At 46.4% G+C, this 132,558-nt stretch overlaps 3 protein-coding genes and 4 long non-coding RNA genes across 15 annotated transcripts; 6 read left to right on the top strand and 1 right to left on the bottom strand.

Moving 5' to 3' along the window:
* The first annotated feature begins 4,630 nt into the window (after positions 1 to 4,630).
* Positions 4,631 to 18,354, top strand: LOC310680198. Its single transcript, XR_014512672.1, has 2 exons — positions 4,631 to 4,752; positions 17,801 to 18,354. It is a non-coding gene; the product is annotated as an uncharacterized lncRNA (long non-coding RNA).
* Positions 12,713 to 17,789, top strand: LOC310680204. 2 transcript variants are annotated; one of them, XR_014512681.1, is made up of 3 exons: positions 12,764 to 12,890; positions 14,563 to 16,062; positions 17,512 to 17,789. It is a non-coding gene; the product is annotated as an uncharacterized lncRNA (long non-coding RNA). The 2 variants fall into 2 exon arrangements; XR_014512682.1 differs by lacking the exon at positions 17,512 to 17,789 and having other exon boundaries at positions 12,713 to 12,890; positions 14,563 to 15,489.
* Positions 18,355 to 23,763: 5,409 nt separating the features above from the next.
* LOC310680201 lies at positions 23,764 to 27,481 on the top strand. Its single transcript, XR_014512676.1, has 2 exons — positions 23,764 to 24,148; positions 26,574 to 27,481. It is a non-coding gene; the product is annotated as an uncharacterized lncRNA (long non-coding RNA).
* A 7,418-nt stretch (positions 27,482 to 34,899) lies between these two features.
* On the top strand, positions 34,900 to 38,668 carry LOC310680206. Its single transcript, XR_014512684.1, has 2 exons — positions 34,900 to 35,357; positions 37,750 to 38,668. It is a non-coding gene; the product is annotated as an uncharacterized lncRNA (long non-coding RNA).
* A 24,315-nt stretch (positions 38,669 to 62,983) lies between these two features.
* Positions 62,984 to 78,265, top strand: RNASEL (ribonuclease L). Its single transcript, XM_083446521.1, has 8 exons — positions 62,984 to 63,068; positions 67,667 to 68,356; positions 69,387 to 71,139; positions 73,203 to 73,291; positions 74,534 to 74,736; positions 76,146 to 76,281; positions 77,028 to 77,176; positions 77,633 to 78,265. The coding sequence occupies exons 3-8, from the start codon at positions 69,705 to 69,707 to the stop codon at positions 77,769 to 77,771; spliced, it is 2,151 nt and encodes a 716-aa protein (XP_083302647.1). The 5' UTR covers positions 62,984 to 63,068; positions 67,667 to 68,356; positions 69,387 to 69,704; the 3' UTR covers positions 77,772 to 78,265.
* On the bottom strand, positions 77,664 to 117,923 carry RGSL1 (regulator of G protein signaling like 1). 7 transcript variants are annotated; one of them, XM_083446484.1, is made up of 24 exons: positions 117,230 to 117,923; positions 116,903 to 117,048; positions 107,228 to 107,310; positions 106,728 to 106,802; positions 105,321 to 105,450; positions 104,864 to 104,968; positions 103,179 to 103,340; positions 101,209 to 102,203; positions 98,972 to 99,034; positions 97,457 to 97,679; positions 96,058 to 96,165; positions 94,976 to 95,084; positions 94,384 to 94,577; positions 93,223 to 93,340; positions 91,002 to 91,095; positions 89,761 to 89,890; positions 89,041 to 89,209; positions 87,195 to 87,333; positions 85,957 to 86,081; positions 85,324 to 85,439; positions 83,585 to 83,677; positions 81,859 to 81,922; positions 80,884 to 81,005; positions 77,664 to 78,228 (listed from the first exon to the last, which is right to left on the bottom strand). In XM_083446484.1, the coding sequence occupies exons 3-23, from the start codon at positions 107,276 to 107,278 to the stop codon at positions 80,969 to 80,971; spliced, it is 3,300 nt and encodes a 1,099-aa protein (XP_083302610.1). In that variant the 5' UTR covers positions 107,279 to 107,310; positions 116,903 to 117,048; positions 117,230 to 117,923; the 3' UTR covers positions 77,664 to 78,228; positions 80,884 to 80,968. The 7 variants fall into 7 exon arrangements, with proteins under 7 accessions (XP_083302610.1, XP_083302608.1, XP_083302609.1 ...); XM_083446482.1 differs by lacking the exons at positions 116,903 to 117,048; positions 117,230 to 117,923 and adding an exon at positions 108,105 to 108,176 and having other exon boundaries at positions 77,664 to 78,030; positions 78,181 to 78,228; XM_083446483.1 differs by lacking the exons at positions 116,903 to 117,048; positions 117,230 to 117,923 and adding an exon at positions 108,105 to 108,186 and having other exon boundaries at positions 77,664 to 78,030.
* On the top strand, positions 117,123 to 132,282 carry GLUL (glutamate-ammonia ligase). Of its 2 annotated transcripts, none has more exons than XM_083446532.1 (7): positions 117,123 to 117,542; positions 122,791 to 122,981; positions 125,557 to 125,718; positions 128,042 to 128,188; positions 129,155 to 129,282; positions 129,454 to 129,653; positions 130,397 to 132,282. In XM_083446532.1, the coding sequence occupies exons 1-7, from the start codon at positions 117,145 to 117,147 to the stop codon at positions 130,713 to 130,715; spliced, it is 1,545 nt and encodes a 514-aa protein (XP_083302658.1). In that variant the 5' UTR covers positions 117,123 to 117,144; the 3' UTR covers positions 130,716 to 132,282. The 2 variants fall into 2 exon arrangements, with proteins under 2 accessions (XP_083302658.1, XP_083302659.1); XM_083446533.1 differs by lacking the exon at positions 117,123 to 117,542 and adding an exon at positions 118,030 to 118,194.
* Positions 132,283 to 132,558: the final 276 nt, after the last annotated feature.

Below are 132,558 nucleotides of genomic sequence, written 5' to 3'. Positions count from 1 at the left end.
ATGTGCCATTTCACGTTGTAGTAGGAACCCACACCCACCCCAATCATTCAGCTTGTACAAACTTCACACACACACACACACACACACCATACGCCACGCTTCTGTTATAAATTCATAGAAAAATCAACCATACATCGGATTTGAACTGTTCCACTTTTATTTTACTCCATGAAGGAAAGACTACAAAATGGGGAAGGTTTGATACAGGGCACCATAATCCCTTCATCATCCCAGCACATCCACAGGAGCCCTGCCCAGTTGCTATGCCAACCCTGATGGTCCTAGACAGAAGACAATCAAGATCACAAAGAACTTCCATATGGGAGTGGATTCAGCATGGACTGGAAGGAAGAACAATGATCAGATCTTCCCTCAGGGGGCAGGAAACTGTGACTACCTTTTGTCTTCAGAAAATGACTCATGGGGAGGGGTAGAAGGGAACCAGCCAGGTGACAGGACACTCAGGTTACCACCACAACTCCTCCCTCAACCCCTCCTTTCTGTAATGTATGCATGATGTTTCTGGGGGTGGGCTTGACTAGAGGATGGGAATTTCAAAAGTTTTTATAAGGTCTTGCACACCATTTTCTGTGTCTTTCCTCTCTCCTGCAAGTGAGGGGAACACCCTGTTGCAACAGTTCAATAAAGGCCAAGCCTACAGGCTGCTGATTTGCTCCAATTTACTCTGGTTGGTGTCTTTACTTTTTGTCCAAGGGAGCCCTCGGATTTTTCCGGTAGCAATGTGATACAGAATCCTATGTGCAAATCTGTTAGATTGAGAACTTTGTATTAAATAAGAAAAAAAAAATTAAAGGTGTGTGCTTGCAGGTAAACAGATTGGAGATTTCCTGCAAGATCTCATTGAAGTCTTGCAAGATGTCTAGGAGAGCAAAATATGTATTGAGATTTGGGAGAGATCTTGCCTGCTCTTTCAGGGACCAAAGCCACCACTGCTGCAGCGCCAAAGGCAGGTGGCTAAGGGGTGGTGAGTGTCCCACGGGGCGAAATGGGACGTACCCCCCCCCCCTCAAGCTCAGGATCCCAGAACTAACAACTGTCAGTTGGGAGGGACGGAAGGCAAGGACCCACAGCCCAGGTGGGGCTCGCTAGCTTGGGGAGGAGGACAGTTGGGGCTCACATGCCTCATCACCGCAGAAGCTATAACTGGAAAGCTGTCCTGGCCAGGCCGGTGTCCTTTGGCTCCAGTTGGGAGTGAAACAGATGACGTCTGATTTTTGGCGAAATATTTTTTTTTAAAAAAAATTATGATTTTCAAGTTTATACATTTCAATAATTTTGCAGTCATTGTAACATTTCAAAACTTGACTTCCTTCCCCCTCTTTCTGCAGTTCCTTAAATTGATTCTTCAGATCTTATGCATATCCAAATTACCTTAATTTCTTCATTTATGCATCTGCTTTAAATATATAATCTTATTAAACTGCAGGTTATTCCAATAATCCTGCCAATGTTCTTATCTGTTTACAGTTTCTAACTATTCATTAAACCATTTCCATTCTTTAATAAAAAGTTTGTTCTCTTGCTCCTAGAAACGGTCAGCATGCGACAGAGGCCACATCCTGGGAACGGCTTTGACTGGCCACCTAAACCAGGTGAGGGCAGCCAAGGTGTCTCAAATGCACAGGAACTTCCCCTGTGTGCAAAGACAGCCTCCAGCAGATTGAGCGGACAAGACCAAGCGTGGGCCCAGTGGTCAAGAAGGTGGTTTCTGCAATGCTGTGGAGGGAAGTGAGGGGCAGATGGGGCTCATCCACCTATAAAGGTAGCCCATCGAGGAGAAGGAAAACTCCTAATTTGCCTTGTGGGATATCTTTGGGAGCTGAAATGGCGAAGGAGTAAACCCTACACAAATCTGGAGTGGAGTCCCTCAGGCGGTTGTGTGGCGCCGTTTACAACCCCTTCTGACAACTCCTGCAGCCCAACTGGTGCCTAACTCTGCTTTCCTTGGAGACACATCTGCAAGGCCAAGAGAGGGAGTCTTGTCATCTGGGCAGCCCAGGACCTCAAGACACGCTGCCCAGGCTTGCTCCCTAGAGAGGTCACTTAGGTACTGCTAAAACAATTGACTTTTTACCTCACCCCCGGAGGGGCACTCCATTGCTTCTCAGGACAGACAAATGCCAACATTAAAAAACTATTTGAAAGAACTTTATTTCATTCACAAAAGACAATCTGGCATGTGATTAGGACAGTGGTTTTCAGACAACGGGTGACACGTTTATTGATCCAGTTTGGAAGTCTCTGTCTTGTCTTCGCACATGCGCAGTTCCATCTAGGAGCAACAACAAGGGAAGGAGCCAAACTGTCGACTCCTGCAGCGAGACTCAGGATTTCCACTCATGCTCACAAACGTAGGAAAAAGCACCGCCTAGGATAAAAGGATGATCACAGAATAGCATGTTTGTAAAGGAACTTGATTAGAATAATAATGATGATTTTTATTTTCTATTTGGGTTTGTGGGGAAGGGGGGGACTGGGTCTTGGTGGGGAGGGAGATCTGTGCTGGAGTTGCTGGCCTCACTGCTGTCGCTGCCCGGAAGAGAAAAGAAGAGAAAAGATTTTGAATCTTTCCATTTATTATTATGTTGACAACCCATCTTTCCATCAAGGATCTCCAGGTGGCTTACGCTATTCTCCCTTTCTTTAATTATATTTACTTCCTCATTCCATTTCTCTTCCAATATCTCCTCCTCCTCGCGGACCAGGGGGTGGATTTTAGGGGCACGACAGCAGGAGGCCAGCAGCTCACCCAGCCTGCCACACTGGCCATTCTCTCTTTCAACAGCCTTTGAGAACAACTGAGTAGGCATCTAGAGCGTCAACTGAACAGGCATGTGGATCAGCTAGTCACTGGGCACAGTCTATTCTTTTGGAGGGGGCTTTCCCCAGTTTCCATTTATAAGAAGTTTAAAAGGTTGCCTCTTTATAAAATCTGTTTCCTTGTGACGAGAGACCACACTGGAGACTCATAGTGTTTTTGAAATATATAAAGGTAAAGGGCCATTAGGTCCAGTCGTGGCCGACTCTGGGGTTGCAGCGCTCATCTCACTTTATTGGCTGAGGGAGCCGGTGTACAGCTTCCAAGTCATGTGGCCAGCATGACTAAGCTGCTTCTGAACCAGAGCAGCGCATGGAAACGTCGTTTACCTTCCCGCCGGAGCATTACCTATTTATCTACTTGCACTTTGACATGCTTTCGAACTGCTAGGTGGGCAGGAGCAGGGACCGAGCAACGGGAGCTCACTCCGTCGTGGGGATTCGAACCGCCGACCTTCTGATAGGCAAGTCCTAGGCTCTGTGGTTTAACTCACAGCGCCACTCACATCCCTATTATTTATTTATTTAGATACCTGAGTTTGGGGCAAAGGGAGAACTGGGTCTTGGAGTGGGGTAGAGCTGTACTGGAGCTGCTGGCCTCACTGCTATCAGTGCCTGGAAGAGAAATGAAGAGGAAAAATTCTTATTTTTTTCATTGATTATTGCATTGATGACCCATCTTTCCTGCAAGGATCTCCAGGTGGCTTGCGTTATTCTCCCGTCCTCATCCCATCCCTTCTTGAATCAGGGAGCTGCCTCCCCCCATCCCAGGGATCCAGATTCTCTCTGACCTCCCTGTTCCTCAAGAACAAAGATCACCATCTCTCACCATCTATATTGGCATCAGTAGCATCCATGCCCTGGTCGCTTGGTCTTACATAAAATGTTTTCACCTTCACTAAAGATTCCTTCTGATCTTCATAACCATCACTTCATCCTCCCATTTCTCTTCCAATATCTCTTCCTCCTCCTCCTCGCAGATCAGGGGATGGATCTTTGGCACGTGACAGCAGGAGACCAGCAGCTCACGCAGCCAATCTTTATAAACTAATCTAACCATGACATGGTTCCCTACGTTTCTGAATCTTGAGGGATAGTAAGAGAAACAGAATGCAGAAGGAATTAGGAATCCTACTTACACTTTATATGAAGAAAGTCTCTTCATTACACCAGAAAACGTATTTCCTTTCTCACAAACTACCTCCTCAAACCAAATATGCTCATCTTTAATTTTATAGTCCCTCTCCTCTTTTGTCCAGTTCCACCCGTCCTTTCGGCGCTTTTCTTTTCTTGATTCTCCAATTAGTCCAGCCGTTTCTCCTAGACCACGCTACGCCATCTTTATAGGTTAGTGTTTAATATAAGTTCAATATTAAAAGTGTTGCCTTCTCTTTTACCTTTGTTTTCCAGTAACTTCCACTCTTTTACCACAAACAGCGCTGACAATCCAAGTCTTTTAACTCAGTCTCTTTCGCTGGGCTCACGCCACTTCAAAGTAAAAAACAAGTTAAGTCCTTGAATTCCGCTTCTTTTAATGGGCTAGTACTGCTGCTGCAGAGTGAAATTTGAATCTGTCTTCCTTTTCTTACTGGTACTTGTTAGAGAAATCTTCGCTTATGGTTAAGTATAATGAGAAAGATTTCCAATATATTTAAGATAAAATCTCCTGTTCTTTACTCTTTATGTGCTAGTCTTTTGGGTCTGTTTCTGAGCAGTTCACTTTGTATAAATAAGTCTCACGGACCCTCTTCTCCTCAAGCTCCCCTTGTTAGCTTAGTGCAGTAATTAAGGGGATTGAGAAAGTGAGAGATTTTGCTGCCATTCTTACCATTTGGGACTCTGAGGCTTGCTGCTGAGGATTGCTCGTGTCCTTGCGTCTAGGTACTCTCTGTCGACTCACCTCCTGGTTAGGACGTGGGCTTCGAAGGGTTCCTTTTTTGACGCTGCCGGACAATGTCCGCCCTGGGCCACGCCCAGAGCCTTTTTGGGGGTCGTGTAGCCTCTGCATTGCCCCCCAAAGTTCCCTCTAACCGCTGCTAGGCGCGCAGAACCCTTGAAGCACATCCACAATGGAGGGCGGAAAAACCGGAAGCCCTTACATACCAGGTTTGGGAGGGAGATTTGGTCTGCAATAGGCTTTTTCCGTAGGGACACGGATGCCCACAGAACCTAGGGCTTGCTGATCAGAAGGTCGGCTGTTCGAATCCCCGTGATGGCGTGAGCTCCCGTTGCTTGGTCCCAGCTCCTGCCAACCTAGCAGTTCGAAAGCACAAAGTGGAAGTAGGTAAATGCCGTATTTTTTGCTCTACAGGACGCACTTTTCCCCCTTCAAAAATTAAGGGGAAATGATCAAAGCAGCAGAAATAAGAGATGATTGGATCCCTTTCTGAGTTCGAGGCATGAGTACCCCCAACAAAAATTTAAAATTCGGTTTTGTAATTTGGAACTAATGTGATTTGATTGGTTTGCTAATAAAAATTATTTTATAAAAAAACAACAACAAAAATTAAGGGGAAATGTGTGTGTGCCCTATGGAGTGAATGCAGGCTGCGCAGCTAAGCCCAAAGCCAGAACAAGGAGAAGGAGCGCTGTGCAGCGCTCCGTCTCACTGTTCTAGCTTGGGGATGGCTGCGCAAAGCCTCCGCAGGGCAGCGGGGTGAAAGCACCCTGCTGCCCTGCGGCGGCTTCAAAGACAGTCCCCGAAGCCAGAACAGCGAGGCGGAGCGCTGCGCAGCGCTCCATCTCACTGTTCTAGCTTGGGGATGGCTGTGCAAAGCCTCCGCAGGGCAGCGGGGTGCCTTCACCCCGCTGCTCTGTAGAGGCTTCAAAGGCTGCACGCTGTTGGCTTCAGGCAGCTATCCGCAAGCTTTCAGAGCGCAGCAGGAGTTCCCGCCATGCTCCGAAGGCTTGCGGATAGCCGCCTGAAGCCTGGAGAGTGAGAGGGGTCAGTGCACACTGATCCCTCTTGCTCTCCAGGCTACGCTTCGCTGGAGAGACGCTGAACAGTTTTCCCTCTCTGCACAGCGCCCCTTCAGCAAAGCGGGAGGAGAAATGGAAGGGGCTCCGTTTCTCCTGCCGCTTCGCTGAAGGGACGCTGAGCAGAGAGGGGGAGAATTCCCCCCCCCTGTTCTCCCCCTCCTATTGTCCGGTGCGTCTTATGGTCTGGTGCGTCCTATAGAGCGAAAAATACGATAGGTGCCGTTCTGGCGGGAAGGTAAACAGCCTTTCCGTGCACTGCTCTACTTTTGCCAGAAGCGGCTGAGTCATCCTGGCCACATGACCCGGAAGCTGTACGCCGGCTCCCTCAGCCTATAGAGCGAGATGAGCGCGCAACCCTAGAGTCGTCCGCGACTGGACCTAACGGTCAGGGGTACCTGTACCTTTACCTAGGCTTTTTCCAGATCTGCCTTACTGCCCTATGTTTCTAAATCTTGAGGGAGAGCAAAAGAAGCAGAATGCAGAAAGAATTAGACATCCTACTTACATTCAAGAAGAAGAAATCTTCATTTTGCCGGAAAACATCATTACTTCTCACAAACCGCCTCCTTTCTCCTGAACTATCCTCAAATAGTTGCTCTTCCCAAAGTCCTCAGCCAAGTCACTCAGCAGGGGGACGTGTCGCAATGGAGGCCCTGACCCTGTTGCTTTAGCTACCTTGCTTAACAATGTTCCCCTTAACATTAATTTTTCGAATATATCTTCCAGTGGGTTTTTATTTTATTTATTTAGGAAAGATCTAGAGCTGGCTTCATCCAGCATGGTGCATTTCTGGAGAGGACAGGAAACCCCTTGCAAACATACACTTTTCAACATGGCGGTGTCACCAAGGAAAAACACTCCTGGCCTAGTCTATGGCTGCTGTTTCTCAATTAATAGTAAAAAATGACCCTTCTCAACATCCTGTAATAATCTGTCCAGTATTATGATGGACAGGAGCAGGACTTCACCCTTAGACCTCCTCATCCCCCTGTTTCCTTCTGTTTCTGCCCAGTGTCTTCTGCCAATCAGCAGCTTTCCTTAGGTTGCAAGGAAGTGAAATGTTATGAGTTTCTTGGTGCCAGACTCCCCTTTGCCATGAGTTTCTGGGTGCCAGGCGCTGAACCCCTGGACACGGAACATCTGGGGAATTGATCTAAGCCATGTTTAAATGTACCCCAAGCTCTACATTTGATTGTTGGTTATTAAAAACTGATTGGAACCATTTCATTTCATTCACAAAAGAAATTTTGACATGTGATTATGATAACAGTTTATATAATAAAGGTGACACGTTTATTGATCCTTTTTGTAAGTTATTATTTGTCTACTTTAATGTCTTCTTTATATATATTAATCAGTAAGGGGGTGGGGTGGGAAGCAGTTTTGCATATGAAACTGGTGGATGGCTGTCATTAATCCAGATCAATTTCATAGACTCATAGAAACTTATAGCTGGAAGGGACCCCAAGGGTCATCTAGTCCAACCCCCTGTGATGCAGGAATCTCAGCAAAAGCATCCATGGCAGACGGCCATCCAGCCTCTGCTTAGTAACCTCCAAGGAAGGAGAGTCCACCGCCTCTCATGGGAATCTGTTCCAACGCCAAACAGCCCTTACTGTCAGAAGGTTTTTGTGAATGTTTAGTTGGAATCTCCTTTCTTATAACTTGAATCCATGGGTTCGAGTCCTACCGTCTAGAGCAGGAGAAAACAAGCTTGTTCCCTCTTCCATGTGACAGCCCTTAAGATATTTGAAGATGGCTGTCAGATCTCCTCTCAGTTTCCTCTTTTCCCGGCCAAACCTACCCAGCTCCTTCAAGTGTTTCTCTTCAATCTGAGTTTCCAGACCCTTGATTGTCTTGGTTGCCCTCCTCTGCACACATTCCAGCTTGTCAACACCCTTCTTAAATGATGGTGCCCAGAACTGGACACAGGACTCCAGGTGTGGCCTGACCAAGGTAGGAGAGAATAGGACTTTGACTTCGTTTCATCAGGACCCTGGACTTCCATAGATGCAACCTAGAACAGCGTTACCATTTTCTGCTGCTGAGCATTCCTTGTGGCTGAGGCTCAGGATAACGCCCCTGGGACCTTTCAGTTCATGGCGTCTATGGAGGCGCAGGTCAATTCTGTGTCCAGGGCAGCTGTTGACCACCTTCATCTAGTACACAGGCTGAGACCCTACCTGCCCACAGACTGTCTCACCGGAGTGGTGCATGCTCTAGTTATCTCTTGCTTGGACTACTGCAATGCACTCTATGTGGGGCTACCTTTGAAGGTGACCCAGAAACTACAACTAATCCAGAATGCGGCAGCTAGACTGGTGACTGGGAGTGGCCCCCAAGACCTACATTGGCTCCCAGTATGTTTCCGGGCACAATTCAAAGTGTTGGTGCTGACCTTTGAAGCCCTAAACGGCCTTGGCCCAGTATACCTGAAGGAGCGCCTCCGCCCCCATCGTTCTGCCTGGACACTGAGGTCCAGCGCTGAGGGCCTTTTGGCGGTTCCCTCCCTGCGAGAAGCCAAGTTACAGGGTAGTGGTGTCTGCCCTGTGGAACCTCCTCCCACCAGATGTCAAAGAGATAAACAGCTACCTGACATTTAGAAGACAACTGAAGGCAGCCCTGTTCTGGGAAGCTTTTAATGTTTGACAGACTATTTTATTTTAATATTTTGTTGGAAGCCGCCCAGAGTGGCTGGGTATAAATAATAAATTATTATTATTATATGATGATGATGACTGTGAGGTGTTACAGGTCATTAACTTCAAGCCACACTGCCATGCCTTTGAAGACACAAACCATCCCAGCTTTTCAGAGCTGGCAATCATGGCTTCTTTAATCTTTGTGTATTGCTCCACCATGTGGCTGAATCATATAAAGCACTGACTTTTACATATCTCTTGACCTCTAATTGCAAGAAGATCTCGTTAACTTGGATTATAATCTTTATAAATTGGAGTTGTGGAGCAGGTCCTTGAGAGTGGGGGGGGGGGGCTCCCACCATTCCTCCTCAGTCCAGCCCCTGACAACCATGTGGGTTACGGCATCGAGGGCTCATTTTGTGGGGCGATGTGAAACGTAGTGTTTTCACCCCCAAACCTTTCAGGGGGCATTCTCTGGGTGTTTGGCGCCACTTTGGAGTGAATCGGACAACGTCTGATTTTTGGAGAAATTGGGATCCCGTGAGTTAGGGCGCCAAAGGCTCATTTTTGGGGGTGCCATGAAATGTGGGGTTTTGACTGCCAAACATTTCAGGGGGCCTTTAGCAGGTGTTTGCCGTTGCTTTGTTGTGAATCCTAAGACATCGGGTTTTCAGAGAAATCGTGGCCACCATAGCTATCCTGACAGATGATTTGGCCTGTCACCCTTGTGTGGAAGTAAAGGAGGAGATTCCCCTACTACTCCGCCTGGGGTCTCCAATGTGGTGCACCCAGCCTCCACTCACACTATTTCTATGTTGGGAAATTGTGTGGGGCAAGTTAAGATTTATCTGTGAAAGAGGACTTAGTATTTTTCTTGCTTTTTAGTGTAATGTACTATGAAAAGGTCTTAATGGGATTTTCTTTTTTAAATGGAATTTTAATGGAATTTTCTTCTTTGTTATTACCCTGTTTGCCACTGTTTGTCCCTGGTAATTAACTGCCCTGATGTCTTTGTAAAACAGAAAAACAACTAAAAACCCACGATGATTTCACTGTGCACACAAGGTGTGTATGAAAGTGAATGTGAGTTACAAGAGATGCTAACCCACTTGTTCTAAAGTGTAAGCCTTCTGGAACATAATATACAACGAGTTAAAAAAGGTTTTGAAATATAATTTTAATAAAAAAACCAGAGGCATTTTAATTAGGTTTAATTGGTGAGGAAATACATAAAAATGAGGTAAACATGTGTATGTATGCCACAACGGCTGCCAGGACACTTTTGGCTCAGAAATGGAAGCAGCAGGAACTCCCAACACTGGAAGATTGGCAGGTCAAGATGACGGAGTACGGAGAGATGGCCAAGTTGACGGGGAAGATCCAGAATCAGCGTGACGATCAGTTTCGTAAGGACTGGAACAAATTTATATTTTATATGAAAAAAAATTGTAAACATTTGAAAATGTTTGTAGGCTTGAACTGAAATGCTCTGTAATGTAAATGTAAGGAACTGATTTACCGATAATAAGGTGAAATATTATAATTTGACAAAGGGTAAATAAGTGCTTATAGAAATGCGAAGAATATGGAAAGTTACGTGGAAGTCAGAAAGAGGGAAGGAAGGAGGTTGATGCTCTTACAGAGTAATATATTAAGTCATAGAATTATGTAACAAAATATGAATATGATTTAAGTGGAAAACTCAATAAAAATACAAGAGATTCTAGCCCTTTCTCCCTGCCTCTAGCATAGGAACCAACTCCTAGGGACCAAGGTACTTTCACCCCCCCCCCAATAAAATATTTGAGGGGGCCCGCCTACCCCCAAAGTTGATGGGCATTGCCATTCAAATGATGTGTGTGCACCATGTCATGTGATCGATTACACAGGACGGGGTTTACCTGGTCCCCCCACCTAATATTTTATTCAAGTTGGCACCCCCTGGTCTCTAGGCCTTCACAGCACAATCCTACGCCTGCTTGCTGAGTCCCGTGAGCCCAATGCAGAAAGGCAGAGACAGCCCTGGATTACTCAGTAGTACATATACGGGGGGGGGGGGGGGACAGAACTTCACTAGACTCCCTTACACCCCACTGCACATTCTTCCCCCATTTTTCTCTTCTTCTTTTTTCCTATTTATTTTGAATTGCTTAGGGGGAGGCAACCTAATATTTTGACTGCTTTAGGGCCTCTAAAGGTCTTCATCTAGCCGTAGGTAGAGATGAAAGGAAGAAGTGAAATACTAAGGGCTGCCTATTTCAGGGAAAGGGCAAGGGAAGGGGCTGCTTCTACAAGTTTCACTGGGACCCAGAGGTGTGGATTGTGGTTCTGCATAGGGATTCTGGCTGCAGCTAGCAGCAACTGACAAATTGGTCCATTTCAGTTTCCATCCTTTTCTCATTTTCCCAGTCTTATATTTGATCCTCCACATTTCTGCAGTACTTTGCATTTTTGAAGAAGAGTCCTCATGCAAATCCAATGCTGCTTGCAATTTTCGGAAGGTTCGCATTTATGCAAGCAACTTTCCTGAATATAATGCGTGCTTGTATGTTCTGTTTCTACACACACGCATTGTAGAGGTGCTTGGCTGCTTAACATGGCGGACTCAGAGACTGCCTCAGTGATGGAGGGCTTAACACCCAGCCCCCCCCCCACGCTTCCATGGAGGCAGGAATGGGCTCAGGAGATGATTGCGGGTCTCCTTTCTAATCAATACCCCTCAACAAGGTATGGAAGGCAATTCAGCCTCAGGTTACCCCCTCCCCTCTTCCAGAATCTCCTGCGAATGGGTGAGATGCTGCCACTGCCACAGACTGGAACAAGAAGCCCACTCCGCCACTGTTAGTGAGTGAAGCAAGCGGGGCATAAGCCCTGGTATTATAATATAATTGCAGTATTGGATCAGCACAGCTACCCAGATTATTGGACTCTCCTAGTTGGCATGGCTATATGACAGCTGTCATGATGAGATTCTGCCCTTTAAAATATACTGTACTACAGCACCAGTGGTTACAGCGACAGTTCAAATCCTCCGCCTTTTCCAGGCACAGTCCATGCCTACCCTTCAATCCGCCGTTTGCTCCGACTGAGCTTTAAAGAGTGGATTTTTGTGAAGAAAGCTCTGGGGCAAAAACCAGCAACAACAATGCTCAATCAATGCTTTTAAGCACGGACTCTACCTGAAAAGTGTGGGGCAAAAGGCAAGTGTGGATAAGCCCTCAATTTCATACATACACATACCTCAGTTTTCTCCCCCTCCCCCTCCACAACACTCCATACCCAGCTCAGTTCTCGTTGGGTTAATTTTGGGGGAAGTCCCCTTGAAGTCCCCCCCTCCCCGCAAAAAAAATAAATGATTTGTGTACTCTTGCAAACCTTGTGCATGTTCACAAACCCAAGTCTGATTATCTTTCCCTCTTGCATGCTGCTTTGACTACCTAAGCCCTGGGGCTCAGAGACTTGAGATCATCACTATCAGTAATGATGGAACTGTGCCAGAGCTCTCCTTTAAGGCACTAGCATCCCCTGGTGTACATTTGTGTACCATCTCTGCCAAACCCATACACAAATTCTGCCAATTTGTGGTACAGCAGAAAAAGGGAAGATCTCATGCAAAATCAGAACTGCTTGCCAAATCTTCCAAGCTTCCCATACTTCTTTGAGGGCGGGTAAGTAGGTATGCTGTTTTGGATACTGCCTTCAGATATGCATTGGCAAAGGGGAGCTCAATCTATTAGCGGCTCAGGCCAGGTTCTCACAAACAGCAGCTGAGGAGGCAAACATGTTTCTGGGCTGCTCCACCTTAGATTGTGCGTGGGATTCCCGAGGTTGAGTGCTGCTACAGACAAAATATATAGACAGATATGAATTCTTTTGTTCATCCTTTGTATGCCACTCTAACAATGGGAAATGTAGTGTTTTCACACACACACACACACCCAATGTTGCATTCTCTGGGTGTTTGGTGCTGCTTTGGAGTGAATCAGATGACATTGGACCTTTGGAGAATTCGTGACCCTGTGGGTTAGGGCAATGAAGCCTCATTTGGGGGGGGCACCATAAAACGTGGGGTTTTCCCTGCCATGGATCACAAAACGGCTGCTGTTTTGTGCAAAGCTGGTAGATTGAGAAACTTGTATTTTATTTTTATTTTTAAAAAGGTAAACTAAAGGTGTGTGCTTACAGGTAAACAGATACCAGTGTGCATGCCCATTATGACCTCAGGGAAGAATCAAGAAAATACAGGTGGTCCCTCTTAACTGACATTCTTAACTGAACAGAACTGAAGGGAGGGGCTGGTTCTGGAGCAAAGCTGTTTAGATTGGGTTTGGGTGGATGCGAAGAGGATGCCTGAAAATTCTTGGGCTTTGCTTCTCAACTTATTCTGCCTTCTGGGACCCCCCAGCCCAACACCAACCACCTCTTGGATAGGTGAGCATGCAGATATTTTGGAATGTGAGCGTGGGGCAGGTTGACCACGTATGAAAGCTCATTTTAGCACAAGTGCTGGCCCCCCTTTTCTCTCCCATGGAGGCCCTGAACTGGCCAGCTCCTTGTTCAGGGCCTCCAAGGGAGAGAAAAGGGAACCTCAGTTACTATTTGCCTTCTGAGGACAATGTCTCACTCCCAGAGCCCCAATACTCACGGCTGCTGCTCTAACAGCCTCAGGACATCCAAGGGATCATGAGCAAAGCACACAAGCCCTGCCCGCCAGATATGAAGCACTCTCCTGAGAGAATTTGGGGTTTTTAATTGGCTAAACAGAGTTTCAGCCCTTGGGGAATTTGATTTTTTAAACATACACCTTCCCCTTCCTTGTGTCCCTGGTGAGAAAAGCCAGTTCTGCTTTCTTCCTTTGATAATTTAATCAGAGGAAATAACTCTTTCGATGGTTTAATAGAATTCTGTACATGCACAGAGGCTGTACCTCTTGAAACCCCAAAGATGGGCAAGATGGGGCACTTCTCTCCACCTGGCTCCACCGGATATTGCTGATGGCCAATGAAAGCCCAAGTAGGGATTCCTAGTGGGGGATGTTGCTGTGGTATATTGGAGGAGCAGGGCCAGGAGGCTAACTTGGACACCTGAGAACACAAATGCAGCAGCAAACCAACTACATGTTTTCTTTTAAATGGACCTTCCTGCTGAGTGTAAAGCACAGATCCTCATTTTTAAAGGGAAAAGGGAGAGAAGGCTTCTCCCAAAGTGTTAGAAGGCCACAAATAATGTAACAATAGAACAAAACAAATGTGCCATTTCATGTGATACAGAATCCTATGTGCAAATCTGTTAGATTGAGAAATTTGTATTAAATAAGAAAAAAAAATTAAAGGTGTGTGCTTGCAGGTAAACAGATTGGAGATTTCCTGCAAGATCTTGTGAGATCTCATTGAAGTCTTGCAAGATGTCGAGGAGAGCAAAATATGTATTGAGATTTGGGAGAGATCTTGCCTGCTCTTTCAGGGACCAAAGCCATCACTGCTGCAGCGCCAAAGGCAGGTGGCTAAGGGGTGGTGAGTGTCCCACGGGGCGAAATGGGACGTACCCCACCCCCCTCAAGCTCAGGATCCCAGAACTAACAACTGTCAGTTGGGAGGAACGGAAGGCAAGGATCCACAGCCCAGGTGGGGCTCGCTAGCTTGGGGGGGAGGAGGTGTGTGATTCCTCAGCTGGAGTAGATGCAGGACAGTTGGGGCTCACATGCCTCATCACCGCAGAAGCTATATCTGGAAAGCTGTCCTGGCCAGGCCGGTGTCCTTTGGCTCCAGTTGGGAGTGAAACAGATGACGTCTGATTTTTGGCAAAATATATTTAAAAAAAAAAAATGATTTTCAAGTTTATACATTTCAATAATTTTGCAGTCATTGTAACATTTCAAAACTTGACTTCCTTCCCCCTCTTTCTGCAGTTCCTTAAATTGATTCTTCATATCTTATGCATATCCAAATTACCTTAATTTCTTCATTTATGCATCTGCTTTAAATATATATTAAACTGCAGGTTATTCCAATAATCCTGCCAATGTTCTTATCTGTTAACAGTTTGTAACTATTCATTAAACCATTTCCATTCTTTAATAAAAAGTTTGTTCTCTTGCTCCTAGAAACGGTCAGCATGCGACAGAGGCCACATCCTGGGAACGGCTTTGACTGGCCACCTAAACCAGGTGAGGGCAGCCAAGGAGTCTCAAATGCACAGGAACTTCCCCTGTGTGCAAAGACAGCCTCCAGCAGATTGAGCGGACAAAACCAAGCGTGGGCCCAGTGGTCAAGAAGGTGGTTTCTGCAAAGCTGTGGAGGGAAGTGAGGGGCAGATGGGGCTCATCCACCTATAAAGGTAGCCCATCGAGGAGAAGGAAAACTCTGATCCTAATTTGCCTTGTGGGATATCTTTGGGAGCTGAAAAGGCTAAGGAGTAAACCCTACACAAATCTGGAGTGGAGTCCCTCCGGCGGTTGGATGGCACCGTTTACAACCCCTTCTGACAATTCCTGCAGCCCAACTGGTGCCTAACTCTGCTTTCCTTGGAGACACATCTGCAAGGCCAAGAGAGGGAGTCTTGTCATCTGGGAAGCCCAGGACCTCCAGACACACTGCCCAGTCTTGCTCCCTGGAGAGGTCACTTTGGGACTGCTGACACCCTTGCTTGATTTTGACCTCACCCCCAGAGGCACACTCCATTGCTTCTCAAGACAGACAAATGCCAACATTAAAAAACTATTTGAAAGAACTTTATTTCATTCACAACAGACAATCTGGCATGTGATTAGGACAGTGGTTTTCAGACAACGGGTGACACGTTTATTGATCCAGCTTGGAAGTCTCTTGACTTGTCTTCGCACATGCGCAGTTCCATCTAGGAGCAACAACAAGGGAAGGAACCAAACTGTCGACTCCTGCAGAGAGACTCAGGATTTCCACTCATGCTCACAAACGTAGGAAAAAGCACCACCTAGGATAAAAGGATGATCACAGAATAGCATGTTTGTAAAGGAACTTGATTAGAATAATAATAATGATTTTTTTTTCTATTTGGGTTTGTGGGGAAGGGGGGGACTGGGTCTTGGTGGGGAGGGAGATCTGTGCTGGAGATGCTGGCCTCACTGCTGTCGCTGCCCGGAAGAGAAAAGAAGAGAAAAGATTTTGAATCTTTCCATTTATTATTATGTTGACAACCCATCTTTCCTTCAAGGATCTCCAGGTGGCTTACGCTATTCTCCCTTTCTTTAATTATAATTACTTCCTCATTCCATTTCTCTTCCAATATCTCTTCCTCCTCCTCCTCGCAGACCAGGGGGTGGATTTTAGGGGCACGACAGCAGGAGGCCGGCAGCTCACCCAGCCTGCCACACTGGCCATTCTCTCTTTCAACAGCCTTTGAGAACAACTGAGTAGGCATCTAGAGCGTCAACTGAACAGGCATGTGGATCAGCTAGTCACTGGGCACAGTCTATTCTTTTGGAGGGGGCTTTCCCCAGTTTCAATTTATAAGAAGTTTGAAAGGTTGCCTCTTTATAAAGTCTGTTTCCTTGTGACGAGAGACCACACTGGAGACTCATAGTGTTTTTGAAATATATAAAGGTAAAGGGGCCCCTGACCATTAGGTCCATTCGTGACCGACTCTGGGGTTGCGGTGCTCTTCTCGCTTTACTGGCTAAGGGAGCCGGCGTTTGTCCGCAGACAGCTTCCGGGTCATGTGGCCAGCATGACTAAGCTGCTTCTGAACCAGAGCAGCGCACGGAAACGCCTTTATCTTCCCGCCGGAGCGTTACCTATCTACTTGCACTTTGACATGCTTTCGAACTGCTAGGTTGGCAGGAGCAGGGACCGAGCAATGGGAGTTCACTCCGTCGTGGGGATTCGAACCGCCAACCTTCTGATAGGCAAGTCCTAGGCTCTGTGGTTTAACCCACAGCGCCACCCACATCCCTATTTATTTATTTAGATACTTGGGTTTGGGGCGAAGGGAGAACTGGGTCATGGAGCGGGGAAGAGCTGTACTAGAGCTGCTGGCCTCACTGCTATCGCTGCCTGGAAGAGAAATGAAGAGAAAAAATTCTTAATTTTTTCGTTGATTATTACATTAATGATCCATCTTTCCTGCAAGGATCTCCAGGTGGATTGCATTATTCTCCCTTCCTCATCCCATCCCTGAACTCTTCTTGAATCAGGGAGCTGCCTCCCCCCATCCCAGGGATCCAGATTCTCTCTGACCTCCCTGTTCCTCAAGAACAAAGATCACCATCTCTCACCATCTATATTGGCATTGGTGGCATCCATCCGCTGGTCGCTTGGTCTTACATAAAATGTTTTCACCTTCACTAAAGATTCCTTCTGATCTTCATAACCATCACTTCATCCTCCCATTTCTCTTCCAATATCTCTTCCTCCTCCTCCTCACGGACCAGGGGATAGATCTTTGGCACGTGACAGCAGGAGACCAGCAGCTCACGCAGCCAATCTTTATAAACTAATCTAACCATGACATGGTTCCCCACGTTTCTGAATCTTGAGGGATAGTAAAAGAAACAGAATGCAGAAGGAATTAGGAATCCTACTTACACTTTATATGAAGAAAGTCTCTTCATTACACGTATTTCCTTTCTCACAAACATCCTCCTCAAACTAAATATGCTCATCTTTAATTTTATAGTCCCTCTCCTCTTTTGTCCAGTTCCACCCCTCCTTTCGGCGCTTTTCTTTTCTTGATTCTCCAATTAGTCCAGCCATTTCTCCTAGACCACGCTACACCATCTTTATAGGTTAGTGTTTAATATAAGTTCAATATTAAAAGTGTTGCCTTCTCTTTTACCTTTGTTTTCCAGTAACTTCCACTCTTTTACCACAAACAGCGCTGACAATCCAAGTCTTTTAACTCAGTCTCTTTCGCTGGGCTCACGCCACTTCAAAGTAAAAAAGAAGTTAAGTCCTTGAATTCCGCTTCTTTTAATGGGCTAGTACTGCTGCTGCAGAGTGAAATTTGAATCTGTCTTCCTTTTCTTACTGGTACTTGTTAGAGAAATCTCCGCTTATGGTTAAGTATAATGAGAAAGATTTCCAATATATTTAAGATAAAATCTCCCATTCTTTACTCTTTATGTGCTAGTCTTCTGGGTCTGTTTCTGAGCAGTTCACTTTGTATAAATAAGTCTCACAGACCCTCTTCTCCTCAAGCTCCCCTTGTTAGCTTAGTCCAGTAATTAAGGGGATTGAGAAAGTGAGAGATTTTGCTGCCATTCTTACCATTTGGGACTCTGAGGCTTGCTGCTGAGGATTGCTCGTGTCCTTACGTCTAGGTACTGTCTGTCGACTCACCTCCTGGTTAGGACGTGGGCTTCGAAGGGTTCCTTTTTTGACGCTGCCGGACAATGTCAGCCCTGGGCCACACCCAGAGCCTTTTTGGGGGTCGTGTAGCCTCCGCGTTGTCCCCGAAGTTCCCTCTAACAGCTGCTAAGCGCGGAGAACCCATGAAGCACATCCACAACGGAGGGCGGAAAAACCAGAAGCCCTTACATACCAGGTTTGGGAGGGGGATTTGGTCTGCGATAGGCTTTTTCTGTAGGGACACAGATGCCCACAGAGCCTAGGACTTGCCGATCAGAAGGTTGGCGGTTCGAATCCCCGTGATGGGGTGAGCTCCCGCTGCTCGGTCCCAGCTCCTGCCAACCTAGCAGTTCGAAAGCACAAAGTGGAAGTAGATAAATACCGTATTTTTCACTCTACAGGACGCACTTTTTCCCCTCCAAAAATTAAGGGGAAATGATCAAAGCAGCAGAAATAAGAGATGATTGGATCCCTTTCTGAGCTCGAGGCATGGGTACCCCCAACAAAAAATTAAAATTCGGTTTTGTAATTTGGAACTAATGTGATTTGATTGGTTTGCTAATAAAAATTATTTTATAAAAAAAAAAAACACAACAAAAATTAAGGGGAAATGTGTGTGAATGCAGGCTGCGCAGCTAAGCCCAAAGCCAGAACAGGGAGAAGGAGCGCTGTGCAGCGCTCCATCTCACTGTTCTAGCTTGGGGATGGCTGTGCAAAGCCTCCGCAGGGCAGCAGGGTGCCTTCACCTCGCTGCTCAGCGGAGGCTTCAAAGGCTGCACACCGTTGGCTTCAGGCAGCTATCCGCAAGTTTCAGAGCGCAGTAGGAGTTCCCGCCGTGCTCCGAAGGCTTGCGGATAGCCGCCTGAAGCCTGGAGAGTGAGAGGGGTCAGTGCAGACCGATCCCTCTTGCTCTCCAGGCTACGCTTCACTGGAGAGGTGCTGCACAGTTTTCCCTCTCTGCAAAACGCCCCTTCAGCAAAGCGGCAGGAGAAATGGAAGGGGCTCCGTTTCTCCTGCCGCTTCGCTGAAGGGACGCTGAGCAGAGAGGGGGAGAATTTTTTTCCCCCTGTTCTCCCCCTCCTATTGTCCGGTGCATCTTATGGTCTGGTGCGTCCTATAGAGCGAAAAATACGATAGGTGCCGTTCTGGCGGGAAGGTAAACAGCCTTTCCGTGCACTGCTCTACTTTTGCCAGAAGCGGCTGAGTCATCCTGGCCACATGACCCGGAAGCTGTACGCCGGCTCCCTCAGCCTATAGAGCGAGATGAGCGTGCAACCCTAGAGTCGTCCGTGACTGGACCTAACGGTCAGGGGTACCTGTACCTTTACCTAGGCTTTTTCCAGATCTGCCTTACTGCCCTATGTTTCTAAATCTTGAGGGAGAGCAAAAGAAGCAGAATGCAGAAAGAATTAGACATCCTAGGCTTTTTCCAGATCTGCCTTACTGGCCTAGGTTTCTAAATCTTGACGGAGAGCAAAAGAATCAGAATGCAGAAAGAATTAGACATCCTACTTACATTCAAGAAGAAGAAATCTTCATTTTGCCGGAAAACATCATTACTTCTCACAAACCGCCTCCTTTCTCCTGAACTATCCTCAAATAGTTGCTCTTCCCAAAGTCCTCAGCAGGGGGACGTGTCGCAATGGAGGCCCTGACCCTGTTGCTTTAGCTACCTTGCTTACCAATGTGAATTGTTCCCCTTAACATTAATTTTTCAAATATATCTTCCAGTGGGTTTTTATTTATTTAGGAAAGATCTAGAGCTGGCTTCATCCAGCATGGTGCATTTCTGGACAGGACAAGAAACACCTTGCAAACACACACTTTTCAACATGGCGGTGTCACCAAGGAAAAACACTCCTGGCCTAGACTATGGCTGCTGTTTCTCAATTAATAGTAAAAAACGACCCTTCTCAACATCCTGTAATAATCTGTCCAGTATTGTGATGGACAGGAGCAGGACTTCACCCTTAGACCTCCTCATCCCCCTGTTTCCTTCTGTTTCTGCCCAGTGTCTTCTGCCAATCAACAGCTTTCCTTAGGTTGCAAGGAAGTGAAATGTTATGAGTTTCTTGGTGCCAGACTCCCCTTTGCCATGAGTTTCTGGGTGCCAGGCGCTGAACCCCTGGACACTGAACATCTGGGGAATTGATCTAAGCCATGTTTAAATGTACCCCAAGCTCTACATTTGATTGTTGGTTATTAAAAACTGATTGAAACCATTTCATTCACAAAAGAAATTTTGACATGTGATTATGATAACAGTTTATATAATAAAGGTGACACGTTTATTGATCCTTTTTGTAAGTTATTATTTGTCTACTTTAATGTATTTTTTATATATATATATCAGTAAGGGGGTGGGGTGGAAAGCAGTTTTGCATATGAAACTGGTGGGTGGCTGTCATTAATCCAGATCAATTTCATAGACTCATAGAAACTTATATCTGGAAGGGACCCCAAGGGTCATCTAGTCCAACCCCCTGTGATGCAGGAATCTCAGCAAAAGCATCCATGGCAGACGGCCATCCAGCCTCTGCTTAGTAACCTCCAAGCAAGGAGAGTCCACCCCCTTACTCTCATGGGAATCTGTTCCAACGCCAAACAGCCCTTACTGTCAGAAAGCTTTTATGAATGTTGAGTTGGAATCTCCTTTCTTATAACTTGAATCCATGGGTTCGAGTCCTACCGTCTAGAGCAGGAGAAAACAAGCTTGTTCCCTCTTCCATGTGACAGCCCTTAAGATATTTGAAGATGGCTGTCAGATCTCCTCTCAGTTTCCTCTTTTCCCGGCCAAACCTACCCAGCTCCTTCAAGTGTTTCTCTTCAATCGTAGTTTCCAGACCCTTGATTGTCTTGGTTGCCCTCCTCTGCACACATTCCAGCTCGTCAACACCCTTCTTAAATGATGGTGCCCAGAACTGGACACAGGACTCCAGGTGTGGCCTGGCCAAGGTAGGAGAGAGTAGGACTTTGACTTCGTTTCATCAGGACCCTGGACTTCCATAGATGCAACCTAGAACAGCGTGACCATTTTCTGCTGCTGCACATTCCTTGTGGATGAGGCTCAGGGTAATGCCCCCGGGACCTTTCAGTTCATGGTGTCTAAGGAGGCGCAGGTCAATTCTGTGTCCAGGGCAGCTGTTGACCAGCTTCATCTAGTACACAGGCTGAGACCCTACCTGCCCACAGACTGTCTCGCCAGAATGGTGCATGCTCTAGTTATCTCTTGCTTGGACTACTGCAATGCTCTCTATGTGGGGCTACCTTTGAAGGTGACCCAGAAACTACAACTAATCCAGAATGCGGCAGCTAGACTGGTGCCTGGGAGTGGCCCCCAAGACCTACATTGGCTCCCAGTATGTTTCCGGGCACAATTCAAAGTGTTGGTGCTGACCTTTGAAGCCCTAAACAGCCTCGGCCCAGTATACCTGAAGGAGCGCCTCCACCCCCATCGTTCTGCCTGGACACTGAGGTCCAGCGCTGAGGGCCTTTTGGCGGTTCCCTCCCTGCGAGAAGCCAAGTTACAGGGTAGTGGTGTCTGCCCTGTGGAACCCCCTCCCACCAGATGTCAAAGAGATCAACAGCTACCTGACATTTAGAAGACAACTGAAGGCAGCCCTGTTCTGGGAAGCTTTTAATGTTTGACAGACTATTTTATTTTAATATTTTGTTGGAAGCTGCCCAGAGTGGCTGGGTATAAATAATAAATTATTATTATTATATGATGATGATGACTGTGAGGTGTTACAAGTCATTAACTTCAAGCCACACAAACCATCCCAGCTTTTCAGAGCTGGCTATCATGGCTTCTTTAATCTTTGTGTATTGCTCCACCATGTGGCTGAATCATATAAAGCACTGACTTTTACATATCTCTTGACCTCTAATTGCAAGAAGATCTCGTTAACTTGGATTATAATCTTTATAAATTGGAGTTGTGGAGCAGGTCCTTGAGAGTGGGGGGGCTCCCACTATTCCTCCTTAGTCCAGCCCCTGACAACCATGTGGGTTACTGCGTCGAGGGCTGATTTTGTGGGGCGATGTGAAACGTAGTGTTTTCACCCCCAAACCTTGCAGGGGGCATTCTCTGGGTGTTTGGCGCCGCTTTGGAGTGAATCGGACAACGTCTGACTTTTGGAGAAATTGGGATCCCGTGAGTTAGGGCGCCAAAGGCTCATTTTTGGGGGTGCCATGAAATGTGGGGTTTTGACTGCCAAACATTTCAGGGGGCCTTTAGCAGGTGTTTGCCTTTGCTTTGTTGTGAATCCTAAGACATCGGGTTTTCAGCGAAATCGTGGCCACCATAGCTATCCTGACAGATGATTTGGCCTGTCACCCTCGTGTGGAAGTAAAGGATGAGATTCCCCTACTCCTCCGCCTGGGGTCTCCAATGTGGTGCACCCAGCCTCCACTCACACTATTCCTATGTTGGGAAATTGTGTGGGGCAAGTTAAGATTTATCTGTGAAAGAGGGCTTAGTATTTTTCTTGCTTTTTAGTGTAATGTACTATGAAAAGGTCTTAATGGATGATGGACGGCTTAACACCCAGCGCCACACACACACACACACACACACAGACACCTGCTTCCATGGAGGCAGGAATGGGCTCAGGAGATGATTGCGGGTCTCCTTTCTAATCGATACCCCTCAACAAGGTATGGAAGGCAATTCAGCCTCAGGTTACCCCCCCCCCCCCATTCAGAGTCTCCTGCGAATGGGTGAGATGCTGCCACTGCCACAGACTGGAACAAGAAGCCCACTCCGTCACTGTTAGTGAGTGAAGCAAGCAGGGGCCTAAGCCCTGGTATTATGATATAATTGCAGTATTGGATCAGCACAGCTACCCAGATTATTGGACTCTCCTAGTTGGCATGGCTATATGACAGCTGTCATGATGAGATTCTGCCCTTTAAAATATACTGTACTACAGCACCAGTGGTTATAGCAACAGTTCAAATCCTCCGCCTTTTCCAGGCACAGTCCATGCCTACCCTTCAATTCACCATTTGCTCCGATTGAGCTTTAAAGAGTGGATTTTTGTGAAGAAAGCTCTGGGGCAAAAACCAGCAACAACAGTGCTCAATCAATGCTTTTAAGCACGGACTCTGCCTGAAAAGTGTGGGGCAAAAGGCAAGTGTGGATAAGCCCTCAATTTCATACATACACATACCTCAGTTTTCTCCCCCTCCCCCTCCACAACACTCCATACCCAGCTCAGTTCTCGTTGGGTTAATTTTGGGGGAAGTCCACTTGAAGTCCCCCCCTCCCCGCAAAAAAAATAAATGATTTGTGTACTCTTGCAAACCTTGTGCATGTTCACAAACCCAAGTCTGATTATCTTTCCCTCTTGCATGCTGCTTTGACTACCTAAGGCCTGGGGCTCAGAGACTTGAGATCATCACTATCCGTAATGATGATGGAACTGTGCCAGAGCTCTCCTTTAAGGCACTAGCATCCCCTGGTGTACATTTGTGTACCATCTCTGCCAAACCCATACACAAATTCTGCCAATTTGTGGTACAGCAGAAAAAGGGAAGATCTACTGCAAAATCAGAACTGCTTGCCAAATCTTCCAACCTTCCCATACTTCTTTGAGGGCGGGTAAGTAAGTGTGCTGTTTTGGATACTGCCTTCAGATGTGCATTGGCAAAGGGGAGCTCAATCTATTAGCGGCTCAGGCCAGGTTCTCACAAACAGCAGCTGAGGAGGCAAACATGTTTCTGGGCTGCTCCACCTTAGATTGTAGGTGGGATTCCCGAGGTTGAGTGCTGCTACAGACAAAATATATAGACAGATATGAATTCTTTTGTTCATCCTTTGTATGCCACTCTAACAATGGGAAATGTAGTGTTTTCACCCCCCCCACCCCCCCAATGTTGCATTCTCTGGGTGTTTGGTGCTGCTTTGGAGTGAATCAGATGACATTGCACCTTTGGAGAATTCGTGACCCTGTGGGTTAGGGCAATGAAGCCTCATTTGGGGGGGCACCATAAAACGTGGGGTTTTCACTGCCATGGATCACAAAACGGCTGCTGTTTTGTGCAAAGCTGGTAGATTGAGAAACTTGTATTTTATTTTTATTTTAAAAAAGATAAACTAAAGGTGTGTGCTTACAGGTAAACAGATACCAGTGTGCATGCCCATTATGACCTCAGGCAAGAATCAAGAAAATACAGGTGGTCCCTCTTAACTGACATTCTTAACTGAACAGAACTGAAGGGAGGGGCTGGTTCTGGAGCAAAGCTGTTTAGATTGGGTTTGGGTGGATGCGAAGAGGATGCCTCAAACTTCTTGGGCTTTGCTTCTCAACTTATTTTGCCTTCTGGGACCCCCCAGCCCAACACCAACCACCTCTTGGATAGGTGAGCATGCAGATATTTTGGAATGTGAGTGTGGGGCAGGTTGACCGCGTATGAAAGCTCATTTTAGCACAAGTGCTGGCCCCCCTTTTCTCTCCCATGGAGGCCCTGAACTGGCCAGCTCCTTGTTCAGGGCCTCCAAGGGAGAGAAAAGGGAACCTCAGTTACTATTTGCCTTCTGAGGACAATGTCTCACTCCCAGAGCCCCAATACTCACGGCTGCTGCTCTAAAAGCCTCAGGACATCCAAGGGATCATGAGCAAAGCACACAAGCCCTGCCCGCCAGATTTGAAGCACTCTCCTGAGAGAATTTGGGGTTTTTAATTGGCTGAACAGAGTTTCAGCCCCTGGGGAATTTGATTTCTTAAACATACACCTTCCCCTTCCTTGTGTCCCTGGTGAGAAAAGCCAATCCTGCTTTCTTCCTTTGGTAATTTAATCAGAGGAAATAACTCTTTCAATGGTTTAATAGATTTGCTGAATCATGAATTCTGTACATGCACAGAGGCTGTACCTCTTGAAACCCCAAATATGGGCAAGAAGGGGCATTTCTCTCCACCTGGCTCCACCGGATATTGCTGATGGCCAATGAAAGCCCAAGTAGGGATTCCTAGTGGGGGATGTTGCTGTGGTATATTGGAGGAGCAGGGCCAGGAGGCTAACGTGGACACCTGAGAACACAAAAAAGCAGCAGCAAACCAACTACATGTTTTCTTTTAAATGGACCTTCCTGCTGAGTGTAAAGCACAGATCCTCATTTTTAAAGGGAAAAGGGAGAGAAGGCTTCTCCCAAAGTGTTAGAAGGCCACAAATAATGTAACAGTAGAACAAAACAAATGTGCCATTTCACGTTGTAGCAGGAACCCCCCACCCCAGTCATTCAGTTTGTACAAACTTCACACACACTCACACTCACACACTACATACGCCACGCTTCTGTTATAAATTCATAGAAAAATCAACCATACATCGGATTTGCACTGTTCCACTTTTATTTTACTCCATGAAGGAAAGACTACAAAATGGGGAAGGTTTGATACAGGGCAGCCATAATCCCTTGAGCATCCCAGCACATCCACAGGAGCCCTGCCCAGTTGCTATGCCAACCCTGGTGGTCCTAGACAGAAGACAATCAAGATCACAAAGAACTTCCATATGGGAGTGGATTCAGCATGGACTGAAACAAAGGACAATAATCAGATCTTCCCTCAGGGGGCAGGAAACTGTGACTACCTTTTGTCTTCAGAAAATGACTCATGGGGGGGGGGGGAGAAGAGAACCAGCCAGGTGACAGGACACTCAGGTTACCACCACAACTCCTCCCTCAGCCCTTCCTTTCTGTAATGTATGCATGATGTTTCTGGGGGTGGGCTTGACCTAGAGGATGGGAATTTCAAAAGTTTTTATAAGGTCTTGCACACCATTTTTCTGTGTCTTTCCTCTCTCCTGCGAGTGAGGGGAACACCCTGCTGCAACAGTACAATAAAGGCCAAGCCTACAGGCTGCTGATTTGCTCCAATTTACTCTGGTTGGTGTCTTTACTTTTTGTCCAAGGGAGCCCTCGGATTTTTCCGGTAGCAATGTGATACAGAATCTTATGTGCAAATCTGTTAGATTGAGAAATTTGTATTAAATAAGAAAAAAAAATTAAAGGTGTGTGCTTGCAGGTAAACAGATTGGAGATTTCCTGCAAGATCTTGTGAGATCTCATTGAAGTCTTGCAAGATGTCGAGGAGAGCAAAATATGTATTGAGATTTGGGAGAGATCTTGCCTGCTCTTTCAGGGACCAAAGCCATCACTGCTGCAGCGCCAAAGGCAGGTGGCTAAGGGGTGGTGAGTGTCCCACGGGGCGAAATGGGATGTACCCCCCCTCAAGCTCAGGATTCCAGAACTAACAACTGTCAGTTGGGAGGGACGGAAGGCAAGTACCCACAGCCCAGGTGGGGCTCGCTAGCTTGGGGGGGGAGGAGGTGTGTGATTCCTCAGCTGGAGTAGATGCAGGAGAGTTGGGGCTCACATGCCTCATCACCGAAGAAGCTGTAACTGGAAAGCTGTCCTGGCCAGGCCGGTGTCCTTTGGCTCCAGTTGGGAGTGAAACGGATGACGTCTGATTTTTGGCGATTTTTTTTTTATAAAAAAAAATTGATTTTCAAGTTTATACATTTCAATAATTTTGCAGTCATTTTAACATTTCAAAACTTGACTTCCTTCCCCCTCTTTCTGCAGTTCCTTAAAATGATTCTTCATATCTTATGCATATCCAAATTACCTTAATTTCTTCATTTATGCATCTGCTTTAAATATATAATCTTGTTAAACTGCAGGTTATTCCAATAATCCTGCCAATGTTCTTATCTGTTTACAGTTTCTAACTATTCATTAAACCATTTCCATTCTTTAATAAAAAGTTTGTTCTCTTGCTCCTAGAAACGGTCAGCATGCGACAGAGGCCACATCCTGGGAACGGCTTTGACTGGCCACCTAAACCAGGTGAGGGCAGCCAAGGAGTCTCAAATGCACAGGAACTTCCCCTGTGTGCAAAGACAGCCTCCAGCAGATTGAGCGGACAAGACCAAGCGTGGGCCCAGTGGTCAAGAAGGTGGTTTCTGCAAAGCTGTGGAGGGAAGTGAGGGGCAGATGGGGCTCATCCACCTATAAAGGTAGCCCATCGAGGAGAAGGAAAACTCTGATCCTAATTTGCCTTGTGGGATATCTTTGGGAGCTGAAAAGGCTAAGGAGTAAACCCTACACAAATCTGGAGTGGAGTCCCTCAGGCGGTTGGATGGCGCCATTTACAACCCCTTCTGACAACTCCTGCAGCCCAACTGGTGCCTAACTCTGCTTTCCTTGGAGACACATCTGCAAGGCCAGGAGAGGGAGTCTTGTCATCTGGGAAGCCCAGGACCTCCAGACACACTGCCCAGGCTTGCTCCCTGGAGAGGTCACTTAGGTACTGCTAAAACAATTGACTTTTTACCTCACCCCCGGAGGGACACTCCATTGCTTCTCGAGACAAACAAATGCCAACATTAAAAAACTATTTGAAAGAATTTTATTTCATTCACAAAAGACAATCTGGCATGTGATTAGGACAGTGGTTTTCAGACAATGGGTGACACGTTTATTGATCCAGCTTGGAAGTCTCTGACTTGTCTTCGCACATGCGCGGTTCCATCTAGGAGCAACAACAAGGGAAGGAGCCAAACTGTCCACTTCTGCAGCGAGACTCAGGATTTCCACTCATGCTCACAAACGTAGGAAAAAGCACCGCCTAGGATAAAAGGATGATCACAGAATAGCATGTTTGTAAAGGAACTTGATTAGAATAATAATAATGATTTTTATTTTATTTTTCTATTTGGGTTTGTGGGGAAGGGGGGGCACTGGGTCTTGGTGGGGAGGGAGATCTGTGCTGGAGTTGCTGGCCTCACTGCTGTCGCTGCCCGGAAGAGAAAAGAAGAGAAAAGATTTTGAATCTTTCCATTTATTATTATGTTGACAACCCATCTTTCCTTCAAGGATCTTCAGGTGGCTTACGCTATTCCCCCTTTCTTTAATTATATTTACTTCCTCATTCCATATCTCTTCCAATATCTCTTCCTCCTCCTCCTTGCAGACCAGGGGGTGGATTTTAGGGGCACGACAGCAGGAGGCCGGCAGCTCGCCCAGCCTGCCACACTGGCCATTCTCTCTTTCAACAGCCTTTGAGAACAACTGAGTAGGCATCTAGAGCGTCAACTGAACAGGCATGTGGATCAGCTAGTCACTGGGCACAGTCTATTCTTTTGGAGGGGGCTTTCCCCAGTTTCCATTTATAAGAAGTTTGAAAGGTTGCCTCTTTATAAAATCTGTTTCCTTGTGACGAGAGACCACACTGGAGACTCATAGTGTTTTTGAAATATATAAAGGTAAAGGGACCCCTGGCCATTAGGTCCAGTCGTGGCCGACTCTGGGGTTGCGGTGCTCATCTCACTTTATTGGCCAAGGGAGCCACAGTACAGCTTCCGGGTCATGTGGCCAGCATGACTAAGCTGCTTCTGAACCAGAGCAGCACACGGAAACGCCTTTACCTTCCCGCCGGAGCGTTACCTATATATCTACTTGCACTTTGACAAGCTTTCGAACTGCTAGGTTGGCAGGAGCAGGGACCGAGCAATGGGAGTTCACTCCGTCGTGGGGATTCGAACCCCCAACCTTCTGATAGGCAAGGCCTAGGCTCTGTGGTTTAACCCACAGCGCCACCCACATCCCTATTATTTATTTATTTAGATACTTGGGTTTTGGGCGAAGGGAGAACTGGGTCTTGGAGCGGGGTAGAGCTGTACTGGAGCTGCTGGCCTCACTGCTATCAGTGCCTGGAAGAGAAATGAAGAGAAAAAATTCTTAATTTTTTCATTGATTATTACATTGATGACCCATCTTTCTTGCAAGGATCTCCAGGTGGCTTGCGTTATTCTCCCGTCCTCATCCCATCCCTTCTTGAATCAGGGAGCTGCCCCCCCCCTATCCCAGGGATCCAGATTCTCTCTGACCTCCCTGTTCCTCAAGAACAAAGATCACCATCTCTCACCATCTATATTGGCATCGGTGGCATCCATCCGCTGGTCGCTTGGTCTTACATAAAATGTTTTCACCTTCACTAAAGATTCCTTCTGATCTTCATAACCATCACTTCATCCTCCCATTTCTCTTCCAATATCTCTTCCTCCTCCTCCTCACGGACCAGGGGATGGATCTTTGGCACGTGACAGCAGGAGACCAGCAGCTCACGCAGCCTATCTTTATAAACTAATCTAACCATGACATGGTTCCCTACGTTTCTGAATCTTGAGGGATAGTAAAAGAAACAGAATGCAGAAGGAATTAGGAATCCTACTTACACTTTATATGAAGAAAGTCTCTTCATTACACCAGAAAACGTATTTCCTTTCTCACAAGCATCCTCCTCAAACTAAATATGCTCATCTTTATTTTATAGTCCCTCTCCTCTTTTGTCCAGTTCCACCCCTCCTTTCGGCGCTTTTCTTTTCTTGATTCTCCAATTAGTCCAGCCGTTTCTCCTAGACCACGCTACGCCATCTTTATAGGTAAGTGTTTAATATAAGTTCAATACTAAAAGTGTTGCCTTCTCTTTTACCTTTGTTTTCCAGTAACTTCCACTCTTTTACCACAAACAGCGCTGACAATCCAAGTCTTTTAACTCAGTCTCTTTCGCTGGGCTCACGCCACTTCAAAGTAAAAAACAAGTTAAGTCCTTGAATTCCGCTTCTTTTAATGGGCTAGTACTGCTGCTGCAGAGTGAAATTTGAATCTGTCTTCCTTTTCTTACTGGTACTCGTTCGAGAAATCTTCGCTTATGGTGAAGTATAATGAGAAAGATTTCCAATATATTTAAGATAAAATCTCCTGTTCTTTACTCTTTATGTGCTAGTCTTTTGGGTCTGTTTCTGAGCAGTTCACTTTGTATAAATAAGTCTCACGGACCCTCTTCTCCTCAAGCTCTCCTTGTTAGCTTAGTGCAGTAATTAAGGGGATTGAGAAAGTGAGAGATTTTGCTGCCATTCTTACCATTTGGGACTCTGAGGCTTGCTGCTGAGGATTGCTCGTGTCCTTGCGTCTAGGTACTGTCTGTCGACTCACCTCCTGGTTAGGACGTGGGCTTCGAAGGGTTCCTTTTTTGACGCAGCCGGACAATGTCAGCCCTGGGCCACGCCCAGAGCCTTTTTGGGGGTCATGTAGCCTCTGCATTGCCCCCCAAAGTTCCCTCTAACAGCTGCTAGGCGCGCAGAACCCTTGAAGCACATCCACAACGGAGGGCGGAAAAACCGGAAGCCCTTACATACCAGGTTTGGGAGGGAGATTTGGTCTGCAATAGGCTTTTTCCGTAGGGACATGGATGCCCACAGAACCTAGGGCTTGCTGATCAGAAGGTCGGCAGTTCGAATCCCCGTGATGGGGTGAGCTCCCGTTGCTTGGTCCCAGCTCCTGCCAACCTAGCAGTTCGAAAGCACAAAGTGGAAGTAGATAAATACCATATTTTTCGCTCTACAGGACGCACTTTTCCCCCTTCAAAAATTAAGGGGAAATGATCAAAGCAGCTGAAATAAGAGATGATTGGATCCCTTTCTGAGCTCGAGGCATGGGTACCCCCAACAAAAAATTAAAATTCGGTTTTGTAATTTGGAACTAATGTGATTTGATTGGTTTGCTAATAAAAATTATTTTATAAAAAAACAACAACAAAAATTAAGGGGAAATGTGTGTGTGCCCTATGGAGTGAATGCAGGCTGCGCAGCTAAGCCCAAAGCCAGAACAAGGAGAAGGAGCGCTGTGCAGCGCTCCGTCTCACTGTTCTAGCTTGGGGATGGCTGCGCAAAGCCTCCGCAGGGCAGCGGGGTGAAAGCACCCTGCTGCCCTGCGGAGGCTTCAAAGACAGTCCCCGAAGCCAGAACAGCGAGGTGGAGCGCTGCGCAGCGCTCCATCTCACTGTTCTAGCTTGGGGATGGCTGTGCAAAGCCTCCGCAGGGCAGCGGGGTGCCTTCACCCCGCTGCTCTGTGGAGGCTTCAAAGGCTGCACGCTGTTGGCTTCAGGCAGCTATCCGCAAGCTTTCAGAGCGCAGCAGGAGTTCCCGCTATGCTCCGAAGGCTTGCGGATAGCCGCCTGAAGCCTGGAGAGTGAGAGGGGTCAGTGCACACCGATCCCTCTTGCTCTCCAGGCTACGCTTCGCTGGAGAGACGCTGCACCGTTTTCCCTCTCTGCACAGCGCCCCTTCAGCAAAGCGGGAGGAGAAATGGAAGGGGCTCCGTTTCTCCTGCCGCTTCGCTGAAGGGACGCTGAGCAGAGAGGGGGAGAATTTTTTTCCCCCTGTTCTCCCCCTCCTATTGTCCGGTGCGTCTTATGGTCTGGTGCGTCCTATAGAGCGAAAAATACGATAGGTGCCGTTCTGGCGGGAAGGTAAACAGCCTTTCCGTGCACTGCTCTGCTTTTGCCAGAAGCGGCTGAGTCATCCTGGCCACATGACCCGGAAGCTGTACGCCGGCTCCCTCAGCCTATAGAGCGAGATGAGCGCGCAACCCTAGAGTCGTCCGCGACTGGACCTAACAGTCAGGGGTACCTGTACCTTTACCTAGGCTTTTTCCAGATCTGCCTTACTGCCCTATGTTTCTAAATCTTGAGGGAGAGCAAAAGAAGCAGAATGCAGAAAGAATTAGACATCCTACTTACATTCAAGAAGAAGAAATCTTCATTTTGCCAGAAAACATCATTACTTCTCACAAACCGCCTCCTTTCTCCTGAACTATCCTCAAATAGTTGCTCTTCCCAAAGTCCTCAGCAGGGGGACGTGTCGCAATGGAGGCCCTGACCCTGTTGCTTTAGCTATCTTGCTTAACAATGTTCCCCTTAACATTAATTTTTCAAATATATCTTCCAGTGGGTTTTTATTTTTTTTATTTAGGAAAGATCTAGAACTGGCTTCATCCAGCACGGTGCATTTCTGGACAGGACAGGAAACACCTTGCAAACACACACTTTTCAACATGGCGGTGTCACCAAGGAAAAACACTCCTGGCCTACACTATGGCTGCTGTTTCTCAATTAATAGTAAAAAACGACCCTTCTCAACATCCTGTAATAATCTGTCCAGTATTATGATGGACAGGAGCAGGACTTCACCCTTAGACCTCCTCATCCCCCTGTTTCCTTCTGTTTCTGCCCAGTGTCTTCTGCCAATCAACAGCTTTCCTTAGGTTGCAAGGAAGTGAAATGTTATGAGTTACTTGGTGCCAGACTCCCCTTTGCCATGAGTTTCTGGGTGCCAGGCACTGAACCCCTGGACACTGAACATCTGGGGAATTGATCTAAGCCATGTTTAAACGTACCCCAAGCTCTACATTTGATTGTTGGTTACTAAAAACTGATTGGAACCATTTTATTTCATTCACAAAAGAAATTTTGACATGTGATTATGATAACAGTTTATATAATAAAGGTGACACGTTTATTGATCCTTTTTGTAAGTTATTATTTGTCTACTTTTATATATATATTAATCAGTAAGGGTGGGAAGCAGTTTTGCATATGAAACTGGTGGGTGGCTGTCATTAATCCAGATCAATTTCATAGACTCATAGAAACTTATATCTGGAAGGGACCCCAAGGGTCATCTAGTCCAACCCCCTGTGGTGCAGGAATCTCAGCAAAAGCATCCATGGCAGACGACAATCCAACCTCTGCTTAGTAACCTCCCAGGAAGGAGAGTCCACCACCTCTCATGAGAATCTGTTCCAACGCCAAACAGCCCTTACTGTCAGAAAGTTTTTATGAATGTTGAGTTGGAATCTCCTTTCTTATAACTTGAATCCATGGGTTCAAGTCCTACCGTCTAGAGCAGGAGAAAACAAGCTTGTTCCCTCTTCCATGTGACAGCCCTTAAGATATTTGAAGATGGCTGTCAGATCTCCTCTCAGTTTCCTCTTTTCCCGGCCAAACCTACCCAGCTCCTTCAAGTGTTTCTCTTCAATCTGAGTTTCCAGACCCTTGATTGTCTTGGTTGCCCTCCTCTGCACACATTCCAGCTCGTCAACACCCTTCTTAAATGATGGTGCCCAGAACTGGACACAGGACTCCAGGTGTGGCCTGACCAAGGTAGGAGAGAGTAGGACTTTGACTTCGTTTCATCAGGACCCTGGACTTCCATAGATGCAACCTAGAACTGCGTGACCATTTTCTGCTGCTGCACATTCCTTGTGGATGAGGCTCAGGGTACCGCCCCCGGGACCTTTCAGTTCATGGTGTCCATGGAGGCGCAGGTCAATTCTGTGTCCAGGGCAGCTGTTGACCAGCTTCATCTAGTACACAGGCTGAGACCCTACCTGCCCACAGACTGTCTCACCGGAGTGGTGCATGCTCTAGTTATCTCTTGCTTGGACTACTGCAATGCGCTCTATGTGGGGCTACCTTTGAAGGTGACCCAGAAACTACAACTAATCCAGAATGCGGCAGCCTGACTGTTGACTGGGAGTGGCCCCCGAGACCTACATTGGCTCCCAGTATGTTTCCAGGCACAATTCCAAATGTTGGTGCTGACCTTTAAAGCCCTAAACGGCCTCGGCCCAGTATACCTGAAGGAGCGCCTCCACCCCCATCGTTCTGCCTGGACAGTGAGTTCCAGTGCTGAGGGCCTTTTGGCGGTTCCCTCCCTGCGAGAAGCCAAGTTACAGGGTAGTGGTGCCTGCCCTGTGGAACCCCCTCCCACCAGATGTCAAAGAGATCAACAGCTACCTGACATTTAGAAGACGTCTGAAGGCAGCCCTGTTCTGGGAAGCTTTTAATGTTTGACAGACTATTTTATTTTAATATTTTGTTGGAAGCCGCCCAGAGTGGCTGGGTATAAATAATAAATTATTATTATTATATGATGATGATGACTGTGAGGTGTTACAAGTCATTAACTTCAAGCCACACTGCCATGCCTTTGAAGACACAAACCATCCCAGCTTTTCAGAGCTGGCTATCATGGCTTCTTTAATCTTTGTGTATTGCTCCACCATGTGGCTGAATCATATAAAGCACTTACTTTTACATATCTCTTGACCTCTAATTGCAAGAAGATCTCACTCCCACTCCGTCACTGTTAGTGAGTGAAGCAAGCAGGGGCGTAAGCCCTGGTATTATAATATAATTGCAGTATTGGATCAGCACAGCTACCCAGATTATTGGACTCTCCTAGTTGGCATGGCTATATGACAGCTGTCATGATGAGTTTCTGCCCTTTAAAATATACTGTACTATAGCACCAGTGGTTATAGCAACAGTTCAAATCCTCCGCCTTTTCCAGGCACAGTCCATGCCTACCCTTCAATTCGCCATTTGCTCTGATTGAGCTTTAAACAGTGGATTTTTGTGAAGAAAGCTCTGGGGCAAAAACCAGCAACAACAATGCTCAATCAATGCTTTTAAGCATGGACTCTGCCTGAAAAGTGTGGGGCAAAAGGCAAGTGTGGATAAGCCCTCAATTTCATACATACACATACCTCAGTTTTCTCACCCTCCCCCTCCACAACACTCCATACCCAGCTCAGTTCTCGTTGGGTTAATTTTGGGGGAAGTCCCCCCCCCCCGCAAAAAAAATAAATGATTTGTGTACTCTTGCAAACCTTGTGCATGTTCACAAACCCAAGTCTGATTCTCTTTCCCTCTTGCATGCTGCTTTGACTACCTAAGGCCTGGGCTCAGAGACTTGAGATCATCACTATCCGTAATGATAGAACTGTGCCAGAGCTCTCCTTTAAGGCACTAGCATCCCCTGGTGTACATTTGTGTACCATCTCTGCCAAACCCATACACAAATTCTGCCAATTTGTGGTACAGCAGAAAAAGGGAAGATCTACTGCAAAATCAGAACTGCTTGCAAAATCTTCCAAGCTTCCCATACTTCTTTGAGGGCGGGTAAGTAGGTGTGCTGTTTTGGATACTGCCTTCAGATGTGCATTGGCAAAGGGGAGCTCAATCTATTAGCGGCTCAGGCCAAGTTCTCACAAACAGCAGCTGAGGAGGCAAACATGTTTCTGGGCTGCTCCACCTTAGATTGTAGGTGGGATTCCCGAGGTTGAGTGCTGCTACAGACAAAATATATAGACAGATATGAATTCTTTTGTTCATCCTTTGTATGCCACTCTAACAATGGGAAATGTAGTGTTTTCACACACACACACACCCCAATGTTGCATTCTCTGGGTGTTTGGTGCTGCTTTGGAGTGAATCAGATGACATTGGACCTTTGGAGAATTCGTGACCCTGTGGGTTAGGGCAATGAAGCCTCATTTGGGGGGGCACCATAAAACGTGGGGTTTTCACTGCCATGGATCACAAAACGGCTGCTGTTTTGTGCAAAGCTGGTAGATTGAGAAACTTGTATTTTATTTTTATTTTAAAAAAGATAAACTAAAGGTGTGTGCTTACAGGTAAACAGATACCAGTGTGCATGCCCATTATGACCTCAGGCAAGAATCAAGAAAATACAGGTGGTCCCTCTTAACTGACATTCTTAACTGAACGGAACTGAAGGGAGGGGCTGGTTCTGGAGCAAAGCTGTTTAGATTGGGTTTGGGTGGATGCGAAGAGGATGCCTGAAACTTCTTGGGCTTTGCTTCTCAACTTATTTTGCCTTCTGGGACCCCCCAGCCCAACACCAACCACCTCTTGGATAGGTGAGCATGCAGATATTTTGGAATGTGAGTGTGGGGCAGGATGACCGCGTATGAAAGCTCGTTTTAGCACAAGTGCTGGCCCCCCTTTTCTCTCCCATGGAGGCCCTGAACTGGCCAGCTCCTTGTTCAGGGCCTCCAAGGGAGAGAAAAGGGAACCTCAGTTACTATTTGCCTTCTGAGGACAATGTCTCACTCCCAGAGCCCCAATACTCACGGCTGCTGCTCTAACAGCCTCAGGACATCCAAGGGATCATGAGCAAAGCACACAAGCCCTGCCCGCCAGATATGAAGCACTCTCCTGAGAGAATTTGGGGTTTTTAATTGGCTGAACAGAGTTTCAGCCCTTGGGGAATTTGATTTCTTAAACATATACCTTCCCCTTCCTTGTGTCCCTGGTGAGAAAAGCCAATCCTGCTTTCTTCCTTTGATAATTTAATCAGAGGAAATAAGTCTTTCAATGGTTTAATAGATTTGCTGAATCATGAATTCTGTACATGCACAGAGGCTGTACCTCTTGAAACCCCAAAGATGGGCAAGATGGGGCACTTCTCTCCACCTGGCTCCACCAGATATTGCTGATGGCCAATGAAAGCCCAAGTAGGGATTCCTAGTGGGGGATGTTGCTGTGGTATATTGGAGGAGCAGGGCCAGGAGGCTAACTTGGACACCTGAGAACACAAAAAAGCAGCAGCAAAACAACTACATGTTTCCTTTTAAATGGACCTTCCTGCTGAGTGTAAAGCATAGATCCTCATTTTTAAAGGGAAAAGGGAGAGAAGGCTTCTCCCAAAGTGTTAGAAGGCCACAAATAATATAACAATAGAACAAAACAAATGTGCCATTGCATCTTGTAGCAGGAACCCCCCACCCCAATCATCCAGTTTGTACAAACTTCTCTCTCTCTCTCTCTCTCTCTCACACACACACACACCATACGCCACGCTTCTGTTATAAATTCATAGAAAAATCAACCATACATCGGATTTGAACTGTTCCACTTTTATTTTACTCCATGAAGGAAAGACTACAAAATGGGGAAGGTTTGATACAGGGCACCATAATCCCTTCATCATCCCAGCACATCCACAGGAGCCCTGCCCAGTTGCTATGCCAACCCTGATGGTCCTAGACAGAAGACAATCAAGATCACAAAGAACTTCCATATGGGAGTGGATTCAGCATGGACTGGAAGGAAGAACAATGATCAGATCTTCCCTCAGGGGGCAGGAAACTGTGACTACCTTTTGTCTTCAGAAAATGACTCATGGGGAGGGGTAGAAGGGAACCAGCCAGGTGACAGGACACTCAGGTTACCACCACAACTCCTCCCTCAACCCCTCCTTTCTGTAATGTATGCATGATGTTTCTGGGGGTGGGCTTGACTAGAGGATGGGAATTTCAAAAGTTTTTATAAGGTCTTGCACACCATTTTCTGTGTCTTTCCTCTCTCCTGCAAGTGAGGGGAACACCCTGTTGCAACAGTTCAATAAAGGCCAAGCCTACAGGCTGCTGATTTGCTCCAATTTACTCTGGTTGGTGTCTTTACTTTTTGTCCAAGGGAGCCCTCGGATTTTTCCGGTAGCAATGTGATACAGAATCCTATGTGCAAATCTGTTAGATTGAGAACTTTGTATTAAATAAGAAAAAAAAAATTAAAGGTGTGTGCTTGCAGGTAAACAGATTGGAGATTTCCTGCAAGATCTCATTGAAGTCTTGCAAGATGTCTAGGAGAGCAAAATATGTATTGAGATTTGGGAGAGATCTTGCCTGCTCTTTCAGGGACCAAAGCCACCACTGCTGCAGCGCCAAAGGCAGGTGGCTAAGGGGTGGTGAGTGTCCCACGGGGCGAAATGGGACGTACCGCCCCCCTCAAGCTCAGGATCCCAGAACTAACAACTGTCAGTTGGGAGGGACGGAAGGCAAGGACCCACAGCCCAGGTGGGGCTCGCTAGCTTGGGGAGGAGGACAGTTGGGGCTCACATGCCTCATCACCGCAGAAGCTATAACTGGAAAGCTGTCCTGGCCAGGCCGGTGTCCTTTGGCTCCAGTTGGGAGTGAAACAGAGGACGTCTGATTTTTGGCGAAATATTTTTTTTTAAAAAAAATTATGATTTTCAAGTTTATACATTTCAATAATTTTGCAGTCATTGTAACATTTCAAAACTTGACTTCCTTCCCCCTCTTTCTGCAGTTCCTTAAATTGATTCTTCATATCTTATGCATATCCAAATTACCTTAATTTCTTCATTTATGCATCTGCTTTAAATATATAATCTTATTAAACTGCAGGTTATTCCAATAATCCTGCCAATGTTCTTATCTGTTTACAGTTTGTAACTATTCATTAAACCATTTCCATTCTTTAATAAAAAGTTTGTTCTCTTGCTCCTAGAAACAGTCAGCATGCGACAGAGGCCACATCCTGGGAACGGCTTTGACTGGCCACCTAAACCAGGTGAGGGCAGCCAAGGTGTCTCAAATGCACAGGAACTTCCCCTGTGTGCAAAGACAGGCTCCAGCAGGTTGAGCGGACAAGACCAAGCGTGGGCCCAGTGGTCAAGAAGGTGGTTTCTGCAATGCTGTGGAGGGAAGTGAGGGGCAGATGGGGCTCATCCACCTATAAAGGTAGCCCATCGAGGAGAAGGAAAACTCCTAATTTGCCTTGTGGGATATCTTTGGGAGCTGAAAAGGCGAAGGAGTAAACCCTACACAAATCTGGAGTGGAGTCCCTCAGGCGGTTGTGTGGCGCCGTTTACAACCCCTTCTGACAACTCCTGCAGCCCAACTGGTGCCTAACTCTGCTTTCCTTGGAGACACATCTGCAAGGCCAAGAGAGGGAGTCTTGTCGTCTGGGCAGCCCAGGACCTCAAGACACGCTGCCCAGGCTTGCTCCCTAGAGAGGTCACTTAGGTACTGCTAAAACAATTGACTTTTTACCTCACCCCCGGAGGGGCACTCCATTGCTTCTCAGGACAGACAAATGCCAACATTAAAAAACTATTTGAAAGAACTTTATTTCATTCACAAAAGACAATCTGGCATGTGATTAGGACAGTGGTTTTCAGACAATGGGTGACACGTTTATTGATCCAGTTTGGAAGTCTCTGACTTGTCTTTGCACATGCGCAGTTCCATCTAGGAGCAACAACAAGGGAAGGAGCCAAACTGTCGACTCCTGCAGCGAGACTCAGGATTTCCACTCATGCTCACAAACGTAGGAAAAAGCACCGCCTAGGATAAAAGGATGATCACAGAATAGCATGTTTGTAAAGGAACTTGATTAGAATAATAATAATGATTTTTATTTTCTATTTGGGTTCGTGGGGAAGGGGGGGACTGGGTCTTGGTGGGGAGGGAGATCTGTGCTGGAGTTGCTGGCCTCACTGCTGTCGCTGCCCGGAAGAGAAAAGAAGAGAAAAGATTTTGAATCTTTCCATTTATTATTATGTTGACAACCCATCTTTCCATCAAGGATCTCCAGGTGGCTTACGCTATTCTCCCTTTCTTTAATTATATTTACTTCTTCATTCCATTTCTCTTCCAATATCTCCTCCTCCTCGCGGACCAGGGGGTGGATTTTAGGGGCACGACAGCAGGAGGCCAGCAGCTCACCCAGCCTGCCACACTGGCCATTCTCTCTTTCAACAGCCTTTGAGAACAACTGAGTAGGCATCTAGAGCGTCAACTGAACAGGCATGTGGATCAGCTAGTCACTGGGCACAGTCTATTCTTTTGGAGGGGGCTTTCCCCAGTTTCCATTTATAAGAAGTTTAAAAGGTTGCCTCTTTATAAAATCTGTTTCCTTGTGACGAGAGACCACACTGGAGACTCATAGTGTTTTTGAAATATATAAAGGTAAAGGGCCATTAGGTCCAGTCGTGGCCGACTCTGGGGTTGCAGCGCTCATCTCACTTTATTGGCTGAGGGAGCCGGTGTACAGCTTCCAAGTCATGTGGCCAGCATGACTAAGCTGCTTCTGAACCAGAGCAGCGCATGGAAACGTCGTTTACCTTCCCGCCGGAGCGTTACCTATTTATCTACTTGCACTTTGACATGCTTTCGAACTGCTAGGTGGGCAGGAGCAGGGACCGAGCAACGGGAGCTCACTCCGTCGTGGGGATTCGAACCGCCGACCTTCTGATAGGCAAGTCCTAGGCTCTGTGGTTTAACTCACAGCGCCACTCACATCCCTATTATTTATTTATTTAGATACTTGAGTTTGGGGCAAAGGGAGAACTGGGTCTTGGAGTGGGGTAGAGCTGTACTGGAGCTGCTGGCCTCACTGCTATCAGTGCCTGGAAGAGAAATGAAGAGGAAAAATTCTTATTTTTTTCATTGATTATTGCATTGATGACCCATCTTTCCTGCAAGGATCTCCAGGTGGCTTGCGTTATTCTCCCTTCCTCCCATCCATCCCTGAACTCTTCTTGAGTCAGGGAGCTGCCTCCCCCCATCCCAGGGATCCAGATTCTCTCTGGCCTCCCTGTTCCTCAAGAACAAAGATCACCATCTCTCACCATCTATATTGGCATCAGTAGCATCCATGCCCTGGTCGCTTGGTCTTACATAAAATGTTTTCACCTTCACTAAAGATTCCTTCTGATCTTCATAACCATCACTTCATTCTCCCATTTCTCTTCCAATATCTCTTCCTCCTCCTCCTGCTCACGGACCAGGGGATGGATCTTTGGCACGTGACAGCAGGAGACCAGCAGCTCACGCAGCCTATCTTTATAAACTAATCTAACCATGACATGGTTCCCTACGTTTCTGAATCTTGAGGGATAGTAAAAGAAACAGAATGCAGAAGGAATTAGGAATCCTACTTACACTTTATATGAAGAAAGTCTCTTCATTACACGTATTTCCTTTCTCACAAACATCCTCCTCAAACTAAATATGCTCATCTTTAATTTTATAGTCCCTCTCCTCTTTTGTCCAGTTCCACCCCTCCTTTCGGCGCTTTTCTTTTCTTGATTCTCCAATTAGTCCAGCCGTTTCTCCTAGACCACGCTACGCCATCTTTATAGGTTAGTGTTTAATATAAGTTCAATACTAAAAGTGTTGCCTTCTCTTTTACCTTTGTTTTCCAGTAACTTCCACTCTTTTACCACAAACAGCGCTGACAATCCAAGTCTTTTAACTCAGTCTCTTTCGCTGGGCTCACGCCACTTCAAAGTAAAAAACAAGTTAAGTCCTTGAATTCCGCTTCTTTTAATGGGCTAGTACTGCTGCTGCAGAGTGAAATTTGAATCTGTCTTCCTTTTCTTACTGGTACTCGTTCGAGAAATCTTCGCTTATGGTGAAGTATAATGAGAAAGATTTCCAATATATTTAAGATAAAATCTCCTGTTCTTTACTCTTTATGTGCTAGTCTTTTGGGTCTGTTTCTGAGCAGTTCACTTTGTATAAATAAGTCTCACAGACCCTCTTCTCCTCAAGCTCTCCTTGTTAGCTTAGTCCAGTAATTAAGGGGATTGAGAAAGTGAGAGATTTTGCTGCCGTTCTTACCATTTGGGACTCTGAGGCTTGCTGCTGAGGATTGCTCGTGTCCTTGCATCTAGGTACTGTCTGTCGACTCACCTCCTGGTTAGGACGTGGGCTTCGAAGGGTTCCTTTTTTGACGCTGCCGGACAATGTCCGCCCTGGGCCACGCCCAGAGCCTTTTTGGGGGTCGTGTAGCCTCTGCATTGCCCCCCAAAGTTCCCTCTAACCGCTGCTAGGCGCGCAGAACCCTTGAAGCACATCCACAACGGAGGGCGGAAAAACCGGAAGCCCTTACATACCAGGTTTGGGAGGGAGATTTGGTCTGCAATAGGCTTTTTCCGTAGGGACACGGATGCCCACAGAACCTAGGGCTTGCTGATCAGAAGGTCGGCAGTTCGAATCCCCGTGATGGGGTGAGCTCCCGTTGCTTGGTCCCAGCTCCTGCCAACCTAGCAGTTCGAAAGCACAAAGTGGAAGTAGATAAATACCGTATTTTTAGCTCTACAGGACGCACTTTTCCCCCTTCAAAAATTAAGGGGAAATGGTCAAAGCAGCAGAAATAAGAGATGATTGGATCCCTTTCTGAGCTCGAGGCATGGGTACCCCCAACAAAAAATTAAAATTCGGTTTTGTAATTTGGAACTAATGTGATTTGATTGGTTTGCTAATAAAAATTATTTTATAAAAAACAACAACAAAAATTAAGGGGAAATGTGTGTGTGCCCTATGGAGTGAATGCAGGCTGCGCAGCTAAGCCCAAAGCCAGAACAAGGAGAAGGAGCGCTGTGCAGCGCTCCGTCTCACTGTTCTAGCTTGGGGATGGCTGCGCAAAGCCTCCGCAGGGCAGCGGGGTGAAAGCACCCTGCTGCCCTGCGGCGGCTTCAAAGACAGTCCCCGAAGCCAGAACAGCGAGGCCGAGCGCTGCGCAGCGCTCCATCTCACTGTTCTAGCTTGGGGATGGCTGTGCAAAGCCTCAGCAGGGCAGCGGGGTGCCTTCACCCCGCTGCTCTGTGGAGGCTTCAAAGGCTGCACGCTGTTGGCTTCAGGCAGCTATCCGAAAGCTTTCAGAGCGCAGCAGGAGTTCCCGCCATGCTCCGAAGGCTTGCGGATAGCCGCCTGAAGCCTGGAGAGTGAGAGGGATCAGTGCACACCGATCCCTCTTGCTCTCCAGGCTACGCTTCGCTGGAGAGACGCTGCACCGTTTTCCCTCTCTGCACAGCGCCCCTTCAGCAAAGCGGGAGGAGAAATGGAAGGGGCTCCGTTTCTCCTGCCACTTCGCTGAAGGGACGCTGAGCAGAGAGGGGGAGAATTTTTTTCCCCCTGTTCTCCCCCTCCTATTGTCCGGTGCGTCTTATGGTCTGGTGCGTCCTATAGAGCGAAAAATACGATAGGTGCCGTTCTGGCGGGAAGGTAAACAGCCTTTCCGTGCACTGCTCTGCTTTTGCCAGAAGCGGCTTAGTCATCCTGGCCACATGACCCGGAAGCTGTACGCCGGCTCCCTCAGCCTATAGAGCGAGATGAGCGCGCAACCCTAGAGTCGTCCGCGACTGGACCTAACGGTCAGGGGTACCTGTACCTTTACCTAGGCTTTTTCCAGATCTGCCTTACTGCCCTATGTTTCTAAATCTTGAGGGAGAGCAAAAGAAGCAGAATGCAGAAAGAATTAGACATCCTACTTACATTCAAGAAGAAGAAATCTTCATTTTGCCGGAAAACATCATTACTTCTCACAAACCGCCTCCTTTCTCCTGAACTATCCTCAAATAGTTACTCTTCCCAAAGTCCTCAGCCAAGTCACTCAGTGGGGGGGGGGGGGGGCGTGTCACAATGGAGGCCCTGACCCTGTTGCTTTAGCTACCTTGCTTAACAATGTGAATTGTTCCCCTTAACATTAATTTTTCAAATATATCTTCCAGTGGGTTTTTATTTTATTGATTTAGGAAAGATCTAGAGCTGGCTTCATCCAGCACAGTGCATTTCTGGACAGGACAGGAAACACCTTGCAAACACACACTTTTCAACATGGTGGTGTCACCAAGGAAAAACACTCCTGGCCTACACTATGGCTGCTGTTTCTCAATTAATAGTAAAAAACGACCCTTCTCAACATCCTGCAATAATCTGTCCAGTATTATGATGGACAGGAGCAGGACTTCACGCTTAGACCTCCTCATCCCCCTGTTTCCTTCTGTTTCTGCCCAGTGTCTTCTGCCAATCAACAGCTTTCCTTAGGTTGCAAGGAAGTGAAATGTTATGAGTTACTTGGTGCCAGACTCCCCTTTGCCATGAGTTTCTGGGTGCCAGGCACTGAACCCCTGGACACTGAACATCTGGGGAATTGATCTAAGCCATGTTTAAACGTACCCCAAGCTCTACATTTGATTGTTGGTTATTAAAAACTGATTGGAACCATTTTATTTCATTCACAAAAGAAATTTTGACATGTGGTTATGATAACAGTTTATATAATAAAGGTGACTCGTTTATTGATCCTTTTTGTAAGTTATTATTTGTCTACTTTAATGTATTTTTTATATATATTAATCAAGGGTCATCTAGTCCAACCCCCTGTGATGCAGGAATCTCAGCAAAAGCATCCATGGCAGATGGCCATCCAGCCTCTGCTTAGTAACCTCATAGAATTATAGAATCATAGAGTTGGAAGAGACCACAAGGGCCATCGAGTCCAACCCCCTGCCAAGCAGGAAACACCATCAGAGCACTCCTGACATATGGTTGTCAAGCCTCTGCTTAAAGACCTCCAAAGAAGGAGACTCCACCACACTCCTTGGCAGCAAATTCCACTGTCGAACAGCTCTTACTGTCAGGAAGTTCTTCCTAATGTTTAGGTGGAATCTTCTTTCTTGTAGTTTGGATCCATTGCTCCGTGTCCGCTTCTCTGGAGCAGCAGAAAACAACCTTTCTCCCTCCTCTATGTGACATCCTTTTATATATTTGAACATGGCTATCATATCCCCCCTTAACCTCCTCTTCTCCAGGCTAAACATGCCCAGCTCCCTTAGCCGTTCCTCATAAGGCATCGTTTCCAGGCCTTTGACCATTTTGGTTGCCCTCCTCTGGACCCGTTCCAGTTTGTCAGTGTCCTTCTTGAACTGTGGTGCCCAGAACTGGACACAGTACTCCAGGTGAGGTCTGACCAGAGCAGAATACAGTGGCACTATAACTTCCCTTGATCTAGATGCTATACTCCTATTGATGCAGCCCAGAATTGCATTGGCTTTTTTAGCTGCCGCGTCACACTGTTGGCTCATGTCAAGTTTGTGGTCAACCAAGACTCCTAGATCCTTTTCACATGTACTGCTCTCAAGCCAGGTGTCACCCATCTTGTATTTATGCCTCTCATTTTTTTTGCCCAAGTGCAATACTTTACATTTCTCCCTGTTAAAATTCATCTTGTTTGTTTTGGCCCAGTTCTCTAATCTGTCAAGGTCGTTTTGAAGTGTGATCCTGTCCTCTGGGGTGTTAGCCACCCCTCCCAGTTTGGTGTCATCTGCAAATTTGATCAGGATGCCCTTGAGTCCATCATCCAAGTCGTTGATAAAGATGTTGAATAAGACCGGGCCTAAGACAGAACCCTGTGGCACCCCACTAGTCACTCTTCTCCAGGATGAAGAGGAACCATTGATGAGCACCCTTTGGGTCCGGTCAGTCAGCCAGTTACAAATCCACTGAGTGGTAGCATAGTCAAGACCGCATTTTACCAGCTTCTTTACAAGAATATCATGGGGCACCTTGTCAAATGCCTTGCTGAAATCAAGGTAGACTACATCCAGTGCGTTCCCTTCATCTACCAGGCTTGTAATTCTGTCAAAAAATGAGATCAGGTTCGTCTGACATGACTTATTTTTCAGAAATCCATGCTGACTATTGGTGATCACAGCATTCCTTTCTAGGTGCTCACAGATTGTTTGCTTAATGATCTGCTCCAGAATCTTCCCTGGTATTGATGTCAGACTGACTGGGCGGTAATTATTTGGGTCCTCTCTTTTCCCCTTTTTGAAAATAGGGACAACATTTGCCCTCCTCCAGTCTGCCGGGACCTCTCCTGTTCTCCAGGAATTCTCAAAGATGATTGCCAGTGGTTCTGAGATCACATCTGCCAGTTCTTTTAATACTCTTGGATGCAGTTCATCTGGCCCTGGAGACTTGAATACATCTAAACTAGCCAAGTATTCTTGTACTATCTCCTTAGTTATTCTGGGCTGTGTTTCCTCTGCTGAATCATTTGCTCCAAATTCTTCAGGTCGGGCATTGTTTTCCTTATCGGAGAAGACTGAGGCAAAGAAGGCATTGAGGAGTTCAGCCCTTTCTGTGTCCCCTGTTTGCATTTCACCATCTTCTCCTCTGAGTGACCCCACTGTTTCTTTGTTCTTCCTTTTGCTACGAATATACCCATAAAAGCCTTTTTTGTTGCTTTTAACCTCTCTAGCAAGCCTGAGTTCATTCTGTGCTTTAGCCTTTCTGACTTTGTGTCTACACGTGCTGGCTATTTGTTTGAATTCCTCTTTGGTGGTTTCCCCCCTTTTCCATTTTTTGTACACATCCTTTTTTAATCTTAACTCAGTTAAAAGTTCTTTAGATAGCCAACCTGGCTTCTTTAGGCACCTTCCATGTTTCCGTCTCATTGGTATTGCCTGAAGTTGTGCTTTTACTATCTCCCTCTTAACAAACTCCCAGCCATCATGAACTCCCTTTCCTTTTAGTATTACTGTCCATGGGATCTCACCCAGCACTTCCCTAAGTTTTATGAAGTCGGCTTTCTTAAAGTCGAGAAATTGAGTCCTAGTATGCTTGGCTGCTCCTTTCCGTTGTATAGTAAACTTCAGAAGAGCATGATCACTTGCGCCTAATGATCCTTCCACTTCTACCCCATTAACCAGGTCATCGACATTGGTTAGGACCAGATCTAAAATGGCTGTTCCTCTTGTTGCTTCTCCCACTTTCTGGACAATGAAGTTGTCTGCAAGGCCAGTGAGGAATCTGTTTGACCTTATGCTCTTGGCTGAGTTTGACATCCAACAAATATCCGGGTAATTGAAGTCCCCCACCTCCAAGGAAGGAGAGTCCACCACCTCTCGTGGGAGTCTGTTCCAATGCCAAACAGCCCTTACTGTCAGAAAGTTTTTATGAATGTTTAGTTGGAATCTCCTTTCTTATAACTTGAATCCATGGGTTCGAGTCCTACCGTCTAGAGCAGGAGAAAACAAGCTTGTTCCCTCTTCCATGTGACAGCCCTTAAGATATTTGAAGATGGCTGTCAGATCTCCTCTCAGTTTCCTCTTTTCCCGGCCAAACCTACCCAGCTCCTTCAAGTGTTTCTCTTCAATCTTAGTTTCCAGACCCTTGATTGTCTTGGTTGCCCTCCTCTGCACACATTCCAGCTCGTCAACACCCTTCTTAAATGATGGTGCCCAGAACTGGACACAGGACTCCAGGTGTGGCCTGGCCAAGGTAGGAGAGAGTAGGACTTTGACTTCGTTTCATCAGGACCCTGGACTTCCATAGATGCAACCTAGAACAGCGTGACCATTTTCTGCTGCTGCACATTCCTTGTGGCTGAGGCTCAGGGTAACGCCCCGGGACCTTTTAGTTCATGGTGTCCATGGAGGCGCAGGTCAATTCTGTGTCCAGGGCAGCTGTTGACCAGCTTCATCTAGTATGCAGGCTGAGACCCTACCTGCCCACAGACTGTCTCACCGGAGTGGTGCATGCTCTAGTTATCTCTTGCTTGGACTACTGCAATGCGCTCTATGTGGGGCTACCTTTGAAGGTGACCCAGAAACTACAACTAATCCAGAATGCGGCAGCTAGACTGGTGACTGGGAGTGGCCCCCGAGACCTACATTGGCTCCCAGTATGTTTCCGGGCACAATTCAAAGTGTTGGTGCTGACCTTTAAAGCCCTAAACGGCCTCGGCCCAGTATACCTGAAGGAGCGACTCCGTCCCCATCGTTCTGCCTGGACAGTGAGTTCCAGTGCTGAGGGCCTTTTGGCGGTTCCCTCCCTGCGAGAAGCCAAGTTACAGGGTAGTGGTGCCTGCCCTGTGGAACCCCCTCCCACCAGATGTCAAAGAGATAAACAGCTACCTGACATTTAGAAGACATCTGAAGGCAGCCCTGTTCTGGGAAGCTTTTAATGTTTGACAGACTATTTTATTTTAATATTTTGTTGGAAGCCGCCCAGAGTGGCTGGGTATAAATAATAAATTATTATTATTATATGATGATGATGACTGTGAGGTGTTACAAGTCATTAACTTCAAGCCACGCTGCCATGCCTTTGAAGACACAAACCATCCCAGCTTTTCAGAGCTGGCTATCATGGCTTCTTTAATCTTTGTGTATTGCTCCACCATGTGGCTGAATCATATAAAGCACTGACTTTTACATATCTCTTGACCTCTAATTGCAAGAAGATCTTGTTAACCTGGATTATAATCGTTATAAATTGGAGTTGTGGAGCAGGTCCTTGAGAGTGGGGGGGGGGGCTCCCACCATTCCTCCTCAGTCCAGCCCCTGACAACCATGTGGGTTACGGCGTCGAGGGCTCATTTTGTGGGGCGATGTGAAACGTAGTGTTTTCACCCCCAAACCTTGCAGGGGCCATTCTCTGGGTGTTTGGCGCCGCTTTGGAGTGAATCGGACAACGTCTGACTTTTGGAGAAATTGGGACCCCGTGAGTTAGGGCGCCAAAGGCTCATTTTGGGGGGTGCCATGAAATGTGGGGTTTTCACTGCCAAACATTTCAGGGGGCCTTTAGCAGGGGTTTGCCGTTGCTTTGTTGTGAATCCTAAGACATCGGGTTTTCAGCGAAATCGTGGCCACCATAGCTATCCTGACAGATGACTTGGCCTGTCACCCTTGTGTGGAAGTAAACGATGAGATTCCCCTACTACTCCGCCTGGGGTCTCCAATGTGGTGCACCCAGCCTCCACTCACACTATTCCTATGTTGGGAAATTGTGTGGGGCAAGTTAAGATTTATCTGTGAAAGAGGGCTTAGTATTTTTCTTGCTTTTTAGTGTAATGTACTATGAAAAGGTCTTAATGGGATTTTCTTTTTTAAATGGAATTTTAATGGAATTTTCTTTTTTGTTATTACCCTGTTTGCCAGTGTCTGGTAATTAACTGCCCTGATGTCTTTGTAAAACAGAAAAACAACAAAAAACCCACGATGATTTCACTGTGCACACAAGGTGTGTATGAAAGTGAATGTGAGTTACAAGAGATGCTAGCCCACTTGTTCTAAAGTGTAAGCCTTCTGGGACATAATATACAACGAGTTAAAAAAGGTTTTGAAATATAATTTTAATAAAAAAAAACCAGAGGCATTTTAATTAGTTTTAATTGGTGAGGAAATACATAAAAATGAGGTAAACATGTTTATGTATGCCACAACGGCTGCCAGGACACTTTTGGCTCAGAAATGGAAGCAGCAGGAACTCCCAACACTGGAAGATTGGCAGGTCAAGATGACGGAGTACGGAGAGATGGCCAAGTTGACGGGGAAGATGCGGAATCAGCATGACGAACTGTTTCCTAAGGACTGGAACAAATTTATATTTTATATGAAAAAAAATTGTAAACATTTGAAAATGTTTGTAGGCTTGAACTGAAATGCTCTGTAATGTAAATTTAAGGAACTGATTTACCAATAATAAGGTGAAATATTATAATTTGACAAGGGTAAATAAGTGCTTATAGAAATGCGAAGAATATGGAAAGTTATGTGGAAGTCAGAAAGAGGGAGGGAAGGAGGTTGATGCTCTTACAGAGTAATATATTAAGTCATAGAATTATGTAACAAAATATGAATATGATTTAAGTGGAAAACTCAATAAAAATACAAGAGATTCTAGCCCTTTCTCCCTGCCTCTAGCATAGGAACCAACTCCTAGGGACCAAGGTACTTTCAACCCCCCCAATAAAATATTTGAGGGGGCCCGGCTACCCCCAAAGTTGATGGGCATTGCCATTCAAATGATGTGTGTGCACCATGTCATGTGATCGATTACACAGGACGGGGTTTACCTGGTCCCCCCACCTAATATTTTATTCAAGTTGGCACCCCCTGGTCTCTAGGCCTTCACAGCACAATCCTACGCCTGCTTGCTGAGTCCCGTGAGCCCAATGCAGAAAGGCAGAGGCAGCCCTGGATTACTCAGTAGTACATATACATTGGGGGGGGGGCAGAACTTCACTAGACTCCCTTACACCCCACTGCACATTCTTCCCCCATTTTTCTCTTCTTCTTTTTTCCTATTTATTTTGAATTGCTTAGGGGGAGGCAACCTAATATTTTGACTGCTTTAGGGCCTCTAAAGGTCTTAATCTAGCCGTAGGTAGAGATGAAAGGAAGAAGTGAAATACTAAGGGCTGCCTATTTCAGGGAAAGGGAAAGGGAAGGGGCTGCTTCTACAAGTTTCACTGGGACCCAGAGGTGTGGATTGTGGTTCTGCAAAGGGATTCTGACTGCAATGACAAATTGGTCCATTTCAGTTTCCATCCATTTATCATTTTCCCAGTCTTAGATTTGATCCGCCACATTTCTGCAGTACTTTGCATTTTTGAAGAAGAGTCCTCATGCAAATCCAATGCTGCTTGCAATTTTCGTAATGTTCACATTTATGCAAGCAACTTTCCTGAATATAATGCGTGCTTGTATGTTCTGTTTCTACACACACGCATTGTAGAGGTGCTTGGCTGCTTAACATGGCGGACTCAGAGACTGCCTCGATGATGGAGGGCTTAAAATGCAGCGCCTCACTCACACACACACACACACACGCTTCCATGGAGGCGGGAATGGGCTCAGGACATGATTGCGGGTCTCCTTTCTAATCGATACCCCTCAACAAGGTATGGAAGGCAATTCAGCCTCAGGTTACCCCCTCCCCTCTTCCAGAATCTCCTGCGAATGGGTGAGATGCTGCCACTGCCACGGACTGGAACAAGAAGCCCACTCCGTCACTGTTAGTGAGTGAAGCAAGCAGGGGCGTAAGCCCTGGTATTATAATATAATTGCAGTATTGGATCAGCACAGCTACCCAGATTATTGGACTCTCCTAGTTGGCATGGCTATATGACAGCTGTCATGATGAGTTTCTGCCCTTTAAAATATACTGTACTACAGCACCAGTGGTTACAGCAACAGTTCAAATCCTCCGCCTTTTCCAGGCACAGTCCATGCTTACCCTTCAATCCGCCGTTTGCTCCGACTGAGCTTTAAAGAGTGGATTTTTGTGAAGAAAGCTCTGGGGCAAAAACCAGCAACAACAATGCTCAATCAATGCTTTTAAGCACAGACTCTGCCTGAAAAGTGTAGGGCAAAAGGCAAGTGTGGATAAGCCCTCAATTTCATACATACACATACCTCAGTTTTCTCACCCTCCCCCTCCACAACACTCCATACCCAGCTCAGTTCTCGTTGGGTTAATTTTGGGGGAAGTCCCCTTGAAGTCCCCCCCCCCGCAAAAAAAATAAATGATTTGTGTACTCTTGCAAACCTTGTGCATGTTCACAAACCCAAGTCTGATTCTCTTTCCCTCTTGCATGCTGCTTTGACTACCTAAGGCCTGGGGCTCAGAGACTTGAGATCATCACTATCCGTAATGATGGAACTGTGCCAGAGCTCTCCTTTAAGGCACTAGCATCCCCTGGTGTACATTTGTGTACCATCTCTGCCAAACCCATACACAAATTCTGCCAATTTGTGGTACAGCAGAAAAAGGGAAGATCTCATGCAAAATCAGAACTGCTTGCAAAATCTTCCAAGCTTCCCATACTTCTTTGAGGACGGGTAAGTAGGTGTGCTGTTTTGGATACTGCCTTCAGATATGCATTGGCAAAGGGGAGCTCAATCTATTAGCGGCTCAGGCCAAGTTCTCACAAACAGCAGCTGAGGAGGCAAACATGTTTCTGGGCTGCTCCACCTTAGATTGTAGGTGGGATTCCCGAGGTTGAGTGCTGCTACAGACAAAATATATAGACAGATATGAATTCTTTTGTTCATCCTTTGTATGCCACTCTAAGAATGGGAAATGTAGTGTTTTCACACACACACACCCCCCAATGTTGCATTCTCTGGGTGTTTGGTGCTGCTTTGGAGTGAATCAGATGACATTGGACCTTTGGAGAATTCGTGACCCTGTGGGTTAGGGCAATGAAGCCTCATTTGGGGGGGCACCATAAAACGTGGGGTTTTCACTGCCATGGATCACAAAACGGCTGCTGTTTTGTGCAAAGCTGGTAGATTGAGAAACTTGTATTTTATTTTTATTTTAAAAAAGATAAACTAAAGGTCTGTGCTTACAGGTAAACAGATACCAGTGTGCATGCCCATTATGACCTCAGGCAAGAATCAAGAAAATACAGGTGGTCCCTCTTAACTGACATTCTTAACTGAACAGAACTGAAGGGAGGGGCTGGTTCTGGAGCAAAGCTGTTTAGATTGGGTTTGGGTGGATGCGAAGAGGATGCCTCAAACTTCTTGGGCTTTGCTTCTCAACTTATTTTGACCCCCCAGCCCAACACCAACCACCTCTTGGATAGGTGAGCATTCAGATATTTTGGAATGTGAGTGTGGGGCAGGATGACCGCGTATGAAAGCTCATTTTAGCACAAGTGCTGGCCCCCCTTTTCTCTCCCATGGAGGCCCTGAACTGGCCAGCTCCTTGTTCAGGGCCTCCAAGGGAGAGAAAAGGGAACCTCAGTTACTATTTGCCTTCTGAGGACAATGTCTCACTCCCAGAGCCCCAATACTCACGGCTGCTGCTCTAACAGCCTCAGGACATCCAAGGGATCATGAGCAAAGCACACAAGCCCTGCCCGCCAGATATGAAGCACTCTCCTGAGAGAATTTGGGGTTTTTAATTGGCTGAACAGAGTTTCAGCCCTTGGGGAATTTGATTTCTTAAACATACACCTTCCCCTTCCTTGTGTCCCTGGTGAGAAAAGCCAATCCTGCTTTCTTCCTTTGATAATTTAATCAGAGGAAATAACTCTTTCAATGGTTTAATAGATTTGCTGAATCATGAATTCTGTACATGCACAGAGGCTGTACCTCTTGAAACCCCAAAGATGGGCAAGATGGGGCACTTCTCTCCACCTGGCTCCACCAGATATTGCTGATGGCCAATGAAAGCCCAAGTAGGGATTCCTAGTGGGGGATGTTGCTGTGGTATATTGGAGGAGCAGGGCCAGGAGGCTAACTTGGACACCTGAGAACACAAAAAGCAGCAGCAAAACAACTACATGTTTCCTTTTAAATGGACCTTCCTGCTGAGTGTAAAGCATAGATCCTCATTTTTAAAGGGAAAAGGGAGAGAAGGCTTCTCCCAAAGTGTTAGAAGGCCACAAATAATATAACAATAGAACAAAACAAATGTGCCATTGCATCTTGTAGCAGGAACCCCCCACCCCAATCATCCAGTTTGTACAAACTTCTCTCTCTCTCTCTCTCTCACACACACACACACACTACATACGCCACGCTTCTGTTATAAATTCATAGAAAAATCAACCATACATCGGATTTGAACTGTTCCACTTTTATTTTACTCCATGAAGGAAAGACTACAAAATGGGGAAGGTTTGATACAGGGCACCATAATCCCTTCATCATCCCAGCACATCCACAGGAGCCCTGCCCAGTTGCTATGCCAACCCTGATGGTCCTAGACAGAAGACAATCAAGATCACAAAGAACTTCCATATGGGAGTGGATTCAGCATGGACTGGAAGGAAGAACAATGATCAGATCTTCCCTCAGGGGGCAGGAAACTGTGACTACCTTTTGTCTTCAGAAAATGACTCATGGGGAGGGGTAGAAGGGAACCAGCCAGGTGACAGGACACTCAGGTTACCACCACAACTCCTCCCTCAACCCCTCCTTTCTGTAATGTATGCATGATGTTTCTGGGGGTGGGCTTGACTAGAGGATGGGAATTTCAAAAGTTTTTATAAGTTCTTGCACACCATTTTCTGTGTCTTTCCTCTCTCCTGCAAGTGAGGGGAACACCCTGTTGCAACAGTTCAATAAAGGCCAAGCCTACAGGCTGCTGATTTGCTCCAATTTACTCTGGTTGGTGTCTTTACTTTTTGTCCAAGGGAGCCCTCGGATTTTTCCGGTAGCAATGTGATACAGAATCCTATGTGCAAATCTGTTAGATTGAGAACTTTGTATTAAATAAGAAAAAAAAAATTAAAGGTGTGTGCTTGCAGGTAAACAGATTGGAGATTTCCTGCAAGATCTCATTGAAGTCTTGCAAGATGTCTAGGAGAGCAAAATATGTATTGAGATTTGGGAGAGATCTTGCCTGCTCTTTCAGGGACCAAAGCCACCACTGCTGCAGCGCCAAAGGCAGGTGGCTAAGGGGTGGTGAGTGTCCCACGGGGCGAAATGGGACGTACCCCCCCCCCTCAAGCTCAGGATCCCAGAACTAACAACTGTCAGTTGGGAGGGACGGAAGGCAAGGACCCACAGCCCAGGTGGGGCTCGCTAGCTTGGGGAGGAGGACAGTTGGGGCTCACATGCCTCATCACCGCAGAAGCTATAACTGGAAAGCTGTCCTGGCCAGGCCGGTGTCCTTTGGCTCCAGTTGGGAGTGAAACAGATGACGTCTGATTTTTGGCGAAATATTTTTTTAAAAAAAAAATTATGATTTTCAAGTTTATACATTTCAATAATTTTGCAGTCATTGTAACATTTCAAAACTTGACTTCCTTCCCCCTCTTTCTGCAGTTCCTTAAATTGATTCTTCAGATCTTATGCATATCCAAATTACCTTAATTTCTTCATTTATGCATCTGCTTTAAATATATAATCTTATTAAACTGCAGGTTATTCCAATAATCCTGCCAATGTTCTTATCTGTTTACAGTTTGTAACTATTCATTAAACCATTTCCATTCTTTAATAAAAAGTTTGTTCTCTTGCTCCTAGAAACGGTCAGCATGCGACAAAGACCACATCATGGGAACGGCTTTGACTGGCCACCTAAACCAGGTGAAGGCAGCCAAGGAGTCTCAAATGCTCAGGAACTTCCCCTGTGTGCAAAGACAGGCTCCAGCAGGTTGAGAGGACAAGACCAAGCGTGGGCCCAGTGGTCAAGAAGGTGGTTTCTGCAAAGCTGTGGAGGGAAGTGAGGGGCAGATGGGGCTCATCCACCTATAAAGGTAGCCCATCGAGGAGAAGGAAAACTCCTAATTTGCCTTGTGGGATATCTTTGGGAGCTGAAAAGGCGAAGGAGTAAACCCTACACAAATCTGGAGTGGAGTCCCTCAGGCGGTTGTGTGGCGCCGTTTACAACCCCTTCTGACAACTCCTGCAGCCCAACTGGTGCCTAACTCTGCTTTCCTTGGAGACACATCTGCAAGGCCAGGAGAGGGAGTCTTGTCGTCTGGGAAGCCCAGGACCTCAAGACACGCTGCCCAGTCTTGCTCCCTAGAGAGGTCACTTAGGTACTGCTAAAACAATTGACTTTTTACCTCACCCCCGGAGGGGCACTCCATTGCTTCTCAGGACAGACAAATGCCAACATTAAAAAACTATTTGAAAGAACTTTATTTCATTCACAAAAGACAATCTGGCATGTGATTAGGACAGTGGTTTTCAGACAATGGGTGACACGTTTATTGATCCAGTTTGGAAGTCTCTGACTTGTCTTTGCACATGCGCAGTTCCATCTAGGAGCAACAACAAGGGAAGGAGCCAAACTGTCGACTCCTGCAGCGAGACTCAGGATTTCCACTCATGCTCACAAACGTAGGAAAAAGCACCGCCTAGGATAAAAGGATGATCACAGAATAGCATGTTTGTAAAGGAACTTGATTAGAATAATAATAATGATTATTATTTTCTATTTGGATTTGTGGGGAAGGGGGGGACTGGGTCTTGGTGGGGAGGGAGATCTGTGCTGGAGTTGCTGGCCTCACTGCTGTCGCTGCCCGGAAGAGAAAAGAAGAGAAAAGATTTTGAATCTTTCCATTTATTATTATGTTGACAACCCATCTTTCCATCAAGGATCTCCAGGTGGCTTACGCTATTCTCCCTTTCTTTAATTATATTTACTTCCTCATTCCATTTCTCTTGATATATCTCCTCCTCCTCGCGGACCAGGGGGTGGATTTTAGGGGCACGACAGCAGGAGGCCAGCAGCTCACCCAGCCTGCCACACTGGCCATTCTCTCTTTCAACAGCCTTTGAGAACAACTGAGTAGGCATCTAGAGCGTCAACTGAACAGGCATGTGGATCAGCTAGTCACTGGGCACAGTCTATTCTTTTGGAGGGGGCTTTCCCCAGTTTCCATTTATAAGAAGTTTAAAAGGTTGCCTCTTTATAAAATCTGTTTCCTTGTGACGAGAGACCACACTGGAGACTCATAGTGTTTTTGAAATATATAAAGGTAAAGGGCCATTAGGTCCAGTCGTGGCCGACTCTGGGGTTGCAGCGCTCATCTCACTTTATTGGCTGAGGGAGCCGGTGTACAGCTTCCAAGTCATGTGGCCAGCATGACTAAGCTGCTTCTGAACCAGAGCAGCGCATGGAAACGTCGTTTACCTTCCCGCCGGAGCGTTACCTATTTATCTACTTGCACTTTGACATGCTTTCGAACTGCTAGGTGGGCAGGAGCAGGGACCGAGCAACGGGAGCTCACTCCGTCGTGGGGATTCGAACCGCCGACCTTCTGATAGGCAAGTCCTAGGCTCTGTGGTTTAACTCACAGCGCCACTCACATCCCTATTATTTATTTATTTAGATACTTGAGTTTGGGGCAAAGGGAGAACTGGGTCTTGGAGTGGGGTAGAGCTGTACTGGAGCTGCTGGCCTCACTGCTATCAGTGCCTGGAAGAGAAATGAAGAGGAAAAATTCTTATTTTTTTCATTGATTATTGCATTGATGACCCATCTTTCCTGCAAGGATCTCCAGGTGGCTTGCGTTATTCTCCCTTCCTCCCATCCATCCCTGAACTCTTCTTGAGTCAGGGAGCTGCCTCCCCCCATCCCAGGGATCCAGATTCTCTCTGGCCTCCCTGTTCCTCAAGAACAAAGATCACCATCTCTCACCATCTATATTGGCATCAGTAGCATCCATGCCCTGGTCGCTTGGTCTTACATAAAATGTTTTCACCTTCACTAAAGATTCCTTCTGATCTTCATAACCATCACTTCATTCTCCCATTTCTCTTCCAATATCTCTTCCTCCTCCTCCTGCTCACGGACCAGGGGATGGATCTTTGGCACGTGACAGCAGGAGACCAGCAGCTCACGCAGCCTATCTTTATAAACTAATCTAACCATGACATGGTTCCCTACGTTTCTGAATCTTGAGGGATAGTAAAAGAAACAGAATGCAGAAGGAATTAGGAATCCTACTTACACTTTATATGAAGAAAGTCTCTTCATTACACGTATTTCCTTTCTCACAAACATCCTCCTCAAACTAAATATGCTCATCTTTAATTTTATAGTCCCTCTCCTCTTTTGTCCAGTTCCACCCCTCCTTTCGGCGCTTTTCTTTTCTTGATTCTCCAATTAGTCCAGCCGTTTCTCCTAGACCACGCTACGCCATCTTTATAGGTTAGTGTTTAATATAAGTTCAATATTAAAAGTGTTGCCTTCTCTTTTACCTTTGTTTTCCAGTAACTTCCACTCTTTTACCACAAACAGCGCTGACAATCCAAGTCTTTTAACTCAGTCTCTTTCGCTGGGCTCACGCCACTTCAAAGTAAAAAACAAGTTAAGTCCTTGAATTCCGCTTCTTTTAATGGGCTAGTACTGCTGCTGCAGAGTGAAATTTGAATCTGTCTTCCTTTTCTTACTGGTACTTGTTAGAGAAATCTTCGCTTATGGTGAAGTATAATGAGAAAGATTTCCAATATATTTAAGATAAAATCTCCTGTTCTTTACTCTTTATGTGCTAGTCTTTTGGGTCTGTTTCTGAGCAGTTCACTTTGTATAAATAAGTCTCACAGACCCTCTTCTCCTCAAGCTCTCCTTGTTAGCTTAGTCCAGTAATTAAGGGGATTGAGAAAGTGAGAGATTTTGCTGCCGTTCTTACCATTTGGGACTCTGAGGCTTGCTGCTGAGGATTGCTCGTGTCCTTGCATCTAGGTACTGTCTGTCGACTCACCTCCTGGTTAGGACGTGGGCTTCGAAGGGTTCCTTTTTTGACGCTGCCGGACAATGTCCGCCCTGGGCCACGCCCAGAGCCTTTTTGGGGGTCGTGTAGCCTCTGCATTGCCCCCCAAAGTTCCCTCTAACCGCTGCTAGGCGCGCAGAACCCTTGAAGCACATCCACAACGGAGGGCGGAAAAACCGGAAGCCCTTACATACCAGGTTTGGGAGGGAGATTTGGTCTGCAATAGGCTTTTTCCGTAGGGACACGGATGCCCACAGAACCTAGGGCTTGCTGATCAGAAGGTCGGCAGTTCGAATCCCCGTGATGGGGTGAGCTCCCGTTGCTTGGTCCCAGCTCCTGCCAACCTAGCAGTTCGAAAGCACAAAGTGGAAGTAGATAAATACCGTATTTTTAGCTCTACAGGACGCACTTTTCCCCCTTCAAAAATTAAGGGGAAATGGTCAAAGCAGCAGAAATAAGAGATGATTGGATCCCTTTCTGAGCTCGAGGCATGGGTACCCCCAACAAAAAATTAAAATTCGGTTTTGTAATTTGGAACTAATGTGATTTGATTGGTTTGCTAATAAAAATTATTTTATAAAAAACAACAACAAAAATTAAGGGGAAATGTGTGTGTGCCCTATGGAGTGAATGCAGGCTGCGCAGCTAAGCCCAAAGCCAGAACAAGGAGAAGGAGCGCTGTGCAGCGCTCCGTCTCACTGTTCTAGCTTGGGGATGGCTGCACAAAGCCTCCGCAGGGCAGCGGGGTGAAAGCACCCTGCTGCCCTGCGGAGGCTTCAAAGACAGTCCCCGAAGCCAGAACAGCGAGGCGGAGCGCTGCGCAGCGCTCCATCTCACTGTTCTAGCTTGGGGATGGCTGTGCAAAGCCTCAGCAGGGCAGCGGGGTGCCTTCACCCCGCTGCTCTGTGGAGGCTTCAAAGGCTGCACGCTGTTGGCTTCAGGCAGCTATCCGAAAGCTTTCAGAGCGCAGCAGGAGTTCCCGCCATGCTCCGAAGGCTTGCGGATAGCCGCCTGAAGCCTGGAGAGTGAGAGGGGTCAGTGCACACCGATCCCTCTTGCTCTCCAGGCTACGCTTCGCTGGAGAGACGCTGCACCGTTTTCCCTCTCTGCACAGCGCCCCTTCAGCAAAGCGGGAGGAGAAATGGAAGGGGCTCCGTTTCTCCTGCCACTTCGCTGAAGGGACGCTGAGCAGAGAGGGGGAGAATTTTTTTCCCCCTGTTCTCCCCCTCCTATTGTCCGGTGCGTCTTATGGTCTTGTGCGTCCTATAGAGCGAAAAATACGATAGGTGCCGTTCTGGCGGGAAGGTAAACAGCCTTTCCGTGCACTGCTCTGCTTTTGCCAGAAGCGGCTTAGTCATCCTGGCCACATGACCCGGAAGCTGTACGCCGGCTCCCTCAGCCTATAGAGCGAGATGAGCGCGCAACCCTAGAGTCGTCCGCGACTGGACCTAACGGTCAGGGGTACCTGTACCTTTACCTAGGCTTTTTGCCTTACTGCCCTATGTTTCTAAATCTTGAGGGAGAGCAAAAGAAGCAGAATGCAGAAAGAATTAGACATCCTACTTACATTCAAGAAGAAGAAATCTTCATTTTGCCAGAAAACATCATTACTTCTCACAAACCGCCTCCTTTCTCCTGAACTATCCTCAGATAGTTGCTCTTCCCAAAGTCCTCAGCCAAGTCACTCAGCAGGGGGACGTGTCGCAATGGAGGCCCTGACCCTGTTGCTTTAGCTATCTTGCTTAACAATGTTCCCCTTAACATTAATTTTTCAAATATATCTTCCAGTGGGTTTTTATTTTATTTATTTAGGAAAGATCTAGAACTGGCTTCATCCAGCATGGTGCATTTCTGGACAGGACAGGAAACCCCTTGCAAACACACACTTTTCAACATGGTGGTGTCACCAAGGAAAAACACTCCTGGCCTAGACTATGGCTGCTGTTTCTCAATTAATAGTAAAAAACGACCCTTCTCAACATCCTGCAATAATCTGTCCAGTATTATGATGGACAGGAGCAGGACTTCACCCTTAGACCTCCTCATGCCCGTTTCCTTCTGTTTCTGCCCAGTGTCTTCTGCCAATCAACAGCTTTCCTTAGGTTGCAAGGAAGTGAAATGTTATGAGTTACTTGGTGCCAGACTCCCCTTTGCCATGAGTTTCTGGGTGCCAGGCACTGAACCCCTGGACACTGAACATCTGGGGAATTGATCTAAGCCATGTTTAAACGTACCCCAAGCTCTACATTTGATTGTTGGTTATTAAAAACTGATTGGAACCATTTTATTTCATTCACAAAAGAAATTTTGACATGTGATTATGATAACAGTTTATATAATAAAGGTGACACGTTTATTGATCCCTTTTGTAAGTTATTATTTGTCTACTTTAATGTATTTTTTATATATATTAATCAGTAAGGGGGTGGGGTGGGAAGCAGTTTTGCATATGAAACTGGTGGGTGGTTGTCTTTAATCCAGATCCATTTCGTAGAATCATAGAAACTTATAGCTGGAAGGGACCCCAAGGGTCATCTAGTCCAACCCCCTGTGATGCAGGAATCTCAGCAAAAGCATCCATGGCAGACGACAATCCAACCTCTGCTTAGTAACCTCCCAGGAAGGAGAGTCCACCACCTCTCGTGGGAATCTGTTCCAACGCCAAACAGCCCTTACTGTCATAAAGTTTTTATGAATGTTGAGTTGGAATCTCCTTTCTTATAACTTGAATCCATGAGTTCGAGTCCTACCGTCTAGAGCAGGAGAAAACAAGCTTGTTCCCTCTTCCATGTGACAGCCCTTAAGATATTTGAAGATGGCTGTCAGATCTCCTCTCAGTTTCCTCTTTTACAGGCCAAACCTACCCAGCTCCTTCAAGTGTTTCTCTTCAATCTGAGTTTCCAGACCCTTGATTGTCTTGGTTGCCCTCCTCTGCACACATTCCAGCTCGTCAACACCCTTCTTAAATGATGGTGCCCAGAACTGGACACAGGACTCCAGGTGTGGCCTGACCAAGGTAGGAGAGAGTAGGACTTTGACTTCGTTTCATCAGGACCCTGGAGTTCCATAGATGCAACCTAGAACAGCGTGACCATTTTCTGCTGCTGCACATTCCTTGTGGCTGAGGCTCAGGGTACCGCCCCCGGGACCTTTCAGTTCATGGTGTCCATGGAGGCGCAGGTCAATTCTGTGTCCAGGGCAGCTGTTGACCAGCTTCATCTAGTACACAGGCTGAGACCCTACCTGCCCACAGACTGTCTCACCGGAGTTATCTCTTGCTTGGACTACTGCAATGCGCTCTATGTGGGGCTACCTTTGAAGGTGACCCAGAAACTACAACTAATCCAGAATGCGGCAGCTAGACTGGTGACTGGGAGTGGCCCCCGAGACCTACATTGGCTCCCAGTATGTTTCCGGGCACAATTCAAAGTGTTGGTGCTGACCTTTAAAGCCCTAAACGGCCTCGGCCCAGTATACCTGAAGGAGCGCCTCCACCCCCATCGTTCTGCCTGGACACTGAGGTCCAGCGCTGGGGGCCTTTTGGCAGTTTCCTCCCTGCGAGAAGCCAAGTTACAGGGTAGTGGTGCCTGCCCTGTGGAACCCCCTCCCACCAGATGTCAAAGAGATAAACAGCTACCTGACATTTAGAAGACATCTGAAGGCAGCCCTGTTCTGGGAAGCTTTTAATGTTTGACAGACTATTTTATTTTAATATTTTGTTGGAAGCCGCCCAGAGTGGCTGGGTATAAATAATAAATTATTATTATTATATGATGATGACGACTGTGAGGTGTTACAAGTCATTAACTTCAAGCCACACAAACCATCCCAGCTTTTCAGAGCTGGCTATCATGGCTTCTTTAATCTTTGTGTATTGCTCCACCATGTGGCTGAATCATATAAAGCACTGACTTTTACATATCTCTTGACCTCTAGTTGCAAGAAGATCTCGTTAACTTGGATTATAATCTTTATAAATTGAAGTTGTGGAGCAGGTCCTTGAGGGGGGGGGGCTCCCACCATTCCTCCTCAGTCCAGCCCCTGACAGCCATGTGGGTTACGGCGTCGAGGGCTGATTTTGTGGGGCGATGTGAAACGTAGTGTTTTCACCCCCAAACCTTGCAGGGGGCATTCTCTGGGTGTTTGGTGCCGCTTTGGAGTGAATCGGACAACGTCTGACTTTTGGAGAAATTGGGATCCCGTGAGTTAGGGCGCCAAAGGCTCATTTTTGGGGGTGCCATGAAATGTGGGGTTTTCACTGCCAAACATTTCAGGGGGCCTTTAGCAGGGGTTTGCCGTTGCTTTGTTGTGAATCCTAAGACATCGGGTTTTCAGCGACATCGTGGCCACCATAGCTATCCTGACAGATGATTTGGCCTGTCACCCTTGTGTGGAAGTAAAGGATGAGATTCCCCTACTACTCCGCCTGGGGTCTCCAATGTGGTGCACCCAGCCTCCACTCACACTATTCCTATGTTGGGAAAGTTGGGGGTGGTTTGTGGGGGATGTTATGTACTGAGTTGAAAAGGATCCAAAATGCAACAGTCTGATTGGTCCTAGAACAATAGGATCCAACATGCAGCAGTCTGATTGGTCCTAGAACAATGCAGCAGTCTGATTGGTCCGCAGGAGCCACCCAATCCAGCTCCAGGTGGAAGTGAATCCACAACCTGATTGGCCTACAGGAGAATCCCAGAATTAGCCAGTCACGTGCAGCCCATTGTGTAAATAATGTATATAAAGCAGATATTGTGGGAGAACTTTCATTCCTCGCTACTATGAGCTGAATATAGAGCATGAAATCCACACTCGACTCCGAGTATATTTCAGGGGAAGAGCTGTTTGGGATATTTCCTGCTTGTGGGTTATTGGGGGGGGGTGTAAAACACACGCCTAAAGCTTTAAATCTGGGATGGGCATGGAAGCTCCGAGGTGGGCCACCAGGTGGTACTGCAGGCCACGCTCCAGCTGCTGCTGCTGCTGCTACAGGTGCCAGTAAGTCTCGCATTTTCAACCTCTTCCTCCTCCGTTGAACTGGCTAAATGTACGTTTACAGAGCAAAATATCCTTTCGAATTATACACCCAGCACATGGAACCTTAAAGGTAAAGGTAACCCCTGCCCATACGGGCCAGTCTTGACAGACTCTAGGGTTGTGCGCCCATCTCACTCAAGAGGCCAAGGGCCAGCGCTGTCCGGAGACACTTCCGGGTCACGTGGCCAGCGTGACATCGCTGCTCTGGCGAGCCAGAGCCGCACACGGAAACGCTGTTTACCTTCCCGCTAGTAAGCGGTCCCTATTTATCTACTTGCACCCGAAAGTGCTTTCGAACTGCTAGGTTGGCAGGCGCTGGGACCGAACAACAGGAGTGCACCCCGCCGCGGGGATTCGAACCGCCGACCTTTCGATCGGCAAGCCCTAGGCGCTGAGGCTTTTAGCCACAGCACCACCCACGTCCCCGGAACCTTACAAAGGGGCAATTTTTTCATTGATTATTACATTGATGTCCCTGTTCTTCCTTGGGTTTCAAAGGCTGCACTGGTTGCTGGCCTCCTGTTGCCCCCCCCTCCCATCCACCCCCTGGTCTACATGAAGGAGGGGGAGGCTGAAGAGGTAAGGAAAGATGGAAAGGCAACACCATTAAAAGTAAGGTTCATCTATGTGCATTCCAGCAACCAGGTGGTGGATGCCACCAATCCTAATTTATAAGGTGAGAGATAAGCTCATGAGGAACTGTCAGGCCAGAGCGAATCTGGCTTCAAGAGGAATGAGGCTGGCCTCTGATTCATGAAGACTCCAGGGACACCCCTTTTGAAGAAGAATGAGAACCACTTCTCTTTCCTTTTTTCCTTTTCCATTGCAGTGCATATTTATTTGCATAAAAATTATACCCCAAAAATCCTCAAAGCAGGGGGGGAAAGCAGCTGGTCATCCTTGGAGAACCACAACAAATTTTAAACCTCCTTTACTCATTGTTGTGCTTGCTGACTTCCTCCCCAGGCCCAGGGAAGTGTTTTGAGTCTGCTTCACTTGCTGCGCAGCAGAAGGCGATGAGATTATGAGTCATGGGGTGGGGAGAGGTGTGTATGGATTCAACAGCGCTAGGCTTATTTTTGGGTTGCTGCTTTGTTAATGTTAATACTGTTTTATAGATTATGAATGCTGTAGTACTTTATGAATCCTATAATATGACTTTGTCGTATAATACAACTTTCTTGTAAAAAGCTGTTTAGCTTATTTTTTTAGCTGAGTTGTTAATAGTGTTTTATAGATTAAAAGGTAAAGGTAAAGGGACCCCTGACCATTAGGTCCAGTTGTGGCCGACTCGGAGGTTGCAGCGCTCATCGCGCTTTATTGGCCGAGGGAGCCGGCGTACAGCTTCCATCCAGGTCATGTGGCCAGCATGGCTAAGCCGCTTCTGGCGAACCAGAGCAGCGCACGGAAACAGCGTTTACCTTCCCGCCGGAGCGGTACCTATTGATCTACTTGCACTTTGACGTGCTTTCGAACTGCCAGGTTGGCAGGAGGTTTTATAGATTACAGTTGTTTTACTGGAGATTTATATTCTTTATCAATGTTCCTGCAATTGCATGTTGATTGCCCTCCTAAAAGACAAAGTCCAGCAACTGGAGGAACGTGTAGCTACGCTCCAAAGAATTAGAGAGCTGGAGCTCTTCTTGGAAGCAGCAGAGAACACCGTCTCCACCAAGGAGGAGACAGGAGACTCCCCTGGGAAGGAGGCTAGTTCACCAACACAGGAGCCTGATATGTGGAGAAACGTGACTCAAAGAAGTAGGAGGCCCAGGGTTCGCTCTGATTGTTTAGAAATACACAATCGCTTTGAGGTCCTCTCCCCTAGCATGGAAGACGAAGAGCAGACTCCATTTGAGGATCTCTCCCTCATTACAGTCGATCAGGTATATGAAGATGAGCAGCAAAGTCAGTCCTCAGGGAATGTGCAGGCGACCTTGGAACGGACCGCTCACGGAAGAACCCCGACCAAACCTAAGAGGAGGCGTGTAGTGGTGATAGGGGATTCCCTACTGAGGGGAACAGAAGCAGTGATCTGTGGGCCTGACAAGATGTCTCGGGAAGTGTGCTGTCTCCCCGGGGCTAAGATCCAAGATGTAACTGAACGACTGCAAGGAATCATAAAACCCACTGACAAATACCCCTTCCTCTTGGTTCATGTGGGAACCAATGACACTGCAAGCAATAGCCTCCAGAAGATCAAAAGAGACTACGAGGCTCTGGGCAGGAAATTGAAGCAATTAAATGCACAAATCGTCATCTCATCTGTCCTCCCAATTGAACGACGTGGCCCAGGGAGAGAGGGGAAAATAGTGGAAGTAAACAGCTGGCTTCGCAAATGGTGTAAACAGGAACGGTTTGGATTCTTAGATCACGGACTGCAGTTTCTTGAAGATGGACTTCTGGCAAGCGATGGGCTGCACCTCACAACGGTTGGGAGGAATGTTTTTGCCAAAAAACTCAGAAACCTCATCAGGAGGGCTTTAAACTGACTAATGTGGGGGAGGGAGACAGTGCTCCTGAAGGTAGGAGTCTATCAATTGATGAAGATGATCATCCAAATGTCATAGACCAAATGGAGCAAACAGCAAGCAGACCTAGTGGTGGGAGGAAAAAATCCTTAAATAAGAGACACAGGGGAATGACTAATGGACTTCAATGTCTGTACACTAATGCACAAAGCATGGAAAATAAACAAGATGAGCTTGAGCTCTTGGTACAGCAAACTAAATATGACATAATAATAGGCATCACTGAAACCTGGTGGGATAAGTCCCACGATTGGAATGTAAAAATGGAGGGATACAATCTATTTCAGAGAAACAGACCAGACAAGAAAGGAGGAGGAGTGGTGTTATATGTCAGGGATGTGTATACCTGTGAAGAGATCCAAGATTTAGAACCTCAAAGCCAAAGTGAGAGCATTTGGGTCAAAATTAAGGGAGAGAAGAATAACAGTGACCTCATTGTGGGAGTTTACTATAGATCCCCAAGCCAAACGGAGGACATAGATGATGCCTTCCTGGAACAGATGGCCAAGCATGCAAAAGGAAGGGAGATAGTAGAAATGGGGGACTTCAATTACCCGGATATTTGTTGGATGTCAAACTCAGCCAAGAGCATAAGGTCAAACAGATTCCTCACTGGCCTTGCAGACAACTTCATTGTCCAGAAAGTGGGAGAAGCAACAAGAGGAACAGCCATTTTAGATCTGGTCCTAACCAATGTTGATGACCTGGTTAATGGGGTAGAAGTGGAAGGATCATTAGGTGCAAGTGATCATGCTCTTCTGAAGTTTACTATACAGCGGAAAGGAGCAGCCAAGCATACTAGGACTCAATTTCTTGACTTTAAGAAAGCCGACTTCATAAAACTTAGGGAAGTGCTGGGTGAGATCCCATGGACAGTAATACTAAAAGGAAAGGGAGTTCATGATGGCTGGGAGTTTGTTAAGAGGGAGATAGTAAAAGCACAACTTCAGGCAATACCAATGAGACGGAAACATGGAAGGTGCCTAAAGAAGCCAGGGTGGCTATCTAAAGAACTTTTAACTGAGTTAAGATTAAAAAAGGATGTGTACAAAAAATGGAAAAGGGGGGAAACCACGAAAGAGGAATTCAAACAAATAGCCAGCACGTGTAGACACAAAGTCAGAAAAGCTAAAGCACAGAATGAACTCAGGCTTGCTAGAGAGGTTAAAAGCAACAAAAAAGGCTTTTATGGGTATGTTTGTAGCAAAAGGAAGAACAAAGAAACAGTGGGGTCACTCAGAGGAGAAGATGGTGAAATGCAAACAGGGGACACAGAAAGGGCTGAACTCCTCAATGCCTTCTTTGCCTCAGTCTTCTCCGATAAAGAAAACAATGCCCGACCTGAAGAATTTGGAGCAAATGATTCAGCAGAGAAAACACAGCCCAGAATAACTAAGGAGATAGTACAAGAATACTTGGCTAGTTTAGATGTATTCAAGTCTCCAGGGCCAGATGAACTGCATCCAAGAGTATTAAAAGAACTGGCAGATGTGATCTCAGAACCACTGGCAATCATCTTTGAGAATTCCTGGAGAACAGGAGAGGTCCCGGCAGACTGGAGGAGGGCAAATGTTGTCCCTATTTTCAAAAAGGGGAAAAGAGAGGACCCAAATAATTACCGCCCAGTCAGTCTGACATCAATACCAGGGAAGATTCTGGAGCAGATCATTAAGCAAACAATCTGTGAGCACCTAGAAAGGAATGCTGTGATCACCAATAGTCAGCATGGATTTCTGAAAAATAAGTCATGTCAGACGAACCTGATCTCATTTTTTGACAGAATTACAAGCCTGGTAGATGAAGGGAACGCACTGGATGTAGCCTACCTTGATTTCAGCAAGGCATTTGACAAGGTGCCCCATGATATTCTTGTAAAGAAGCTGGTAAAATGCGGTCTTGACTATGCTACCACTCAGTGGATTTGTAACTGGCTGACTGACCGGACCCAAAGGGTGCTCATCAATGGTTCCTCTTCATCCTGGAGAAGAGTGACTAGTGGGGTGCCACAGGGTTCTGTCTTGGGCCCGGTCTTATTCAACATCTTTATCAACGACTTGGATGATGGACTCAGGGGCATTCTGATCAAATTTGTAGATGACACCAAACTGGGAGGGGTGGCTAACACCCCAGAAGACAGGATCACACTTCAAAACGACCTTGACAGATTAGAGAACTGGGCCAAAACAAACAAGATGAATTTTAACAGGGAGAAATGTAAAGTATTGCACTTGGGCAAAAAAAATGAGAGGCACAAATACAAGATGGGTGACACCTGGCTTGAGAGCAGTACATGTGAAAAGGATCTAGGAGTCTTGGTTGACCACAAACTTGACATGAGCCGACAGTGTGACGCGGCAGCTAAAAAAGCCAATGCAATTCTGGGCTGCATCAATAGGAGTATAGCATCTAGATCAAGGGAAGTTATAGTGCCACTGTATTCTGCTCTGGTCAGACCTCACCTGGAGTACTGTGTCCAGTTCTGGGCACCACAGTTCAAGAAGGACACTGACAAACTGGAACGGGTCCAGAGGAGGGCAACCAAAATGGTCAAAGGCCTGGAAACGATGCCTTATGAGGAACGGCTAAGGGAGCTGGGCATGTTTAGCCTGGAGAAGAGGAGGTTAAGGGGGGATATGATAGCCATGTTCAAATATATAAAAGGATGTCACATAGAGGAGGGAGAAAGGTTGTTTTCTGCTGCTCCAGAGAAGCGGACACGGAGCAATGGATCCAAACTACAAGAAAGAAGATTCCACCTAAACATGAGGAAGAACTTCCTGACAGTAAGAGCTGTTCGACAGTGGAATTTGCTGCCAAGGAGTGTGGTGGAGTCTCCTTCTTTGGAGGTCTTTAAGCAGAGGCTTGACAACCATATGTCAGGAGTGCTCTGATGGTGTTTCCTGCTTGGCAGGGGGTTGGACTCGATGGCCCTTGTGGTCTCTTCCAACTCTATGATTCTATGATTCTGTGACGTCCTATTATGCTGTAATTTATTGTTTGTGATTCATGTGAATGAAAAGTGGCACAGAAATGTAGTAAACCAAGCCAGAGGTCTGCTGTGCTGCGCATCTGACTGGGCCAGGGGCCCGATCCTGCAGGCTCTTCACGTTTGGACAAACCACATTTTCAGCCCAGAGTGGGACCCCGGCAAGGATATGAGGAGAAGCCTTTCCACGCCAGATGCACCTTCCCTGTGGGGGTCTCCTTCGCCGATTCCCGTCCCCCCGGTCTTCCTGAGGGCGCCGCGCACCATTTCTTCTTCCCACCTCATTCCCTCCTCGCAACAACCCGGCGAGGGAGACTGGACTAAGGACGCCATGGCCGGACCGAGGTCACGTGTCTAAAAAAGTGGAGCCCTGAACCCGAGTTCCCCTAGTCCTCGTTCAAGGAAAGAAGGGGAATGGGGTGGCGGGAATCCCAAAAGCTTTAGGGCGAGAGAGAGAGAGAGAGGCCTCTCCTCAGCCTCCGTGCCAGCTGCGCGTTGACTGTGAGGCAAAAAAGGCACGCAAATATTTCCTTTCCCGCCACGAAGAACAAACTTCTCGTTTTCTTTTCCTCAGCAAACTTTATTCGGCGTTAAAAACAAAACAACCCCGCAAGGCAAAGCCTCCCCTTCTGAGGCGAAAAGAGCCTCGCCCCGTCCCGGCTTCTCCCTCCCCTGAAACTCGCTTCCGCCTCCACCTCCTCAGGCGGCCTTCGCCCCGAAGGATTCAAGAGGCGCGACAAGTTCCTCCTTCCCTCGCAAAAACTTCTCCGAGCGAAGGCGGCGAGAGATCCTCCGCCGGGCGGTAAGGGCGGGCGGGCGGGCGGGCCAGGAGGCGGCTTTCTGGCCCCGCGGGCGAGGGAGGAAAAAGCGGCCGGGAAAGGAAGGCCGCCTGGCGCGGCCAGGATTTATTCGGGGAGGGGGGCGTGGCGGCAGGAGGCCCACCTGCCCCCATTTCGGGGGGGGGGGGATTACTTCGCGCCCCCCCGGAAGTCTGTCTTCTTTAAGCGAACAGACAGAAAGACGCGGGGGCAAATATTCAATCTTTTGTGTCTCTCTTTTTCTACCTACGTCCTACAACATCGTAAAGAAAGGACACCTGGAAGCTTGAAATTATAAAATGACTCATTAAAACCAACCACAGTAACATCCGCATTGCACACAGAAAATTAAGATAACAAAGGATTACGTTAAAATAAAAATTACAAATAATCCTATTGAGAAGGATGAACCTGGTGCACTGCTATCGATTTATTAATGCTTGGCTCTTTTTTTGGCAGCAGCAGCATCCTTAAATCACCTGATTAACTATTTGCAGTTTGTTTCCTTTTTTAGTTAAGAGATTTGTGACCTCGCTGAACCCACCTTCCACTAAATACGATGAAGGAAACATGGGTCTAGCGGGGGGGGGGGGGGCGCAGCTGTTCACCCAGATCAAGTAAAACAATAAAAATACTTGACTAACTAACTAATCATGTCAGTTTTGCTGCCCTAACAAAAATCCTGGCTATGCCCATGGAAGAAAATGCAATTAAAATTGTACTACTGTATAGTCCAGGGGCGGAGGTGCCACTGTCCCACAACAGCACCATGCTAACAGAAAAATCTGTCAAAATCTTCAGTAGGAAGTTAAATAAAATATTAACATCATGTGGTTACCAGCATCTTCACCTTATCTTGGTGGTGACAGGTGGGCACAGCAGCAGCAAGAAGGAAAACCACAAGCTGGTATAGCTAAGAAATGCTGTTGCTGGTTCCTGCCCTTTTAATCTTTCCACAATACCTCTCTGCCCCAGTGTAACATTGCTGTGGAGTAACCCTACACTGAGGCATAGAAGATATTGTGGGGGGAATCAACATGATGGGCACCAGCCACAACCACTCAGGATCCATGTGACAAAGGCAGTGTGACTAACTTTTCGCTATGTAGCACCTCTGTTATTTGAACCTTCACTATCCAAAACCACTGAATCAAGAGATGCTATGTCTTGCATCCAGCCCTGTGGCACCATAACTCTTTGTGTGAATAGCTCTTCCATTATTAAGTTGATAATGTCATAGCTGTTGCTTTTGTGTTGCAGTAGAAATATATTCGCAGAAAGCTAATGTAATCACGACTACTGGGAGACGCGTCAGAACCCTACAGAAAAGAAATGGCAGCTGATAAAGCCCTTCAGCTAAATAATGCAGTAAGAAGAGGATTGTTCGAGACTGTCCGGCAGTTGATAGAAGAAGGTAATGATATCAATTCAAAGGTGAATGATGGATGGACAGCCCTTCACAGTGCTGTACAAGTGAACGAAGAGGAAATTGCCCGCCTTCTGCTGGACAGAGGAGCCGATCCACTTGCTAGGAAGGACAACGGAGCTACCTCCTTTATTCTAGCAGGGATAACAGGCAATGTTGAACTTTTAAAGCTCTTCCTTCAGAAGGGGTCGGCCATCAATGAGTGTGATTTGAATGGTTTCACGGCATTCATAGAGGCTGCTGGGTATGGGCGAGAAGAGGCCTTGAGGTTTTTGTATGAGTGTGGGGCAGATGTTAACTTGCCCAGAAATGTGGCTGATGAGGATAAAAGGGCCCTGAATAAAGGTGGAGAAACAGCCCTGATGGATGCTGCCAGGAATGGTCACTGCTCTGTTGTCAAAGTCCTAGTTGAAGAATTGGGGGCTGATGTGAACATCTGCGACAACTGGGAGAGAAATGCATTGGTCCATGCTCTCTCAGTGCCTAAAAAGGATCAAGGCAAAGAGGCAGCTAAAAAGGATCAAGGCAAAGAGGCAGCTGCCCTTTTCCTCTTAAAACATGGGGCCGATGTGAATAAGAGAGATGAAGTTGGGAAAACTACTTTGATCCTGGCAGCTGAAAGGGAAAGCCTAGACCTGGTGAAGGCTATATTGGAAAAAGAAGAAGTGGATGTGAACGATGCTGACAGAAACAACAAAACAGCCCTTATGGCAGCAGTGGAAATGGAAAATTATGAAATAGCGAAGACATTGTGTGAAAAGGGAGCAAGAACAGACATTGGGAACTTGATAGATATGGCCAGCCTGAATTACAACAACAAAATGATAAGGCTTCTTCGCCAGCATGGAGCATTGTCTTGTCTAAGGCAGCCAGAAATACAATGGACCTCTGCTAGCAGACATTGGCAATCCAAGCTCCGAGATCTTTATGGAAAGTATCGTCCTATGATTGGAAAACTCAAGATCTTCATGTTTCCAGATTTCCGAATTCAGACAAGTTCCCACGGAGGTGTCTACCTAGGATTCTACAATGGGGAAGAGGTGGCTGTGAAGATATTCCCCACCACTGCAGAAAATGCTGAACGAGAGAAAACCTGCCTTGAGAAGTGCCGTACCAGCAAACATCTGGTGAAGTTCTGTGGGTGGGAAGAGCAGAACGCCTGTCTCTACTTGTGCCTTTCCCTGTGTGAGAAAAACCTTGAGGAATACTTCAGGACAGCAGAGACTGAGAATGGAACTATGAGAAGTAATGTTATTATTGAAACAGTATTTCAGGCAGTGAAGGAACTGCACTCATTTGGATTTGGGCATCAAGATCTGCACCCAAGTAACGTTTTGATAGGTTTGTGTTCTTTCTTATATGGCTGGCTGTCGAGTGGAACCCAAGCCATTACCCAAGTGTAGTTGAAAGAATTTTATGAAAGAAATATGGAGTAGCAGGTTTTCAATTTTATGGTGTAAACCAAGGATGGGGAATCTGTGTCCTTTAAGATACCGTTGGCTAGCAAGTCCCATAATCTCGGAACATGGAGCTGATGGGATTTGGAGTCCAGCACTAACTGGAGCACCACAGGTTCCCTACACCTGGGGTGGGGGGTGGGAATTGGCTAGCCAATCATCTGCAAGGGGTCAGAAATTCAGATCCAACATGTGAGCAGCATAGAAGAATAGTTTCACACACAAGCTGAAAGAAAATAGCAGCAGATATTGGAGATTTATTACAGGGAGTGATATGGGATTGACTCTCTGGTGACATACCAAACCCTTGGATATGCTAAGCTGTAGTGATCATAGTGCCCTGCATTTTCCTCTTCTAACCAGCAGCCTCACTGGTGCAAGGCACAGTCTGACCCCCTCCTTTGGTAATCTTCATAGAACACTAGCCATTAATTTGATCCTGAATTGATTTTAGAATGAATTGATTTTAGATTGCATTTCAATTAATTGATTGTGATTTTATGTAAACTGTGTTACTTTTATTGTTGTTAGCCACTCTGAGCCCGGCTTCGGCTGGGGAGGGCGGGATATAAATATTATTATTATTATTATTATTATTAAGGAAGGAGAGATTCCAGCTCAGGAATATCTGCTTTTCAGGCAAAAAGTTAATTATGTTCAACCCCCAGCATCTCAAGGCAGGCTTGGGAGAGACTCCTGTGTGGCCCTGTGGAGAGCCACTGCCAATCTGAGCATAAACAATGTTGAGTGCAGAGGGACCAATGGTCTGACTAGATATAAGGTAGCTTCCTGTGATCCTAGTCTCCACTCTACTCACGCAGCTCCCAGATCAAGCCGTCTGGAAGCTGACGCCACCATCCTAAATCTTGAGAATAATTTCACTACACCTTTTTACTGCTTCAGAAATGTGACCCGCCTCTCCAGTAGATCTCCATTGTTTACTTACTTATTATGCACTAATACTTTGAATATTATGATTTCTCTTCTGCATTATATCCCCTCAACAAATCTGGAACGTAGGACTAAGCAGATGGATGGATGGTTTCAGACAGAAGTCATTCTAGTTCTACCTGGAGAACAACCTACACCAGGCATCCCCAAACTCGGCCCTCCAAAAGTTTTGGGACCAAAACTCCCACCATCCCTGACCACTGGTCCTGTTAGCTAGGGATGATGGGAGTTGTAGTCCCCAAACATCTGGAGGGCCAAGTTTGGGGGTGTCTGACCTACATATTCAGATAAAAAATTAAGTTCTGTTGGCATCTACATTAGGGTGGCAAATCTTTTTAGGATCAAAGGTCACATTGCCATGTTGTGACTTCCAGTAACTGAGCATGGGGGTGGGGGTGGGTGGGGAGTCCCTGAAGTGATATTAGTGCTTGAGGTGAATATTTATTTATCATACTTCTGTGCTGCCTCAACATCAGAAATATAAAAACAATACATTTCAAATAAAACATAAAAGCTAAAAGCAGCAGAGATAAAGCGAAACTAGTCAACAATACCCTAAAAATGTTCATGGCACAGACACATCTTTGATGTTTTAAAATAATAAAGTGTCAAAATCTCAAAAATCCACAGAAATCAAAAGCCCCTAAAAAGCCTTGGGAAATGAAAATGTCTTCATTTGACCATAACAGCAATACAAAGTAGGCCTCAGGTGGACTCTCTGGGCAGGCCATTCTATAACTGGGTATAACAGCTGAGAAGGCCTTCTCCCTAGCAACCACCAGCTGGCTCTCATGAGGCAGGGACATGCAGAGAAGAGCCTCATGCGCTGACATGAGGTTTCACGTAGGTTTGCATGTGAGCAGGTGAATTGGCTGCTCTTGTTGAATCTTGAAAGTTTACAATATGTGCTCTTTCCCCACAAAGCATTCAATGCACAAAGATGTGAAAACCATTCCACTTGATTGCTTCCACTTATGTATTTATTTATTTTGCTAGATGTCACAGGCAAGGTTTTTCTAGCAGATTTTGATAAGTCCAGAAAAATAGATGACGAAGAAGATCTTACCATCACAGAAGATCTGCAGGTAAGTGAGCCTCCTTTGCAGTTGCCTCCCCAGCCTTCTATATTTGCAGAATGATTATCCCCAACCATTAAGGCAATGTATTATGTGTTTGTGCACAATATACTTTTATGCTTAACCATAACGTAGAGTTGGGTTGAATGTTCGTCCTACTCAGAGTAGCCCCATTGAAATCTGGCTAACCTAAGATCAATAATTCCAATGAGTTTACCCAAACTTTGCCCGGTTCAATTTGTATTTATTTATTTGATTTCTTACCAGCCCTTCACCAAAAGGCGCCAGGGTTGAGTACAACAGTTTTAAATACAATACTGTATTATTGGAAACATTTTAAAACAAATTAAAGTCACGTGAATATGGTAGATCCTGAAAATGAGTATATCAGGTGTATGGTTCAAATTTATTCAAGAATAAATTGACATCACTAAGAATGTTAATTGCTAGTTCTGGTCCCAGGAGTTCTTTCTGGTAACAGTGTCATTGTTTTTGTGAAATTTTTAATTTCCTGTATAACCCCAGTATAGTTGTAACCTGGAAGTTGAATGGAATCCATTCCGGAAGTCCATCCGACTTCCAAAATGTTCGGAAACCAAAGCACAGCTTCTGATTAGCTGCAGGAAGCTCCTACAGCCAATCAGAAGCTGCGGAAGCCCCATCAGACGTTCGGGTTCCAAAGAATGTTCGCAAACCAGAACACTCACTTCCAGGTTTGCGGCATTTGGGAGCAAAAATGTCCAAGTACCAAGGCGTTCAAGATCCAAAGTACGACTGTAGATTAGAGAATTTAATAACCTGTCATTGCAGCCCTGTGTTTCTAAGGGCCAAATTTGATTCCAGTCGCGGTGGTGGTAATCTGATCAGGACCATAGTGGTGAAGAACCAGTGTGTGCCGGGGAATGGTATCTAAACATTCCTCCAACATTTTTTTCCCAGGTTGAAATTACCTCCATCTGCTATTTAGTCTATAGGGCAAAACATAGAGATACTGAACAAGCTGTAGTATAATCCTATTCTCTAACATTTTAGGTAGGTTTCTACATGCAAGGGGTGTGTTTGTGTGTAGAAACATTATGTCATGTGATTGCATCACTTGCAATTTAAACTGACACAGCTCAGACACAGATTTTTAGCATCTCAGCAAGAACTAAGCCCAGGCGCAAAGGATAAAAGTGTGGTTCCAGTCTACTTGCCCAAGAATGACATTCTGTGTTGTGAAATCATATTGCCATTTGTTCTCACATGTAGGCTCTCAGAAGTCTAGCCCTGTATGTTGCTATGAGAGGGACAATCTGCTTTGAAGCCTTGCCTGCGCAGTGTCCGAAGGATGTAGATGATCACTTTGAAATAGAAGACCTCAGAGCAAGTCTGGAATCTCCTGATGAAAACATCCCAGTCACTGAGCAACTGGGACAGCTGATCTACCACCCTTATTTCTGGAGCAAGAAGGTGTAAGTACTAAATAAATACAGGAAACTTAGCAACTATCCATTCTTATCATTCTACCTTCCTCAGTTTGATTTGCCCTGATACTACAACAGCATGGAAGAAGAAACTTTGCAAGTAGGATTAGAATGACATTTTGGGGAAATGTTTTAATCCATTCACTTCTATTTTTTGAAATCTTAAGTTTTGCCTTCAGAATTGAAGCTCAGAATTAGATTACGCTGCTTTATATGTCTTTGTTGCTTATAGACTGTCATGTGCTTTGTCATGTTGTTTAAAATATAATGAATGTTCAGGCTGGGTTGTTGTCCCTCATGTGAAAACCACATGGCTAATCATTAATGTAAGATAAAAATAATGCCGTCAAACCTCGGTTGTCAAATGTAATCCATTCTGGTTACAGGTCGGTAGCCGTGTTGGTCTGCCGTAGTCAAAACAAAATAAAAAAATACCTTCCAGTAGCACCTTAGAGACCAACTAAGTTTGTTATTGGTATGAGCTTTCGTGTGCATCCGTTCTGGAAGACTATTCGACTTCTGAAATGTTTGACAGCCAAGTTGCAGCTTCCGTTTGGTTGCAAGAGCTTTTTGCACTCAAGCAGAAGCCGCGTTTGACGTTCAAGTTCCAAGGAACATTCGAAAACAGGAGCATTTACTTCTGGGTTTTTGGCATTAGGGAGCCGAAACGTTTGAATATGGAGCCATTCGAGAACCAAAGTTTGACTGTATATATATTTCAGTAAATAACTGCAGTGAACTTTGGATAGTGAGTTTGCTGCAGATATGACAGCACATTGATGCAGTATTGATATTATTTGTCATTGCTAGCCATCAAATACCAAATGTTGAATATGAACTATGTCATGTGCAATTGGCACTGAAATCCATGCACTAAGATTTAAGGGATCAATGTCTGATTCTACACTACTAATTAGGGCTCTGAAAATCCACCCTCATGCCTAACAAAATCTCTCAAGAGACTTTAACAGGCAGAAACACACATTTCAAATTGGTTTTGCACAGCCACAATAATAATGCCACATCTGGAGAGCCACAGATTAGCCACACTGCATTAGATGGTAATGTGTCAGGGAGAGGAAAGGCAAAATCAGAGTTTTGTTATAAAAGGCAGCTTGCAGAGCAAGGATGCCCCTTCCTTGCATATGACAGGAGTTAATGGGTGCAGTATACCTGCCCCAGGAGAACAGAGGAAGCTGCTTCATTCTAGGTCAGACTATTTGTCTATGTCTTGGTGTTGTCTGCCTGGCTCCAGGGTCTCATTGCCTGCTACTGGCGATGGCAGGTGTTGAAGCTGGGACCAAGCATGTGCTCTGTCCTTTCCCAGTCTCTGAGACCAGCTTTACCATATGGTCACCTTGGCTCTTGGTTCTTAGTGATTGCTTTTTGTTTGCCAGGAGATACAGGGTCTTAAGATACGTTGGGAATGAGAGCGATATAAAGACACGCAACACTCGGCACCATAACAGCACTAGTGAAATTCTGAAGGCTCTGAATAGTGAGGAAGATCCTTTCAAGGACTGGACTGAAAAGGTAAGTGATCTCTTGCAACTCCGTATGAAAGCTTCAGCTGTGTTGGTTTGAACCGCCACATTTGACCTCTTTTCCTTCTGCATTGTCAGTGCCAGTGCTTCATCACTTCTCAAAGGCATGAGGGCAACTTAAGTGCAAAACAAACAGCTTAGGTCTGATTCACGTCTTTACAATATGTATAGCTGGTCCTGGGCAAGTATCTGTTTGCCCCTGCAAAACCATTCCAATGTCTGTGAAATGATTTGCCGTTAGATCAGATTGAAAACCAAAAGTGAGTGTTCCAGTTTTCGAACCTTCTTTTGGAAGCCAAATGTCCAGCAGGGCTTCTGCAGCTTCCGATTGGCTTCAGGAGCTTCCTGCAGCCATTCAGAAGCCTCACTTCAGAAGTTGAATGGACTTCCGGAACAGATTCTGTTTGACTTCCAAGGTACAACTGTGTTTTCGATCATTTGGGAGCTGGAATGTTCAACTCCCAAGGTGTTTGGGAGCCATGGTATGGCTATTGCAAAATCTGCCAAGCAATATAAATGGAAATTGTTTCAATAAATTAACCAGTATAGTATTATAATAACCAATATATGTCATACTTCATGCCATTCTGTCAAATGTATATTTTTGTATATTTCTGTATACTGTATATTTTTGTGACTTGGAATCTGCCAGCTTGCAGGTCTACATGGAACTGTATTGTGAGGAGTGGGCTTCATGGAGCCAAATTAATGACAGGGGACATGTGTTTTTTTCAGATTGATAAGGATGTATTGGACTGTATGGTTGGTCCCTTTCATGACAAGAAAAAGAATAAGAAAAACAATAAAGATTATGAAAACTGTGTGACAGATTTACTGAAGCTGATCAGGAATATGGGGGAGCACTTCAGTGAGAAGGATGAGAAGTAAGTGAGAGTTGTTTTTTCTAGATTTGCAGAGGAGACACTGAGTGGCCATTTCTATGCAGTGTACTTCCTCTTCTATAAACCAGTTCTATGTGAATCCGGAGTTAGATAATCACACCTTTGAAAAGGCCACCCAGTGGTCAAGTGGAGTTTTGCACCTCAGCTACCAGCTTCAAGTCAAAGGGCTAAACTGCTTCCTTTTGTGCTGCATTTCTAGGCACAGGTCTGGACTTTAAAGCGCCGTGTTTGAGTGCATTTGATTTATCCCAGCACTATGCCCAGGAAAACCCATGCTTTGATGTTGGATCAGAGCAAACAGCAATAGGGTTTTCCGTGGGTTGGCATTTGCTCCAATTCAGAGACCAACATTCACATTCTATTTTTAAAAATACAAATCTAAACTACTGCTTGCTTACATACTGGTATTAAAAGGATTCACATTTTCCTCTATTTCAGAGTGAAGGAAATAATCAAGGAGCCAGAAGACTATTTTCTGAACCTTTTTCCAAATTTAACAACTTATGTCTACCGGACTTTGCATAATATACAATATGATAAACATTTTCCGAATGCACAGAATTCTTCTCAGCTATAATGGGGACCAATAGACCGAGATTCTTCATGAGAGTTCTCTTCTGTTTCAAGGTGTAAGAATAATTAAGAGGCAAGCAACATGTCCCTCTTTTTCTGAGCCTCTTTCCAGAATTAATCATTTTCATCTTGCCAGAATTTGTGCAACACAGGATGATATATATTCTCCAAGTGCTCAGAACCCTTCTCAGTTGCAATGAGAATCGGCAGCAGTTGATTCTTGCACGTGACTCTTCTGCCTTTCTTCAGTGTGTCCCATTCAGCTAAGATACCAGATAAAGTCAAATAAGAAAGCTGCAGCACGTGTAATATAAAGAGACAGAAAGGAAGGTTGTGGCTGGCAGAAGGGAGCTTTAGTTGTCTATGCATTTGCGAAGCTTGTTTGCTTGAAATTGAGGCTTTCTCTCACCTACCAGCAAAACATCAATCCAGATGTTGTATAATTTCCTGAATGTTATGCTCTGCAGTGGAAAGAGAAAATAAATACTTCCTATTACATTCTGCAGTTGTTTGATCTTGGATTGCTTAACAAATGCAAATGAAACTGCAGTCAAACTACAGCAGTTCTCTTTAGTGTACTTGCCCAGAAATGTTGCTCCTTCAGATCTCCATGCATTTCCATACTGCAGAGCTGCAATAAGGCAGTCTACAACTTCTAGTTTGGTATCAACCATGTCAAATGCAACTTATGGTGGGTTTAGATTCTTGGCAATATAGCTGCAACTAATGGGGCTTCCATTGCCATTGCACAAAAACAAGGTGGATGCAAAAGGCCCCCCTTGGGTCTGACACAGATCTCTGCCAAAGAAAACTACATTCTACATTCATGCTGAACTACGGAAAGGACCATGGCTGTCATGGTGGAGTTTAAAATTTCAATGGCACCCTGGGCAACACCAAAATTTGCCCTTCCCTGCCTCTCATCTTCCATTGTTTATCATTGCTGCAACACCCCTCCACCCCTCTTGGCTCGGTGCCCAGTGCAGGCGAACCAGTCATGCTCCCCTAAATCCACTTCTGGTGGCTGGCCTAAAGCCTGTTCCAGGAAATGAGGGGTGGCGGGGTTGGGGTATAAGTTAGATGTCTTGGCATCTTCAGAGGACTCCAATTGGCTGCCCTTCAGAATAACACTAGGTTAGCTTGATAAGTGTCTGATCTCTGTGTAATTACAAGGGCCCCTGAGATGATGGGTGGGCACCCTCCCTCCTCCCTCTGAGGGCTCTAATGGGCTTTCCTGGTGGCAACAGTGGGCTGCATCCGTGCTCGGAGAAGGACCAGACAGATGCGTGCCTGGGTGGCCCTTTTAATTTCCCACAATGTAGCACAGCTGTGGGGTTGGGAATCAAAATGGCAGCTAGAAATTTAAAGGGAGGTTCATACCACACATTGTAAGTTAGGAGGCATCTGTTAGGGTTCTGGGACCCTAACAGTTGCCCAAGAATGCTGGGTCCTGGCATCTGCTCTGATGACCTGCCTGTCCCATCTGCTCTCTACTGTGTGTTGGTCCCTCTAATAATAATATTTTTTTTTATATTTATATCCCACCAATCTGGCTGGGATTCCCCAGGCACTCTGGGTGGCTCCCAACAGAATATTAAAAACACAATAAAACAGCAAACATTAAAAACTTCCCTAAACAGGGCTGCCTTCAGATGTCTTCTAAAAGTCAGATAGTTGTTTATTTCCTTGACATCTGATGGGAGGGTGTTCCACAGAGCGGGAGCCACTAGCGAGAAGGCCCTCTGCCTGGTTCCCTGTAACCTCACTTCTCACAGTGAGGGAACCATCAGAAGGCCCTTGGAGCTGGACCTCAGTGTCCAGGTATACTGGGCTGAGGCCATTTAAGGTTTTAAAGGTCAGAGCCAACACTTTGAATTGTTGCCTATCTGACAGCTTTGGAACACTGGGCAAGGACAATCAGTTTATGTCACTCAAGATTAGTTCTGAGGTACTTCAAAAGAGTAAGGTGAACGATGGAATGACGGGCATTGGCAGTGGGGTGGTGGCCTTGTGACAGGGTGAAGGAAGAAATTCTGAGAGGGAAGGCACCCAGGCTGAGAAGGCAAAACTACCATTAAGTGAGTGTGGCAAAATTAGGACTCCCCTGGTGCACAAAGGGGGGGGGTACTATTGGACAGTGTGGATGGTCTATTCCCTGGGAGCACCTGTTTTGAACCAATTTACTGGGATCTACACACTGAATTACTTGTTATAAACAATTTAAGGGATTAAAAAAAATCTGTATTGACAACATTGCTATTACAGATACAGTGGTGCCCCGCAAGACGAATGCCTCACAAGACGGAAAACCCGCTAGATGAAAGGGTTTTCCGTTTTGGAGGTGCTTCGCAAAATGAATTTGCTATGGGCTTGCTTCGCAAGACGAAAATGTCTTGCGAGTTCCTGCAATATTTTTGCTCACCACCCCCCTTTTTCTAAGGCACTAAGCTGCTAATAGCCTTTTAGCAGCTAATCCGCTAATCCCTTAAGCCTTTAATAGCCGCTAATAGCCGCTAAACCGCTAATAGCGCTAATCCGCTAATAGGGTTGCTTCGCAAGACGAAAAAACCGCTAGACGAAGAGACTCGCGGAATGGATTCTTTTCGTCTTGCGAGGCACCACTGTATTCAAAAATGCCCTTAAAATAACACTTCTCTTTTCTTTTAATTCAAGCTTAAATCCATGAAGATTGGGCCTTCGATGCTTGTTCTAATTCATACATATAAACTCTGAAACCTCTCCACTTGATCTAAGGGGATCTAAAATCTAAGGTTTCTTTTACTTAAATGGAAGGAGAAAAACTTCACCATTACAAATTGCATATTTTACTAGAACAGGCAAAGAAATTTAAAAGTGCTTCTGTAAACCTCTACTGGTTGATACCATCCCACACCAGTCCCACACGCTGCTCTGCGGACAGGAAATTATAGCAGCAATAGCGACATGGCTGGGCTAGATACGGAAGTCCATCAGGCCAGAGGTCCTCATCTCTGGTTTAGGGCCATAAGAACACTGCTGAGCCCTTCATTGACAAATATGGAGAACCTCTCCCATCTCACCCAACAGAACCCCGTGACCTAGTGAATGCAGTTTCGTTAAAGGACTTTAGTCCTGACCTGCAGTGAAGTCTTGTCATCCAGCAAGAAATGCCTGGAATAATCTTTTCCACGATGTCCAGACAAGGAACAGTGTGAGATCAAGTTATATCAGTTTATTTCCAGCACTTACAGATGAGGTCCTGTGCAGAAGAATATATAAATAAGAAGAGTCTTCATAAACTGCAATCTGAAACAACAGCTTAGAAGTCTTTTTTGCATATATGCAGTCAATTAATTGCAATTACATGCAAACACGATGTCCTGGCTGTACAGCAGTATTAAATATGTAACTGAGCTCATACACTCAGTTTTATTTAGATATTTATTTAATTCATATACCACTCTTCATCTAAGGATCATAGGGCAGTTTAAAGTATAAAAACATATAAGACAGTAACCAGCCAAACAATATCCAACACCATAAAGCACATTTGAAACACATTATCACAGTTTCAAGCACCCAGAATTCTTCGAATGAATTTCCTTTAAAGGTATGTTGCAAACACAGCTTAAGAGCACTCTCGTATATCACTGTAATTGTCATGACTTCCCACAAAGAGTCCTGGGAAGTGTAGTTTAATATCAGCTCTCTCCAAAGATTCAATTCCCAAGAATCTTTGGAGGAAGCCATAACTGTTAAAGTGTCATAAGAGTGCTTTAAAGGTATATAGTGGATGTAACCTGAAATAGCCAGTTTATTGCCAATAATTTACTTTAGCTTGTGTGCCACAATCCTCTCTAATCATGGCGGTTATGTCAAGCATATGTGACTGTTCTTGACACAAACAATTTAATATTGCAATCAACATAAAATCAGTTCATGCTTCTCATTTTTTCGTTTTGCTCTTGAGTGGGTATAATTCTGCACAGGTTAAGCACTTGGGTCCCATTCATTTCAGCAGGAGGATTAAACTTGGTATTCCAAATGTGACTTAAACATGTCTAATTTTGACTTGCTAGTGCCCTAAGATTTTAGTTTCCCTGGGTACCTACCGTCTCTGGGGCACACTTATGGTTGTTGAAGACTTTCTTAATGCTTCTAAACTTCCCACTGAAGCTAAGGGTAGAAAAAGAGACAGCATATTGTACCTGACGCAGTCGTACGAGGCGGCTAAACTATTCTAAGACTGTTTTTTCATCCTTCCACCCCAACCAAGGAAGGAGCTATCTAGACAACCATCAGGCATTTTGTCTGTTTATAATTCTGCAATTCTTTGTTGAGCTATTTTATTGGGTGGTAGTGGTGACTCAATGGGTGGAATTAAGCTGTGACTGGATAGGGTCAGGGTCAGGCCCTTTGGCTGGATCTTTGCCCCTCCAGACTGGTGGTTTATTATGGGTGTATTCTGCAACATCTGCTTGGCACAGTAACAGCGCACTATTGGCAGATTTCTTCTGCTTTGGTTTGTTCCGCTTGCATAATGCTACCACATTATTGCTATTCTGAGAGGCTATAGCACAACAAAAGGAGGACAGAAATAAACTGGAGCATTTGTGGTATAAAAAGTTTCAGGCAAAAAAGCAAGCAAGCATGGAATATGCGCTGATTGGCTCTGAAGCCAAATGACGGCCCTCAAACATCTGCAGTCCCAGATAGCCTTGAAAGTGGATGCACATCTGATCTTCCCAATACCCCGATTTGCGTGGGACATCCCAGAATTACAGAAGCTATCCTGGGTTCTGAATGCATCTTGGAATGTCCCATTTTTTGGTCCGGTGCTTTTGCACGAACCAGGGGGCTTGCACCAGTGAGCTGGACCAAAAAATGCTCGTTCTTTGCTCTCACGCTCTTGCACAAGTCATCTGGCTCCTGCATCTGATTTTGTGGGGTGTTAGAGGGCAAGCCAATGCTGTCATGAGCACAAATCATCATTGTTGCACAATAAAATAATAATAATAATGTTGGGAGGGGCTCTAGTGTCTCAGCTCATATTCTGTTTCCTGACCAGCTGCAGTCCGGAAGCTGAGAGAATTTAGTAAGGGACCCCATCCCTGCCACTCTGTCCACCAGCCTTACTTCACCTTGGAGAAGAGTTAGACTTTGAGTACCAATCTTAGCTTGAGTGTCCAAAGTTCTTGGAAATGCAGGTTACAAAGATGGCTGGGTTTCTGTTGGAAATTCCAGTGTCTGGGTAGACTTGTCTTGGGTTCAGTTCCTGAGGCTAATTCTGTCAATGAGGCTGAGTCATGCCAGCATGTCCCTGGCACCGAACTATCTCTAACATGTAACCCAGCCAATTCTGGGTCAAACTGGAAGCGGTAGATAATGTATATCCTGAAGTGCTGAGATAATTCAACAACTTTTGTATTATCTCCCAACACTTGCAGCATGGCTGCAGGATTGCTCATAAGGATAAATTATACACAAAGATTGCAATGCATGTATCTTGGGCAATTGATCTGGCCATGAGGGTCCTTAGCAGGAGAGTCCCCAAGGTGGCAGCTCTGCGAGAACTCCCCTGCACCGCCACCATTGCCACAGAAGTGGCACTAGTATCAGCCCAAATCACACCTGAAATCACGAGTTTTTGCAGAGCGCTTCTCTACCAGTGGCGGAAGTGGTCAGGCAGGCAGAGAAGTGGTGCCAGTGGCAGCAGGGCAGGGCAAGGTGGCACTTCCCATTTTGCCTCAAGCAGCAAAACAGGACACACCACCCTGGTTCTTGGGCCCCTGTGGGAGATCCGACCAGCTCCCACACCGCACTCCTGCAGTAACTTACACTTCTCGGCAGGCAATTCTTCTGATTCTTCCTTCGGCTGCGGCAGGAGTAGCTCAATGCCTCTGAGTATAGTATACCTGATGACTGGATAATCTTTTTGAAATTGTAATAATAAAAAAGACAAAACATAATATTACACCAGAGGATTCCCAATCTCACCAATCACCTTTCTGAAGGTCCGGTTACCCCAGATAGGATAGATGCAAATCTCTGTGGTTGTTAAAAGCACAGAGAATACTTTAAAGAAAACTGTTCAGAAGCCAGAATTCCATTCCCTTGATGGAATAGACACTTAATAATTACTTGACAAGTGCTCAAGGCATTTTTGGCTGGCTAACGTCTGAATAGTTTTTCTGTCAATTAATGCTTATGTGGCATCATCATGCATCTTAAGCCTCAAGACTTGAGCTATATGTAACTTCTCAGCGAGCCTGAAACTGCTCAACAAACTAATTGCACAAGATTGCCAGCTTGAAGACTCCTGGAGAAAAAAATGATTTTGATTTCAATATAATAATAACAACAACAACAACAACAACACAAGTTACATTTGTTAGTGACTTTATCTTGCTCAAGGCAACCCAAAGCAACTTACAGAGCAATGGGCAAAGGGGGCTAGAAAGGTGAGATAAGATTCTGTGGAATATCATAGCACCCGTTAGCTTGCTGTGGCCAGGATGGGAGGCTCAGAAGGTGGCTTTCCTTCTTTTTTCCTTTCCCTTCCTTTCCTTCCCTTTACTCTCCCTACTGACTCTGCCCCTCACGCTGACCACATCTGCTCCAGGACCTGTTTAGTGGCCTGTCAGGGCAGGGAGGGGCTTAGGGATCAAGGAGAACCACGACCCTGACATGTCCCAGTTCAGCCCACACCATCCAAGGAGCATCAGCCGTGGGTCACCAACAGTGACGGAGCTTTCCACTCCCATGGGGGGAGGAAGAAACCTTTGCCAGCAGACCTCCCTCTCTGCTGACAGGGGTTGTGGGTCCTTCCACTGCCTGGTCTGCTGCCTCAGCCACTCTCCCACAAGGCTGTCATCCAATTTTCAAAGAACTTAGAATTTTTAACCATGGATTCTGACTTAGTCATAACTGGGCAACTGGGCATTGGAAGAGACTGTATATTGAAACTATGGAGCTAAGCAAATTCAACAAGAGAGTATTTCAGATACTTTGAAATACTTCATAATAGTGTTGTGAGTTTTGGTTGTGTGCCTGGGTCCCTTCGGATTCCTGTATCCTCCAAGGATTGGTAATGGCCCCCTAAGTATGGGTTGTGAAGGTAACAAAGGAAGTGGTTCTGTGCCAGAGAGCAAATGGGTGGGCCCTTCTCCCTTAATCGGCCAGTAGTTTTGGGGACGAGCGCAGAAAGAATAAACACCATGGTGCATCTGCAGCAGCACAGCTGGATGCCTTCATCTGCCCCAGCTGCAACAAAACATGTCTCTCCCACATCGGTCTCTACAGCCACAGCAGGCGCTGAAACTCTCCAACTCCACCTCCAAAGGTTCCCTCTTCCATTGTCTTGTGAGACGAGTCAGAGTGGGGAGGCATGCAACAATATAATTAAATATGACATGATCTAAAATGTCAAGAGATGGTATTTATTCTGCATTATTGGAATATATGGGCACATGAAGACAAACATGCAAAAACACTCACACACACTTTCTGGTCAGATACATATGTCATAAGGTGTAAAGATGCAACAGAGTACATGGAATCTGCACATTCTTGCTTACCACCAGTGTAACAGCTGGGCTTCCTAGATAGTTTTGTTGTAACCACTGGAGGAGAAGGTTCTGTTTTCTCTGACTTGGGCTTTTTGAAGCCCCTCATTGCCTTCCAAGTGCAATATCTGCAAGGATAGTGTTGACATTGGCATACTGTATTTAACTGAGACAACCAAAGGCATTGTTACCGGCTGGGACAGTCACAAAAGATGGGACTGCACGACAAAAATAGTTGCCAAACCAGCTATAGCTTTATTGAGCCCCTGCTGATTTGGCCCCAGAGCCATTCTTCCAGCCCTGGTCTCGCTGCAGCTTGCAATGGCTGAATAATAGCTGTTTGTGTTTGCATGGCCACGCCATCACAGATTAATTTATCACATAAAACATGCACTTGCAAAATGGCCATGATAAGCTTAGCAAATTATAACCACACCTATTGTTTTAACCCAATTAAATCCTCATCCTCTGATATCTGCTCCCTAATTTGGCTCCTCTTGAATTTGATTTTTTAAATTTTGTTGTTAAGTTGCAAAGACAACTTTGGGTCAGATTCAATGAATCTGTTTATAATCTACACGCAGCGGCTTCATCCATTACCATTATAACAATAATGCACACACTTTGCCTTTCTAATCTACTTACTTCTTCCAGTAGAATAATAAAACTGGAAAGATACTCATAAAAGCAGAATGATAAAGAATCCTGTTCAGCACACCTTCAGCAATAAAATTTCGGATCTGTTGGACCTGTGCATCTGTGAGGTTGACCTGGACACAGAAGAAGAGGCCATATCAGGAAGCAGATGACAACTGCATCAATCTTCAATTAAAAACATTTCATAGCACAGCTGATGTCACTGGATCCTTTGGGATCCTTTCAACTGAGGGCTGAATGCAAGAACCTGCATGTGAGGCTTTCTTTGGGGGAAACGGACGCACAATACTAGGGAGGTCATAGTTGACATTTTATCGTCAGTGTGAATCTGGTTTCACAGCTTCCCTCCCACATCTACATACCAGCAATTTAAGCAGTGGCTCATCCCTCAGTCTTGCTCTGTGTCATGCCTCTGTCAAGACCAGCCTGGAGTCCAATGAAGCCTCCTTAGAAGAGGGCCCCATTTTCAAGCCTAGCTCTCATGAGATTCTAGGAAACTCAGTTGACACTGGCAACCCTCTTGAGACCATCTCCCAGGAAGATGCCTCACTTGAGGAAGCTACCCTGCCCACTCAAAATGGTGCCACTGCCACAGATCATTGCCAACACTATCAGAGATCACCTCTGTTGCTATCAAACTTGGTGATTAAGCAGTATGCATAGAAATAGCTGAAACAAACATATATCTAGCTGAGCGCATATACTGTTGGAAGTGCTGGGATGCAGCTCAGCTTGCACTGAAGGCTGATGTATCTCCATGAGAAAGGGGACATGGGGAGAGGAGCCTCCAGACTTTCCGGTCTGTCCTTCTGATCTTCCTTCAGGGTTAGACTATCGGTATACACTGTACTCTTAGCACTGCTGACTTCACTTCCTGTGTCCATTCCCTTTCTTCTTCTTCTTATGTGTGTTCCTCATGACAATAGGCATGATTTGATGTCTACTCCTGAGATACAAGAGCAAGAATGGCTTACTGCATCTCCATCTTAGCCAGAGAGAACTAGGGATCTTTCCTATCAACATGTATTTCCAATAACAAATACTACCTTTCTTTCCGCTCAAAAGTCCAGAGTCTCAGCATGATTGTATCCAGGGGAGTCTGTCTCCATTCAGCTTCTGCCAGCATTTTACTCCAAATGCTACCATTCACTATGGCGTTTAGCAGAAGTCCCAATGGCTTCATTTTGTGCCCAACTGTCTTAGAAAACTTGGCTCCAGCCTCTTACCCTCAGTTTAGGTGGGATATCTGAATTCAAAAAGAGCTTGTTGATGGTGGACACTTTGCTCTTCAGAAAGGCAATATCTTTCTCGGTGTATAACCCAAGGGAGGTCAGGACTACCACGGAGTCAGAGAGGTAAAAAAACCTGCGGCAATAAAAGACAGACATAGAGCAGAAGGTGGAGAGATGGGTGGGCAGTGGTAATGGTGGTATGTTGGACACAACACAAAACCTGAGGCAGGATCTTATCATCACAACTGGTGGCTGGAATCTGGACACTGGGCAGTATAGGCAATATCTGGGGTCACTGAGAAGGATCTTTATCAGGGTCATTCTCATGCTGATAAGAGGAAAGCAGGCATATGAACTCAGGACTAATTCCAAGATGGTCCCTGCTCGTCATGTAGACCAATGAAAAACCAGTGCAATCAGAGCTCTTCCATTGTCACCATTAAGCACCTGATGGTACATGGCTGGTAGGAAGCATTCAGTAAACAAACAAACAAACAAACCCAACAACATAAGCAATATTTCTTGATCAGGAGCTGGCTGAATTGCAGGAAGCAGAGAGAGTAAGAATAAATGGACGGTTATCCCAATGGAGTGCAGAAAGTGGAGTCCCACAAGGACTGGTGTTGGGGCCTGTCCTTTTAACTTGGCGAGGCTGCCAAGTTTGCTGGTGATATGAAATTGCTGGGTGTGCTTATATCTAAAAAGGATTGTGATGGGCTCCAAGTGGATTAAATACCAGGTAATACCACACTAGGTATTGTTAGGAAAGGGATTGAAAATTAAACTGCTGATACCGTAATACAAATCTATGGTGTGACCACACCTGGAGTACTGTAGAATACCATTTCAGTTGCCTTCCCTCAAAAAGCTATTACAGTGGTAACTCGGGTTAAGTACTTAATTCGTTCTGGAGGTCTGTTCTTAACCTGAAACTGTTCTTAACCTGAAGCACCACTTTAGCTAATGGGGCCTCCTGCTGCTGCTGCGCCGCCGGAGCACGATTTCTGTTCTCATCCTGAAGCAAAGTTCTTAACCCGAGGTACTATTTCTGGGTTAGAGGAGTCTGTAACCTGAAGCGTCTGTAACCTGAAGTGCATGTAACCCGAGGTACCACTGTATAGAGTTAGAAAAGAGCAACCAAAACATTTGGGACTTTTTAGTTAAGAGAAAAGGCAGGTGAGGGGAGGCATGATATATCTGCATAAGATTATTTGTGGTATGAAGAATTGGGGGTATAGGAAAGTTTTTCTCCCTCTCATAATACCAGAATTCATCCAACAAAGTGGAGCCTTGGAATATTCAGGACAGACAAAAGAAAGGACTTCTTCACATACCACATAGGTTAATTTGCAAAATATAGCGATGGCCACCAAATTGAATGATTTAATTTTTAAAAAAGATTAAAAGTGGAGGATAGGCTGTCATGGCTACTAGCAATGATTGGCTATGTTCTCCCTCCCCTGTCCGAGGCCCTGGGCCTGTGAATGCTGTGAGTCACTGGTGGAGAGACGGCTCTTGGGCTCAGGTCCCAGCTGGTGGGCTTTCCATAGGTAACTAGCTGGCCATGGCAAGTATAGGCTGCCGAACCAGATGGGCCTTTACCTGATCCAACAGGACTTGTTTTCATATTCTTAATATAATCCAAACTGGCATTTTTACCAGATGACCCTATATGGTGATACTTACAGCACAAGGCACCACCTTGCTATGTGAGGGCCAATTTAGATGTGATTATGACAAATGCTTCTGTTCAGAGATTTGCCCTGTTAAATGTTCACCCATGGAGTCCAAGAGGTGTGCAAGGCATGGCAGGAGAAATAACAGAGGCTTGCTCACTCACTTCTCCATCTCCAGGTAAAAATAGAGATCGTTGACTAGGAAGTTGACTGAGATGAGGCGGCCAAAGATCTTGCGCCTCACTTGCGGCACTTCAGCGTCTTCTGACGTGGAGCCATAACGCCCACTCACTCCACTGAAGCTCCCACGGGTCTGAGGCGAGGATTGAACAGCTATGAAAGAAAAGGGAGGCCCAGTCACAGCACCTTCCACAGCGACCTGCAGGCCACCAGGCATATTAAAAAACACAACTTGTATGTTCCACATAAGTTAATCTTCTTTGATATTTGGGAGTTGGGCAGAGTTTCACTGGGCTTGCAGAAAAATATCCCTCAGGCTTCACTTTATATACCTGATCTTAGTTCTCTGGGAAGTGGAGTTCCTGGTTTTTGGAGCAGCACATTCCTGATACTAGAGTTAGAAGCAAGGCATGAGAACAGGGCTGGGCTGGGTGGAGCCATGCAAACACTGCACATCTTTGCACAGGACTCTGTGAGCAAAGTTACAAGACTTGGGCCTTTTTAGTTTAGAGAAAAGATGAGCAAGAGGAGACATGAGAGGGGTGTATACAATTCTGAAAGGTGTGGGGAAACTGCATCGGGAAATGTTTTTCCTCCTACTCTCATGACACTAAGCAGGCACAGGAAATAAAACCAAGGAGCTGACTCCTGTCACCTCCCCAAAGGCCAGTCATGTGGGAACAAGAGACTTTAAAAGCACGTACTTTCCTTCTCATTTTTCAGTTCCCGGTGGAGGAAATCTTCAAAGCGTTTGCGCTGCCCTACGTAACTCATTGCCTTTCGGAACTTGCAGACAGTCCTGATGAAAGTACCAAGAATATTCCAGTACCTTCTCTGTAGAAGAGAATAACGTTATGTACAGCCCATGGCAGTCACAGTAGTCTCTCGTAACAACAACAACAAGAAGAAAAAGAACCTTAAAGACCAACAGATCGATTGCAGTCTGTTTCATCAGGTGCACAAAGCATTAGCCAAGGGCAATGTTAATATCAGGACAGATAGAATGCAGTGCCATGGAAAGCTCTGAAAAGGGACTGGACACATGTGGGCGAGGAGAGGGAGGGAAAGGAGCTGTGGAGTGCAGACTTCTGAAACTGGCAATGGGCATGTCCACAGGGCAGCATGTGGATGTGCAGCTGCCAGTCTCCCTGTTAGCGTGGGGGTGTTCACATGGCGTCTTCCCCATCCCACAGACCTTTTCCCACTTTAAATGCACATCCCCCAAAAATAATCCTGGCCATTTTGGAGTTTCCAAGGATCAACATGCACACACTCTGCAGTTAAAGGGAGAAGTGTCCAATAAAACACTGGGGGGGGGGTGCATCATGTCCCTACATTAATGGGGGGGGGGGCAGAAGGCAGGTGCAAATCCACATTTTGCTCTTCTGTGGACTAGTCAAATGTTAGATTTGCACAGGGCAAAAGGTGCTTGTGTGCTCTCCAGAGACTGCTGTTTGGGGAAGGAGTGAACACCCTCCGTACCACATGCAACCACAAGTCCCTTTGCACCTAAGATCTGGAGCTCCCCCAAGCCCCATTTTCTCCATGATTGGAGCACATCCAGTTTTAGACACATGCATTTGATTCTGTTGACAGATCGAATCAAAAGCAACCTCCAGATTCAATGGTTCACCTCCAAATATGTCTCAGTTTCGTAGCCAGTAATTCCAGGCCCAGCAATGAATGGGGTGAACATGGGGATGGATGAGATCAGGAAATTCCTTTTAGCAAATTGTGTCTTCTCCAACATGTAGTCAATGTTTCACTATCACAAACAATCAGCTTTGATTAGTTAACAGAATTCCCAGCGTATTGTGGGCTGGGCAAAAGGACACAAGCCTTTAGACTGCCAGCTCAGGAGCTCACAAGTGTTTCACATCAAACATGGTCTGAATCTATGGCAGGAGGAGACACATGCAAATCCTGCTCCACCTTCACCACTCACCATCTTTTCTTTCATCAGGGAGCCCCTCCTTCCCCTCCCACCTGCGCTAATGGAAAGGTCACTTTCAGGATATAAGCCTTGGTACATTTGGAACCTGCCAGGATGCAACAAAAAGGAGAGAGAGAGAGAGAGAGAGAGATGGGTGAGACAGTTGCTTTGCTCCCCTTATAAACCTAGTCCTCCCTATTCCGCTCATCTGTTTATCTCCATTGGATATTTAAAGTGCAGTCAAGCCAACAATTCATGTTTTGCTAGATAGGCACATGACAGAAGCCGAATTTCATAGAGTTTTCCTGTAAACGCTGTGAGAGACAGCCCCACTGTGCCATGACAGGGGGAGGGCAGAGCTATTATTTTCTCCTACCTGCCTGGACACACTCTTTCCATCTCTTTCTGCTCTGCCAGCAATGTGAGAACATCTGCCTGTCTGAGCTCCATTGCTCAGACTCCATTTTAAACTAGACCACAATACAGTGGTGCCTCGCAAGACGAAAAGCCCATTAGCAGATTAGCGCTATTAGCGGTTTAGCGGCTATTAGCGGCTATTAAAGGTTTAAGGGATTAGCGGATTAGCTGCTAAAAGGCTATTAGCGGCTTAGATCAGCTGATAAGCGGCTTAGATCAGCTGTTAAGCGGCTTAGCCAACAGCTGTTAAGCGGCTTAGCCAACAGCTGTTAAGCGGCTTAGGGGCTTGGGGAAAAGGGGGGGGGAGGGGAAAAAACACCCCAGGAATCGCAAGGCATTTTCGTCTTGCGAAGCAAGCCCATAGCAAATTTGTCCTGCGAAGCACCTCCAAAACGGAAAACCCTTTCGTCTAGCGGGTTTTCCGTCTTGCGAGGCATTCGTCTTGCGGGGCACCACTGTATGTCTTTGTAGCTGGATTACCATTTTAAGCCTGCCTGAACAAAGCTGCTGTATCTGTTACTCTTCAACAAGTATTCAGAGCGAGTAAATCTTATTTTTACCTTCTACAAGACTGTGTTGTTATTTTAAGGGGGAGAAAAGAAAGAAAGGCGGGAAATGCCAGGAAAATCCAGTTTGCCTTGAAGCATCATGGATTACTTAAACTAAAAGACTAAAACTAGCCTATCTGATCTTCCCTTATGGCACTCTGCTGAACATCTAACTTAAATCCATCTTTATTTTTTTTAATGTGGTAATTTATATAGATTATATTATATATCAAATATAATCTATATTAAACTGCGGGAGGCAGTGGAAGACAGGAGTGCCTGGCGTGCTCTGGTCCATGGGGTCACGACTAAACGACTAAACAACAACAATAGATTATATAAACTGGACACCATTGTTTGGAAAGGCAATATAGATGTAAACAAGAAATAAATAATGAATTTGATAAACCAATGTACATGGTGATTCACAGAGTTGGATATGGCGAAGGGGTGGTCCTTGGCCAAAGAAGCTTCAGCTTTAGCCCTGTTGTAATTGTTGGTGCAAAATATCTATATAAGCAGGAGAATTCCTGGGTCCCAAGATCCAAGTTTGGGACAGGTACTCTTTGGTGGGAGAACTCCAGCAGGTATCTAAAGTCACAAAATATGCAGCCAAGTAAAGTGTGGAAATATAGGCTGCTAGACATTTAAAACATGCCCTTTAAAGTGAGTTCCAAAATGTCCCCTTAAAGTCTCTTTCCAAAGTCTCCCTTTTCCCACAGCATAGGAAAAAACCATACATTTGGTAACTTAAAAAATGATTTACTTACAGTTCTCCAAAGGTCAGATTCATGTGCTTCAGAATAGTTACAAATGCAGAAAAACTTACCTTAGTTTCCAAGTTGATGAAAGATTCTAAATTATTTGTACAGGAGCTCAAGAGAGCCATGTGAGAGCCTTGCAGCTGAGCTGGAGCAAGCAGCTCAAACCTCTTCACACGCTGAGCTTCTCAAGTAGACTGGGGGAGAACAAAGGCTTGATTACCTAGTTCTTCCCAAGGTGAGGGGAAGTGGACATAGCTAAGCCTGGCAGGACAGTTTACTCTATGGTATTAACCCCTTAATGTGTCAACTGAACTTAAACATATTGGTTATATGAGGCTGGTTATTCCACAGTAATCACTACCACACTCCAGGCCATAAATGTGATGGAATCGTTCTGTTTTGATAATATTAGAACAGAACATTTCACTGCCAGCTGCCGCCTTGTCAGTTGTATCATTGCCCATTCCACTGTGCTGGTCATATTTGTGCCTCCTGTTTACTCACCATTTCTCTTCCAAGGCCTTCATGACAAAAAATTGTGCTGTGACCAACATGGGAACAGTCACATTAGCTGCCCTTGGAATCTCTCTGATAATATCTGCATCACAATCCAACAGCTTTTCTGGGTGGGTAAAAAAAAAGGGGTGGGTGGGGACAGGAAGGCATACTTTCCAAAAGAGTCTTCTATTTATTTTTGCCTTTGAGCAATACTGAGTAAACTTGGGCCAATACATTAAGATCATTAAGAAGTGCTAATTGATACAAAGAGGATGGCCACCTGTCTGTGTTTTCCAGCCAAAATTACCAGGAGAGCTTCACCACACATGTATGACAAAATGCTTTTTTTGAATGCTTGTTTGCTTTCTAAGCAGGGAATCTAATGCCCAAACTGAATTTTCACTCATGAAGACCTTCAGAGTGGCTTAATTTGAGGAGACAAAAATAATCCGAATTGGGGAGGGAGGGTCCTTCGTTGGTCATTTTTGGAGCTGATAGCAGCCCAGCCCCAATTTATTAGTGTTCCCTGCTTTTTCATTATGTGATCCCAGCCAAGCAGGGACCACATCAGAAGCACGATGGTGTCACAGGGAGGTTTATCTTGACAAGTGACGTCGGAATGCACAATGGATCAAGCATTTGAGCAACACAGCTGCACCTGGAGCTGCATGCCAACGCTCATTCCGATGCGCATTCAAGGGCACATCTGAGCTGATGCTCCTGCTTCAAATCCACTTTCCTTTGCTGCCACATATAGTGCAGCAATCAGGGAGCATCAACCTGGACATCTCTTTGATCAAGGCTAGGGAGTTCCACAAACAAGGGCAGAGCCCAGCTGCTCCTTAGGTAGACCCTAACCTGAAGGTATTAAGCAGATGTGATCCAGAGGCACCAAGGAATAGGGGTGGTTGGCAGAGCCATGCGGGGACCTGGGGCAGGAATGCTGCCCTTGCTTCCTCCACCTGTAGCCTCAAGGGTCCTGGTGCACAGACCAGGAGTCTCCAAGGTGGGTAGGGCTGGTGCACAAGGCAGGTGGAAGCTCCTGTCATTGACAGGTCAAGGGAAGCTCACACACCGTGCAATTCAAGGGAGTATCTATAGCCTGCGAGTTGATGTGTTGGGTCTTGTGGGCGAGAGTGAGGTGCAATTGGAGCCTGGCTTGCATACCGGGTGGGATACTGTGGAAGAAGAAAGTCCTGACGCAGTCATTGACCTGAAGGCGCTGGATCCTGGGATTCGCCTCGCTTTTGAGCTCTTCCACGGCTATCCAGAAAAGGAGCGGGGCTTCAGCGTTGTGCATCTTGAGAAACTGCCTGAAGTAATCCAAGTGTATGGGGTTCTGCAGCACTTCTGAGAGCGCCCTATAATGGGAAGGAGACATTAGACGCTACTGAGGCCATCAGCTCTTTCACCTAAATCACATATTTTTGTACACAGGTCCCAGGTTGTGAATGATGATGGGAAATAGAGGCAGAGAGACCCTTCCTCGTCCTCCGAGACACTGAATCCTAAGAACCGTCAGCATTGTCTGCCTCAACTCTCTGAAAAATCTCTTGTCTGTTCTCAGTCTATGAACAAACTGGAAGATGGTCTTGGTAGCCCAGAATGGGCAGTTAGTGGGGGCCAAACCAGACATGACACTGACAGCATGAATTTGCAGGCAATAACAGCATCCCCATAATGAACCTCCTGTCTGACTTGGCCCTGGGTGTTGGAGCTAAGTGGCAGGTCGTATCTCTAAGGCACGATGATGTCATACCTGGGCCTCAGGGGGGGCTTTCTTGAGGCAGGCCCCTTCCTCATGAAGGACAAGCTTGATCGGGTCCAGTGGAGATTCCTTCTCATAGATAACGGACGACTGAACACGCCTGCAGGGGAAAAGAAGCGCTGCCTCCTTACAATTAGCCACGGGAGGCGGTCTTCTACGAGCCAGCGGTGCTCCACTCAAGACCACCACCACAGTGACCTCATGAAGACCACCACAACAGCACCTTGCAAGATCTCAGCACAATGAAATTCTCCTGCATGAAAACATTCTTTCTTCACCCTTATTCCTTCTCAGAGCACAACCAGACATGACAGCCAGACTCAGAACTGCCACTGCTCCATAATCTTCTTCACTCCAAGCTCCCCCTTAGCTTTGCTCTGTTCTCTTCCGATGGAGGCGAGTAGGGCACTGCCCCATGAACCTCAGCCTGCCCTCAGCCAGGCCCCACCTGCCAGCCTTCTTACTTAAACAACCAGCCCAGATTTGTAGCACTAAGTAGAATCAGAGAACTGTAGAGTTGGAAGGGACCCCGAAGGGTCCTCTAGTCCAACCCCTGCAATGCAGGAATCTCAGCTAAAGCATCCACGACAGGTGGCCACCTGAGCTCTGCTTAAAAGCCTCCCATGAAGGACAGTCCACCACCTTTTGGGGAGTCTGCTCCACGGTCAAAAAGCTCCTACTGTCAGAAAGTTTTTCCTGATGTTTAGTTGGAATCTCCTTCCTTGTAACTTGAAGTCATTGGTTCAGGTCCTCCCCTCCAGAGTAGGAGAAAACAATCCTGCTCCATCTTCCATGAGACAGCCCTTGAGATATCTGAAGATGGCTACCACATCTCCTCTAAACATACCCAACTCCCTCAACTGTTCCTCCTGGCGCTTGCTTCCCCTCTTTGCTTCCTTTCCTTCGTCCCAGTGCTGCCCTCAGTGCGGAGGATCAACTGGCTCTCTGCCTGTCATTGGCTCCGGCTCCACTTCCTGCCACCCCCACCAGTCCCAACAGGCACCAGCCCCCACTGGTCTCTGCTACTCAAGCTGGACAAATCCTACCCTGGTACCAATACCCCAGGGACTCACCACTTGATGGGGAACTTTTGCAGAACGCCTTGAAGTTATTGCTTAGAAGTTCCACAGCCATCTTGGGGTTCAGCCGGGCCAGCTCCTCAAATGTCATGCTGCTGTAATCTGTCTCCAGGGAGGAGAAGAAGATCACTAGCACTTTTTGGTCCCCTACAGCCAGGACAAGGGATCGTGCAAGGAGAGGGTCTATGTACTGGCAGCGCCACCATGGAGCACATGATGTGCAATTCTACGTGGCGGCACATTGCTAAAGGTTTTGTTAAAAACAGCTGAGACAGGTCCAAGGTTTTATGTCATTTCAGTTAAATGCAAACACTCCCTACATGCCACCTATGAAATAGAAGCACTTTGGTCTCCTTCGACTTCCTGCCACCTGGACTAGGAGACTAACAGTGCAATCCTAACCACTGCTACTCAGAAATAAGTTCCACTGAATTCATGGGGCATGCACCCAGGTCAATGGCGTTAGCACTGCGGCCTAAGTGAAACGTTAGTCATAGCAGCCTTATCGTTTTCCATAGGAACTGAGCCCCCCCCTGCAAGCCCCTCTGCACTCTGGCCTTGCACATGGCCAAGGGCTCATCTCTACATCTTGTACACAAAGATGTATGCCAACCCCCTCTAATCCCTAGATCCAGCAGTTATTAAAAGCTAATCAAGTCCTCTAATTCCGGGAATAGCCAAGCTAGCTTCCCGGTGAGGTGATGGGGGATTAAATGGAATCGAAGGCAGAGAGCTGCAGTGATGTGACCCAGAAGTAAAGCAGCGAGCTGGAGAGAGAACGAGAGAGCAATGTTTGATGTCTGCTGGAATGCAAGGCTGCAGCTATGGGAAAAACAAGGTTCCTTTGGGGTGGGGTAATGCTGTGGACCTCTCCATCGTACGCTCAGGTTGAATGCATGTGCGAATAAACCAAATATCATAATGACCCCATAGTCTCCTCTGTGCTTCATTTCTAAAAGGAAAGACAAACTCTGGGTAAGCGCCCGGAATCTCGCACTTGCTCAGAGTGGGGTAGGATGCAACACTATGCCTTCTTTTGAGTCAATTGCTTCCTTCATCTGCCAGTATGAGCTGCCAACAGAATTTTATCCTCTGTGAAGTAAAAACGTTTCAGGAGAGAATTACTTAAGAAAACTGGTTGTGGGAATTTCACCTCCACCCCCCCCCTCCCAAATATTTAGCAAAATGCCTTCCTGATTTGCACTGCCCTGTAAAAGAGCAGGGGGGATTTGGGCAGGGAGACCATTTCTGCTCAGCCCTAAATCCCCGTGAGAATGCAGCGCAGATCTGCTCCAAGTGGCGGCCCCTGTGGCAACTTCAACCTTGCCTTCAGCCAGTGGAAATAAAAAACATTGCTCTTGAGTGAGTCCTGCAGGGCAGGTCTTCTTCTCACCCATCTTGCGCACTACAGGCTCTGCCTCCATGAAGATGGAGCCCCCCAGGCCCAGGTCCTGAGTGCCCATCATCTGCCAGTGTTCCCCCATGAGCAGCTCAAAGTCTCTCATGCCAGCCAAGGTCTGGCACAGGTGCAAGGCCTCCGTGATTCTCCTGGCCAAGCGGCGATTCTCATCCTTCTCGTAAGGCTCTTCAGCACTGAGTTTCTTCTCCTTGCCGCTCTGCAGTGACAGACAGATGGACAAGGTGCATCACGCAGGTGAAGAATGAAAGTATGGAGAGCAGGATTAAAGGCCAACGAGCGTTCGAATACAGATCCATAGTGGTGGGACTATGCCTTTCCGACCTCCACATTTCCTCCTTTAACTTTGTTCATGCTTTGGGAACATCCACACCATATATTTGAAACACTTTTATAACCACTTTAACAGCCATGGCTCCCCACCTCACCCCAAAGGCTTCTGGGAACTGCAATTTGTTAAGTGTGCTGGGAACTGTAACTCAGTGAGGGGGCTCCTCAGACCTCTTAATAAACAACAGTTCCCAGGATTCTTTAGGGGAAGCCATGACTGTTAAAGGAGTGTTGTTGACATCCATCTGTCTCAAGAGACAATGGAGTGTAGCTATGGGGGTGAAGTCAAGCCACTGCATTAGGGTGCAAGACTGGGCAGTGTCTGTCAGGAGATGCGGCACAGAATCCAGGGTCATTCGACCAGCTGCCATGTTATAGATTAGAAATTGGAAGCTTTGTTGGAGATTGCAGTCAAATACAGCTAGCAAGCAGAGGGCTAGTTAGTGCCACAGCATGTAGTTCCTAGACTTTCCTCCAGAAAAGGAGGCTGTGAACCCTTGTCTTACTGTTCCTCTCTCTTTCTCTGCATCATGTAAAGACAGATGTGCTTAAGTTAGCTCTGAGCTTAGAGCACATGTACAAAACTCTCTTTCCTCTATTTTCTACCCAATACTTTTTTGCCTGTATTATCCATGCTTCTGCATGGAATAATGCATGACTGAGGCCTTGAAACTGTAAGTAAGGCATTTTAAACTTACTTTAACAGTGTGTGATCTGCTCACAGCAGAAGGGGGTAGGGAGAGAAGTGCTGTGAGTGCCTCAGAATGGGATAAAAAGGTTTAACAACCTATATTCCTAACACTATAGTGCTACAGGGGCTCTCTGCCTGCAGGAGAGTGTGCAAAACCCACTGTTTTGAATCCAGGCATTTTCTTTTGTTGTTCACCGGCACATGTGGGTCCACAGAGATTCATATTTTATTCCCTCACAAACTTGTGGCCCTCCAGAAGTTGTTGGACAGCAGCTCACATCATCCTTGACCACAGGCCACGCTGGGGGCTTATGGGTGCTAGGAATCCACCAACATTTGGAGGGCCACAGGTTCCACATCTCTCTTATCGGTGAACACCCAGCATATTCCAAACTGTGGGGGAAACATGACCCTTTGATCAGACCCTGACACCTCATGAGCCCCTCACTGCCCTGGTGGTTCCAGCTTACCACATAATACAGGAACATTTTATCGTCGTACTGAAGGAAATCCTCATAAAGGAAGCTGAGTATCTAAACGGAAAGCGAGAACAGAGTCTTATGTGGGTACTCTTTCCATTTCAGGCAAAAGGCAACAGCTTTCGAGCTTCCTGCAAGCAAGCTCTTTAAATCAATTAAACCACTCTGCAGTGAGAGAGAGAACGTTATCTTCTTCAACAAATCCTACACCACACAAGCAGGACCTTGGAAAGACATCTAGGTAAGAAGCAGTGCTGCTTTGCTACTGAAAAGGTTGGGCAGCATGGCTGACTTCACTCTACTGCAGCAGGTCTGAGGAACCAGGTGTTGATGGACTCCAACTCCCAGCTTCCCCAGCAAGCCTGGCCGGTGGGCAGGGATGATGGGAGCTATAGTCCAACAACATCTGGAGGGCCACAGCTCCCCCCCCCCCCGGGCTGTGTGTGCACTTTGCCTCTAAAGCGCATTCTTTCCCTCAAAGAATTCTGGGTGCTGAAGTTTGCTGCTGGGAACTGTAACTCCGTGAGAGTTAAACTACAGTGCCCAGAATCCTTTGAGATAATGAATGTGCTTTGGAATGCGTTTTAAAGAGGCTTACACAGCCTCTTATTAAATTAGCCTTTTCTCTTGGCACTGCAGAGTGTAAGTTCTGCCTCTTCCTCTGCACCATCACAGGACTGCACCTGTCTTTGGTACCCTGACTGCTTTTCTATTCCAACATCCACAAAGTCCCATCTCTCAGTTGTCCTCAGCGTCTTCTTTCTGTGCTTCCATTCCATGTTATCTCCTGTTTCCCTATCCTAAGGCCTCTCTGCACTTCCTCCTCTCAATCCTCTTTCTTTCTTTCTTTCTTTCTTTCTTTCTTTCTTTCTTTCTCCCTCCCCCCTCCCTCTCCTTCTTCCACTGTCCTGTTCCTGCCAGTTCACTGGCAACAGCTCACAAGGCTTTTACACCCTCAACAGTTTGCGCCAGTTCAGGATTCTCAGATACAACTAAGGCACGTGGTGTGTTAGGGACCTGCAGGGTGCGCCAGGGGAAGGGGGGCTGGAGTTTGACTTAGGAGAGGGGGGCTGTGATTTGTGGGAACCTGTAACAGCCAGGAAGCAAGAATCAGAGGCAGGGGGAGCTCCAGAGCTGGAAGGTGGAGCGCAGGATGGTTTGGAAGAAGAAGAGGAGGCGGAGGCAAGTCAGGCAAGTGAAGGGCCAGGTGCTTCTCCCCCCTCCCACACCTCTGTCTCCCAGAACCATGAGGGGACTGAAGAGGGCAGAGCAGAGGAAGCTTCCATGCAGGCATTATCTCCAGTTGCAACTGCACAGCCCATCAGGGGAAGGTACATAACCTGGTAAAGGGGGAGTGGTCCCCTGTTGCCGCAACGATGCCTTATGAGGAACGTCTAAGGGAGCTGGGCATGTTTAGCCTGGAGAAGAGGAGGTTAAGGGGTGATATGATAGCCATGTTCAAATATATAAAAGGATGTCACATAGAGGAGGGAGAAAGGTTGTTTTCTGCTGCTCCAGAGAAGCGGACACGGAGCAATGGATCCAAACTACAAGAAAGAAGATTCCACCTAAACATTAGGAAGAACTTCCTGACAGTAAGAGCTGTTCGACAGTGGAATTTGCTGCCAAGGAGTGTGGTGGAGTCTCCTTCTTTGGAGGTCTTTAAGCAGAGGCTTGACAACCATATGTCAGGAGTGCTCTGATGGTGTTTCCTGCTTGGCAGGGGGTTGGACTCGATGACCCTTGTGGTCTCTTCCAACTCTATGATTCTATGATTCTATGATTCTAACTGCTCCCTAGAGTCTGGGCCTGGCAACAGCTGCCTAGATGCTAGGTTGGTGTGCGTGGCCATTCAGAGCCATAGAAACGACTGTAAGTGTCCACTTTCGACAATAAAGAGTTAACTATGTGCTGCATGCATTCCTGACATGGTGTGCCTGGCTGCCTACAGCAGGCTAGAAAAACCAGCAGCAACTCTGCCACACATCTCTGGATACAGGAAAGGAGGGGCTATGGGCTTACGAGGGGCATATATGTTTCCCACAAAGAAGTGGGGAAGCCAGGGCCACAAAGAATGGATTTTTGGAATTCCTCCTTGTTTTGGGGAGGGGGGTGCAGGGCATGTTGTCTATGCTAGACTCTGATTACAATACGCCTACTTTACTGGATGAATTCTCAAGTATGCTTCCCGCTATTCATTTTCATGGAGAGAAAACAAGCTTTCCCACCTTACAGATTTCTTTCTGTGCCTTTAGTACCCAGGGTATAACATGTCCAGAAGGAAGGAGATTTTGTAAGTTCCTGAGAGTTGTCAGTTTCAAGGGGAGGTGCCAGTTGCTGTTCTGGGTCAGGTACAGCTCACAAATCCTTTCTCCCATGACATGGCGCAGAAGGATGTTCCCTTCGCCAAGGGAGCAGAGCATCATGCGCAAAAAGTCCTCCAGGTCATGCCACAGGTCTAGGAGATGCACCTCCAGGCCATAATCCCTGCGCAGCAAAAACTCCCGGAAGGGGCGCCCTGCACATTTGTCGGCAGTGAGTGCCCAAGGAAGGAAATCTAAGCACATGGGAGACTTGACAAGGGTTTTTAAGGCAAGCAGCGAAGGGAACTGGACCACAGGAGTGGAAGAGCGCAGCTTATTATAGGTGATTGCGTTAGCAAGCTCATTTGCCAGAGGAGAGGACATGAATTCGCTTGGACTGCTTTTGAAGCTTGGCGATTCATCGGAAACGCCCATTGCTGAATCCCTGATCTGATCTGCCGGAGAAGGACTGGAACTGGCAGAATGTCTTGCAGAATGTCTTGCAGAATGACGGTGCTTCTTGTGTGCCGGGCTGCTTCTGCGTGACTTCTTCTTCTTGCGGCTTTCTTTGTGCTTCCCTCCTTCAGAGCAGCCTTGGCCTGTTACCTGGTCCCAGACCATCCTCTTGCTTTCCAAGCTGCAATAGGATTTTGTTTCGCTGCTGCTTTGCCTGATGCTCATGGGCGGCCGAGGAGACACCGCCTGCTTCGGCAAACCTGCCCTGTGCAGCCTTTCCTCATACTGCTCAAGGAGATGGCGGCACGCTGGCTCCTTCTCCATCTTCAACTTGCAGTGGATGTAGAAGTTTGGGAGCCAGTAGCTTTCGATCTTGAACAGGGCCACCTTTTGCATCTCGGACAGGATTTCCCTCCGAGAGCGGACGTGTTGGGGGTGGTATGGAGTCATTTTCAGAAGGGATTCTGCAAATGTTACAAAGCATTGGGGGAAAGAGGAGTTAATGGTTCTTAGAGTTGCGAAAGAAGAAAATGGTCTTTCTGCTGACTGGCTGGGCTTCTTTTTAATTCTGTGTCCACTTCTGGGATGACTGCTGTTTTAGGCTGCAGCCAGATGGCAAGTGTGATGGAGGGCACCATATTATCTATCCGTTGCCTGGAGGGTGCTCAGACACTCCCCACCCCCACATAATGGGATGCATTAAGGGGAAAAGGCACCAGTCCACCCCAAAATATTAATGTTTTCATTTGGCGTCTTGTATCAAAGAGGGAGTCTGAATAGCCAGGGGCGGAATCATAGAATTGTAGTGTTGGAAGGGACCCCAAGGGCCATCTAGTCCAACCCCTTGCAATGCAGGAACCTCAGCTAAAGCATCTCTGCATGCCATCAATGGTCTCACAAGTTGTCAAACTTCCAATGGCTGAGGCACCGTTTTTCTCTGACTTACACGTCAATCATATGCATGAGTAGATTTTTTTAAAAAAGCATGTAGGGGTAAAAGTTATCTGTCCTCTGAGAAGTCTGTGTTCCAGGGTGAGTGGAGTCACTGTTGTGGCCATGCCTTCTGATAGTCATGAAGGACAGCCCTATCAGCAGCTATCAGCCATTGTGGCTAAATGGAACTTCTGGGTTCAGAAGCAGGAAAAAGAAGAGATGTTGCCTGCAAGCTCTTTGCGGGCTTCCTGGGAGGGGCCTTTTTAGGAAGCAGTGTGCTAGACTCAATGGACTTTTTTGAAGGAAACTAGCCAAGCAGTATCACATGCAGAGACACAACAGGTGACTTCAGTTTCCTCCACAGGCAGGTGACTCTGTGGGGAATGATGGAAAGATGCAGTGGGGAGTCACTGATTTAGAAAGAGGCACTTGGGGTTCCCAGGAACCTCTAATTATATAATTAGTTCTCTTGCAGCATCACGACACTATGAGAGTGTGTCACTTACCAATGGTTGTGTTGCAGAGGATGACAACGGTGGAGCCCTCCTGCAAGTGAGTAGCCATCAACACCTGGATGAGGGACTCATAGAGATCTTGCTGGGATTCATCAGTCTCGTCAATCCCAAGTATCCTTTCCGTAGCGAGCCAGAACTTGGTCAGCTCTTCCCCTGTAGATTAGACGTAAAGTTAGGACTACGCATTCCAGGCAATATCTGTAATGTCCTGCTGGGAAGGAATAGGATTTTCAGCTAATTCTTGAGGGGGGTTTGGTTGTGAAACTTGGATTGCAAAATGGTTGCTTTCTGCTTTAAAGGCTCTCCTCCACTGAAGGGGCAAAAGCTCACAGGGAGGTTAAAAGTATATAGGGATGGTTTGCTTAGGAGGGGTATGGAAGGTTAAAAACATTCCTCTCCCTGCAATCCCCCTTGCGCTGCTCTCCGGACTGGGGAACAGCTGAGAGCAGTGAAAAGGAGGCTGGACTACAGGGGTAGGGGAATTATTCTTTATCTGGAGGCCTAGTCCTTTCTGTTGTTCAGCTGATCAGTGGGAAGGTGTGTTGTGGGCCACATAAGATTAATAAGGTAAGGACCCCCTGGACAGTTAAGTCCAGTCAAATTTGACTATGGGGTGCCTCACTCATCTCACTTTCAGGCCCAGGAAGCCGGCGTTTGTCCACAGACAGCTTTCCAGGTCATGTGGCCAGAATGACTAAACTGCTTCTGGCACAACAGGACACTGTGACGGAAGCCAGAGCACACGGAAACGTCATTTACTTTCCTGCCTCAGTGGTACCTATTTATCTACTTGCACTGGCATGCTTTCGAACTGCTAGGATGGCAGGAGTTGGGACAGAGCAATGGGAGCTCCCATTGCTCGAACTGCCAACCTTCCGATAGGCAAGCTCAAGAGGCTCAGTGGTTTAGACCACAGTGCCACCTTAACCACATAAGTTAAGGCAACAAGCAGCCCAGGGGGTACAGACTACACACTTCTGAGGAAGATAGAAAAGGGGGCATATTTTCTGAGACTATACATACTGACTGGAGAATATGCACATGTTGGCTGGAGAATGTACAAGATTCACCTGAAATCTGCACATTTCCCAAAGCCTGTTGGGTATTATACATAATGGCCAGATAATGTACAAAATCCATTTGATTCATGCAAATTACCCAAGGTCTCTTGGAGATTATGCATCTTGACCAGGAAATGTGCACATTCTCCAGGAGGTCTGATGAATGTACATAATGGCTGCTTGTTATGCACATTAACCATTCAAATTGCATTCTCCTTAAAATATCAGGATAGAGGCTATCAATTCATTAGCACTTTAAAATAATAGGGCAGGCTACCCACTTGCAGCATGAGGGAAGACAGCAAGACAAACAACTGAGCCAGAAGTTGATTTGCTATTGCAAACATATATTTGTATCATGCAAGTTGCAGAAGTGAATGGAATCGAGGCTCCCACCACAGCTAAAGAGTTTGCTGTTAAGCCTTTTTAAATTGTGATATCTTTACCCTTAGAGAATGATAGAGTGTGCAGAGGCAGGTTTTTATCAGATACATCCATAGAAGGAGCTGGACAGATGTTCAGCCCCACGGATCAGAGAGAGGAGGTGCAGAGTCTGGGGTTGCCATTTGTTTCCCGCTGTGTAATTTCTGTGTGCTGCACTTCCCCTTTTCTTACCTGCCATTCCTTGCATGAAGGCACGGAAGCGCCACATCCCCCGGCTGCCCCCAATGCACTTCTCAAGAAGCCACTGGTCAGCCTTGATCCACCGCAGCATCTCCGCTGTAGAGCAAAAGCAAAGCGACACATTGGCAGGTCACCTAAAAGTGTATTGGTGGCACCAGCTTGGCTGCAAGAGTTGCCAGAAGGAGGCGCACAAGACACCATCCAACTTGCGCAGCCTTTTATTCTCCTGAATATATCCTGCAAGGCAGCAGAGGCTTAGTCTCAGAGTTTTCCTTCTCCTAGATGGGCTCCCTTCCCAGGTGGACGAGGAATCTGCTCATTGTTGGATACTTGGGATTTTTTGTGGGTTCTACATTAGTTTGGATAATCACTCAATTTCCCCGGTTGTTGTTTTTTCTGGCAGATAGTGTTTGGAATGTTTCTTTTAGCGTTTCATGTCAACTCTTACCTGCCTCTGGAGACCGGATGAAACTCAGGAGCTCTTCGCAGAGAAGATAGTGCAGGCACAAGTTGGTTTTGCAGAAGTAAGGCAGTCGGTGTTTTTCCATCCAGTTCATCAAGCCTTTGTGCTTTGATACCTGTATTGGCCCAAAACGATGTGCTTAATTGAGACCAGATGTATGGGAGAAAGTCACCAGTTCACATTTAAAGGTGAACCTCCCTAATTTGCACTTTCTGAAACAATGCAAGAACCAAAACACAACCACCCTTCAGAATTCTCAGTGCTCCAAATTTTGCAGTGCAGCTTTCTGGCCTAGTAACATGCACAAGAATGCATATACTGGGCTAAATGTATATAAAAATGCATATATTAGTGAAAGTAACATACAAAAATGCATTATATTACATTTAGGCATTTTATGAGGGTTTTGTGGTTTTTTTTAAGGGAATGGATGCGGAAATGTGGAGAACTGAAGATTGGAAAAAGAGGGAGAGACTAAAACTGACAGATTCACCCATCCCTAAAGAAAAAATTGTATCACATCTGCAAAATCCTGGCATCCAAGAAATTTGTGGTTTATCATTTTCTTCACAAGGAGGTAAAAGACAGCTTACTTGACTGGCACTACCTTGCAGAAAAGATTACTGGTTGTATCACAACACCCCACAGCCACCCCAAATTCAGTGTCAAGGAAACTCAACAACAAAGACAGAGATGAACAGTTTCAAGCAGAAGTAACCAACACAGTTGCCCTCAAGACAAAGTTGTACTACAAATCCCATCTGCCCCAACCAGTTTGGCCAATGGCCAAGAATGATGGGAGTTGTGGTCCACTAACATCTGGTGGGTGCCTCGTTGACTATCCTTGGTTTAGAGGGTGAGATAGATTAAAAAGGGAGATGAGGGACAGAGGATAATAGCTATGTGGAAAGGACAGGATTGTGATCAGCTTTATAGCCCATCCACTAGAAGTCTTCTGGTCCTCTTTGATGTCTCAGCACCAGACAGAGCTCTCTTATTCATGAACTGGTTGTGCTCTTCAGAGAGAGGCAAGCACTTCAGCAAGTCCTCTTTGTCACTCCGCATGGACACAGCAAGGCAGTTGTGCGTCTGCTTTTGCATGCATGAGAGTCTGAATTCCGCTCATATTATGCCTTGGTGGAAATTAGGTTGTCCAGACATACAAACAGCAAATTGCAGGATGATGGAAAATGGAATAGCATGAGAGATTCCAATCATCACCCCTACCACAGGCCAAACACCAAGAGTTGCATTTTGGACACCACACATTGAAGAAGTCTATTTGATTCTGTGCCAGATTCCTGGGACTTCAAGCTAATATCAGCAATACCATCAGTGCCACTCATCCCCATGTGCAAAAGGCTGCCGGCTTTGGAAAATATCGACATTTACCAGGTTGCATGGTAATTCTGGCCAAAGATACCATTGACGAGTGCTGTGCATGAAAATAGGGGTCTGACCAAACACCTGTGGAGTGAGAGAGAAAGAGGGGGAGAGGGAGAGAAAGATACAGAAAAAGATGGTTAATGAAGTCTCTACTTTCATCTCCAGCTCTAGTTTCTACTGGGATATAGTCATTGCTTTTTAAAATGATAGTACTGCTACACACCACCCCAATCTCTGAACAAGGCGAGACTCCAGGGTTTCCAGGCGCTGACCCAGGATTTGTTTCTTCCTTGAAGAGGAGCTTGGGGAGGGGTGATGCAAGCACTGGAAAACAAAGCAGGTAATGCACAACAGGTGAAGGCATCCCTGCCCACTCTCTGGTTTGTGCAGCAACGTGTAAACACATATTGAAATGTAGCGGGGCAGGGGACAACCTCACTGCATTTTAAGTCACTAATATGCAATATGTACATAGCCAAATATACTGAGTAGTAGAGGGAACTTACAGGAAGATTCAGGAATGTGTTGAAGAAGTCAGCAAAGATTTCATTTTGCATCAGAACTGTCAAGTGCTTCTTGGCAATCAGTTCTGCAAAGAAGAAGAGCGTGATTGTGGTGAAAACGGAAGTTTGGGTTTGAAACAGTAAAGTTATCCACCGAATTATTTGCACTCATCCTTACTGTAAAATAGTTGTCTTTTGAGGAAGCAAGTTTGTTGGGTAACACCTCCCAGTTGCAACACATGAGTTTTGCGGTATGTGACTAAATATCATAACAACAACAACAACAACAACCAGTAACTCCCTCCCACAAATACATTTTAAAGGCCAAAGGCCTGGTTATAGAGGAACATTATTGCCGGCACCTAAAGATACTCTATTTAGTGAAGGTGCTGGGCGAGCCTCCCTGGGGAGAGCATTCCATAAGCAGGGAGTCACCGCAGAAAAGGCCTGTTCTCCTGTTGCCGCCTTCCAGAGCTCTTGTGGAGGAGGCAAATGAAGAAGGGCCTCAGATGACAGTCTCAGGATTGGTTCATATGGAGAGAGATGGTCCTTGATTATTCTGTTGGAATTGGTAGGAAGTGAGTCTCATCCACTGAAAAAATTATGAAGAGATATTGGTGTAGAAGAGCCAGTACTGACAGCATAGTGTTTTGAGACCTGGGCTTGGCTGTGAAAATCCCAGTTTCACATCCATGAGGGCTTCTCTGAGAGCCTTTGGGCGCACCATGGCCATCTATCTGCCCAACCTATCCCAGGGTTGTTGTGAGGATGGCTAGGCTAACGTCAGTTATGCCACCACCCTGAGCTTCTTGATGGAAAGGTATGATAAAAAATACAGTGAACAAATGATACACGCGCACACACACACTCCAACTCTTACTCATTCTATTCATGATGAGTCTGGGTTGAGGATGCTTTCACTGTTGCAGCATTTCAAGGCAGTTTTTGCTGAGCTCTGTTCTGTTATGATGCGTTAGAACAGTTGCTGCTGCAGTGGGTTCCACATTCCACCAAGGCAGCTCTTAGCTGATCATGATTTTTCTCCCCATTTGTTGCACATAACATGAAAAATTATATTGTTTTACAAATTTCCTCCTAACTATCAAAGATCTCCTTAGAATGTCCTGGAGCTGTTCACAGACCCAGCAGAGTCGAGGGGTGAAGTTTCCCCCTGAATGGCAGCACCTCAGGTTCCTGGTAGGGCTGCTGCTCTGTCCTCCCTTCCCAAAATAACCTCTCTGCACATAGAAAAAAAGCAGCAAGTCGGCTAGGAAGAACTCCTGTTCTTTGTGGGTGGGTGTATGCGTGACTGTGTGTAGGGAAATTCAAACATACAAACATTAATTCCCACTTGTATCCTAAAGTGGAACAGTCCAGGAAATGCCCTGCCATTTAGTTCATTATTAAGAGGCCTTTGCATATCCCAAAACACACATTTCCCTAGCATGCATGTTGTACATGTGATCATGGAGTTATGATATTTGGGCATTAATTGGAAATTGTTTCACACCAGCCCCACCGCAAGCCCACCACATACCTCTAGAGGTATATAGCACCACACGTCCCCTGTTGCCACCCTCTGGTTGCATAGGGGAGCAACCAAGATGATCAAGGGTTTGGAAACCAAGCCTTATGAGGAACGGTTGAGGGATCTGGGTATGTCTAGCCTTGAAAAGAGGAGACTGAGAGGAGAAGTGATAGTCATCTTCAAATATCTGAAGAGTTGTCACATGGAAGATGGAGCAAGCTTGTCTTCTCCTACTCCAGAGGGTAGGAATCAGTCCAATACAGCTAAATATAAGGAAGAATTTTTGACAGTAAGAGTTGCTTGACAGTGGAACAGAATCCCAAAAAAGGTGGCAGACTCTCCTACCTTGGAGGTTTTTAAGCAGGGATTGGATGGCCATCGATCATTGATGCTTTAACTGAGATTCCTGCATTGCACAGTGAGGGGTCTGAGATTCTAATTTTATATTATTCTCTTCCTTAATAGCCTGGGGAAAATAATTAGGAACAACCACTAATTCCCAGTCCATGAAAGGATAAAATTGTTAGTTATGCACATGATAGGATAAAATTTTTAGTTATGTACACAAACATAATGGCAGCCAATAGAGTAAAACTGACTTTGCAGCTTGAGGTGGTAAATGCATCATTCACATTGCTAGTGTAACATAATCTTGTGGCACCTTAAAGTCTGACTAAAACCAGTGGAGAGCCATCATTGTCAATGATACGGATGCCGGTGGAGAGCAATGGCCTAAGGCAGGTTTCCATGTTCCTATGTAGCGCATGCATTCTAACAGCAGGTGGCAGAATGAGATCAAAAACCATGCATTCTAATCCCAGAGTTTGCGGAAAGTGCAGCAGGAAATCCCAGTGGCATGCTAAGAATTGTTAATACAATGGATTTTCTTCCCAAATCTGGATTACTGCTGCTTATCATCTCTGACTTAGATGTTGCAATAACTCCCAATTACTGCCACACAGTTTCTGACGTATGCGGATTAAGTGCAGTGCTGGCACTCCAAGAACCGGCAATCCTGATTCCAGAGACACCAGTCTCCCCGCCCTGAACAGCTTTGCGCAGAGACTTTTAAGCGTTAGATGACCAGGTCATCTGAAGGCCCGGTCAAGGCCTGATATTGTGAGCAAGGAAGAGCCGTTTTAGGCAGGGTCCCCCTAAGATGCCACTTGGCGGCGGCTGCAGCTGCCAAACAATGACTTGCTTCCTCAGTCTCCACAACCACCCTGGCGAGGGACAGGGGCTGGCACAAGATGAGCGTCATGGCTGAGAGGGGATTTGAGCGCTGGTCCTAATTCAAGACTCTTACCACCAGGCAGGCTCCGGAATTGTCTTCTCTGCTATATGCAATCATTCCAGCTACTGTGCGAATGGCGCCAGGCGAAGCCTCATGTCATGAAGTTCAAGTGACCAAGAGAAAATGTTCCCCTTTCTAGACTTTCATGTGAACCAGGATGTCTTGGGCAACACATGTACCAAATCTCAGCTTGCTGTTCAGTGTAGCACAAGTCTGCTGGCAATTGCAATGGCCTGTGAGCTGAAGAATCCGTTTCAAGTCTATTATTTTTCACAGAGTATAAACACTTGCTCCTTGCAGGCATGTACCATGCAACCCCAGCCTGTGGGACGCAGGAGTAGTATTCCTTTCCTTTCTTATATTTCTATGCCACATTTAACTCCCACGAGTCACGAATCAGCTTACAAACCCTGGAGTAGCAGTAACACACACACACACACACACACACACACACCCCTCCTGGCGTCCCCCCCCCCCTACAATTGGCCATGCTGGCTGAGGCTGATGGGACTCAGAGTAAAACAGCATCTGGAGGGCTAAAGATTAGGCAGCCCTGGCCTAGGGAGAACATGGGGGAGAAAATTAAATCTGCACTGATTCTAGAAAGAACACGGTAAGGACCCTGCCTTCTGCTTGCCTATGATTTGCCTGGTCTTGTCCTCTGCCCACAGGCCTCTGGGCCAATCAGAGGGTGGGGAAGCACAGTGGGCAGATTAACCTTGTAATGCTTGGCCAATATCCCACTATCCTACTATGCAGGCTGTGTTTTCGCCAGTATGGGAGTCACACCGCACCTGAACTCAAATGCACCTGGACTCGATGGGTGGAGAAAACTCCAAAGCGTCACTCTATGGCATCCTGGGGTTTTTTTGTCCTTCAATGAGACATCAATGTGTTTCATCCTGGATCACTTTAGACTGACGTTCTCCCCAGCTTCAGGATAGCTGAGGCACACACTCGTCTGTCTACTGAATTAAAATGGGGCATTCATCATTCTCACAGCCAGAACACCAGTTTATTAGAGCATATAAAAGTGAGACTTAACTGCCCTACTGCTCCTGATTCTGCAGGAGTCCTTGATCAGAACATGGCCTCTGATTAGAAGTAGGCAAGTCCTATGCAATGGTGCACACAGAGATATAACAGGCCACCTCCTCTGAAGGTTAAGTCATTCTGCAGTCCCCCTGCATTGGAGTGATGGAATAGTCATATCTGATCCAGATACGCCACAGGGCACAATCCCTCACACACCCAGGGAGGGGGGTGTTGATTGGAAGAAGGCATGGCCTTGATAGCAAATCATGTAGAGCTGGAGCTGAGAGTTCATTTTCCCTCTCTCTCTGTGTGTGTGTCCCCACACACTGGGAAATTGCACCCCAGATAGAAGCTTGCAAAAGGCACGCTTGCATGGAAGTAAGTTTCAATGAAATGTCAATAAATCAGTTTCAATAAATGTGAGCGCTGTAGTTTGGTGGCCCAGGATCTTGCTTTGCATGCAGAAGGTCCCAGGTTCAGTCCCGAGGGAGGGCTGGGAAACTTGGAGAGCATCCTACTCAGGTAAGTGTGAAAATTACCTGCTCCTTGGTAAGTGAGCGCAGGACTGACGCTTGCTGCCTCAGGCCTCTTTCCTCCCCATCTGCCTTCTGAGGCCACGGCCTCTGCATTGCCCCAGATGCATTGCAGACACACGTCATAGTCAAGCCAAGTGCCAGATGGCGCTCCTTTTCTGGGGGGGAAACAGAAGAAAAAAGAAGAAAGCTTTCCAGTGCTACCTAGATAACCCCCTGACCTTCGCTACACACACACACATTTTGAAACCAGCGACCGTCTACCCCTGACCTGGCAGCTTCATCAAAGGCAGCAGGGACCTTTTGTGAATCTTTCAATATTGATTCGTTATAAAAGCAAATTGAGCACGTAGGCTTCTGTGCGTGAGAATTTCATCAGTCCTGCTACCTGGAAGCCAGAGGCTGTAAATCTGCTAGTAGATGAGCACAGCTGATGCATTCTGCACCAGTTCAAATCACGAACATGAACCTGAGACACAGGGAGGGGAAGAGCAGGATATTATCTGCAGAATCCAATGCAAAAGCTCTTCCTGGGCCATATTCTGCAAGCAGCAGCTGCACAACTGAATGCTCCGTCCGAGTGAAATATCCCTCCATGTGGAAGAGCAGCGTGCTGTGGGAAAGGCATCGCTTTTCTCAAACATGCTTTTTTGCTGTATCCAGAGTGCTTTTTAGCAGGGCTCAGAAAAAGCTTTCCACCCCGCAGACTGCATAAACAAACTTCCAGGGCTGAATTAGATTGGCAGGGGGATGGCACCCACCCACAGCTGCTGCCTACCCAGGATACTTGACCAAGGTCCTCCTGGCAATGACGTAGAACCTGACATCCTCATGCTCAGAGTTTCTGGCTCTGATCCACTCCATGGTGGCTGCTGCTGCTGCAGGCGAAGGTTGCAGGCAGTCATGTGCCCTTCTTCACAGATGATGCTTCTCTCTTTGAAGGAACCAAAGATAAAGGACGAGCAGCGGGGGCTTGGCACCCAGAGAGCCCACTAAGCAGGCATACTCCAGAGGTCACCTGGTCACCAACTTCCCCATAGGGTGAGGTCTGCTGTAAACGTAAAGGGACTCCTGACAGTTAGGTCCAGTCGTGAACGACTCTGGGATTGTGGCGCTCATCTCGCTTTACTGGCTGAGGGAGCCGATGTTTGTCCGGGTCATGTGGCCAGAAAAACCTTTCCACCCCACAGACTACATAAACTGACTTCATGTGGCGAAACCAGAGCAGCGCACGGAAACGCACTTTGACGTACTTTCGAACTGCTAGGTTGGCAGGAGCAGGGACCGAGCAACGGGAGCTCACCCTGTCGCGGGGATTTGAAACACTGACCTTCTCATCAGCAAGCCCTAGGCTCAGTCCCTTTTTGAGGTCTGGGGTACTCCCGTTTAAATCATACTTGCAGTTTCTAAGTTTGCATCTCTACATACAAATCAGCACGTGCAAATTATATGCAGATCTGGGTCCTCTTTTGCCTTTTTTTTTTAGGGGTGCCTTTCCTCTCTTTTTTTTTGCTTTTGTAAGTAGCCCCCCCCCCCCGCCTGAGCATCCCATGCATTGTCAATCTCTGGAGCAGTGGTGGGAGAACCTGTGGACCTCCAGACACTGTTAGCCACAGCATTCCACCAACCCACTTGCAGCATGGCAAGGGAGAGGGATGATGGCCATCCAGAGGACCTCAGTCTCCAACTCTTGCTCTGAACATCGGCAGGGAAAGGTGGTAGCTATGCATCTTCTGTAACACTGAGAAAGGCAGCAAGGTGTGTTTCAAGTCACCTTACTGGAAACATCAGAGGGAGGGCAAAGATGCCACCCTTCTTGATGTGCCTCCCCCATGAGAGGTCTGGAGGGTGGCAACACAAGAACAGTGGTTCCCTGTTTGTGGAATGCTCTCTCCAGGGAGGCTCCCTTGGTGCCTTCATTAGACATCTTTAGGTGCCAGACAAAAACCAGGCCTCTGGCTGATTGACGTCTGATGCCCTTGCAAATGTGTTGTGGGAGGGGGGGTTATTGGGTTGTCTTTTCTTATGTGATTGATATATATATAATGCTGTGCACCTCCTGAGATCTGCAGATGGAGGCCTGTATACAAATTAATTAATTGCTCGTGTTTACTTTCACTGCCCCTGCACATGCCAGAGCTCCTACTTGGGAAGCTGCCATCTGCATATGGGCAGCGGCTGTCTCCAACGCACACACCTGGCTTAACTGTGAAGCGAATGTGCCTTAAGTTCTCTAATTGGATGGGAGCTGGTTTGAGGGAAAATGCATCAAACGGCAATATTTCTCAAGGAACTAAAGGATGTGAATGTAAATACTTTACATATACTGTATTCTTCTTTAGCTATGTGTTCTGCAAGCAAAAGCTTTTGAATATTTTAACTAGTGTTTGGTCACTGTTTTAATTTCAATAAAAGTCAGTATTGCACATGACATTGGCTTCTTAGCAATTTAGCTCCTCTGCCGACATATAAGCCCCAGTGACCTTTCAACGGACTCAGAACAATCAAGTCTCTTAAATTCCAGTGCAGAGATAGAAATTTAGACACAACCCTGTGTCTAAAATTGAGCCCTGTATAATTATGACAATTAAAAAAGGAGAGGTGGCTTGTGCAGGTAGGAGACGCCTCTGGTCCCTTCAGGTGTGACTGGCCAACCTGTGGCCAAAGCCAAAGAACAGAGGACAGTGTGCTAGTAAGTCTCTCTTCTCTTTGGCGATCCCTCGTAGCCAAGCAAGATTGTCTTCCATAAACACAGTTTTAACAATGAGTCCGTAAGTGACTGTGGAGGCCAATTCTGGATCCACACGTCCTTCCACAGTGGGGACCTTGGTTTCCGGGCGGGAGTTGATCACGGTGTGGATTTGCCAGGCGTGCCTTCCTCCTAGCATGTTTCTCCCTTGCGTACTGAGTTTGAGTATCTTCAAAGCCCATGACACCTTTGGTAAGGGCTGTTCTCCAACTGGAGTGCTCGCAGGCCAGTGTTTCCCAGTTGTCCGTGTTTATACTACATTTTTTTTAGATTTGCCTTGAGACAGTCTTTAAACCTCTGCTAGCAAGTAAACATGTTTGGAGCGAAGGGGAGTTCTCCAAGATCCCTCGCTAGAGGGGGCTCATCTCACACTGGCTTCAAGTCACCCAGCCTCCTGCTGTAGCTTTAGTTGGTAAACAACCTTTGAAAATAGCTTGCGGGGGGGGGGGGGCATGAATTCTGAACCAGGGCAGCCTCCAAGACACCTAAGCACCTTCGAAGAACCTTTGTTCTGACATGCAATGAGCAGGGGGTGAGGCAAGAGAGCGAGGAAGGGACAAAAGCTGACCCCTTCTGCAATTTCCTTTCTTTGCAACACAGAGAAAGGGAAGATTGGTACCAAGGAAAACTGGTTAATACTGGGAGAACACTTGATATCCCGGATTAGCAATGGAGAAAATGGATTTTTAGCAGGCGCAGCTTGTCATCTAGGAGTCAGGAAAACCGTGGCAGCCCAAATTCTCTCTTCCATGGGTGCTCCTAAACGGGGCCTTAATATTGCAACTGAGTCAAGTCTGAGGAGCACCTGTCGGGAGACACCTGACATACCTAAGAAACTCTGAATATCAAAGAAACAGATGCTGGACTAGGGACACCATCAAACTGGTCTACCGTCTCCACACAGAGTTATCTGGAGTGTGTTCTGCAACAGGCAGTTGACGAAACGCAGGGAGCTGCTTTCCGCCAGAGCACCGGTCAACCAGAGTGGAGGCAGCTCTCCTGGGCTTTAGGCAAGAAACCTTCCCATACGTACCTGGGGAAAGGAGACCTGATAAACACAGGGGTGGGGTGAGCAGGGCTCCTCCTTGCCAGTTGTCTAGAAGAGGGAATTTCAGTTGGCTAGCTATGCTTGCAGAAATCCCCGTTATTAAAGGCGCAGGATCTGCACCCACTTTTTCAGAGATGAATCTGAGAACTTTTGTGTGCAAAGTACATGCTCTACCACAGACTAATTAATTTGCAATGCCATTTTAAAGATGATAATCGTAATAATTAATTTGTGTGCCCCCCTCTCTCTGTCCCTAGCCCAGTTTCTCCCCTAGCTGAGCAATTAGGTTCAAGTGACCAGATACGAACTTGTCTGAATAATTGGAGGTTTGTCTCCACTGCGAAATAACCGACCACTTGATGTGGTCCCAAACCATGGCATCAGACAAAGCACTCTCTGATGGAAGGGCTTGGCGAGTTGCAGAAGAGGCAGGGGGAGCCCAGGTGACTCAAGGTGAACGGAAGCTGGGTCTGCATTAGGACTTGCCTTCCTCCATCAACTCGATCCAGCTCCTCAAAGAACAGGCAGTAATGGTAGCAGCAAGCCACAGCTGCAATTTGAGGGCCAGCCCAGGGCCTCCCAGATGCTGTGAGGCTCCAATTCCCATCATCCCTGACCGCTGGCTGTGCTGGATGGGGTCGGTGGCAGTTGGGAGTCCCAGGGCACATGGAGGGCGCCCGGAGCTAGCCTTGATGGCTAACAGTCTCCATTAATTGGTGCAAATCTTTCTACAAAGCCGTCTAAGGCAGGGGCCATCGCTACATTTTGTAGTGAATTGTGTAAGCTAATGAGAGACTGAACAGAGAAGTGCTTGTCTTTTGTCTGACCCAAACCCACTACACACTAGCATTATCATGTGCAAAAGCAGCACAGGGTGGTATACAATCAAGTTTTACTCAAAGCATGCTAGTGGAATTAAGGCACTTAACTGAGAGCTCATGCACACTTCCTTTCATGCTCTTTTACTGCTGAATCGAACCCGCTCAGCTTCAATTCTGCGCATTCACACTGTTTTCTGGGCTACTTGCCTCTTAGTTCCTACACAGCTCCTTCTGCTGTCAAGCAAAGTCCTTAATTCCTCATTCCCACTTGCCCAGAGCCATCATATGAGGTTCATGAGAGAAGTGCGCTCTCTCTCTCTCTCTCTCTCTCTGCCCCTCCATCTCCACAAAGTATAAAGTGAGTGTACACTTAAAATATCAGGCCTTTCAAAGGGGGGATGTAAGACGTGAAATCGCTTTGAGATGTTTTATGGAGTGCGATTAATAAATGCAATTAAATAATATATAAAATGTTGGGATTAAAGGCATGACAATCTCTTGGCTAGGACCTCGGCAGTAATAATGAAAAAGTAGCTGGGGTGGAGGACAGGACTGTCTCAGTGGTGGCCCCAAATCTTTGGAATTCCCTCCCCGGGAAGGCGTATTAGGCCCTCTCATTGGCACATTTAAAGGAGGGGGCTTTTAGAAAGAAAGAAGAAACTGCACCTACCCAGCACTCAGCTTTTTGTCCGACACCTTATCTGGCTTTTGCTTTAGGAGTTGTGATTGTTGCCACTGTGAGGGGTTCTGTAAGGGGTTTTTTCTTTCTTTCTGATCACAAGTTTTATTACCTGATGGGTTGCATTTTCTTAACTGCTGCAAAAAGTGGGTTGAAACAAACGCCTTCTTTAAAATTCATTAAAGACCAACCCACCCAAACAAAACAACGCAGCCCCCGGTCACCCCAGCAAAATGCAAACACGAAAAAACCCCCAAAGCAACCCGACTCCCTTCCCCTGCCTCTTGGAGCTGTTTGCGACGCTAAGATTACATGTACCAGCGTGCAAGTTCATATGTTGTTTCGGCGAGCGCGGAGAAAGTTGCGCAAAGGCAGTTCCCGAGGTGTCAACATTTCGGAGAAAGCTCCTCCGCCAGCTGCGCGTCCTCGCTTTCCAGGACCTGCTTCTTGGAAGGAACACCCCCACCCTGAAAATCGGGGCATTTCTTGTTTGCATGGCCCTTGCAGCGAGACTACGCAGATGCATGAAGTGCTACAGGGAGACTGGGCTGCGATTCTCAAACCTTTGCTACAAAAAATTAAGCCCCCAGGAGCTCACTGGGCTTGACTTCCAAGCCAACACGGCTAAGTGGTGAGACCCCGGAAAGGGGCGGGAGGGAAGCCGGAGCAACGGGTGCCAAGAAGCGGCTCCCGCTTTCACTCTTGTCATCCAATTTTCTTTTTCAGACCGCCCCCTCCCCCCTTTTTTTTGCACGCTCCTTGCTTCGCATTGCACGACTCAAGCGCGGCTGCTCCTGAGGGGGGAGTCTGGCCTCGCCCCCCCGCATTGGCGACCCCGGGCATTTCTGCTCCAAAATGAGCGCCCTCCTTCCCTGTTCCAGCAGGAAACAACGCCCCCCCCCCCGCCCGCGCTTCCTCGCGAGTCGGCCTGCCTGCAGGGCTGCCCCAAAAGTCAAGGCAGCCGCGTGCGGGGAAGGGGGAGGGGAGACCCCCCCCCCCGGTCCCAGTCGGGGCACTGGCTTCGTCAGACGGGCTTGTTGCGCGGGGGGGGGGGGCTGCTGCTTGGCGGCCTCGGGCAGCTGCTCCTCCCCCTCCCCTCGGCGTCAGCTGATCCCGCGCCGGGAGGCGGGGCTGGCGGCGGGCAGCGCTTAAAGGGGGCGGCCGGCGGCGCCGCTTCTCTAGAGCGGAGCATGGCAGCGCCCTGGACAGACTGACCAGCAGCGCAGCCCGCCGCCTCCTCCGCCTCCGCCCGCCGCGCCTCCTCCTCCGCCGCAGTCGCCAAGGTAAAGCAGGGCGGCGAGGGACGCCGAGGGGGACGAGGGAGCCCGCTTGGGAGGGACCGGGGAGCCGCGCTGCTTTCGGGTCTGCTACGATGCTGTTCACACGGGGCGAGGGCGGAGCTGGCGGCGGGGAGGTTCAGCGCGTCCTTTGCCTCCCCGCGCATGGATAAGGGGGGGGACTCGGGGGGGGGATGTCTGGAAGCATTTGCCCCGTGGGCTTTTCGCCTCTGCCTCCCCCGCCCCTCCCCTTTCCTCTCCAGATGGGCCCGCTAAGCAGGTCTTGCTTCGTTTGCATTTCTCCTCAACTGATGGCATCCGCTTCTGTCTGTTTCGGGAGAGACAATGGGCGCTGTGTGCCCGGCAGGAGGCGAGGCGGGAGGGTCCCTTTCTTCTTTCACACGAAAAGCCGGTTTCTCCAACGCTGATCTGTGGGGCTTCCTTGTCATCGAGAAGCAAAAGGAATTTTTCATGCCTGTGTTTGAGTAACGTGGGGGCAGGGAGGGGGATTGCTAAATAAGGGCGAGCTTGAAAGAAGCTTCTTTTATTCTGCATTTCTTCCGCAATCCCTTTTTACTTTCCACATTTCAAAGGCATGGTAATCTCCAATCTGGCTGCTTTTTGAATTTCCAGGATCTGTAAAAACAAGAGTGTAAGTGGCTCCTGGGAGCCTGTGGAAATGCTCTTCAGCCCCGTGTCTTTGGGGTGGGGTCTCCTCCAGGAGGGGCGTGCGCAGGCGTCGCATTTCATCACTTACAGACATACAGAAGAAGCGAACACCCCCTTCCCTCTGGGTCAGAGGGAGACGCAGCCAGCAGGGAAAGAAGCCTCTGCCCCGAAACTCTCCAAGGGACCCACCTGGAGGGTCTCTGGGGGGCTTGTCTTTGAAGACGATGCCTGGAGCAGAGGAGGGCACAGTGGAAGGACCGAGGGGGGGGGGTCCAAGGCATGTGCCCACACCACGTCACCTTACAGATCCATTTGGAAAACAAATCCTCAAGTAAACGTAGGTGCCATCATAGGTCTGTAAGGTCCAACTAAAATGCCACATAACTACAAAAGCTTGTTCATTCCCTATCAAGAGGTTTTTGCAGTGTGGCTGTGACAACCACCAGTACTGTACACTCAGTGGGGAGCTGGGCTTGGACTCCCACCTCCTTATCAGTATTTGGAGTGCGGCAAACTTGGCTTTGCCTCCCTGGCACATGGGAAATGGCCCTTCGGTTGGAGAGCACAGGAAATAAATCCTCCGGAGAGAAGTTAGACACCTCAAGATAAGCAGCTTGGAAACAGTCGAGAGTGGAAATGGGGAGGCTTTGCACAGGTGTCGCCACTGCCTTTCCTAGAAGGGGACAGTTGGACTTGATCAAGGGAAACCAATGTGGTGCCATGCAGATGTTGAACTGTAACTCCCATCATCCCTGGCTGGGGCTGATGGGAATCGTAGCCCAACAAGCACTTTGGGTGTCCCTGGTCAAGTTTGCCATTTGTATGTACAATATCGCACAACATATATTTGTGCTGCGTATGGCTCAGGGCGGGTAGATGATCCAGACCTCAATGGAAGCATTCCTTTGTAGCAGTTTTTCCATGTGGAGCTACTTCATAATAAGTTTTTTGGGGGGAAACCAGTAGAAGAGCATACAGACATGTCTACCACTACATAGAATTTCCCACACAACAAAGAGTTCTGTCTGAACTCAAAAGCTTGCATAGCATCCTGGGTAGTGGAGCTATACAGACGGCCAGCCTCTTGATGACTATATCTGTGTAATATATTCTTGTTATATTTCATCTTCTACATTTTTAAGGAGTAAGCATAAAAGCTTCAACACTAAAAATAAAGTGGGGAGTTATTTTTCAATGGAAATTCATTATAGATATAGCTAACACTTTTCAACATAAAATAACTCTAGTCCCCAAAAGATTATACCATGATGGATTAATCTTCAAGGCGCTACAGGACTCTTTGTTCTGTCATTAAGGGAAAGTTGGATGAATGCAGAAGATAAAAGGGGAAATGCATAACAATTCAATGAAATTGTCTAATGAAGCATTGGAATGTTGTTTAATTGTTATTTTGCCATGCTTTTTATCACATACTAGGCTGCTAATGCACATCAATTGACAATACAAATTCCTGTGTTTGGAGGAACATTAGGTTTCCAGTGTTTCAATGTCAATTTTTTGTAGCTACCAGAAAAGTACTTTTTGTGCATCCCAAACTAGAGAGATTATTAGTGGAGTTCCTGTTTAACATCAGCTAGGACCCTACAGCCTCCACAAAAGGAGACCTTTATCCACTGCAAAAGTAGTTGGAAGTGTCTGTTCCCATTACAGTATGAGCCTCTGTGTCTACTCAGAAGTAAGCCTCATTTATTTCAGTGAGACTCACAGGGGAAGTGTGTGTACTGTACATTGTACAAGAAGATTGCAGCCCTAGTTTCTCTTAAGAAAACAGCCAAGTTACTGGATAAGTATTGCAAGTTCGTGATCTATTTGATTAAAGAGCAGCATACAAGCTCCCATTGGGAAGAACTTCTGATCTTGCGCCAGAGTGGTCAAGTGCTTCAGAGCGCTGGGAACCCTTCTGTGCTGTCCAGTGTAAATTCAGTACAGTGGAAAATATGCCATGCATATTTAAATCACACTTCCCAACTTGAGAAAGTTTCAGATTGGTCCAGGCCTTCCTGGAATCTCCTTTATACAATAGGTATCGGTTTCATGTATATCATGTTACAAGTATGGGAACAACACATTGCTGGATGGGACTCTCAGATGCTAAAAATAGTATAAACAGCAGTACCCAGTTTACAGCAGGATGGTGCAGCGGAGTTCATTTTTTTTAGCTTTCTGCAGAATTGAGTTGTTCGAAATGTATATCTGGGAATCATGAGCTCACATGGAATCTGGGAGTTTTGTTGTTGCAGCTGCCCCTGTGGAAGGACCTCCACATGCTGAATTATGCCATTACAAAAGTGTTTGGCACATGGGCAATGGCATGGTCACCACTGGCTTTCCCATCGTGCACAATATGTATGTCTTACAAGCATGTTTCCATTCACTCAAGGTAGGAGAGATTGTGTACAGGTTCTAATGGATTTGGAAAGTCTTAAGTAGATCGTTGAGACTGCCTTTTAATATAGTTTCACCAGTAAAATATATTACTTACACTGGTTTGTTGTAGTTTTCCAGGCATGATTCAAAGTGCTGGTTATTGCATACTCGTAAAACGCTTATAACTATGGCTGGGGAGGTGTATGCAAAGGAAGGGCCTGTAGCTTGCAAGGGCCTTTAAATGGATGTGTGTGCATGGAATACTTTGCAGAATCCCTATCAAGGCCATCCCCTGTCAGTACTGGAGGGCACATTTTACCCTTATTGTTGTATTGTACCCAAGTACAGCACTTAACTATCCCTCCAATTAATTAGTAGCATTTGGCTTATATGGGAGAAATAATACCTCACGTTACCCAGAGCCTGGGCTCAAAGTACCATCAGATGCTGTTATGTTCATGAGAACACCCTCCAAGGCCTTCATAACTCCTACCCTCTAACTCATCATAGCTTAGGAAACTAAATTAGTTTCTCTCTTTAGGAGACAGAGGAAAACCTTCCTGTTCAGGCATGCTTTGCGGATGGGAGATTTAATATTTTGCTGCTGCAGATTTTGCCTTGTACAATGCTTTTATGGTTTTTATGGAGGATCTTTATTGTGCATTGCCTCGGGCAGTTAATTTGGAAAGACAGTGACACATTTCTTAAAACATACCTTTTCTCACCTGCTCTAAAGGGTTTTTGGGGGGAGGGTTGCAGCTTGTGCAACTTCTTGGCATGAGTTTGTAGTAACAGCTGTTTTCAATTGTTAGCAAACAACTGATAGAACAGCAAGATACTGATATGACTCTAGAACAATTTAGATTCCTTATTTTAAAAATGGAAAGTGCAAGAAGCAGACAAATTAAAGATGGCAGTGACACGCAGATTCCAGTATTAAATTGAAAAGCACCACTGGATATGACACCCTGTGCTCTCTGAATTCCAAAGTGGGCATCACTCTCTCCCAGTTTTTCATATGATGAAAGTCCTAAACACCTGGCATTGCAATACCGGAAGTGCTAATCAGGGCTGAATTATTTGGGACTGAGTGCTTCTTTTGTATAAGTGTCCCAAGTTAGATTTTGGAATTCAGGCAATACTGCCAGCTCCTCGTTCTTTAACAGCATCGTTGCTCAACCCTCAACTGCGTATCACATCCTGACATACAGTAACTTATTTTGATTGACCCAACTGTGTTGACTGTGCAGTGTGGTCATATGTGTATATACCAGCAAAAGTGTAGCTTTCATGTCACATGAAGGTGATGCAAGTTGCCACTTCAAAGCATGGCTGTCTTTAGATTCCATTTGCCCATCCATGGCCTGATGTTCAGCCAGTGTAAATAGCTGGCAGCGCTCCACAGCTGGACTCTTAACTTGACTGGCATACTCTGCCTGGGTTACCAGAGAGCACTGATTGCAACTAGGAAAGTCTCCCTCCTTGCTTGTTGGCAGGACTCCCTTTCATGGACTCCTCCCCCCCCCCCCCCACTTTGCTTTACAGGCCTTCAGAAACAGCTTCTGTAGCCATGGCTACCTCTGCGAGTTCCCACCTGAGCAAAGCCATAAAGCAGATGTACATGAAGCTGCCTCAGGGTGACAAGGTGCAAGCAATGTACATCTGGATTGATGGGACTGGCGAGTTCCTGCGCTGTAAAACCCGGACCCTGGAGCAAGAGCCCAAGAACGTTGAAGGTAAGCAGGCGGGTTGGCATGTGCTTCTATCCTACCTGTGAAAAAGGACCGCAAGCCATGTTGTTGTTGTTTATTGAATTTATATACCACCCTATACCCAGAGGTCTTAGGGAGGTTCACAGAGAAGGTCAACATAAAAACCACAATATATATATAATCAAAATAAAAACAACAACTCTTCCCCCCCCCCCCGGTCTATTTGTGATGCCAGCTTCTTGCTCTGGCTCTGCGATGCCACCCTGTTTCTGGGCAAGAGCTGCCAGCCTAGCTAGTGACTGCCTGGTGACTAGGCAGCCCTGTTCAGGGAAGTTTTTAATGTGTGATGTTTTATCGTGTTTTAAATAATTCTGTTGAGCCACCCAGAATGACTGGAGAAACCCAGCCAGATGGGCAGGGTATAAATTATTTATTTTATTTTATTTTCTGCATTGAAGAAGAACCTGGCTCTTTCCCTGCTCTGAAACATTTTTCCATTGGGTAAAAAACTGAAAACGAGCATGGTGGGGGTGTTTTTATGCGTTTTTATGAGTTTATAGTGCATTCCAGCTCCCCAGCCAACAATGTTTACTACAGTCCTTTGCACACTTACCTGGGAATAAGGCCTGAACACAGTGGGACTTGCATTTGAGTAAACGTGCGCACCAGGAAAATGTCAAAGTTGTCTAGTGGGATAAATGGGTTGTCTGCCAAAGTTCAGTTCCTTTTTGTGCCAGATGAACCGAATGTTGGTGGAGGAGAAAAGGTGGGGAAGAGGTTTGTCTACATTTCACAAAGAAGGCAAAGTCATATCTTTTTCCTTTTAATTCCCTCTAAGACAAGTAGAGCCAAAGTGACTTCAAAAAATTGATAGACTTGAACTTCAGCCTAGGCCCTACGCCCCATTGATCAGAACCATTATCCAGTGATTCACTGTTGACTCAAAGCTTGGGTGGGTTGGTCACCAGTGTGCAGTGTAATCCTATGTATTTCTGCTCAGAAGAACACACCGCTGAATCTAATAGGACATCATAGGACATGATTCCCCTCAGACTTACAACTTTTGTGCTAAGCTTTTTCCCCAGACTCAAAACAGCTGAGCTGTCTGTCCCCCTTCTGCCCCCAGGACAGGGAGCCTGTGACCTCCAGATGCTGTTGGATGGCAGCGCCTCCCATTCCTGACTGGACCGAGTTGGTTGGCGCTGATGTGACTCTCCACAGCATCTGGAGGGGGCGTCCCATCCTCAATGAGGTCTGCTGTCTTGCAGGCTGTGCTGTGATTCTGAAATAAGCCCAACGCGTTACACCTTTAGAGGATCCTGGGAGGATAGTTTGTTTCGGTTTCTGGGAAATGTAACTCTGTAAACTACCATTCCAGGGTTGTGGGGGCTCCCTGATCATGCCGCTTGCTTGTTCGCTCAGTGCCTTGGTGTGCCAGTATTCATCCCTGATCTTGTGAAGGTGGCAGGAAGCAAGGGGGGGGGGGAGAGCCATAAAAATTTCCACTGCGCACAGTGAGTTGGCCTTTTGTTTGCCCCTCCGAACAAAGCGGCCTCCCCAACACAATAAACAGCATTAGGATTTCTTCACATGTTGCCATGGAGCTGGCCAGAGATGGTTATGAAACCCGCAGAGCATGTATGGCCAATTAGAAGTATTTAGTCGAGTGCTTTGTTTTCATTCTGAAGAGCGAGCGGCTGGCACTGCTTGGTTTAAATCATTTCGCCACCTCAAGCATATGAAAGGGATCAAGCTGGCTGGATTAACCACTTTAATGCCAATTCAAATATGATTATACCGTTTGCTCATTCTCTCTCCCGCCTACTCTTAATGCCTGTACCTGGGCCCACTCTCACGCACACATCCTGCCCTGGAGGGAACGCTTTGAAACAGAGCAAAACCAGACTTCTGGCATAAGGAACGCTGTGGGGTCAAGATCTGGGAGGGGGGGGGAGCAGAGGCGCCTGGGGCAGGATCTGAAGCCCTGGATTATTTGCAAGCACAGCTGCCCAATGTTTTGAATCAAGTTTCTCTATAAACCTGAGGATGTGGGGCTTCCGCTTTTAATACAATGGGTTCTGGAGCATCCTAGCTCTGAGCTGAATGGCAGGTGCTCTGCTTGGATTCTCTGATTTGTTGTAACAAGCTGTTGGCATGAAATGGTAGCATAGGAACATGGTCACAGACACCAGTGGCAAGGTATGGCATGCTAGTTTCTCTGTTTTGCCGGGGGGGGGGGGGGAGGTGTCAAGCTGCCGCCACCTTGGGCCTGTAACAGATCTTCAGTATTTCCCCTGTTAGGTGGAAAACCAACTTAAACTGTTTCCCGCATTGATGCAGAAAATCCCCTTTTTGTACACATTTTGTACACATCCCCTTTTTGTACACATTTTGTACACATTGCAGGCATCTTCCTAAACAGCTGCTCCAGAACATGATAAATCCCAAATGCACATTTATTCTGGATGCAACTTTCCTATTCCTCACAAGCAGGCCTCATTTCAGCTATAGCGGTGGCAGCACAGCCAGTTAGCATAGATTCTTTTTCTGGGAAGTAGCCGGAGTTTATCGCTAAGGCAGCCTGTGCTTCTGCTTCCAGATCTGCCAGAGTGGAATTTTGATGGCTCTAGTACCTACCAGTCTGAGGGCTCCAACAGCGACATGTACCTGGTGCCATCTGCCATGTTCCGGGACCCCTTCCGCAAAGACCCCAACAAGCTGGTGCTCTGTGAGGTCCTGAAGTACAACCGCAAGCCGGCAGGTATGTCCAGCGCGGCTCCTTTCCCCTTCGGCTCTGCTCTTGATAGGAAAAAAAGAGTGCAGAAAAGGCTGCGCTTGGGAGAAATGAGGAACAAGTCATAGTAATACTTAGGAAGTTCAGGCCCCGTCAACCTGAGAATGGGAGCTAGGAGATATACGGAGCTTGTTCTTTTTTTAAAGGACAAAACAAATTCACAAAGGTTGGTATCTGGTGTCAACAGCTGCTAGCTAAGATGAATAAGGGAAACCTCTGTGCTTAGAGGGCAGCATAACAGAGGACAGGATTCCTGGAACATAGGAACTTATTTCCCATGAGACATTAAGCAGCACTTTCAGGTTGTGACAAAAGATTTACTGTACAAATTAAGGATAAGCAAATTGTTTGTTTTCAATAAGATTTTTATTAAGGTTTGCCCATAATACAATAAGATACCTGAGAGATAAAATGAGAAAAAGAAGCAAATGAAAAAGAGAAATAGAAGTGAGAAAGAAAAAAATAAAGAAAGCAGAAACAGAGAAACATTAGCAACAATTACAAAAGAGGGACTTTGATTTTCCATCTGCTGGTCACGTACTAGAAGAAAATAGAATTATTTAAAACAATCAGTCAATGCAAGCAACTGTCTACTCCACTTTCTGATAAACAATATTTCCTCTAAGTTACAAGTTTCCCGTAGTCATTCATTTCCTTTTCTCACGGAAAGTCCAAAATAAGCAATTTTTCTCCTCCCTTCTTGAAGCAAGCATTTTGATCCTCTTTTATTTTCATGCTTTTCTATGTACAAGAGTACATACACTGTCAGAGGAGAACTTGATCTGAGTCGATTGCAAGTGTTTTATGCTGTAAGCGGCCCAGAGTGGCTGGGGCAACCCAGTCAGATGGGTGGGGTATAAATAAAATAATAATAATAATTTTTAACCCTAGCATCCCTATATAAATGTAACAGGTAGTCTTACGCCTTTTTGAAAGAGAGAAATTTAACATTTCCTTCATGGATCAAAGCAAAGGTCTGTCTAGTCACCAAGCTTGTGCCCTCCAGATGAGGATTTGGACTATAGATGGTGCTGGGTGGGTTTGATGAGAGTTGCAGTCCAAAACATCATCCAGGGGGCACCAAGTTGGGGAAGGCTGATCTAGACCAACCTTCTGTGTCCAGTAACCTCAGCCATTTGCCTCCGGAAGCTCACGGTGCTGGCGTAATGTTGGCAGAAAAGCCAGTAAACATCAGATGCCACTTTCATCCACAAGACATTCATTCTTCCAGCTGCGTCAGCTGATCTGTTGGGTGCATGCATAGCTCCCCCCATGCTTCTTTCTCGCAACATATTGAACACAGCCATTCTTCTCTTTTAACCACTGCCTCGCCTTCCTGCAGAATCCATTTGCAACTAGGAGCCATGACACTGTAGTTACCATGGTGATAACACCGTTGCCAAGGTGACATTTCAAGCACTCCGTTAAACATAACTGTTTGGGTTTGATGCCAGTGTTCAAGATAGTTTAGCTGCAAAGTTCAGATCCCAGTTTAGCTAGAAACTTTTTGAATGGAATTGGGCAATCTGTCTCCCAGCTTCCATTCTTACTTAATATGGGAAATGAGCCTAGTGATCCACTTTCCAGGATAACTTTGTGGTCTAATTGGAAAGAACCACAAGATGCTCTGGCCTTTACTAATAGATTGCAACACTTTCTGCAGTTCTGAATGGGGTTATTATGTTTTGCTGATCTATGTTGCCCTGATGTCTTACAATATGGTGAGGGATGCGGGTGGTGCTGTGGTCTAACCCACTGAGCCTCTTGGGTTTGCCAATCAGTAGGTCGGTGGTTCAAATCCCCATGATGGGGTGAGCTCCCACTTCTTGGTCCCACCTTCTGCCAACCTAGCAGTTTGAAAGCACGCAAGTGCGAGGAGGTAAATAGGTACCACAGTGGTGGGAAAGTAAACAGCATTTCCGTGCGCTCTGGTTTCCATTACGGTGTCCCATTGCACCAGAAGCGGTTTAGTCATGCTGGCCACATGACCTGGAAAGCTGTCTGTGGACAACGCTGGCTCCCTCTGCCTGAAAGCGAGATGAGCGCCACAACCCCATAGTCGCCTTTGACTGGACTTAACCGTCCAGAGGTCCTTTACCTACCTTTTACCTATGATATGGTGGTATATATTCTTAAACTCTTTTGTAAAGACTCTTGATGAACCGTCACCCGCTAGCATTTCCCCCATGCAGTGGAGAGGCATGAGAAAACTACCTGCAAGTTCCTTCAGGCAGAGCTTGTGGTATGGTACAAGTAATACTAATTTGCCTTACACACGTTTTCCCCCCAGAAACAAATTTAAGGTCCACTTGTAAAAGGATTATGGACATGGTGTCTAACCAGAACCCCTGGTTTGGGATGGAGCAAGAATATACTCTTCTGGGAACAGATGGACATCCCTTTGGCTGGCCTTCCAATGGCTTTCCCGGACCACAAGGTAAAGATGCTACAAAGGAAGACCACGGATGGTCTTGAGTTCCTAAGAGCAAATTGCAACCTGCCGCAGCTTAGCAGCAGAACTTGTGCTTTGTCTGCACAAATGATGGGGGTTTGAAGTGGCAGTTGGTGCTGAGCTGGGTGGAACATTGGCCTATCTTGGCAGAAGGATATTCACTATTGCAAAGTGTGGGTGATAAAATTGTAAGGCCTTTGTTCACATGCTAATGGTGGGACTTTGAAGTTGCTCCACGTTGCATTTTCCTCTTAGACTTGCATGTGTACAGCATTGCTAAGGACACATCACCTCTAGGCTGAGCACTTTCAGTGCAGTGCAGAATTACAGTGGTACCTTGGTTTACGAACTTAATCCATTCTGGAAGTCCATTCTTAAACCAAGGCGTGCTTTCCCATAGCAGCAGGGGACTCGATTTACACTCAACAGGAAGCAGAACATGTTCTTATTCCAAGGCAAAGTTCACAAACCAAAACACCTACTTCTGGGTTTGCAGTGTTCTTAATCGAAGTTGTTCATAAACTAAACTGTTCTTAAACCAAGGTACCACTGTATTAATTCCATGGTTTATGTGCCACCTTTCAAGGCAAGGCCATCAGTTTGCATAAAATAGTAACTGCACAGTTTGCCTTACTGCATGGCTGGATGTGAGTGGCAGAGACACAGTTCTTAAGGTTGCTCCCACCACATCCCTGCAGGTAATATGCAAATAAGAGTCTGAGGCTACATTTGATGTAGGATTCAAAGATGGCATTTAGAAACATTTGCAAAAGAAAAGAACAGTGACCAACTTTGGCTCCACCAAATATATGAGCCGGATGAATGCCGGTCATGATTCCTGCAATGATATTACAGGAGCACCCTTTGCAAAAATGTATAGTCATGTGCTGAACATGGTGGTTAGAGATGCTGACTCACCCGTGAACTCCTCTTCCTTCTGGCATTCTGCAGGGCCATACTACTGTGGTGTTGGAGCAGACAAGGCCTATGGCCGAGACATTGTGGAAGCCCATTATCGAGCCTGCCTATATGCCGGTGTGAATATTGGAGGCACAAATGCAGAAGTGATGCCAGCACAGGTAGATATTGGAGCCAAAATCCCGAAACGAATGTTGGTCTCTCTGCCTTGGGGTTCTTTGCAGGTGTAATAGTGTACAAGGTGAAGGCTGTGAACAGCATCGTGCAGACCAGTTTGCGCCTCCCTTTCTCTAGGCCAATCCTGATTTGAAACTGTCTTCTCTCTTCTGTAGTGGGAGTTCCAGGTGGGCCCTTGTGAAGCCATTGATATGGGAGACCACCTCTGGATTGCTCGATTCATCCTTCATAGAATATGTGAAGACTTTGGAGTCATTGTGTCTTTTGACCCCAAGCCCATTCCTGGGAACTGGAACGGAGCTGGATGCCACACCAACTTCAGCACGAAGCTCATGCGAGAGGAGGGAGGCCTCAAGTGAGTGTGTCTTCAGACCTGGGGAGTTTTTTCTTAGGAGAGGATTAGGAAGACAGATCTTGGCAGCTTCAGGCCGTACACCTTAAAAAACATAGTGCAGCCACTTGTTCCAAAAAAAGCCTTCCAAATTCTGCAGGAATTTAAAATACCCAAGCATGCAGATATATCACGACAATATACAAAACAGAAAGGAGATTGGTACATTTTAATCTGCCTGTATTTTTCCTCTTCTGGTACAGAGTATGACTAGGCAATAGGGGAACTGCATCGTTTTGCAATAGCCTACTGCTTTGATATTATCGGCTTTCTTAGCTGCTGTTGTTGAGAAATATCTTTGTGGTTCGGAGGCTCAAAAAAAATCTATTAAAGAATTAACTGGTGTCTGAGCACGTGTCAAGAATGGGGCTGTGCGCATGTTGCAGTTCTATGGGTCTGGAGAGGTGCCAAATGCTGCAGTGAGCAGAACATCCAGTTTCCCTTTTAAATGCACACATGCTATTTTATTTTATATGATTTTTTAGAATAGGTGGACTTCAGCCACCAAATACTAGATTTGCTTTCTGTGTTTCTAAGGAATTGCAGCACACACACACACATACACACACCCTAACTCCAATAATAGTGACCTGTGGCCTTGAGCAAAAGTTGACTCTCCCGATGATGTGCTAATGCTGTCCTGCAACTAAAGAGATTTGGTGGCCCCCCTGGCAATCTCAGCATCCTGCCTCTTCTCCTTTCCACAGGCACATTGAAGAAGCCATTGAGAAGCTGGGCAAGCGCCACCAGTACCACATCCGTGCCTACGACCCCAAAGGGGGGCTGGATAACGCCAGGCGCCTGACCGGCTTCCATGAGACGTCCAACATCAATGAGTTCTCTGCTGGGGTAGCCAACCGTGGGGCCAGCATCCGCATCCCGAGGAAAGTGGGCCAAGATAAGATGGGCTATTTTGAAGACCGCCGACCCTCCGCCAACTGCGACCCGTACGCCGTGACTGAAGCTCTCGTCCGCACTTGTCTCCTCAACGAAACTGGGGACGAGCCCTTTGAGTACAAGAACTAAGTGAACTCTGTCCCACACAGGAACCCACCCATTCCCTTCCCCCTTCTGCATTTTCTAGATGTTAATTCTGAGGGCATGAGATAATACCATGTCTGTGCCTCCCCCAAATTTACCCTCTTGTTTCTTCTGGGTGGAAGAGGGAAGTCTTAGTCTCTTTCAGTGTTTATTCTGTCGTTTGAGAGGCCAGGAAAAGGAAGAGTAGGCATTAGCGGAAACAGTCCCCAGTTAACCACTATTTTTGTCTAATCCATCTGTATGTCTTGACAGGATTTCGGGCACTTCCAAGGACAGACAGCACAGTGGGGGGGGGGGATGCTTAAGAAAAATAGGTGCAAGGCCCATTTGTTGTGCTCCTCGCCCAAACGTGCCCTTTGTGAGCCCTGCTGAAAGGAACAGGAGAGAGGCAGAGTGAGGGAAGCCTTTGGCGCATCATTTCTTCACTTCAGTGGCGCTTGAAAATTGAGGCGTTCCGCAGCTCACCATGGAAAATAGGAAGGTGGCTTAACCCATACCTAGCCTGGGTCCACACCCAATCTCTCTCATGGGCAGAAGGGTGTTTTAATAGCCCCTTATTATGAGATGGAGGGGCATTATGGCATGCCAACCGTGGGGCAGTGCTGGGCATTCTTGCAACCTGTGGTCAGTTGTCGTCCCCACAAGACCAAGTCTTATTCAAAAGCTGTTGCAACATGTTTGATCTGTTTTGGAAGCTGTCTTGACTTTTCTGTTTCTAACACAGAGTGAAGTAGTATTTTTATATTTTAATGCCTGAAAAGGAAAAAAAATGTTTGTGTTTCTTTTCTTTCAAAAAGGTCCACTCAATCAGCCATTTGCAAAAAGGCTGAGTTTGCTACAGGTGTCTGTTGGTTAAGACTTGCGTACAGGATCGAGGAAGGGGGCAAGGAGAAAAGATGGGGAGGGGAGAGAGGAAAAAAGAGCTGCATGTTTCACCTTCAAGAGCAGCTTTGATGGCTTGTTATAAGCAAGGGGTATCCGTTTACAAGTTTATAAGTGAAAATAGGTATTAATTTTTTAATTTAAACTGGAGCCACCGGGGTTGTCTCAGCAAGGCCGCGTGCAGCTAGTTGTGGCAACAAGATACAACCGTGCTTCAGACAAAAGGAGTTGGCTGGTCAACTTGAACCATGTTATTTGACAAGTATTTGGCGGGGGGTGGGGGTGCGGGAGCAGGGTCAAGGAGTGTGTTAAAATCTCCAGTAGGATTTGCATGTTGGCTTTTGATGACTGCACCAATGAAGAAGAACAGGTGGGAAGCGAGGTTTTTAGAGATTTTTAAATAACATGTTTTTAGGGGTTTCTAAAGTTGTAAAGTTTGGCAGAGGCCACCACTGCTCCTGTTAGGTACATCCTGGTACATCCAGAAATGCTTCTGCCAGGACTCCACTAATAAAACAATAGTTGCGCTCAGAGGTAATAATGCTAGTGGGTTCAAACGTTCCGGGATTTTGTACGTTGGTATCTTGGATGGTGCCAATCATCTTCCGCTGCATTTGGACTTGAAAATAGGGTGGGGTTTTTTGTAATAAAAATTTAAAAATCAAACCTAGTTGCAATTTTCTGCCTCCCTCTTTTCCATGTCCCCCTGTGTGTACTTGACTTAATTCATACTGGGGGTGGGAAACCTCAGCTGCCGGGGGCATTCATGGCTGCTGCCCCTGCGCACAGCAGCAGTTCTCGCCAGACAGAGTACTTGCCCCAAACCTGGATCTAGGCATCCAAGGATTATCCTTTTTTTTGTGTGTGCCTACAGTTTCCTTTAACCAAACAAAATCAACATTTTTGTCATCGAGGAGAATTCACTGAGCAATATGCAGAAAAAAAA

Source organism: Podarcis tiliguerta, assembly GCF_965153285.1.
Source record: "Podarcis tiliguerta genome assembly, chromosome: 6".
NCBI lineage: Eukaryota > Metazoa > Chordata > Lepidosauria > Squamata > Lacertidae > Podarcis > Podarcis tiliguerta.
Note: the sequence above shows the minus strand (reverse complement) of the source record. Positions and strands in the feature narration are given on the sequence as shown.

Coding starts and splice junctions, on each gene's coding strand:
- RNASEL (XM_083446521.1), top strand. CDS start 69,705: ATGGCAGCTGATAAAGCCCTTCAGCTAAATAATGCAGTAAGAAGAGGA. Junction 73,292..74,533: donor CCATCACAGAAGATCTGCAG/GTAAGTGAGCCT, acceptor TCTCACATGTAG/GCTCTCAGAAGTCTAGCCCT. Junction 77,177..77,632: donor TTCAGTGAGAAGGATGAGAA/GTAAGTGAGAGT, acceptor CCTCTATTTCAG/AGTGAAGGAAATAATCAAGG.
- GLUL (XM_083446532.1), top strand. CDS start 117,145: ATGCAAACACGAAAAAACCCCCAAAGCAACCCGACTCCCTTCCCCTGC. Junction 117,543..122,790: donor CAAGCCAACACGGCTAAGTG/GTGAGACCCCGG, acceptor TTTGCTTTACAG/GCCTTCAGAAACAGCTTCTG. Junction 125,719..128,041: donor GTACAACCGCAAGCCGGCAG/GTATGTCCAGCG, acceptor TTTTCCCCCCAG/AAACAAATTTAAGGTCCACT.
- RGSL1 (XM_083446483.1), bottom strand. Junction 89,891..91,001: donor CCCTGATGAAAGAAAAGATG/GTGAGTGGTGAA, acceptor TCTCTTCTACAG/AGAAGGTACTGGAATATTCT. Junction 85,440..85,956: donor TTATTATTCTACTGGAAGAA/GTAAGTAGATTA, acceptor CTATCCTTGCAG/ATATTGCACTTGGAAGGCAA.